The 120,578-nt window shown below is 43.3% G+C and overlaps 1 protein-coding gene and 1 long non-coding RNA gene across 6 annotated transcripts; one reads left to right on the forward strand and one right to left on the reverse strand.

Moving 5' to 3' along the window:
• The first annotated feature begins 18,829 nt into the window (after positions 1–18,829).
• LOC118620034 lies at positions 18,830–23,042 on the forward strand. The gene is made up of 2 exons (XR_004957360.1): positions 18,830–18,995; positions 22,496–23,042. It is a non-coding gene; the product is annotated as an uncharacterized LOC118620034 (long non-coding RNA).
• Positions 20,763–99,413, reverse strand: SNX10 (sorting nexin 10). 5 transcript variants are annotated; one of them, XM_036247007.1, is made up of 8 exons: positions 99,334–99,387; positions 95,725–95,837; positions 51,907–51,953; positions 34,528–34,614; positions 30,917–31,017; positions 30,434–30,532; positions 23,028–23,288; positions 20,763–22,573 (listed from the first exon to the last, which is right to left on the reverse strand). In XM_036247007.1, exons 3-8 carry the CDS (start codon positions 51,928–51,930, stop codon positions 22,492–22,494), a joined length of 654 nt encoding a protein of 217 aa, XP_036102900.1. In that variant the 5' UTR covers positions 51,931–51,953; positions 95,725–95,837; positions 99,334–99,387; the 3' UTR covers positions 20,763–22,491. The 5 variants fall into 5 exon arrangements, with proteins under 5 accessions (XP_036102900.1, XP_036102903.1, XP_036102899.1 ...); XM_036247010.1 differs by lacking the exon at positions 95,725–95,837 and having other exon boundaries at positions 23,028–23,240; positions 99,334–99,413; XM_036247006.1 differs by lacking the exon at positions 95,725–95,837 and having other exon boundaries at positions 99,334–99,413.
• Between the last annotated feature and the right edge of the window lie 21,165 nt (positions 99,414–120,578).

A 120,578-nucleotide genomic window follows, 5' to 3' on the forward strand; every position in this document is an offset into this window, starting at 1 on the left:
CAGAAGTCCCAGCCAAATATCTTTTCTCATATTTCATTGGCCAGAACAGGGTCACGTGCCTATCTCTAAATGTTTTACTGGCAAAGGAGATGAGGTGATGACATCATCAAGTCAGAATTTACCCTTGAGTTATCCTGTGGAGTGGGAGAGAAGGCAGAGGATACGACAGGCAATACCAAAACAAAAGCTGAATTTTAGCCAGGTCATTGGTTTCTACATACAAAACATCCCAAAATTAACTGGCTTGAAAATATAATTTATTTTTCGCAAGAATATGAACTTCAAAAGGAAAGAGAGTGACTCACATGAAAGAAGGGAATTTAAAGTATCTCTCTGCAATTTATGATGGTTTATCATTTGGAAGTCAAAAATAGTCACAGTTAGCCCAAGCCAGTTTGGCTCAGAGGTTAGAACATCCACCTGAGGACCAAACGGTCTGAGGTACGATTCCCAGTCAAGAGCACATACCTAGGTTGCAGGTATGATCCCTGAACCTGGTCGGGGTCGCGCGGAAGGCAACCAATATAGGTGTCTCTCTCACATTGATCTTTCTCTCTTTCTCTCTCTCTCTTTCTCTCTCTCCTTCCTCCTATTCAGGTAAGGATTTTTTTTAAAGTCACATTTAGATTATTCTTATATTGGTTCTTTCTACAAAATACATGTTCCAAAAAAATGGTATATGTGGCTTTAGTCAACAGCAAATTGATTGACTGAATTCAAGTGGTAAATTTCTTACTTGGTCATAAAATCACGTTTGTTTCTTTTCCTAAATAACTAGTCATAGAGTGGATTCCACCCAAGGGTTTCCTTTAACAATATTAATGTTTGACTGAATTAAGTATTTAGCCACTTTTGTCCTATATTCTTTAGTTTGTAGACATCTGAGAATTGAGGTCAGGAGAAAAGCAAATAATTCCCTTGGTTTAACAAAAAATTTGATAACTGGATTATTCGCCATCAGAATGTTACCCTTTGAAAACCTGTAAATCTCAGAAGGTTTTGAGGGTAAAATTATTAGATAACCATTCCCCTCTTTTAATCAAGGCAGGTGGGAAAATTGCAACATACTCTCTGTGTTTTGTAATGTCACTTCCTGATCCTAAATAGGACTTCTAGTTCTCTTTCAACTTTTATATATGCGAGGCGGAAAGTTCTTAAGTGGTGGCTATAGTTAGATTCATATCACTTACTAACATAATACATAGACTTCCTTTTGTGATTATATCTTCCATCTTCTAATAAATGTATAACTGCCTTCAATACCGGTCAGGTGATGAATGTTCATATAATAATGCCACCTCTCTCTCCTCCCTTTTTATAAGAAGCTCATGGACTCGCTTGCACAAAATCTGATGTATTTCAACATTACCTCTGTGAATCGTAGACCATTAAAGCCAGAATTACAGCCCTCTAATTTGATAAGCAAAGAAAGTGAAGCCCTAGAATTTAGAGAACTTTCTGGAAGTTTCCAGGCTAGTAAGTGGTAGTGTGGGATCTCATTTTCTTGTTTTCTGCTTGATAGCGCTTTATGCCACACAATGCCATTAATGATTGACATTAAGGACAAAATTAAATCTAACAGGTTATCAGTCAAATTCCTTGATAGGGAGTTGGTGGTACCCACTCAGCCAGGTCTCTGCAGGGGCAGGTTTCATTCTATAGCCTCGGGGGCAGAGAGCGTGTCTTCTACCTACAGTCATCCCATCCAGAGATGCCAGCTGGTGTGGACCACCAAGCCCTACTCCCAGGTATGTTGTCCTCGAATCCATTCCATTCCCTTTCCCAGCAGCCAGGCCAATCCAGAGTGCAGAAATGTGCTTGACAAGGACTTTCTCTCCCCCACTCCCACCAGCCAGCGGACAAAGGGGACCGTGGAAGACCCACAGATAACGCACTCCATGCCATCTTCTCTCCAGTGGCAAACTTAAAGCCAAATTTAAGATTAGAATCTGACAGTCCAATCATAAAAGCAGGTTTTTCCTTCCCAAACAGCAGTTGAGTTTTCCCCGTTAAATAATGGTTTAGGGTTAGAAACCCTGGGGCCTTTTTTCCACATGGAATTACTCCATTTGCAGCATCACTCAAACCCTCAGCTCATTGTTCAAAGCATACATTTCTGTAGAGGAGAAAGGACAGTGTGCTCCAATTCACCGATATTTTTAAACAATTGAAGTACAACGAAGAAAATGAAGCCTAATGTCCCCTCTTCACCCCCTCTTCCTCCTCCTCCTCTTCCTCTTCTTCTCTGACCAACATTTGCTATAATCCACGCTAATGAGGTAGACTGCGTTAAGAATTTTCTTCACTTGCCATTTCTCATTATTAATAAATTTTACACTGACAACTATAAAGTGAACATTTTGGATTTATGCACCTAACCTAATTACATATGCTGCGTGTACGCATTTCATTATTTACTTGACAGATTCATTCCTTGATATCATAAATAATTAAACAAGAATCAAATATTAACAATCAGATACATGTTAATTCTCCTCAAATCTGTAGAAACAAACTATATTTTTATCTTCAGTTCAACAAGCACTGATTAGAATTTCTTCATTAGGCAAATTTCCTAAGCAAAGTTCTCGATCCACTCTTCTTACTTTCACTGAAAATTAAAACCTGGAACAAATTATTCCAGGATTAATTCATGGGGAAAAAATTAATATAACAGTCTTTCTAACAAGCCATTGGCTTAGTAATCTCTTTGAGCACTGCTGTATCTTATATATGAAACATTAATCTGTGTGTTTGTTAGGAATTTTCCAATTTGGTTTTTAGTGGAAGCTAGGAGCCAGCACCATGTTGGTTGCTAATTACTAGAGCTTTTTGTCTAGGGGGTTTCAACCAATCATTTTATAATTTAAAGAGTAATTTCGAGGCATTATGGATCATGTTAGAATTAAATTTACTGGTCCTGAAAATGTACCCTGAGGTCAAAGTGTAGCTGTTCCTTTTTCTGCTTTAATGAGCTAGGTTTTAAATTTTTTTATTCATGTATATCAACATCTTCATTGATCAAACTATTCTCACATTTGATCAAATTTGCTTTGGTAGAGCATACCATACAATTTCATCATTTAAAAAATATTAAAGATTCATAGATAGCCACATTATTCATAATGCAAGATTAATGCCAGGCTGACAGGTTTTTGTAAAGATCTGACTCTTTTTTTGTAAGTGCATATACCATATCTGTGTGAAATGTACCTCTGATGTTGCATATTGATTACTCCCTTCTCTTCTCTTCTAATGCTAAAGAGAGAATATTATGGAATGATTGTCAGGGTTAGTGTGTCTCTGACCTACACATGTACTATTAATAATTTATGAGTTGACTTGAAATACAGCACCAAGAAACCAACTGAGGACCTCTGCCGCTGCCTGGAATGACATATACTCGGGGCTGACAGCAGGTGCACCCAGACTGCGAGGTTCTGTTGTTAAAATACATAGAGAGACACACGCTCCAAGTGTCAGAGCTGACTGAATGGAAGGAGGCCTGGCTTCTTTGTTAGCAATTTTAAGTGGCTACATTTACCTCTTTTTATCCTAAATGTTTCATGGCATGAGATTTCCCTTTTAAATTATTTAATTATATTGTCACATGAATTCATGTTGTCTATAAACATCAGAGAATCTAAATTCAAATAATAAGGAGTAAACAATCAGGTCTTTCTTCTTATTGCCCCCATTCCTTCATACCCAGAGGTTGTCTGGTGTGTATCTTTCCAGACTGTTCTATGCTTATACAAACATAGAGGAGGTCGGGAGAGAGTTCCCGCTACCCTCAAAAACAGCATAGCACTCTATGTACTGTGCTACAATTTGCTTTTTTTTTTTTTTTTAACTTTTTTTCTTTATTGGTTTTAGAGAAAGAGGAAGGAGAGGGAGAGAGAGATAGAAACATCGATGAGAGAGAACATTGATCGGCTGCCTCCTGCACTCCCCCCTCGGGGGATCTGGCTTACAACCTGGGCATGTGCCCTTACTGGGAATTGAACCCATGACTTCTTGGTGCTCAACCAATGAGCAACACCAGCTGGGCTGCAATTTGCTTTTTGCAGTAACGATATGTCAAAGACGTTCCCCATATCATCATATACATTTATAGCTCATCTTTTAAACAACAGTATAGTCTTCCATTTTATAGAGAGATATCATGGCTATTTATCCAGTCCATTATTAATAGACTGTTAAACTATCTCAGATTTTTCACAATTAAAAACTGAGGCCACCTATACTGGACGTATGTGCTGTGCACCTGCTCAACTATTTCCCTAAGATAGATTTCACCAACATAGTGCTACAGGTAGAATTGCTAGGTCAGTAACTGATTTTTTTAAAACTCCTTAATCCATCAATTAGGCAAGAATCTATAAATATTCCTATTAGGGATTTATAATATTTCATTAATAGATTTGCTCATAACATGTAAGTGCATTTTTAAAGTATATTTTTAAAACTTTAATACTATAATCTAGGAAAAGATTATCTAAGTTTTAGTTGCATTCATTTCATGTGTGAGCAGCTTTATGCAAAAGCAAACTCAAATCTAATGGATTAGCAATATGTCATCAAGCCACACATCTTAATATGTTGTTTTGTTTTGTTTTGTTTTTTTGGTACGTGCCCCTAGTGGGAACTGAACCCAGGACTCTCTGGTCTGCAGGCCGACGCTCCAACCGCTGAGCCAAACCAGCCAGGGCATTAATATGTTATTTTTAACATCACTGTCCAAAGCAGCCAGTCTTCCTTGCAACAACACTACAAAGAACTGCCCTTTAGAAGTGTGCATATAGAAATTGACAACCGCTAAACCGCTGAATGCTTTTCAAAATATATTCTAAAAATGTGTATGTTTGAAAACATCTCATCCAGGAAATCCCAAACAGTGCATGTTTGTTTGAAACCATCGCAATCCGTGTCTCTGTACAACGCTCCGCTTTGCAGCTCAGTGATGTGAAGCCTTGAAGCCAATGGCTACCCAGCTGCCTGTCGTGTTCTATTACACGAACTGGAACATGCGTGCAGGAAACAGGCCTGCCCGCACCCACGACCGACCCCTTCTATCCGCTAGGAGTCATAAGAATAGGAAGATGGGTCATTTCGTGGGGAGGGTTCTTCAGCAAGAAGATGAAGGGAAACCTTGTTATGCCAGATGACTTACTAGTCGAAAGTAGCCAGGACTTTGGGAACTGGAAACTAGTTAATGGTTTGTACCAAGTCAGAAATAAAGACGTTCAACCGAGAAAATGACATTAAGCAGCACTGGCTACCAGAGAAGAGAGCAGCCTGTCAGAACCAGCGAGGGCTGTGGTGACAGGGAGACAATGAAATGGGGTGACACCGGTTCCTCTCACGGGGGTTTTCGCAGCTTTCCCCTGGGAGTTCCCACGCTCTTGCGTGGTAGAAAACTTCCCTCTAAAGGTGGCAGCAGACCCCGCGGAGGCCTCACTAGAATTCCCCTTGAGTCGTGGAGTGCGTTGTAGAAGGACCGTAGTACCTGAACAGTGAACTCTTCGTGTGTAAAGGAAAGGGACAACAGTCAGGCAGGCCGGGGCTGACATACCCCAGGACCGTCGCAAAGTCCCCGCCCTGAGAGAGGAAGGGAGGCAGAGCAGAAATCCGCAGCAGTGCCACCAAGAAGGGCAGACAGCGTGAGTCCAAACAGCAACGTGGAACGTCGTGAATAGTGCACACTCGGCTTGGTATCTGTGTCATCTGCAAGTGAGCTTCACACACTAGCGTAAACGTAGTGTACAGTCCGGCAGCACCGCGGGGATGACACCGTTTGCATTTTTTTTTTTTTTTTTTTTTTTTTTTATCCTCACCCGAGGATATTTTTCCATTTTTTGTACAGATAGAGTGGGAGGGAGAGAGAGGAAGGGAGAGAGAGTGAGAAACATCGACGTGAAGGGACACATCGAGTGGCTGCCACCCGCACAACCAACCAGGGCCGGGGACAAACTGCAACCAAAGTACGTGCCCTTAGCGGGAACCGAACCCGGGTCTCTCAGGACCGCAGGCCGACGCTCTAACCGCTGAGCCAAACTGGCCAGGGCCCGTTTGCATTTTTGTTCAGATAAAGTGGGAGGGAGAGAAACATCGACGTGAAAGGGAGGGACACATCGAGTGGTCGCCACCCACACCACCAACCAGGGCTGGGGACAAACTGCAGCCGAGGTACGAGCCCTTAGTGGGAACTGAACCCAGGTCTCTCCCAGACCGCAGGCCGACGCTCTAACAGCTGAGCCAAACAGGTCAGGGCCCGTTTGCATTTTTAAGAGCAATGTTCTTTCACTCACTCTCCGCCATAAAACTGCAGCTACAACAGTATGCCTCTACCTACCTCATTATGGGCTCCAAAGGCTACACCACGCACAAAAGAACTGTAAAAAAGCAGAGAACCCACCTATTGCCCAATGAGGTCCTGAATGCCAGTAGTTTCAAAAAAAAAAAAAAAATTGGATCGACTTTATCTAACATAATGTTATCAGCCTGGCCGGTGTGGCTCAGTGGATTGACTGAGAGATTCCAATTCGAATCCTGGTCAGGGCACATGCCCAGGTTGAGGGCTTGATCCCCAGTAGGGGGCATGCTGGAGGCAGCCTATCTTAGTTTCTCTCTCACACTGATGTTTCTCTCTCCCCCTTCCTCTCTCTCTAAAAACAATAAAACAAAATTATGCTATCACTGTTTTTTACTTAATGCTGTTCTAATGTAAAATTATATCATTTCATATCTGTCTGTTTAAAGTATTAGAATACCACTAAACTAATTTCCAATAGAGTAATAGTTGTTAGAACAGTCTTCTAAACCATTTCTCTTTCTTATTCTATTCTCAACGTATTTTAGGCTGTGTGACAAAATAAACATGTCATACCTTTTTCAGCTCATGTTTTTCCGGCTGATGTCATTGCAACCAGTGGGAGGTCTGTCTTTTTCACAGTGCAGCTCCACCTCTAAAATTATTTCTGATATAGATTAGCTGTCCCTTAGTGGGCGATGAGAGACCAATTCTTAGCCTCTTTAAGCCAGTTCCCTTTGACAGCATGCACATATTTACATGAAATAAAAAGCAAATATTTGTTCTTTACATACAAGCTGTCAATGCAAACTCGGGTTGTTTAGAGACCTGTTCAGACGAACAGAATTGCCATTGACTACGTGATATATGATAAAAGATCGACGATAGGTAAAAATTAAAGATTCTTTAAAAGGAAGTAAAGAGTAGACGTGCATTTTTGGAACCCAAGATGATCATGTTATCCATGAATTACATAGCACATTGACAATGAAGACTTCATTGTTTATTCATTTGTTTGTTTGATTAAGAAACCATGGGCTTAATTTCAGTTGCCTGCTTACCAGAATGTTCACTTTTGATCCACGGCGGGGATAGGTAGAAGAAAATGTTATTTGCTACCCTAAAAAGTTTCCAGTTAAAGTTGATTTTCAGCTCTTTCCTCCAGGAAGCTTTCTGATAGCTGGAGTCAGGTAAGCTGAGCATTGCTGATGTCACCGTCACCTAATCAGGGCCACTGAGCCACCACCTCCCGTTGCCCCACAAAATGACACTTCTGCTTTAAGAAGCTGGTGGTTCTGAGTCCACAGGAGCAGTAATGCTTTCAGGGGCTAATTGACTTTCCTCCTGCCTCTCGGATTTGCTCTATCATGGCTTCCCTGGGGAATGCCTCCGACCTCGGGGCAAATTTCACCTGCCCTACACCCACTCTGTTCTGAGGCACAAGGACTGAACTGGTCCTGTCTCCTGTGGACAGTGCCCCATCTGCTGAACACACATTTTAATAAGTAAATTCTATTTCCAGGCAAAAACCTATTGGTATTAACAAGAAAATAGCATCTCGACAAGATTCTCTGAAAAGAAATCCTGTCAGTGCCACTCATTCTACCCTCAAAGACAAGTCCCTGCAATTACTTTCTCCTCTTCATTTCCTCGTCCGGATAAAGCAACAAGATCAAGAGAACCTATCCGTTTTCCCCAGATACTTTCCAAAATGTGCGTCGGCATTTCAGGCTGGGATCAGAAATTTCATTATCTGTGTTTGTATTAGTAATTCACTGCACAGGGAGAACAGGGGGCCGGGGAGGAGAGCAAGCATGGACGCAAACATCACACAGACAATTGTATATATGCAAATGCTTGCAAATTTCTGCCCGCACCTCCCTATCTACAACCCAGCAACATGGAAGCCTATTCATCCCTCAGCTTCTTTGCTGCCAAAGATGGTTGTGGTTTTGAAGGAAAATATTCAGAAAACGTTGAACTTTCAGCCACCGAAACTAAATCTAACTCAAAACCTACCACATAAAAAGGTGAATGCGTAAATATAATCAGTGATTTTTCTAGGAAGACATGAGATACGCAACCTACTGGCTACAGAGGGTGAAAAACAAGATGCTCTGGGAAGAGAGGGGGGAGGGTAAGGGGATGGTTGCAAGCAGCTCCCCAGCCCAATTGTCAGAGGACCGAAATGTCACCTCTTGGCTTCAGGGTCGTGTGTCCGCATAAATAGCCTGGGCAGGAAGAGGCATGGAAAACCGGAAACAGGCATGATCAAGAAAATGCCCCAAATTCAAATTCATAAATACAAAGTGCTCACTTTCAAGTGAATATGCACAGTTTGAAAACAGCAGCAAGAATCATCATGCATTTTGTTTCATCTTAAAATCCATTTTTCCCAAATAATAATGCTTATGGAAATTGTCATGACTTTCTTTATTCAGATATATTTACTCTCTATATTTATTCTACTCCCTGAAAATCAGTAATAATTCACCGATATATATGCCTTTCTCATACAGTAATTCAGTTTATCCTCAAAAATATACTTTGAGGTAGAGTCAGTGTTATACCCATTTTACAGGTAAAGAAACCAAGGCTCAGATGTTCAGAGAGTTTCCCAAATCTACATCATTAATAAATGGCAGGACTGAAACTCAAACTCTCATAATCGGCTGAGTCCCAGGCGCTACTACATCTTGCTGCTGAATTGACAGTACCAAAGGGAACTTCTCCCCACGTAATGGTCTTGACCATTTTTTACCTCTCAGCAGCATCTGACCCTGCTGCCCACCGCTGCTTTCTCAATACCTTCTGCTTTCTGTATTCTTGGGCATCGATCTTTATTGCCTTCTGTTTCTTAGACATTCTCAGTTTCCTACAGAATCTCCTCTTCTTTGGCCTTCTGTCCACCCTACTCTATCATTTATCACCCACTTCTCATCCTTCATTTATCCATTCAACAGATATCTTTCAAACACCTTCTATGTACCAGCCAGTAGACCAGGCACATTGTATTCCACATGAAAAACAATGATCTCCCTGCACGAATGGAATTTATATGGTCACGGGGGTGCAGAAGAGACCAATAGACAAGTAAAATAAATATAGGTCTTAAGTGCCGTGGAGAATATACAGCAGGAAAGGAAGGTATGGGAGTTAAAAGGTGATTACAATTTTGAATCAAGAAAGGCCTCACTGACATGACATTTGTGCACAGATGACCGTTGTCGATTTTCCTCTCAGAGGATTTCCAAACTCATGTCCCTGGCCTCACTCCTGGTTCCAACCCCACACTGGCAGCTCTAAGCTACCATCTCTTCCTGTATCCACACCCCGAGGTCATCCCTGCCGCACTGAGCTCCTCCTCTCCTCCACTTCCTCCTGCGCCTCTCCAAGGGCCCACTCCGGTCACAGCACTGCCACCCTCGACATCACAGACGCGCACTCCGCCAGCGAACACGGAGGAGCCCCTTCTACCAAGTGCACGGTTCCAGGAACTAAGAGAAGACAGTAGTCTAAGCCACTTTCCCCTTGAAAGCTGTGTCTAGGGAAATTATTAAGGGCTTAGAAACAAACCCGTGTTCAATTCCAACTCTTCTGTTAATTAACAGTAGGTTCACCTACAAGATGGGGGAGAATGTTACCTGCCTCACGGTAATGTCATAGGGATTTAACGCACAGCACCAGGAAGGCGAGCCAGTGAGGCAGTGAAGGAATAAATCAGTGAAGGACGTGGTAACTGCAGTGCTTGACATGGGAGGTTCTAGCAGAGTTAAAGGATGTCACCAGGGCCCACTCTCTTATCTCCCGGTCTCAGCCACACACTCCCCTGCCTTGCATTCTGTCCCAGCCACCCCACAGATAAAGTTTCCTTTCTCAACAGCTGCACAAAAGTCACGGGTTCTGATCAGGTCGTGTGCTCACTCCTGAACCAATCACTTGGGCCAGGAAAATACCATTTCTCTGATTGGCTAGGTTTGGGTGTAGCCCTCTCTGGGCATGAAGATGGAACCCGCTCCACTGAGAACTGAGGATGAAGAGGGCTGGCCCCTGAGGACAGTCAAGAGAGTTGCAGGAAGAGAATGGACAGCAGGCAGGTAAAACAATGGATGTCCACGACCCTCAACTATGGCACCTAATTCATTGTCTTGTTTACTGTGAGCTGTTTTCGTGTGTACCTGCCTCAGCTTGAGAACGCTGAAGAAAGGACTGCATGCTTGTTATCACTGTTTCCCCTGGAGAACCCAGGACACGCTCTGCACACAGGACATGCTCAGTAAATGCTTCTTCACATTAACTGATTCACTAAACTAGTTTAAATTAGTTCTTCTTTTGCTCATTTTAAGTTCTGTGGTGTCTTGTCCTCTTTTTGATACGTGAAAAAACACAAAGTTTCAAACACACACCTTTTTTTTTTCTTTTTAATCCTCACCTGAGGATATTTTTCTATTTATCTTCAGATAGAGTGGGAGGGAGAAAGAGGGAGAAAAGGGGAGAGAGAGAGAAACATTGATGTGAGAGGGACACAACAACTGGTTGCCTCCCACATACGTGCCCTTGACCGGAATTGAACCCACAACTCATTGTTCCACGGGCCGATGCTCTAACCGCTGAGCTAAACCATCCAGGGCTTAACCACACACTTTTTAATGCCTTAAAAGACAGGATTCCAACAGCAGAAGCGACAAACTATCTTCATAAGTATACATGTATTGACTTTCCTCCAAAATCATACTCTCAGCTAATTTTACACAGGTGAGAAAAAGCACAATTCTATGTTGGCCTTCTAAGCACTTGATTTTGCGGTTCTGTTTTTGTTCAGCAAATGATGCATTTGTTGAAAATTCAAGTGCACAAGACTCACTGTAACTTTCACACGGTATCATTCTGCGGCCATCACTGGATGGCACCGCAGGGGAGAAATGTCTTTAGTCTTTCCCTGACTGGTTTAATTGCAGTCTCTATGGCCTTTCTCAAGGACCCCCTAAAGTCCTATCCCCTCAAATGTGGCATTCTCTCCTCCCTCCTGGACACAGCTGTCCAGCTAGAGATGTTGCCCGGCCTTGCTTGCAGCTAGATGTGGCCATGTGACAAAGTTCCGACCAAGTGCTGAAGCAACGTGTGCAACCTCCAGATCATCTTCATAAAGGGGTCTGAAATTTTGACTTAAAATAAGGAGCCTTGGACAGCTTAGCTGAGTGGTTACAGCACTGCAAGTTCAATTCCGGTCAAGGGCACATACTCGGTTGCGGTTCAGTCCCTGACCCTGGCCGGGGTTGTGCGGGAGGCAACCAATCGATGTGTCCCTCTCACACTGATGTTTCTCTCTCTCTCTTCCTCTCCCTCCCTCCCACTCTATCTGAAGACAATTGGAAAAAATATCCTCGAGTGAGGATTTAAAAAAAATTTTTTTTAAATAAAAAATAAGTTTGGCTTAGTGGTTGGGGCATCAGTCTACAGTCTGAAGGGTCACAGGTTCAATTCCCAGTCAAGGGAGTATACTTGGGTCACAGGTTCAATCCCTGGCCTCAGTCAGTGGTCATGTGGGAAGCAACCAATCTGTGTGTCTCTCTCACATCGATATTTTTCTCTCTCTCCCTCCGTTCCTTCCATTCTATCTGGAAATCAATGGAAAAGTATACTCAGGTGAGGATTAACAACAAAAATAATAAAGAGGGCCAAAATGGGGGATATAAATGATATATGTTTGACTAGATGAAAATAACTTTAAGTGACAGGCACATGGGGGTGTATTATACTACATTATCCCTACATCTGTGTATATTTGAGGTTTTCTATTGAAAACTAAATTAAATGGTGCTCACTCCAGTTGTGTTCCCTCCTTGCTTCTTACAGGCTGGAATAGGAATGACTGCAGCCATCTGGAAGGGACTGTTGAAGATGGCCGAGCCGCTCCACCGGCCTGAGTCCCCGAGTGACTTCCCGGAGCAGGGCTTGTCCACCGGCCTCCCAAGTCCCTAAGAGAGAAGGTGATCGCCCACTCACCTGAGCCATTGCTTTGGGTCCTCTTGGTTATAGTTAGTGTTCTCCTCATCACTCGGGCTCCTTGTTTACCTCCATTCTACTACAGACTGTCTCCTTTACTCTAAAAGATGGTAACATCTCACCTGCCTTTGCCATTCCTTTATTCTTCTCTGTGCTGGTGCTAGAACGCAACAAACATTTATTATGGTTACATTTTTTGTTCCTCTAGAGAGGTCAGGCTGAACCACAGGCTACACAAAGAACTATACTGCACCAAGACAACTTAAATGAAATTGCTCACAGTACAACTCCCTGTCAAAATCCTTACAAAAATGTCACTTTTGAGTTTGGAGGTCTACTATTTAATATAGTAATGGAAAAACTTGACTCAGAAAAGAACCATAAGAAAGCTTGGGGGGTTAAAATTAGATTATTTGGGTGGTTTTAGAAGACTTTAGTAAAGCTTTAAATTACTCTTTAATTACTTTTTTAAAGTCAGACTGGGCTTCAGCTTTGTATGGGGTTCTAGGTCATAGCAGCGTACATGTGGCAAAAATGTTAACCTGTCCACATAGTCAAATATTTCAATTGAATCATCCACCATTTACTGAATGTCACTGTACGATTTACACACTGTGCTGGGCACAGTGTCTTATCAGAAACAAGTTAACCAAAAGAAATATCGCAGCAAAATATTTCAATGAAGGGTCTCTTTGCTCACTAGAATGTGTAATCTCGAGCTAAGAGTTCTGACTGCCATGTAGACCTCTTGAGTGGACAATGACATTACCTTTTCAAGGTCACAGCCACAGAGACGTGGACACGTGGCGCTGAAAGAGCGCTCTTGTCCATCCTCAGGACAACCGAAGCTCCCAAGTTCAGGGAGACGAACATCTCTGAATGACCTGCTACCATGCTCCAAGCTCTTCTTTCACTGGTTGTGCCACAGGAAAGGAACTTTAAGAAGGGTCTGCAGCCCCGGCCAGTTTGGCTCAGCGGTTGGAGCATCGGCCTGCGGACCAGAGAGTCTCAAGTTCAGTTCCCGCTAAGGGCACGTACCCCTCCCCCCCCCCAAAAAAGGGTCTGCAGGCCTTCTGTCTACCTTATGACAGTCATTGACCATTGACTATCAAATGTGCTCTGTATTAAACTGGGGGCTGGAGCTGGGTTAGGGAAGTCAGAGATGAAACACAGTCCTTACCCTCCATGGGCAACTGACTGATGAGAGGGACAGACACACGGATGGCCACCCATGCGGGGAGGAGTGCTACCAGAAGGCACAGGGGCATGAAACACCATGAAACACTATGAAAGGGCACCTGACTGGTGGTGGGTGTGGTCAGAGTGGCATCAGCTCAGAGGAGAGGTGTCATCAGTCCTGACTAACGAATTAGTCAGCCAGAAGGCATTGGGAGGGGAAAGGAAAAGACCCTCCAAGCAGAGGGAACCGCAGTGATTTCATTAGCCCCTCAAACCTGCCCTCAGGGTGTCGATGAAGAAACAAACTCCACCAGGGGAGTGGCACCGTCCAGGCCACTCATCTTGCAAGCAGGGAACCAGGTTTAAACTCAGCACCACCTCCTGCCTCTACAGAACCTGGTCTCTGAAGGGGAGTCCTCCCCTCTTAGTGATGTCCACACTGTCCTTGAACCCTGGGCTCAAGAACATGAAGTGAATGCAAGTGTCCTTTAATCATTCTGGAAGGAATCCGAAGTATTATAGATTCAAAAGATCACAGAATTTTAGATTCTCTTCTTCGAATCAGTTTTTAAAAACTGCAAACAGGCCCTGGCCGGTTTGGCTCAGCGGTTAGAGCGTCGGCCTGCGGTCCGGAGAGACCCGGGTTCAGTTCCCGCTAAGGGCATGTACCTCGGTTGCAGTTTGTCCCCGGCCCTGGTCAGTCGTGCGGGTGGCAGCCACTCGATGTGTCCCTTCACGTCGATGTTTCTCTCTCTCTCTGTTCCTCTCTCCCCCTCCTACTCTACTTGAACAAAAAAATGGAAAAATGTCCTCGGGTGAGGATAAAAAAAAAAACAAAAAACTGCAAACAGTACCCCTGACCCCCAATACAACACACTTACGGATTCGGTCTATATTAACACATGAAAGGCATTGAGAAGTCCTACAGAAAAGTAATGTTAAACTTCTCTTAACCTGATGTGTCTGAAATGTTACTGACCATAGAAGCCTCTACCTGACCTCCTCCTTTTTTAGTAACACTTATTAACACCTTTAGAGACATTCTGAATTAAAGCTTCTTACTGTACCGATGAGGAAACTGCAGTGGCGGGGGGGTGGGGGGGGTGCTAGCCACAGAGCCAGGACCAGGCTCCAGACTTCCTTCCGGGCAACACTCTCTCCCGGAAATCACACTTCAATGTGTCCATTCCATAACTCTGATATGTAAACAGTACATACAGCACATGAGTTGATAACCTTGTAATTGTCAACTTAAACATTACCCTTTAAAAAAATACAAAGAAATTCCTAGGTGAGAGCTGAGATCGTATATACAAATTTGAAGTGTGTTTATATACACTATTAATCGCCCTTGTCATGGTTTATACTAGTTATCCAAGTCTTGCTGATATCAATTGTTTATCTTCACAGCCTTCCCACTAAAATAATAATACCAATAGCAACTACTAGCATTCATTTTGCTCTCAATGTGAAGGATAACATTAATATATCGATGCAAATTTCCAGTGTGTATCTTCATGCATTCATACTAATGGAACCAAAGCTGAAGAAATCACTTGTTAACAAGATAATCACAAAACAAATCTTTGTACCAAGTCCTTCATTGCTAGATCAAATCCCATTGTCACTAACTTAAAAAAAATCTTTACTTTGGAATTTGGTTGGAACCAAGACAACAACAAAAAAGGCATATGAATAGTTCCAATCCTCCCCACTGAGAGTTGGAAATCCTTTTTGTTTTTGCAAAGATTTATATTGTAACAATATTTGTTACATTAAAATTTAAATTATGCTTGATCGGAAAGTTTTTAAATGTAACATACAAAGTAAAAACATATTTCAAGAGCAGTTAGTCCCCAACTTTGAAGAGTTCTTACAAGTAATAACATATAAGGAGAGGTCAGTTGAGCTTTCTGTCTGAAAAGTTCAGTGTCCGGTGCCTGTGTTCCGCATTTATTACCAAGGCCTCCTTTATCAGCAGGAGGAGGCGAATGATACCCTGAAAGTGTTTTAAACGTGCAACTTTGCTTATCTGCCTGTATTAATGATCCCTATGGCAGTTGTTATATTAACCTTATCACATGGCACAGCAATAGGGAGAACCCATTGTGAAAGGAAGAAGAAGAAAAAGCATTTAGGTTCATCTTGGGACCTTTTTTTTTCAACCTAGCCATTTTCTGATTGTCAAGTGGTAGAGAGTGAAAGTTAGATTTGACTAGGTTTTCTTAAAATCTCAAAGAAGAAACTAGGCATTTCCCAGTGGGTGATTCATTGAACCTCAAATACTGCAAAAAGGACACCGATTATTAGATTACTGATGAAATGCTCATTAGGTGACTTCTGGAATTTGTGGGGTCCACAGAGGAGCTCTGACCAGGAGACACAGTATGTGCTCCTGAGAAAGCCAGTCTTTCCTTCAAGACTCCGAACTGCCCACTTGTAGCTATGACATTACAAAAGAAATGCCATTTGCCCCTCATAAGACTTCTATTTCCTTCTTCATACAACCTTTGTGTTCACAAAGAGGAAATTCAGAGTATCCGTCTTTTAATCCCTTTTAACTTTGCCGACAATACCAAACCTAACCCTGAGACCCTTACCTTCTCATTCTCTCAATTTGAGAAACCACCTCACTTTATGACTGAAATTAACGTTTTCATTCAACTGCAAATGCTTGAGCTCAATACACACATAGCAGAATGAAGCCCCTTCCGCTCCTTCATCCAGGTAATATGCTTTTTTCTTTTTTTTTTTTCCCCCTTTTCTTTTTTTCATTATGCCTTTAATGCAGAGCAGGGCTACTGATTACAAAGAGGCAGTTTGACTCCAGCAATAGGTCTTCTTCACTAATCCTCACTGTCATGGAAATTCCAGCTGCGACAAGAATAAGAGGCTCAATCCATATTTGCCAGCTCTAATATGAAATCTGTCAGAGCCCAAATTAATGAGTTCCAAATTCCTTACATCACGATAACAGGTTAAGACTGGTCAATTAATTACATAAATCCTTCCCGATTCATTGTGCGTTTGCAGCCCAGATTGTGTCTTACATTACTCCACGACACAAGGCCTTTTGGCTCCTGTTGTTCTGCAGAAAGGCCCCATTTAAGTGGAGGCTGACTGCCACGGCAAAATGTTAAATGTCACACGTTAAATTTGCACTTTTCTGTAATTGCTTTTGTTAAAAAAAAAAAAAATTAAATTACAGCACAGGGCTCCCAGTACACCACTATACAAAGGGTTGGAATTGAACTAAATGGATCCCAGCACTGGAGTCCTATCTCTTACCTCTAACAGTTTGCACCCTCCCCTCTGTCCCTGGCGCCCGGGAAGCAGCAGAGCCCAGAATGTGCATGTTTGTGAAAATTAGCCAAGTTTCCCTTAGCAGCAAAAATATATATATTCAGAAGATTATTTTCATTATGAAGATTAAAATGGGATTCTTTCCATAGCTAGCTTCCCTTTTGTTTACCAGCAAAGGCGTTAGATATATAAGACACTGTTGTTCTAATCACGTTTTTCAGGAACATATATTATGTGTGTGTGTTACACTTGTGTAGGCCTTTGCCTTCAAAAAGGATGTTGCTGATGGTTTTGCTATCTGGATTTGTAACTGGTACCCACCTACAGAGGGAGAATACTAGAGGATTAAGATCTCAGAGGATTTCAAAAATCACCCAGGCCAAACATTTTCCTTTTTAAAACATCACAATGCGCTTGGAATCACAGCTAGTGAAAGCTACTCTGGACCTATAGGTGTAGACTCCCGGATTCTAGCACAGTCTCGCCTCCCCTCGATACATTTCCTCGTGGAGGGGCCTTTTTGCGTACTTAGGTGCTCTGCATGGAATGGAACCAGTTCCGGTGTGTTTCCTTCATCCTCTCATTGCCGGCTGGGGCTTCCGCGAATACACGAGCTAGCAGGTGATGCTTCGAAGCACAGACTGAAATCTAAGGGGCATAGGTCCTTTCTGCTTGGGAGCCTACACACTGCACCACAGACACGAGCCAGACCCCAGGCGGCTCATTCTCCGCCGCGCCGGCCCGGCAGCGCCCTCCTCTGTCCTTCGGCTGCCTTGCACCCTCTGCCACCGGCCTCGCGCTACTGCTTTCCAGACCAAAGAAAGCTCCTCTGCGCCGCCGCCGGCTAATGGGGTGGGAGGCTGGTCACTCCCCGCAAGACCCCACGCTGCACACACACACCCCTGACCCTGCCACGCTACACACACACACACACACACACACACACACACACACACACACACACACACACACACACACACACACCCTGACCCTGACCAGGGCGTTTCTATTTTCCAGGGCAAAAAAAGCTCCTCTCTGGGCCCCTGGCTTAATGGGGTGGGGGACTGGTCTCTCCCCGCATGCCCCCCATGCCCCCACCCTACACACACACACACACACACACACACACACACACACACCCCTGACCCTGCCCCAGGGCTGGTTCTAGACCGGGAGGCACGCGCTTCTTCCCTCCAGGATGACGGTGCCACCGCTCTCCGGGAGGGAGGGAGCGGGTTAAAGCAACGGCAGGTCAGCCCTGCAGGTTTTAGGGTCCTGGGAGGGGAATGGGGTTAACGAGCGTGTGCGGTACGTGCGCATATAAAACATGTGGGACGCGTGAGATTCGCCCAGCCCTCCGCGACCCCGGGCACTCGCGGGGACCCTGCAGCCTTCACCAGACCCAGGCCCGGGGCGGCTCGTCGCCCCCCCTCGGGTGGGACAGCGGGCCGAGGGCCGCAGCCGGCATCTTCAGAACAAAGACTCGGGTCCAGCCCCAGAGGGAAAAGGCCACCGCCGCCGGGTCTCCTGCGGCCCACCCTGACCGCGTGTCCGGGAAACCCACCCGGCGGCGGGGTCCGGTGTCGCGGCTCCGGGCGAGACAAACCAGCCAGGGCCCTGGAAACGACGCTCCGGCATCCCGGAGGGTCGTCGGTGTACAAACTCCCTCCCACACCAACTCGCCACCCTAGATCCTCTGTATTATTTTTGTTATGACTGTTCAAGCAGCCAGAATTGTCAGCTTATCGCTGGGAAGGGGACCTCGCGGGCGCACGTTCGAAGCAGGTGGGGCAGGCGGGAGGGCGCTGCAGGCTGTGCTGTAAATCGCTGCCTTTTTGCGGTTGTTGTTCCCACTCACCACCCGCCTTCCCCCTCCACCCGGGTTTTTTTTTTGTTTTGTTTTTTTCCTTCCTTTCTTTCTGCGGCGCTGTTGCTATGGGTTACCAGGGCGGTTGCCATGGGTTACCGGACTGAGGCCGACTGGCTTGCTACCTGCCACCCAGTCGCTGCCTCCACACCGCCCGCAGCCGGAGCGGCCCGGGTGGGAGGAGGCGGGAGCGCGCGCGTGTGCGGGACACGACTTGGGGAGTGTGCACGAGCGGCGGAGGCCGCAGCCAACAGGCGGCGGAGGGGGCAGCCCCAGGAGCGCCGCCGCCAGTGGGGTGGGGGGCAAAGCTATAAAGAAGGCCCAGAGGTAAGAAACTAGCAAAAACACAACCACAAGTTATGCCCGTGCTGTGCCTGTAGCAGCAAAGACAAGCGGTGTGGGGTTTTGGATGAATCTACACTTCTCGTCGGGGGAGAAAGGGTATTTTCCTCTTTAGCATAAGTCATTTGCATAGTATCTTTAGACCAGAATTTAAATTCTGCAGAAAATTGTAGTTTAATTTTTTTCTCTTTTCCTCTGTATCTTTTGAAAAGAAGTCTTTGGAATTTGGGAGAAAAGGAAAAGGGTCATTAACTACCAGAGTTTTCGAAGCTAAAATAAATGTGTCCAATGCACTGTTCATAACAAGGATCTAGAAAAGTTTCCAGCAAGAGCGAAGAGCAATTGTGTCTGACTTAAAGGGACAATGGTGACTCGTTTTGTGAGATGCATATGGCAAAGAATAGAGCCAAAATCCTTTGTAAATATTTCAAACTGTAAAGAAATTGTTGCTTATTTACATCCTTCTAAAATTTTGGACTCCACTCTATTAAAATGTATTAATTTCTTATGACCTTTATTTGTAAAGAAAATTGTGTCTATGCTTGAATGTCAAATTGCAGTAACTAATTTCAGAAAGCATTTTGTCTGTGAAAATGTGTTTATATATAATAAAGTAACAAAAGGTCTGCATTCCAAACAAAAGCAGAAAATTGTATTGAAATTGTTTCCTCCATTAAAAAAGATGCTGCATTTTATTTATAGGATACCAAATAATTTAAATATTGAGAGGAAAACTATTTAGAAACAGAACAAGCTATTGTTCGGCTATTTTTGTCTTAAGATTTTAGAGGCCTTTTATGAAAGCGGTTGTTCCTTTATAGCTGAAATACTGAAAACCTTACTTGTACCGCAGTAGCTCAATAATGATTAATCCTTAAGGCACCAAAAATAAAACATAAATTGAGTTCAAAACAACATTCAATTTACTGTTGGATATAACGGTAATTGTGGCTAGGCTAAATGAATTTGTTTAAATTCTTAATGGCCATAAAAGAGATTTTAAGGTTATTGCATATCACTTGTTTGTATTTAATTATTCAATAAAATGTGAACTAGGCTTGAAAAGCTCCTACATGATATTTAATATCTTAAGGGATGTAACTACTTAAAAATAAACATTTCTGTTTTTCCTCAGTAATTTTTAAAACTTGAAATTTGAACTAGAATTTAAATCACTTTCTTCCAAGTGAGACTTTAAAAGGAGCCCTAAGTAACAGGTTGTTGACTTCCATTGCTGACCTCTTTGGGTTATATATAAAACCAGTTCTCAAACAAAACACATAAATCAGCTTTATAGGTGAACAGTTTACACTTTCAGAATTAGCCAGGGAAATACAGTTTTGGTGTACATAAATCATAAAGCATCCAGGATTAGAATTCTTTAAATTTAAGTTACATTAAAAATAGTTTTAAATAAACATCTATTCTATTTAGTTACTTAAGTAATATTTTCCTAAAGAAAGCTTTATAAAAAATATGCCAGAGAAAAGTAAAAGACTTGAACAAAGCCAGAAAGCCACTGGGGGCTGAAGTTCATCTAAATATCTCCGCTGCTGAGTATCAGCTTTAACAGTGCTTACATATCAAACCAACCAAACCAAAGCTCAAACGTGTACAACCAGAGTGAATATTCAAGCAAATTTACCCAACTTATTCATTAAAAGTTACCAATCATTCAAAAACACACTGAATTTAGGTCTAAGTCAGAAGAAATGCATTCTTATATAAAATAAGTGATCCAACAAACTGAAGTTGATTTTTTTTCATGTTTAATGTGAAAATGGTGATCTCATGAAGTTTACATACCACAGTATTAGGCATTACTTAATATCCATTTTAAGTTGATGGCTGTTTACATCATCTAAAAATAATATGACACTTGGTGGCATATATTACATGCTTTTCCAAACTGCTGAAAAACAGAAATAATGTGAATTCAAATACATATCACCAAGGAGCTGGGGATCGCTCTTAAATGACAGGATGGTAAACATTACTTGTAGGCAGGATAAAAAGAAACTACTAAACCTCATTTTTCTGTATTAAAATAATGAGTCTTAAATTATAAAGTAACAAGATTCAGTACATTAAATCAGAATTATTTACATAAGTTCAATAATGTTTTAGACCAAACAAAAAAATAGAAAGGAGAAATTATGGAAATCATTCTTATTTTAAATTTAATTATTTTCTATTGCTTCTTAGTTACAAGCATTTCAAAGACTTTTTAATAATACAGTAACTTTTAAACTCCTAGTTAAAATGAGGTGAGGTAACATTTAATTAAAGCAACAAGTTATCCCAGTTATGTAAAAGTATGTTCCTGTTAGTTTCAGAGATATTTTGCACCATTCAACAGGGAAGTAACTTGGATAATTAGCTCAAGAAAATGCTGCCATATCTGAAATTTGAAGTTCAATGTAGTTTAAGACATTTTCTCTTTGGACCATGAAAAAAAAAAGATTTTGTTAAATTATATTAAATCATACCAATTCTCTGGTAGATACCTAAAAATAAAGGGCTTTTTAGAAATGAATAATTAAGTCTGAAATTAACAAGTTAATATCCTTTTCTAATCATGGGGCTACTTATTGGTAAAATCAAGTTTATTAATTTTTATAAGATCCTACTTCTAACTTAAAGATAAGTAACAAGTAAACACCACTGACAAATTTATCTAGTGGTAAGAAATTGCACATTTAGTCAGGAAATAAATCATTAACCTGTAATTCTAATTACACAAATTATCTGTTTCTAGAAACCGTGTGTTAAAGCTGATTTTGGACAATGAAACTGTATTTCTGAATCTATATATTACAAATATAAGCGAAGTTACTAGCATTATTTCTGTTTTGTCTAAGATGTAAACATTATTTTAACATGTCTGTATTCATAAGATACCTTTCCCATTTAAGTGTGAAACAGAACACTGGAAAGGTTAAACACCCTTAAACTATTTCAATCAAACACCCAAAAGCTAAGTGTTTTCCCAGTGCAGGGGAGGTACCCACAAAATATCAGCCACATGTCTGAACGAGGCCGTCTGGTCGAAGCTGTCAGTCTTCACAGTGGTTAAGCTCACGCATGCTGTGTGTACGATAACACTGCCCCATTGATACAAGAAGGAATCCTCTCTCTGGATTTTAAATGCTACCCATTTACCTATCTTTTCAAATTCAATAAAACCAACTAGGTTTTTTAAAACACATAAACCAATTCATTTGAGGGCACGATCCTGTTTTACCAGTGATGTTTGCCTATAAAGGAGAGTTGCAATCACAGGCTTTTAGCTTTTGACGGAAGCTTAGCCAAAATAAGACAACATAAAAACAGCACTTAGAAACAACCCAACGTCTTGAAGAATTTAAATACCTAATAGCATGACAGTGAGCTTTAGGTAAGAATATATCATTAGTGAGCTTTCTTCTCTATGACTGGACAGAATTTGCTGTTCCTAAGATGGTCACATTAGAATTCTTTTTCAGGATTCCTGTGGAGCTGTGCTCATTTTACACCCATGTGAACTGCTGTCATCACTACTGTGTCCAAACCCGGAGGATGAACTGGAAAAGAAGAGAGGGGGAAAATAATAAAAAGAGGAAATTGGTTTTCACAACACACTCAAAGCCTGAGTAACAGAGGAGAACTTTAATTATCTCCAGTCACAAAGAAAGACAGGAAATTTGGACTTTTAATTAGCCATTTGGAGTGCAGTTGGATATTTTTTTAGCTAGATAATTTAAACGCGAATAATTCAAGTCTGACTAAATGAAAGTCACATAATCAGAATGCAGATAATTGAATTTCTACTGCATTCATTAATTCGGTGTGGAGGTGTGTGTGAAGACTACTATGATGAGCTGTCACAACTCAATAAAATCTCAGTCAATTAATTTTTTCATTATCTTAGGATTGCATCAACAAAAAAGTGAAGTGTGTGTAGATAGCCGTACACATGCATATATGTGCTGTGTGTTATATAAATACTTATATATTACATGGAATGCAAGGAAATACCTTTCTGAACCATAATCTATATTGTTTTCTTTTTCTCCTTCTTCATCTTCTTCAGGGAAGCGCCTGTTCATCAAGGCAAACTTGTGAATTGCTTCCTCTACAGAGTACTTAGTCTGTCCAGAAACGCACGCCTCGATGTCTTCCGAGTTCAGATGGCTTTGCAGGAAGAGGTGCAGGCTGCTGTCTGAGAGCAGAAGCGCGTTGTGGAGGACCCTATATGAGAGCACACAGGAGAAGTAGCCGGTGAACGGGGATGCACAGCTACAGGGCAGGAGAGAGAAGCATTAAAACGTGCCACCGAAATCATTCTCCACTATGGCAAACTTTGCATCCATTACGGACTCTGCCTATTAAAGGGATGAAAGCATATGTTAACTTTTATTCAATTATTTGGGAATTTAGGTGAGTAAAAACATGAAGCTAATAGTCAAGAACATCTGTTAAAAGAATAACTTCAAGGACATTTCTTCAATTTAACCATCTGTTATGGCCATGTGGATTAATTATGGGAATATTTTGCTTATGTAGTCATAGAAATGTATTCTACTTTAAAAAAAAAAAAAAATTTACTGCTGACCAGCATGTCAGTTCTGTGATCTTTATGGGCTAGGCTGTGAAGAAACATCAAAACTTTCAACTACTATTAAAAGTTCTATTAAAAAGTCATCTCTTTATTGGGAAAAAAAACTTTATAGCTGTGCTTCTGTACAAGTTTACAAGGGCTTGGCTGAGAGGTGGCTTTTTTTGAATACCTAAGATTGACTAGAAACTTCTCCAAAATCTTCAGTGGCACAAAGAGAGTACAGATTTCAACTAGTGCTTCAGAACTACAGAGAGGAGTAAAAACCACCCTGTCACAAAATCTACTACACATGCTCAAATTTTTTTATAGTGAATGTGTTTTCTTCTGACAAAATACACCCTTATATTTAAATAAAAATTGTTTTTAATCTTTTTAGCAAAGATTTTTATGTGTAATCATTTTGTCTCTATGAACAGTTCAATAATGATATGATGATGTCACACTAAGATCAGCTGTAGGAAATAAAACTAAAATACTAAAACCCAAGTATAATTTTGCCCAACATGGGATTTTTCAGACAGAGAACTATGAAAAAATTATGTATTTAAAACTGAATGAACTTTACCTTATACTCTGCATTTTTAAATAACTAACTGGAAAAGTACAATCTCTTTTGGTTATTCATATTTAATTTACTTAAAATCCAAGGTTATTAGACTATTTTCTTCAAAATGAAACAATTATTTTTGCAACAAAGCAAACGTCCAGAAAAGCACAGCATCCACACCAAAGTCTAGCTGTCCCCTTGGCTGCAATAGGCTTACAAATGTAGTTTAAGAAAATATTCTTTGCTGGCCCGCAGAAAGAAAAAGTAAAATCGGTGCACCTTTCAAAAGGCAAAATCTCGAGCAAAGCAGCTAAATATTTCCTCTCCCTCCCTGGCGTCTGCCCTGGATTCTCCCAGAACATGACCCTATTCCATGATAAAGATGAATTGACCAAATGCAAGTAGTAAAGTGGCAAATTCCTCTTACTACTCTTCAAGATATTCTACGTTTACAGATGTTTACCACTCTTGTTTTAAATACTTCACATCCAGAGGAGATTTATAGGGCAGTGACCCATTAATATTAACTTGCATTCACTGTGAAGTTTGAACAGAGTGTTTCCTGCCAGCCAAGGTACAAGTAACTGTTCATAGGATTATACTTACTGCTTTGTTTCTGGTGGAAATGTGTTTTATTTTCTTTATAAAATAATGGGTAATCTTTAAAATTGATTTTAGATGGTTCAAGGCATTACACCACAAAAGTAATGAGCACTAATGCCAATGATATCGGACACAAATTCATTTTAGCTTTATTTCACGTCTAAAGCAATTCTACTGAGCCTTGAACTGCTCACGTGCTGTTATTAACTTGCTAGTAACCTAACACATGGGTACAGCAAACAAAAGTGATCAGAGCCCAGGTTGATCGGGACCTCAAGGCTACTGTCTTTTTTCTTGAGCTATAATTCAATTTCCAATTTTACTGTACATTAGACTCATTATTTCCCAGTGTTTTCTTTTCTGCTTACTACTGCCATCTGGAGGACACACGGGGGAAAAGCGAGAGGGAGCCGGGCACACTGAACTCCCAGGCCCGGCTCCCAGGTCTGAAGTGGGAGAAACCTTGGCTGGGAGGGAACCTCTGACCACTCACACCAGCAGGGAGTCCAAAAACTGCGTCTGCTATGCACAGTTCTGGGTTTTAATTCCCTCGGCCCAGCTGGCTAGGTGTATGCCTCTGTGTGCCACAAGTTTTAAACAAGCAAAAATAATTTCTAATGTATTTATGACTTTTATTTTTAGTCAGGTATTTCATTCCAAAATTAAAAATACAACAATTTGAGAGTGTTTTCCCACCTGGTTCAGTGAGCATACCTAGTTCATTTAATATCATATCTGGTTTAATATATATCAGCGAGTATTGTGACTGCCATCCCCATAATATTAAATCTTATTTTCACCTTAGTCATATTTGTGCCGCATTTTCCACAAACAAATCTAATAGCAGTAAATCAACTTCAAATTTAATATAAAGAGTACTTTGTAAAACAGTCAATAAAATGTCATCGTTATAAGCCTCCATAAAAATAAATGTATACAATTTTCAAGCCTTTATAAAAGGAAAAAATAGCCTCTAGAATTTTAAAGGAATTTGTGAAAAGCTATTTACATGAGTCAAAAGTTATTCCTTTCCCCATAACAACTTTAAACTAAACAAAGCAAAACCTGTTTTTCCCTTGAATTGGATACAGTCGAAAATCTGGTTTTCCTCAACATGATTTTATTAGGTGTATTATATAGTGGTTCAGTTGAGAACAATGTATAGCTATGCAAAAACATTTCATCCTACCTCAGGACACCCTGGGTCTACTGTACCCGATAAAATGACATACATACACATTTGCATCGCATGTGGAAGGTTAGCAGTTTGATGTAGAAAAAACTAATTCAGCCTGTTTACCTCTTATTATGAGAAAAAATAAAACCTACAAATCTTCATTGAAGGCATTCATGAACTGTGCTGTGGTGCCCTCTATTGTACACACGGACATAAAAACTCTGTGTGTGTGTGTGTGTGTGTGTGTGTGTACAACTAACTAGTGTTTCCATGATATCCTTTTGTAATAAAACTATGCTATTTCTTAAATTTTAAGGAAATACAAAACCGACCCTGGCCAGTTTGGCTCAGTGGTTAGAGCGTCGGCCTGCAGTCTGGAGAGACCTGGGTTCGGTTCCCGCTAAGGGCACATACCTCGGTTGCAGTTTGTCCCCGGCCCTGGTTGGGTCGTGTGGGTGGCAACCACTCGATGTGTCCCTTTCACGTTGATGTTTCTCTCTCACTCTCTACCCCTCCCACTCTATCTGAACAAAAAATATCGAAAAATGTCCTCCACTAAGGAAAAAAAAAAGAAAGAAATACAAAACCGTAATACAAAAGCCTACATTGTAAGATACGTGTAGTTATGTTACCGGGATGAATTCAGCAGAACTGCTCCCTCCCATTCATGATACTCATCAAACATAAAAAATTAGTAGACAGGCCATTCTCACAGTTGGATCTTCTTACCAACAGAGTTTACAATTTTAGTCTATAACTAAAATTGCTACTAGCAGAAGTGACTTACAATTTCTAATTATTCAGGAGAGAAAAACTCCAAAAGGGAAGTTATAGCCAAGACTGAGGAAAAATGAACATATTTGAAAAATGTCACAATCACACTGCCCGAATTTAACTAGCATTCAAGAGTTCTGCTAACTGTAAGCTCACCAGTTCCTGGGACTAAAACAGTGCCTCCACCTTTTCCTGTAATTTCCTTGTCTATAAAATTGAGATGATATCCAATTCCTAATATTATTGTAGGTATTGAGATAAAACGTGTAGAAAGCTTTATATATAGCAAGTGTTCAATAAGTGGCATAAATTATTTTTTTGGCACCTAGTGAAAGAAACAACTTTCTAATTCCCATGAACTCTGGCCTGGGTATGTACTTTGCTATTAAATATATATTATTTCACAAATGACCTTAAAATGAAAAAAAGAAAAGAAAAAAAATCTTGTTATATTATTATATACACACGCACATATGCCCAGAGACAGCAGCATTTTGGTTTCAGAAGGTTTGTTAAGTGCCCTTGGTTCATAACTTCAAAACTTACCTGAAAACCAGATTTGTTAAACACCTGCTAAAAATCCAGCACACAAGCATATTTCATATTTAATTCTGTGGCCTGTCCTCTAGAGTTCCTAAAGAGCTCTACACAAACAAGGTGCAGGCTACTGAGGGTGGCCGTACTTAATGGGTCTCAAGCTGGGGACAAGGCACAGTGCCAAGATGGCCAAGCTGCATGTGGCATCCAGTTTCCCAAAGCAGGCTTGAGCTGGGGGACCCCAGGAAGGGTTGTCACTTCTCCACAACCCAGACAAAGAACAGGGGAGCCATGCCTCAGAATCTGAGGAACACAGACGGTCAGGAGCAGCCACAGTGTTTGAGGGCCTGTAGGTCCGGCCTGAATCCTCCATGTGGGACTACACTCCTCGCTTCCCCTCAGGTCCAAACCCCACGGAAGCACCATCAGCTCGGAGACCGCTGTCCACACAGCTTGGTGGAACAAATAACATCACCAGAGACTGTTCTATGATTCGACTTCTGGTTGATAATCCAGATCCAATTTTCATGAATCTGGCCATCCCCTGATACACACAGAGTGCTTCCCCACTGGACTGGAAGCTTCAAAAGGACCAGAACTTGTATCCATTTTGTGGGGTCTAGTATCCCCAGTACCCACTATGGCCCAATGTAGTCACTTAATAAACAGTTTTTCCTCCAATGCATCATTTGAACGACATACCCAGCCAGTGAGGTCGACAATGCCCAGGTAACATTGTGGCGCCTTTATAGCAAACCAAGGCTCAGAGGAATGAAGTGACTTTTCCATGGCCATGCAGCCAGAAAACAATTAGGAGCAAGCCCTGGCCAGTGTGGTTCAGTGGTTAAGCATCCTCCCACGCACCAAAGGGTGGCCAGTTCAATTCCCAGTCAGGGCACATGCCCTGGTTTCGGGTTCAATCCTCAGTTGGGGTGCATATGAAAGGCAATTCTCTCTCACATTGGTGTTTCTCTCTCTCCTTCTCCCTTCCTCCCTCTCTAAAAATCACTAAAAACCTTGAGCCCAGCTCACTGAGCTCCTGATCCAAGACACTTTTCACTATGACATCTGCGTCAAATTCAGTCAGCAAGCCAATGGACACAGTATGAAAAAAATAACCAAGTGTAAGCCTATGTCCACTGCAGCCGAAGGACACTCAGCATTAACTTGGTAGAATCAACTGTGAAAGGAAAGGTCATATTCAAAACAATGAAGTAAGCCCTGGCTGGTTTGGCTCAGCGGTTAGAGCATCGGCCCACGGTCCAGAGAGACCTGGGTTCGGTTCCCGCTAAGGGCACGTACCTCAGTTGCAGTTTGTCCCCGCCCCCAGTTGGGTCGTGTGGGTGGCAGCCACTCGATATGTCCCTTTCCTCGATGTTTCTCCGTCTCTCTCTCTTCCTCTCTTCCCCTCCCACTCTATCTGAACAAAAATGGAAAAATGCCCTCGGGTGAGGATTAAAAAAAAAAAAAATGAAGTGATTCCTGGTCAAAAACACATGCCCTGTGATCAACCAGCAATATAAATGCAGAGACACATGTTGTCCTTTGACCTCAGATAAGGAGACCCCTCTACAGAAGACAGGCAGCTCCCAGTGCTGACGGGCGCTGCAGGACCTGGCTGTCCCTGCCTAGGCTGCACAGGCGGTGGCCAGTCTGCGGCTTCCCTAAGCAGCCTCTGGACCTACAGGCCACTCTGCAAACCTGGACTGCAGGGACCACGTCTTAAGGGAGAGGCCATCAGCCACCTGGGTCTCAGATAGACAATAATTAACATCAGAGCTGTCCCCAAAGGGAAAAGGCAGAACTAAATTGACCAGGTCTTTGTTCTGTCAAGCCTGTGATACCCAAAAGAATCCCACTGTAGTGTTTTCCCAGGACTTGGCTTAGTCACTCAGTCTTCCGGTCTCGTGTCATTTTTATTCCTCTGGCTTTTCTTTTCCAGCCCTCCCTCAGTTTATAATCTTGGATGTTTCTGTATGTCTCCATGACCCCTTCAAAGGAAAGGCACTCTATCAACTTAATAGAAATAAATATTAATATTCATGTGCATACTTAATGCCCAAACCTGTTATGAATGAGCTACATGGAGAGAAGGCAGTATATAGTATTGCAGGCTAGCTCTGAGGTATCATGTCGTGAATTCAAATGGTGATTCCTTCAGATCCTGAAGCTAGTAGGAAAAGAGTCCAAGAGACTGGGCTCTGCCCCTTAATCAGTAGTCATGCCTCAGCCTATTTTCTTATCTATGATAGGAAGTTAGAAAAATTAGCTCAAAACCATTTCTAAAGGCATTAAACAAATAATGGCCAATACTTAGATACCATACATTATATGCCAGACTGTTGCAAGTACCTTACATTTGTTAACTCATTTAATCCTCTCAACAAGCTTATAAAGTAAGTACTATTACTAACTCCATTTGACAGATGCAAAAACACAGGCACAGAGGATGTAAAAGACTTGCCAAAGCTCCCAGCTAATAAGCAGCAGAGCCAGGATTTGAACCTGGGCAGTCTGGCCTCAGAGTCTGTGTGCAAACCAATGTGCTATCTCATGGGATGGGAATTCCAGCATTCCAGAGTGGATAAAAAGAGAAATTATAGTAGTGTGAACTGAAGTCGCCTTAACTACAGTACCTCCCATCACCAAGTAATCCAGATTTAATAGCCCACTGAGACTATCAAACACCAATAAATACTCCCTTATAAATATTCCCTCCAAAGAGTAGAGTTAAACTACTCATTTAGAGGAGCCCAGAAGGGTATTAGCAGCCCATTGAAAGCTGACTTTCGTCCATCAATCCTAACTGTTGTAAATAAAGACAGTTTTTAAGAAGTGCCTTTTTAATAAGGCACATCTGTTTCCTGGCAAATTTTACTTTTGTCAGCTAAACTCCCAAGTAATTTGGCTCTGCTTTACAGCTTAGGGGACCGCGTATTTATTATCTGACTCAATTAGTTCATTGTTTTCTTTCTAAAAGATCTGGTCTCGAATATGCACCATCAATGTGAGCCACAAGATGGCGCTGTAATACAGGAAATGAACGACTGAGATGGGCTCTAGAGCAGATCATTAAGGTTTCAGAAACAGTACTGTTCTCCCTCCCTGATCACAGGACACTCAGCTCTTGCAAAAGCACTTTTCTCGTGTCTCCTTTATGGCTGCACGAGTTTCTGCACACTTACTTTTTTAGGAAATCTTCCAAACCCTGACGACGTTGATCCACATGCTGGCGATTGTTCATGTTGAAAAAGAGGTTTTTAGAGGGAAGTTCTGGCAGTTGTCTTATGAGAAAGAAAGAAAGAAAGAAATTTATCATCATCAAGTCAAGAAATCCCTCAAAGTGAAATCAAATTATGCATACTAATTATCGCACGGTGACTGTATATTACCATATATAGTTATATAATGAAAATAAAGAAAACCCCATTTTTAAACATTTTTGAGGACTTTCATTGTCAATACCCATAAATGTCAGTGGAATTCAAATGATAAATTTTGAATTCAGATGTCATAGCCACAAAACTAACTAAAGCTATAATTACAATCAAGAAGCATGCCTATAAAATGCCTCATAAGGTATGTACCTGTAAATCTTATACATATCAAAGTTCTAAATGTTGAATATGATAATCAAGGCTCCTAGATATACCCTTTAAGTCACTTACACCAGCAATGCATTACTTTGGAGTCTCTGCCTCAGCCACACAAATTCTCTGTATCTTCTTCGTACACAGGATGTTTTCATTGTAAAACACATGCTATTGGTCTGTTCAGAGAAAAGAAAAATATAAGCCTCACCTGAGGAAAAAATGCTTTTCTTATATCTATAACTCACTCTATGCCCCCCAAATTTGTTTAAATGAGATTTTTAGAACCAAAAATGCATTTGCATTTAAACCAGACTCAAATCTTGCACACAGCCCACCAAAACGACAGCTCTAAAGACAGCTGGGATGACGTAAGTGAGCAGTGTTGTCTGGGACAAGTCATTCACTCCCTGAGCCTCCTGCTCACCTATCAGCACTGTTTTCAAAAAGAATCATAAACATTGAATCGTGAAGCATAAATGACCAATAAGAGCCAGGGTCATCTGCTGCATTTTAACACCTTCCATCTGTCCAAGTAGCTGAAGAAGTCTTTGGGGACTAAAGACACTCTCCGGTCTTAGACATGACATCACAGAAGCCATCAGGACCTTGATAAAGTCATCACTACAAATTGCACATATCACCAGGAATCCTGAAATCACCTTTCAACAAGAGAACAGCATTTCCCTTTTCCTTTTTTTTTTTTTTTTGGTACGTGCCCCTAGCAGGAACCGAACCCAGGACTCTCTGGTCCTCAGGCCGACACTCCAACCGCTGAGCCAAACCAGGCAGGGCGCATTTCCCTTTTCTACTAGATGCACGAGGGAACGTGATCTGAGTTGGAAAGGGGTTGATGCACAGGGACAAACATCCTCGTGGGGGACCCAAATTCCAGCCCTGGCTCTGCTACAGGGCAAATCACTTCAACTCGGTTCCTAAGTGATAAAACAGCGGTGAAATAGTACATACCTATTTCACACAGAGGCTGTGAGGACTGACAACAAGCACTTGGAAAATGTTAGCTATTAACATTATTATTAGTTACTAGATGTTGGTTTCCTTCCAGCTGCCCTGAGGCAGAGACAGTAAAAGCTACCTACAGAGTCTCCATCCTCAGCAAAATGACAAAACTTCTCCTTTGGGTAACACAAGAGACTGGCAAATATCTGTCTATTGATTTTGTAAAGATGATCACTATTCTCTACATTTATTTCAAATTTCTATTTCATAATCTTTACATTACTAAATGAGAATTTTTTCGCCCTCAAGATTTATATTATTTTAAAAATTATTATTCTATCATTTAATAAGCACCCAGTAGTTGTTTTCCTTGGGAAAGGTAATTATGTGCATTCGTTTTTACTCTGTCCTCAGGACATGTATGGCAGCGTTGCTGGCATCCCTCAGAAAACCGCCGCTGCAGAGAGGTTAAATTAAGAGACCTGCCCCCAACGTAGTGATGGGTCTAAATCCCATCATCTTTGACAACAGGGCAGCCAGACTGCTGGATAGTTTGTGGCACAATAACATTGTGTGTGTGGATTTCACAGCACACCAGGGCCTCTCTCTAAGGTGATCCTTGGGGAGTAGGAAAGCAGGCCGTTTGCACCAGAGTCGGTGCCCTACGGAGGCCTGGGCAGTTCCCTCTGCACGCCCTCCCCAGAGAGCACCAGGTCACTGTGGGGCCTCCCACACCTCAGGAACACTGGGCCAATTTCAACTCCCTTTCCTTTCTCTGTCCACATTCACTGTGGATGCCAGTAACTGGGGATCGGCTGGCACCTACACCAGACAAAGATCTATCTACCTCTAAGTCCTTCATTTGCAGAACAAGTTATGATAGACTACCCACCTCTCTAGTCCACTTGTTTAAAATTCCAAGTAAATGCTAAGATTTCAGAGTCGCCTAGTATCATTTCCCTTGAGATTAATTTACATGGGTTAGATAGCTTCTCTACCTGCAAGTCTCTGTGGGTACAGCATCTAAGGGGCTCTCCAATCCTCCCACTGATTAATTGCACAACAGGATCAGACTACACTGAGATCACTAGTTTATTAAGTTCCTCTAAATCTATTTGCTTGTGTATGGTATCTGCCAAGCCAAGATTTATTCATCATCAATCTATTAGCATTTCAGAGAAACACCAGGACACCACCGAATAATATTGTGGAACCCATCATTTCTGGCTCGAGGTGGACATTTCTGAATTCATACCATGCTACTATGCAGCAGAGAAAAATCTATGCTATCATTAACTCCTTGAGGACAGTCAAATTTCACACCAACCATAAAGTATGTGATAAGGACCCACAAATCTTTTGAGGAAGTTAAAAGGCAACTAAAGAATTATTTCATTTTCAAAGGCTTAATCTTATAGACTTGTGTTGTACTTTCCCACACAGAATTTATATCTAGTGTAACTTTATGAGCAAAACCAAAACAAAATCAAAATACAAAGTATAGCCCTAGCCTGTGTGGTTCAGTGGTTGGAGAGTTGGCCTGAACACTGAAGGGTCGTGGGTTGGACTCCTGGTCAAGGGCATGTACCTGGGTTGCAGGTTCGATCCCCAGCCCTGGTCAGGGCACATGTGGAAGGCAATCAATTGATGTGTCTCTTTCACATCGATGTTAATCTCTTTCTCTCTCTCTATCTCCCCTCCCTCCCTCTCTTCTACTCTCTAAAAATCAATGGAAAAATATCCTCAGATGAAGATTAACAAAACAAAAAGAGAGAGAGAGATTATGACAGAACATTATTTCCAAATAAAGAACATAATTTCCAGTTAAGTAAATGTGTTGATTATTCAGACCCTAGACTAAGGCAAAATAATTGCGTATATTCAGTACCTACTTTCTTACTCTCCATATCTACACTCTACACATCTCTTCTCCAGAGAACTCTACGTCCTCTCAAAACCAAAGATTTATTAAGCATTATATTTATTACCCAGAAATATGCTATAGCAGATCATAAATACCATTAATGAGGTATAAATATTCTCTAACTGTGGATTGTAGATGTATTCACATCTGCATGAAGGCAATAAACATTAAAATATTCATATTAACAAAGGTACAAATAGAAATTCAAATAAGAAATTTTTCAACTTTAGGACCATCTTATTACTTCCTGTAAGATACAAGCATTGAGCCCTGGCTGGTTTGGCTCAGTGGGTAGAGCATCGACCCACGGACCAGGGAGTCCTGGGTTCGGTTCCTGGTAAGGGACTGCGGTTTGTCCCCGGCCCCAGTTGGGGTCGTGTGGGTGGCAACCACTCGATGTGAATCTCTCACATCAATGAAGAAAGAAAAAAAGAGCCCTGGCTGGTTTGGCTCAGCGGTTAGAGCATCGGCCTGCGGTACACAGAGACCGGGGTTCGGTTCCCGCTAAGGGCATGTGCCTTGGCTGCAGTTTGTCCCAGGACCTGGTTGGGTCGTGCGGGTGGCAGCCGCTGGATGTGTCCCTTTCACAGCGATGCTTCTCTCTCTTCCTCTCTCTCCCTCCCACTCTATTTGAACAAAAAAAAAAAAAAAAAAGATACAAGCATTGTAAGATACAAGCATTAGTTATAATCATTAAAATTTAGTTCTTTGAATTAGAAAAACTTTACAAATTTCCATTGTAAGTATCTCATAGTGTCCCATAAAAACATATGCTACCAAAAATTACTATTGAATGCATACTTACATGAATACATATCTCATAGTCGATATAAGAATGCCAGAAGTCCTCCTTCTGAATCCTAGGATCTCGAACCCAGACACTTACGAATTCCTGTAAGGGCATCATAAACAGAGAATGTGTTTCAGGACGGCAAGTAGGGCTGGAAAGAGATGCGAGAAATGACTGTGCTAGAACAAGGCGGAAATGAGCGTTAACCAATGTGGTTACGATCCTTTAAAAAATGAGAAGTTAAGGAATCAGGCACCATAGAAAGTCCAAAAAAAAGAACACTTTTGCCACAAAACGGAATTTTGTTTTTTTTAGTACGTGCCCCTTGCTGCTAGGACCCAGTGGGAACCAAACCCGGGACACTCTGGTCTGCAGACCGAGGCTCCAACCGCTGAGCCAAACCGGCCAGGGCGCACAACGGAATTTTTAAAAAACACACAACCAAGCTGGTTGCCATTCTGGAGTGTTTCACAGGTTATTGTGAAGACAGTAAGAACAGAGACTTTAAAACAGATTTTTAATTTTTAATCATGAAAAATAGGTGCCCATTTTTCTCAAGTTTTTAAAGTGGCCATTTCTTGCTTTCTTCATCTCTCTAAACTAAAACTATAGGCCCTGCCTGATACATCACTTCCTAGAACACAAAGAGAGTAGCAAAGGTCACGTGAAAAGCAAGCAATGAGTTGAACATCACTTTGTGTACGCACCCCAAATTCAAGAGGATAAGCTTAGTTTAAAAATATGATAACAGCCCAGCTGTGTGGCTCAGTGGCTGAGCATCAACCTATGTACCAAGAGGTCGCTGGTTTAATTCCAGGTCAGGGCACAGGCCCAGGCTGTGGGCCCATCCCCAGTGGGGGGCATGCAGGAGGCAGCTAATCAATGTTCTCTCGCATCGATGTTCTCTGTCACCGATGTTTCCATTTCTCCCTCTCTCCCTTCCTCTCTTTCTAAAATCAATGAAGAAAAAAAATTTTTTTTAAAAAGCAGGACTTCAAGGCTGAAATTTTAGCCACGTCTTACTGCCCTGCTTGGCAATCTGAGAGGCCGGCTGCAAACATGCTGGAACAGAAGCGGAGGGACGACTTAGGTTTTCTGGACGGAGCACCTCCATTCTATTATGCAGATACTCAAATGAGAATTTTCAGAACAGAGGATTTTAAAAAGGAGGAAAATACTCCATACTCCCTGAAAATAACCTCTGCCACCGGTCACGTTTCCCTAGAACACGCACTCTGTTCTCGCTTTAGAGCCCTCTGCCCGCCGCTGGCCCTCGGTAGGTAGAGATTATGAGTTAATGTTCCAAAAAGTCTTACTTAAAAATCTTTTCATTATAGACTTTAATGTCATTTGGGAGACAGAGAGGCAATAAAAACAAGGTAACAATAGAGTCATGCTCTAAATGTTTTGGCTATTGTTTCTCAAAAGCACATTCTAAATAGAGGCTATGAACATGGGGGTACATATATTCTTTCTGATTGGTATTTCAGGCTTCTTAGGGTATATTCGTAGAAGTGGGTTCACTGGGTCAAATGGCAATTTAATTGTTAATTTTTTGAGGTAACACCATAGTACTACGCAGCTGTAAGAAAGAAAGATCTCTTATCCTTTGAGACGACATGGAGGGACCTGGAAAGCGAAACAAGCCAAGCAGAGAAAGACAAGTATCATATGATCTCACTTATTTGTGGAGTATAATGAACATAACAGTCTGAAGAACAGGGCAGTCCCAGAGACGTGGAAGTGGGGTACAGACTGACAATCCCCAGAAGAGGGTGGGGGATAAACCACAGAACTTATATGCATGTACGCATAACCAATGGACACGGACAACAAAGCTGGGGACAGGGCAGGGAGGGAGGGGGAGAAAGGTGTCAATGGGGGAAAAAGGAGAAACATCTGTAACAGAAAGAGAGGTGGGGGAGGAAGGAAGGAAGGGAGGAAGGGAGGAAGGGAGGAAGGAAGGAAGGAAGGAAGGAAGGAAGGAAGGAAGGAAGGAAGGAAGGAGGAAGGAAGGAAGGAAGGAGGAAGGAGGAGGGAGGGAGGGGAGGGGAGGGGAGGGAGGGAGGGAGGGAGGGAGGGAGGGAGGGAGGGAGGGAGGGTCAGAGGCACTACAAAAACAATTGTTAAAACAAAGTATTTATAATAGCCCCTCATTCCATATAGTGTGATCGGGTCAGGGACAAAGAACATCCTGCCCAGAGATGGAAACTGAAATGAAACCCAGGCAGCCGGCTGTCGGTCTGTCCACATTTCACCTCGTCTCCTGTCTGTGTGTGTATGTAGAATTGTTTCCTGGAGTACTTTTCACACATCCACAGTCTTAGAAGGAATGAATCAATCATCAGTAAATCAATGAACAGGAGGACAAATAGGTTAGGAATAGGAGAGAAGACAAGAGTCCAGAATGGACCTCATTCATCCCTCCACATACCCACACACTCAGGACTGCATTCTGACTTCCTAGGGCTCTGGCTACTTCTGCCTTCATGGGCCCTTCTCAAAAAAATTCAAAATCATATTTTATGACTTCATTGGCACAAAGATGAATATTTTAGTGTAATACATTAAAACCTTTTCTTTGACCTAAAAGTTCATTTTATTTTTCTGATTTAAAAAAATGAAAACATTTTCATGGGCCCCCAAAACCACTGTGGGCCCCGAGCACTATGTCTAATGCAGAGGTGGGCAGAGCCTGTGCTCCAAGCAAGGCAGAATGCCGCCAATGGCTGGCAAGGTCTCCCGCCCACTGGGCCAGAAGGCGCCTAGTCATCAAGGCACATGTGAGCCACACTCCTCACAGGGTATGGACAGCTCTGTTTTTCCACTGGAGAGGCAGAAGTCCTTAAATATACCAGAAGGGAAATGAAATATTTCCAACAGCTCAGTGTTCCATACTAACAGAAGACAGGCACCTGTGACTGAAACAGTGGCCCTTTATACAGATTAAACAACAGCAAAAGATAAGAAAAGACATTTGTCAATTTGCTACAAACCTGTGATTTTAAAAAAAAATGTTTCTGAACATAAGCTATAAAATCTACAGCGTCATATACCTCCAAGCACTCAAAATATTATTAATCAATGATGAATGATGACAAATCATTCTGGAAAAAAAACTGGGGCTTATTTTCCCTATGTGTTTGCTGTTGTCTGACTGTTAACATATAAGCTTTGAGCAATGTGTCCCTTTTCCTGTAAAGGGCACTGAAATTATGGTCACAAGACTAGGGGAAAATTCTGCCACCCACTTCCGAAATTATGAACTTATTCACTGAGCTAAAAAATTGGAATAATGCCTGTGTAACCTATCTCAGCTATTTATTAGGAGAATCTAATTATATTTTTTAAATATGTTTTCATTGATTTTTTTTTTTTTAGAGAGAGCAGAAGGGAGAGAGATAGAAACATCGATGTGAGAGAGAAACATCAACCGGCTACCTCCTGCACGCCCCCTACTGGGGATTGAGCCCACAACCCGGGCATGTGCCCTGGCCAGGAATCAAACCAAGACCTCTCAGTCCATGGGAGGACACTCAATCCACTGAGCCACACCAGCCGGGCTAGGAGAATCAAATTATAAAATACTGGTGAAAACACTGGGAAATTTTTCGGTGGGTGCTACATGAATATAAAGTATTATTATACTTTTCTACATGAAGTATTATTACATAGAAAGAGAAACACTTACACCCTGGCCAGTGTGGCTCTGTTGGTTGAGCATCATCCCCTGCACCAAAAGGTGGCTGGTTCAATTCCTGGTCAGGGCACTGCCCAGGTTGTGGGTTCAGTCCCCCATTGGGGTATGTACGGGAGGAAACTTATCAATGTTTCTTTCACATCGATGTCTCTCTCTCTCCCCCTCTCCTTTCCTCTCTCTAAAATCAATAAAAACATTTTTTTAAATTTTTAAAAAAATTTTTAAGAGAGGGAAAAGCAGGGAGGAGGGTGCCCCGGGCAGGGGGCGGGGGGGGGGGGGCATCTGTAACCAAAATAAATTAATAAAAACATTTTTTAAAAAGAAAGGGAAAAGCTTATAAACCCAAGCATTGAGGTCTTCATACAAACATTGACAATAAAAAAAAGCTTAACCAACTGTATATATTTTTTAAATAAAAATTATTAAGAACCCAATAGCAAACACTCTAACACTGTAATTTTTCAGCGAAAGGCGGAGTGACCTGAAGATTTCATGGTGCTCACAGCAAACCCTTCAGAATATTAGTGAAAGGAATGGACAGCAGAGTGACAAAGTTGTAAAGAATCTCTTTTCTGCCCTGGCCGGTTTGGCTCAGTGGTTGGAGCGTCGGCCTGCGGTCCCGAGAGACCCGGGTTCGGTTCCCACTAAGGGCACGTACCTTGGATGCAGTTTGTCCCCAGCCCTGGTTGGGCGTGTGGGTGGCAGCCACTCGATGTGTCCCTTTCACATCGATGTTTCTCTCTCTCTTCCTCTCTCCCCCTCCCACTCTACCTGAATGAAAAATAGAAAAATGTCCTCAGGTGAAAAAAGAATCTCTTTTCTTCATCTCAAAGGTGGATGGAAATCTCAGATTCCACCATTATTACTACTCATTCAGTCTAATCTTTAATCTTCTTGGAGACGGGTAGGTTGAATACATATTCTAAAACCATGCTGGGGGGAAAATGACTTCTAAGAACACAGCGATGCATTTTTTTTCCCTCACCCGAGGACATTTTTCCATTTTTGTTCAGATAGAGTGGGAAAGAGGGAGACAGAGAGAGAAACATCAACGTGAAAGGGACACATCGAGTGGCAATCTCCTGCACAACCCCAACCAGGGCCGGGGACAAACCGCAACCAAGGTACGTGCCCTTAGCGGGAACCGAACCCGGGTCTCTCTGGACTGCCGGCCGACGCTCTAACCACTGAGCCAAACCGGCCAGGGCACAGTGATGCATTTTATTTATTTATTTATTTTTTTATTGATTAATTTTTGTTACAGATGATTCTCCTTTTTTCCCCCACTGATTCCCCCTCCCCCTTCCCTCCCTGCCCCTTCCCCAGATTGTTGTCCATGTCCACTGTTCATGCATACATGCGTATAAGTTCTGTGGTTCATCCCTCTCCCACCTCCCCACTCCTTAGGGGATTGTCAGTCTGTACCCCGCTTCCGCGTCTCTGGGACTACCCCATTCCTCAGACTGTTATGTTCATTATATTCCACAAATCAGTGAGATCATATGAAATTTGTCTTTGTCTGTTTGGCTTGTTTCACTTAGGATGATACTTTCCAGGTCCCTCCATGTAGTCTCAAAGGATAAGAGATCTTTCTTTCTTACCGCTGCATAATACAGTGATGCATTTTAAATGCACACTCCAAATTAACTATGGTGCTAAGACTCCAAACATTTTTCAATCCTGAAAATCTTTAACTTGGTCAGAATGCTAAATATCACTCTTCTTTTGTGGATGGCGAACTGTCTTCCTCCTTGTTCTCTTAAATGTTGCTGTGGCCCCGAGAGCCATCTCAGGCTGCTGCTCTCGCACCCTGTTGCAATTCCAGGGCGACCTTCTCCAAACATGGTTTTGAGCACCCAGCATGAGCTGATAACTCCGCCTCCGTCCCGATCCAGGCCTCTCTCTCCAAGTGTCCAGCCTCTTGTCTAGATGGCTCCACTTGGAAGTCCCGCCCTTCCCACATTACCCTGTTCTCCATCTCATCCTCAGCACCTCCAGCCACAAACCAAGTTACCCCAGACTTCTCGCTTTAAATCACCTCCTCAGTCCACACTGAGCAAGTCCTCCAGAGACACCCTCCTTTGAACCCACACCCTAGTCCCTTGCCCAACATTACTGCAAGGGCTGCTAACTGATCTCCGGGCCTGTATCCAATTCATCCCCCATACTAAGGCAAGAGTTGCTCCAAAGCACACATCTGATCGTTTTCCTGCTGAAAATCCTCCAAAGCCTGCCCAATAACCTTCAAGATCAAGTTCAAACTTCTTATCTAGCACAATAGAGCCTTTCACGGTTTTCACTCCGCTTATCTCTGAAGGCTAAGCTTAGGTCCCCATACACAACATGTCGTTTCACACCTGCATGCCTATGAACAAGCTGTTATCTCCGCCGGGACAACTGTCCCCACTCCACTTTCTGCTCTTTTTCTTCTTTGTTGTCTTCTTTCTTTTCTTTTCTTTTCTGCTAACAACTCCAATTCATTTTTCAAAATGCAACTCAGTCTCTAGAAATCCTCCATCCACTCTGATTTACAGACTTGACCCTCCTGTGAGCCCCCAAAGCCTCTGGGAAGACCTCAGGCACCGTCCCTACTCACCACACCTTACTGTATGGCAATTACCCATCACTCTCCTCTACCAGATGCTAAGCTCCTTTAGGGTGCCTTAGGCTGTCTTGTACACTTGAATGTCTGACACATCCACTGCAGTCTATTAATGTCACTTAATAAATAAACGCCTGCAGGAATGAAGGAACTGCCTGCAGGAAACAAACAAAAAGACGAGATCAAACTTCAGTTGAAATAAAAACCTCATCCACTTGCGTTCCTGAACTTCATGAATAGTAATAAGTTATTTAGCAGCTGGTCTGAAGTTTATCTTGATTTAACAAACCCCTTCCCTCTAAGGGTGTGCCAATTAACAGCACACGGCACAGGAGCAGTGTTTAAGATCTATGAGAACTAACTCGTTCTGAGCACCCTAAAGAACTCCAAAAGCACCTATTTACATAGAAATAATTGAAAATCATTCTGATAGCTTCAATAACTCGGGTCCCTGAAGACCTGTACCAGACTACAATTTGTTTGCCTCATTGGAGTTAAAATATGTACTTGGAAGTAATAAAAGTACACTTATTTTAAAATATTCTATAGTTCAGATGAACCTCCCCTCCCCTCCCCAGCAATTAGTAGGAATTAGTGAAGTTACACCATGCTTCCAGCTATGAATAGTACACCCAGGAAGCCAGGGTTCACCTATAATCTCTTAATTAGACACATCCCACCCGAGGCTGCCCACCATCCTTCAGAAGAATGTTGACAGGCTGTCAGCCAGAGAGGACAGCTCCGAGTTCCATACCTAGAATCGTATGGATTTCCTATGAAAATTGCTTCAGCAGCAGCAGTTACTCAATTTAATAACCTTATTAAACACTTTAATGACTTCTTGGGCCTAATGACGATATCTAGTATGAAGAAAGGAAGCCAGGCAGAGAATTAAAAATTTAAACCAACTGATCCCTACTGCTCTCCACATGAAACAGGCCTCTGAAGAGACACCACCAGACTCTTGGAAAATCTAATCCCTGTGTTCTCTTATAATAACCACTCTTTGATTCTCATCCACTATCTCTCCCCACCCCCACCCCAGTTCCACCTTTGTCCATTCACCCACCTACCTTGTCTTTCCTTCCTTAGTCCTGATAGAGGATGAAATGAACAACAAAAATTGCTGTACTGTACAGAGCACTGACACGTGCCAGGCGCCATGGTGTTTTACACGTGTTTTGCTTTCATCTTTACAGAAATCCTAAGAGGTCAGGAATATTCACATCCCATTTTACAGATAAGAACATTAAGGCTTCTAGAGCTTAAGCAACTGTCCCAAAGTCAAATGGCCGGGTTAGGTTTCAAATTCAGGTCCACCTTGCTCCAAAGCCTGGGCTCTCAAACATGTTCTATCCAGTGGTTCTTTTAGCAATAATAAAGCTCAATCATTTAAAATTCACGCCCTGGCCAGTTTGGCTCAGCGGTTAGAGCGTCAGCCTGCGGTCCGGAGAGACCCGGGTTCGGTTCCCGCTAAGGGCACGTACTTCGGTTGCAGTTTGTCCCCGGCCCTGGTTGGTCGCGCGGGTGGCAGCCACTCGATGTGTCCCTTCACGTCGATGTTTCTCTCTCTCTCTCCCTTCCTCTCTCTCCCTCCCACTCTATCTGTACAAAAAAATGGAAAAATATCCTCGGGTGAGGATTAAAATTCACTGTAATTGCATATTTCGGAGAGGAAAACATTATTTTCTTTGCTACTAGCTAAAACATCAGTTGAAACGACATGTTCTTCTGAAACTGTACTGCAAGGCTTCGTATTTTATATATCATACACACACACATACATAGATATATATATGTATACACAAACACTCTCACATATTTTTTTCAATCCTCACCCGAGGATATTTTTCCATTTATCTTCAGACAGAGTGGGAGGAAGGAAAAGAGAGAGAGAGAGAGAGAGACATCAATGTGAGAAAGACACAGCGACTGGTTGCCTCCCGCATGACCCCAACCAGGGCTAAGGATGAACCACAACCCAGATACATGCCCTTGGGCGGAATCAAACCTACGACTCTTTGGTCTGAGGGCTGACACACTAAACCCTGAGCCAAGCCAGCCAGGGCATGTGTTTGACATTTCTAGCACCAAACACAGTATTAGCACCTAGTTAGTGCTCATAAGATTACAAAGAAGATTCAAAGACAAAGGATGAACAAGTTCTGCATGCTGAAAATTATAAGATGCTGTTGAAAGAAATCAAAGAAGCATATACTTCTTTGTATACATCTATATAAGTTATCATGTCTACACTGTGTTCATGTATTAAAAGACTCAACATAGTAGACAAATTCTCCCTAAACTGATTTATAGGTTTAATGCAAGTTCTGTAAAAATCTCGGTAAGATTTTAAGACATAGATAAGCTTATTATAAAATTTACATGGAAAGGGAAAGACTAGAATAGTCAAGACAATTTTGAAAAAGAATAAAGTGGGGAGAATCCCTGTTACTGAGAGCTACACAAATATGCCCAACTGACAAAGGTGCAAAAAGAATTCAGTGATGGAGGGATGGTCTTTGCAACAAGCAGTTCTAGAACAGCTGGACATCCACAGGCCAAGAGGGGAACCTCAGCCTACACCTTGCACCTTACACAGAGATGAATGCAAAATGGGTCACAGAGTTAAATGGAAAAAAATCATAAAAACTTTTAGAAAAAAATATAGAAGAAAAACCTTTGGGACCCAGGACTGGACGAAGAGGTCTTAGACTTGATACCACAAAGGCAATCCATGTAAGAAAAAAGTGATAAATTGGACCTCACCAAAACTAAAATCCTTTGCTCTGCAAAAGACACCGTGAAAAAGTTGAAAAGAAAAATTACAAACTGGAGGAACTTATTTGCAAATCACAAATCCCTCAAAGGACTTATATCTAGAATATATAAAGAATGTGCAAAATTCAACACTTAAAAAAGCAAAGAATCCAATTAGAAGATAAGCAAAATACATAAAAATACATTTCACCAAGGAGGACAGATAGATGGCAACAAACACATGGAAAGATGGTCAACATCATTAGCCATTAGGGAAATGCAAACCAACACCACAACAGTCTATCACTACACATCTGTCACAGTTTTTATTTGTTTTGTTGTTGTTTTTATTTTTTATTGATTGATTGATTTGATTTGAGAGAGAGAGAGAGGAAAAGAGAGAAGGTCAGAGAGAAAGAAGCATTGATTTGTTGTTCCACTTATTTTTGCATTCATTGTTTACTTCTTGTATGTGCTCTGACTGGAGATTGAAACTGCAACCTTGGCATATTAAGACAACACTCTAATCAACTGAGCTACCTGGTCAGGGTCCTATGATAGATTTTAGTGGTACTATTACTGTTTTTTATTTTAGTCGTTTTGATAGTTGCATCATTTAAAAGTTCCAATGTAGCCCAGCCAGTGTGGCTCACTGGATTGAGCGTCGTCCCATGGACTGAGAGGTCTTGGTTTGATTCCCAGTCAGGGCACATGCCCGGGTTGCAGGCTCAATCTGCAGTGAGGGGTGTACAGGAGGCAACCAATCAATGTTTCTCTCTGATATCGATGTTTCTCTCTCTCCCTTCCTCTCTCTCTAAAAAATCAATTAAAAAATATATTTTAAAAAATAAAAATAAAATTCCCACTGTAGTCTATCTAGCTTTAATCTTTATTGTACAGTAAACATAATTGTAATAATTTTAAAAATATTTACTCAGATTATAAAAAAATTAGTAGACAAAAGCTAAAAAAACAAAATCTCCAGGTGTTAATTTTTCATAGCCTTGATCAGAATTTTCTATCACAAAAATAAAAACTTGTTTCATTTTGTGCTCACTTTCTCAGGACTTTTTTTTCCCTATTCCAAAGTAGTATTTTACATATTTATGTATTTAAACTGGAGATTCATTCATTCATTCATTCATTCATACAGTTAAAATGTATTGAATACAACTCTGCTAATGCTTACAGAATGTAATCAATGTCTTGTTCACCAGAATTCTATTCAGAAATTCCACACAACAATCTCAAAACTTTATAATTTAGCTCCCTGGCCGGTGTAGCTAGTTGGGTGGGCATCGTTCCATGCACCTAAAGGTCGCCGGTTTGATTCCCGGTCAGGGCACATGCCCTGGTTGCAGGCTCAATCCATGGTGAAGGGCATGCTGGAGGCAGCCAATTGATATTTTGCTCTCACATCAATGTTTCTCTCTCTCTCTAAAAAAAATCAATAAAAAAATAAATTAAAAATAATAATTTTTTTAAAAAACTAAAATTTAGCCATTTTACACACTATATTCTTTATAAATAGCAAGCTTGAAAGGCAGAAAGACTGTATCTAGTAACCTTCCTTTATTTCCTAATAATACTTACAACAAATAACCTAAAAGACAAACTACAAGGGATGTTACTTGCCTCTTTATTGCTTGGAGTGTGTTTAATGCCATGCCCTTGCAGGTTTGAATGATGATTTTTAAGAAAGCTTTTACTACTTCAAAATAAACAACTGTAGATGAGGTTTAGCTAGACCTGTCTTTTATAGAACTTATAATAAATAGTTCATGATGTTGCAAGTTTCTTTACATAAGTCGTGTCCAAAATTAAGAAGTTACCTTTCTGTATCACATAATACACTAGGAAAAGTGCAATGGAAAAATTCATCTTTTGCAACAAGAAATAAGTGCCAACCTGTGTCAAACTGCACCACAAGGACCCAGTCAGCAAAATCCTGAATATGAAAAACTCTACAGGACAAAAGATGCAGTTTCTTTAACAAATAAATTATAAAGGGGGAAAAAGGCAGAATGATGGACTTTAAGCAATATATTAACCAGATGTGATGAGTGGTCCTAATTTGAATCATGGTTAGAACAAGCAAATACATAAATTTTTTCAACTAATCAGGGAAACTTGAACACTGACAATATTTGATGGTATGAAGGAACTAATGTTAATTATTTAAGGTATGATAATGTGGTTTGTTTGTAAGAAGGGTCAATTGTTAAATATATTCAAAATAATTCACTGTGTGGTGGCAGGAAGACATGGGTGGTGGGGAGAGATAGCTTGGTCATGAATTAATAATGTGTTAATTATTGAAATCTTAGCTCCATAAGGTTTCATTATGTTATTCTTTCTACTTGGCATATGCTTCAAGTTTCATAACGAGCCCTGGCCGGTTTGGCTCAGCGGTTAGAGCGTCGGCCTGAGGTCCAGAGAGACCCGGGTTCCGTTCCCACTAAGGGCACGTATCTCAGTTGCAGTTTGTCCCCAGCCCTGGTTGGGTCGTGCGGGTGGCAGCCACTTGATGTGTCCCTTTCACATCAGTGTTTCTTTCTCTCTCTTCCTCTCCCTACCACTCTAACTGAACAAAAAATGAAAAAATGTCCTCGGGTGAGGATCAAAAAAAAGTTTCATAGTGAAAAGTTAAAACCAACCAAAGGAGAAGGGAGGGAGAAAGGGAGGGCGGGAAGGGATCCCCAACAGACTGCTTTAGAAAAAGGAACAAAAGTAGCACCTGAAAGTGAAAGTAAGTCAGAAACAAGGATCTGAAAGTGTTAACCGTTTGTTTAACAGGGCTCGATACCAGTCACAGAATGATACCCTAACACTTGTCTACCTTTAGAAATAAGATCTTTTTCATTGTTATAAATACAAAACAATGTGGTTCAAGATATATTTATATTCATACATAAAATTGCAAATACAGATGAGTTTACCATGAAAATGAAGTCCTCCTCCTCCTAGAACCCCAGTTTCTTATCCACCTAGTCGGGACTTTTATATATATTTTATATTATTATATTATACTATATTATATTATATATATATATATTTCCTTGGCATATATATATTTTTTATACAAATGGAATATGCTATAAATACAGTTTTGTACCTTGCTTTATTCACTGCACAATCTTTTAGAAATCTTTATATTTGAGCATATATAATTCAATGTTAGTTGTTTTAAAACGGTTTACTTTAGAACTGTTTTAGATACACAGAAAAACTGTGAAGACAGTAGAGAATTCCTGTATACCCTACACCCAGTCTCCCGTTATTATATCACATCCGATGGGCAGGGAGCGGAGGAGGAAGGAAGAACAACAATTTAGTTTCGGGGATGGGAGGGTGCTTGGCCTCGTCTTGTCACTTCCCTTCAAAGCCCTCAGCCTCGCAGGACACCAGGTGGAAGCCCTGCTTGTGGGACATTCTTTAATGATAGTCATTGGGTGCAGCCCAGTCAGTTTCTAGTCAGTTTCCCAGTATCGAAACCACCTTTCCTGGAGCAAGCCTCAAACGTGACCATCAGTCAGCATCACATACCTTGACTGTTATGTCAAGCTTAGAGTTAACACATCCCAAACAGAAGCGCCTCCCTCCCATCTGTCCCTGTGGGGCCCTGCCGCCTCCCCTGTGGCAAGGCCTCCTGCTGCCTGGAGCTCTCCACTCACTGGGTCTGCTCCCCTCGGGGTGTCCACTGCCCCAGAGGTGATGGATTTATTGCCACTAAGGTGTCAATAACCAGTAGTTGCCATTGCATTCACTATGAAGTACGTACATTTTGAAGGAGAAAAAAAAACAAACCCTTAGCCTAAAGATATGGGTCTCTAACGGTAGAATTCAGTCATCATGTTCCAGGAGAGCAGAGGAGATACACACACCCTTCCAGTCACATCACATAGGGAGAACTGTCCCATTTTTTTAAGTAGTTCTATTGATTGGTAGAGAAAAAGGAGGGAGAGAGAAAGAGAAACATCGATGTGATAGAGAAACATTGATCAGCTGCCTCCTGCACACCCATGCCCCGCCCCCCCGCCCTGCCCCCTGGCGATCCAGCCTGCAACTTGGACATGTGCCCTGACTGGGAATCCAGCCTGCAACTTCTTGGTGCACAGGTACGCCCAACCTACTGAGCCACACTGGGCAGAGCAGAACCATCCCATTTACACTAAGTGAGCCCTGGGCAGAGGAATGAACCCCCTGCCTTGGAGGGGCCGGAATGTCAGACTCCATGAAACAGTGCAGCAGGGGGAAGCTGCGTATTCACACACATTGCAGAGGATGAGCTCAACATGGCTGAAGCGAGGGTCTTTCCTAATCGGAAAAATCAAACTGCTTGTTCTGGACATTAGAATATACAAAGAACAGAAATGCCTGACTCCACAAAAGACTCTCTCTGAGACGTGTTCCCTGCCACAGCCACCTTCCCTTTCATTAGGATTCTGGGTTCTGTCTCATTAAACAGAAGGGTTGATTCAGTTGGGTCCATCTAATTATTCTTATTAAAATATGTAACCATAATATTTTAATTGTAAATTAAAGCTGCATGCATGAATGAATCTGAATTCATTTTAATTTTACAATGGCCCAAAGCCAAGGCCATTTTTATGGGGATGATCCATCAGCCCAGATACGGCCCTCCTGGGAATTCAAACCCATGTGCAAATGGAACATGTTTAACTAACAAGGGAGACCGGTACTCCCTGTTCTCCTCTCTCTAGATTTATTACAGTAATAAAGCTATTTTAACAAGAGAGACTACATTTGGGTCTCCCCCCCAAATCTTTAAAAGATAAAAAACTGCCAAACTTCTAGGCTGGCACTACCAGTTAGGTAGAACAGAGATGTCACTCCCGGGCTGTTGAATCTTGAACAAGGATGGTAAATACCTCTCCATTCACGTGCCAGCCTCATGATGAATTAGTACTGTCTGCCGTGGGCGCCGTGAGCTTACACACTCTGGCCCCTTGGTCCAGATTCCAGAGCAATCACTGATGTTGCATCCAGGCCTTCCACATGCAATTAGGTGGGACCTGAATTACATCCAACTGAACCACCACCAGCCACTGGGGTATTTAAAGGCTCAGCCAAAACCTCCACTTCTAACTGGCAAGAAGGACAGGGAGGTGTTTGGGTAGGCGGTAAGATAAAAATGCCTTTTATAATTGCGGCTTTAGAAACGCCTCTTCTTGATTGCTAAGCTTAGTCAGACAACCTGGTGTGAAGTCTGGGGGAAGGGAGACTGTTCCCGGCAGTGGGAAAACATCTGCGAAAGCCCAGGGCCCAGAGTGCAGAGCGAAAGCTTCAAAATGAGGAGTGAGCCGAGCACTGGGGTGGGGGAGGGGCAGGTGAGCCTGGAGAAGGAAGAAGGGTCATATCATAAGAGGCCTTAGAAACCTCATGTAGCAGTTTTAACTTCGTTCTAAGAGCAACACATCAGCAGCCAGACCATTCTGGCCAAATGTAGAAAACGGACTGACATGATGAACAGGATATTCTCTGTATCTAGGATCTAGCCTTGTGGGGTATTTCTTGCTGAGGGGCTAAAGCAAACTTCTGAGTATTATACCTTTCTCCCTACAGTATTTTTTCCTTTTCAGCTGAAGGACTCTCCAGTTTAAAATTCCTTAATGTTTTAACATTATTACATAATTATTGCCCTGGCCGGTTTGGCTCAGCGGTTAGAGCGTCGGCCTGCGGTCCTGAGAGACCCGGGTTCGGTTCCCGCTAAGGGCACGTACCTTGGTTGCAGTTTGTCCCCGGCCCTGGTCGGTCGTGCGGGTGGCAGCCACTCGATGTGTTCCTTTCACATCGATGTTTCTCTCTCTCTCTCTCTGGTCCTCTCCCTCCCACTCTACCTGAACAAAAAATGAAAAAATGTCCTCGGGTGAGGATAAAAAAAAAAAAAAAAAAAACAACATTATTACATAATTATTTATAATAAAGGACTTTAGCAAGGTCAATAAAATGCTTTCTTTATGTAATTGGTTAAAATTTGTGTCTCATTTCTTCTAGTCACTGAAATGAGTTCATAATAAAAATCAAGTGATTAAACCAACCCAGCAAAAAGAAAAAAAAGAAGCTTCTTCTAATTGGAAAAAAGTCTTTGTGGCTTTCATTGGTAGTTTCCCCTCCAGAGAACGTTTACAATGTGCCTTTGGAACAGCACTGGCGATGGGCACAGCCCGCCCCGGGATCAGGCCATGCAGGTGGGTATTGGAGAATTCACCTCACCCAGAGGGAGGGCTGGCCTCCGCCCTCAGCTCCTGGGAGGTGCCCTCCGGGCCCTGCAATGTCCTGCCTGAAAGGACCATCTTTGTACGGGCTTTGGCCACTGACCGGTATGACAACATGAATACGATGGGGGCTCAGGGTCACGCCGTATCAGCTGTGACCTCTAACGGAACTGGAGACTAAAGGTATGAACTCGACCCCAGGAGGAGTGGAGACTACAGGTCAACCACACAGTAAACACTGAGCCCCAATGAAAACTCTGGACACCGAGGCTTGGTGAGCTCCTTGTGCACATTGTCACACACGGACACCAGGAAGGGGACTCCATGAGGAGAGGACAGGCAGAAGCTCTGCGTGGGGCCCCCACCCCAGCTTTGCCCTGTGTGTCTCTTCCGTTGGTTCTAACTGGTACCCTTCCCTGTGAAAACACAACCGAAACTGGGAGTCTAGTCTCTCAGCAAGTTTGTGAGTTTTTCTTGTGAATCATCAAAACTGAGGGTGTTTGGGGAACCCTGGAACTTATCATTGGTGTCAGAAGTGAGGACAGTCATGTGGGGACTTGCAGTTTGGCCACCTTTAGAGGAAGGTATTTCCCGAAGCCAGCGGCTTGGTCCCAGTATTGTTGCAGAGGGACAGGGGGAACACGTACCTGCTCTTGGTACTGTATGGGGTTACTTCTAGGGGGTGGGATACGACAGGGGAACTGACAAGAAAGGGACACAAGGTATCTTCTGGGGTGCTAAAAACATCTACACCTTGATCCAGGTGGTGGTCACACAGGTGTAAACGTAAGAAAAAACCCACTTAGCTGTACCCATAGGATCAGGGCACTTTCTGCATTTTATTGCACACATGCTGTACCCAATTCTAAAAAGTTAAAACCAAAACACTGCCTTTGAAGATGGGGAAACCCATCCTGGAGTTAAAGGGTGAAGTGGGCCGGACTACTGAGGAGAACCTCAATCCAAAGGCAGGGCTGATGTGAGATCCAGCAAAGAAGTTTGTGGAAGGAGTCCCTGAAATGGATTGTTTAGTGTTTTCAATTTTAACAAGGTGCACTAAGGACCATGTGGTTGTGTGACTGTGTGTGTGTGTCTGTGTGTGTGTGTGCATGTATGTCTACAAACATGTATCTCTGCATGTGTGTGCATGTGACTGTCTCTGTGTATATATGTGTCTGTGTTTGTGCCTGTGTGTGCATGTGTATGTCTGCATGCGTCTGTCTGTGTGTGTCTGTGTGTGTGTGCATGTATGTCTACGTACATGTATGTCTTCATCTGTGTGCATGTGACTGTCTCTGTGTGTCTGTGTGTGTATATGTGTCTGTGTGTGTGCCTATGTGTGCATGTGTATGTCTGCGTGCATCTGTGTGTGTGCTGTGTCTGTGTGTGTCTGTGTATGCATGTGTGTGTCTGTGTGTGCACACTCCTAAAAGGCTGGCGTGGGGCTGTTCAGCTTTATGAGGCTGACCTAGTGACAATGTGTGTGGCACAATAGGAGGCAGGCAGGCCGAAGGGTACTTCTGAGGGTCGGCACTCAGCGAAGGGGTGTGGCAGTGGTCCTGCCCTCCTCCCAGTCAGATGAAGCTCAGGAAGCTGGGATTGGAGGCCTGAGAGGTCAGGCTGCGTTTGGGAAGGGACAGTCTCCCCTGCTTAAGTGACAAGAGATCCAAGAGGCAGCAAGCAGGACAACACTGGCAGTGACGGCAGGCAGTTGCCCTGGGTTGTTACCAGAGGTCGGGGAAGTCAGGGATGAGGCCACAGAGGAGGAAACCAAGAAAGCAGGCTGTGGGGAAACTGTTCCACAGCAAGGTGGGAGGCAGATCTGGGAGAGTTCTGAGTCATGGAAAAAGATGCTTTTATACCCGGTGGGGCGGGGGGTGAGCTGAGAAACCGCTCAGCCACTGGAACTGAGAATGAGGGCCGAGGTGGCAGCAGTGCTGGGGACAGGCAGGCGCTCTGCCTGCTCACACGCCCTCCTCTAGGAAGCCCTGCCGCAGCGTGCTCTCCACCACACGCACGGGCAGTGCGTGCAGAACTAAGCTGCAGGGAGCCGGACGCACGGACTACTGACTGTGGGGGTGGGGATGACATACCTCTTTCTGTTGTTCTGGCAGCATCTTCGGCACAGGACACGATCAATCTGAAAAACAAGACACCAGCACTCAGTGACTCAGAACTGGAGCAGGTCAGCTTCTCCTGGCTGCCCAGCCGCAGGCTCAGGAAGGGGAACCTCTGCTCCCCCCGAACCACTGCTGACCACATCGGTCCACACTGGTGCTGGGGAGCTTGGGACCACGGCCAGTCCAAGGCAGCTGGGTGATGACGCCCTCAGACTGGAAGGCCGGAAAGAGTCGGGCTACAGTGGCAGCCTTGGGACTCAGAGGAGGCTGGAGATGTGGGGGAACAGAGGGGCCCTGAGGGGTGGCGGGGATGCTAGTCATCAGCGAGATGGAGAGAAGGGAAAGATGTCCAGAGAGATCCACCTCTGAGAACAGCCCTGACGGTTTAGCCAGTGACCCAACCTTTCAAGGACAGGTCATTCCTGTGCCATTTAAACTACCCCAGTGTTCAGATAACAGACGGTGTGGCCCCAAGAGGGACGAAGGTCAGGACCTTGAATCTGACCTTCCAGTCAGTGAGTCAGCCTATCAAGTCCTACTCCAGGCTCTGCATGTCCTGGATGTGTCTGTTGTTCTTTAAACCCCCATTTATTACAAAAGGTCATTGGAATTAACATCTGCTTCCTGCCTCACCTCCAAAAAATATTAAATCCCGACTATATGCACGATATATATTCTTACAACCAAAAGGTGGCCATGGCTACCTGGTCACTATTTGCCTTTATTTTGATCATACTACGTCAGACCCCATTTTCCAGATAATTATCATCATCCACAAACATTTCCTGAGTCTCTACTAATGCCCTTGGCACTATGAGGAATATGAGAACACCAGCTCGGGCCTCAGCCCCACATGCTCTCAGGGAGGGACAGCCCACGGCAGAGAGGAGAGCAGCTCCCTCAGGAGGCAAGCGCGGCACACCGTGAGCAGCGGGTGGACTCCCGGGGAAGGAAGCTCCATTCAGCTGCAGTGGGCAGGAGGCCCCGTGGAGAAGGGAGAACAGGGCAATGTCAATGTTTAGGAAAAGAAGAGGGACAGGCGATGGCATGCACAGAGGATGGAGCGGGGAGCTGCTCAGGAGTTGAGGTCATTGAAAGGATTCCTGTATCAGGTGAAAGTTGCATCCATCTCAGGATCTGGCTGTGGTCCCTACACACACCACGCTGCCCTACGCAGCTACACCTCTGCCCAGGTGGGTCTTCTAATGCCTTCACTCCTTCCGGATCCCCTGCAAACTCCCACTCCTCTCCCGTGATTCTGCTCAGAAATCACTTCCCCTCTCCTGCCTGGCTCTTTGCCCTCATCACACGGCGTGCTGTGCAGTCCTGTTGACATAAACCTCGCTTGCATCATAACATTTGTATATTCTGTCTCTCCAACTGATTGAATTTCTCCAGCAGAGCCTATCTGTGTTTCCTTGTGTAACTAAACTTCACAACAATCCTATGAGGGAGACATGAGTGTCCTCACTTTCCACGCTTAAGAAAACAGAAGCAGAGGGATTAAGTTGCCCGAGGCCACACGCACACAAGAGAACTCAAGTCCAGTTTCAACAAAAGCCGGTCTGCTTTCCAACCCTGTTCTTTCCATTGTCCACAGCTGCCTGCATGACTGTGTGAAGTGAACCAATAGTTCAGAGCCTGGGTCTTAATTCTCTCCAAAGGGCTTGGGCAACTACTGATGGGGAGAGGGAGTTAAATGATAAACATGGTTATGGATTCAGATGAAAGGTCAATTGTTTGTAATTTAGCAAACCAAACTGCTAGACAGAAATCGCTCTCTGACAAAACTATGCCCTACTGGTGGGTTGTAAAATTTTAGGTTTGTTTTAATTTCCAATTTTTCCAGCCCAGCCCATACGTCTGGGAAAATTCTTGCCTCACTGAAGACTTTGAGACCAATAAGAATGGAAATCTGCCTCCAGGTGACCACCAAAAGGCTGTCCCTAGAGCATTTTATTTCCCACCACCACTGGGGAACCATGCACACCTGGATGGTCACCCACTGCAGTCCATTCTCCTTCCCACTTACCTTCCTCCAAGAATTATCAGATCTCACACTATTCCAAACAACAGGGAGTATTTCTCAAACCTGTTGTTCAGGTTGGAGTTGGGTCACCACAGAAGACAGGTATGAGAGCTGCCCCCGCACCAGGACACAGGGCAGCTACAGAAACTCATCTGAGAAACTCAGTGTATGTCTTCACAACCCTGTCACCTTCTTGAGAGAGTGCGCTTTGCCCAAACCAGAAACTTCAGGGAAAACTGCCTCTATCTCTACCTTGGAATATTTCTTCTACAAATTATAAAATGCTGAGAAACAAAGTTAAAATTCTGTAGAGCAGGGGTCTGCAATGTTTTTCCATAAGGGGCCAGGTGGCAAATATTTGAGGCTTGGCAGGTCACACCGTCTCTGTTGAAACTACTCAAGTCTGCAGTTTTTAGTGAGAAAACACCCACAGACGAGAAGCAACCAAATGAACACGCTGTGTTCCAGCAAAATTGTATCTACAAAAACAGGAGGCAGTAATTTGCAGACCCTACCTATGGAGCAACGAATATTGTGCCTTCGGTTCCACACCATATCGAAGCCCTTTCTCGGATCAATAGGAAACACCCTGGTAATGCTACACTTGAGCTGTATACCACAGGCAGTCTCTTCTCTGAGAAGCAACCTACCGACCGAGAGTTAGCAGACTCTGTGTGGGTGAGTGAGAAAGGATTACATATTTTTCCAGTGGTGAAATAAGGAATAACAAGTATGGTTTATATCATTCTTTAAAATGAAAATAACAGAGGGATGTTAAGTAGGATAGTTTTGGGTTTTCCTACCACACCATTTCAAAGGCTGATTAACCCAACAAACCCGCTAATCGTGAAATGAGATTTAAGTAGCCACAAGGACATCCTAAACAGAATGAAACTGGTTTGATTAAAAATCCATAGTTACCCCCGTCCAGTGTGGCTCAATGATTAGCGTTGACCCATGCACCAAGAGGTCACCAGTTCGATTCCCGGTCAGGGCACATGCCCAGATTGGGCCCAATCCCCAGTGGGGGACATGCAGGAGGTGGCTGATCAATATTCTCTCTCATTGATGTTTCTATCTCTCTCTCCCTCTCCCATCCTCTCTCTCTAAAATCAATAAAGGAAAATATATATATATAAATAATAATAAATAAAGAGGATAAGTAGTGTAAAAAAATACTAGTTCATAGCACATAAAACAATAAAATTTGCTAATCTCTACAACATTATCTCTACAATGTAATCTCCACAACATAATCTCGACAATGAGTTTGATTTATGGTCATAAATATGATTGCTAGACCAAATTTAGGGTTTAAAATCCAGGAACAAAAAGTATATATGCTATAGAATTTCAACCTCACAACTATTTTGGTGGCATTTAGAAAAAGTGCTACCTTAGACTTATAGACATTCTAGATACACAGGCATGTGTGTGTTGAACCTGACCACCACCTCCATTCATACACACACTAAGGAGAGCTAGGGGGGTCTTACGGGGGAGGTAACATAACAGAATTGAAGGAAATGAGCCATAAAAAGCAGATATAGTAGAGAGGAGCTAGCCACTAGAGCAGCCAGGACTTCCTAATTTGTGTTGTGACACTCTCTCTCCTCAAAACAACCCTAACCTCCTAGATCAAATCTAAAAATATTTCCTACTCTTCCCAAATGGTCTACTTCCTTTTTTATGCTACCAAGGTTCTCCCAATTAGTGCTTCATCTGGGCTATTCATATTCCTCTTTTATCTCAGAAGTTAGGAGAGGGGTATTACTAACTTAAATATTAATGTGAATTACTCCAATCAAATTGTATTCTTATTAACATAGAGCTATCTATCTTTAAGTACTTACTTCCCTCCCCCAAGCCCACCACCACTCGGAGTTTTTATTATAATGGGAAAGAGGGGAAAACATTGATAACTTGGGTGTATGGAGTTCTTGGCAGGCTGATGCATCTCTCAGTGCCCTGTCACAGGATCATGAGAGACCTGAGAACACAACCTCCTAAGGATGGTAGACAGTACCCTGCTCTTCTTTCTCTTCTGCCAACACTTGGAGATGTTTTTCCAACTCTCTGTTCACTCTACCCCTTCATCTGGTAAGAGGACTTTGCAGAAGCACTGCCATGACTCCCCATCAAAATACTACCTGAAGGATGGCAAGAAAAGAGTAAAATATCTAGAATTAAATTTAACAAAAGAAGTGCAAAACATATCCTCTGAAAACTACAAAACATTGTTGAAAGACATTAAAGATCTAAACAAGTGGAAAACCATTCCATATTCATGTGTCAGAAGACTTAAGTATCGAGATGCCAATTCTCCCCCAACTGATCTACAGGCTCAATGCAATCTTTAACAGAATCCCAGGTGACGTCTTTGTACAAATTGACAAGCTGATTCTAAAAGTCCTATCTACCTGCCAACAACCCAGAATAGCCAAAACAATCCTGAAAAAGAAGAACAAAGTAGGAGGACTCCCACTTCCTGATTACAAAACTTACTACAAAGCAACAGTACTCAAGACAATGTGCAACTGGCAGGAGGATAAACAAATTGATCAACAGAATAGAACTGAGGGTCCAGAAATAAACCCATACCTCTACAGTCAACTCATTTTCAACAAGGGTTCCAAAACTATTCAATGGAAAAAGAATAGTCTTTTCAATAAATGGTACTGAGACAAGTGAATGGTCACATGCAAAAGAATGAAGTTGGACCCCTACTTTATACCATATATAAAAATTAACATCTAAACATAAAAACAAAAACTATGAAACTCTTCAAAGATAACAGGAGTAAATCTTCACGGCCTTGTATTTAACAAACAATTCTCAGATATAACACCAAAACCCTGAGCAACAAAAGAAAAGAATAGATAAATCAGACTTCATGAAAATTAAAAACTTTTGTGTTTCAAAGGGTACTATCAAGGATGTGAAAAGAGATCTTGAAAAAATGGCACCACACTGAATAGAAGCTACACAGACCATCTCCCAGGACCAAACTGGAATTACAACTAAAATAAAGACAAATCGTCAAGAAAAAAACACTGAAAAGCAACTGGAGCAGTGGTTCTTAACCTGTGGGTCGCGACCCCTCTGGGGGTTGAATGACCCTTCCACAAGGGTCACCTAAGACCATCGGAAAACACATATTTTCGATGGCAATTCATAACAGTAGCAAAATTACAGTTATGAAGTAGCAATGAAAATAATTTTATGGCCCTGGCCAGTTTGGCTCAGCGGTTAGAGCATCATCCTGCAGTCCAGAGAGACCCGGGTTCGGTTCCCACTAAAGGCACACACCTCGGTTGCAGTTTGTCCCCGGCCCTGGTTGGGTCGTGCGGGTGGCAACCACTCGATGTGTCCCTCTCATGTCAATGTTTCTCTCTCTCTCTCTCTCCCTCCCTCCCACTCTATCTGAACAAAATATGGAAAAATGTCCTTAGGTGAGGATAAAAAATAAAAAAAAGAAAAGAATTTTATGGTTGGGGTCACCACAACATGAGGAACTGTATTAAAGGGTTGCAGCATTAGGAATGTTGAGAATCACTGAGCTGCAGAGAACCCATATAACCAGGGACAGAAAGAGGACACCAAATCGAGCCTGGTAGGAACAGCAGAGGCATGAGAGGGCAGGCTGGGAGCCCACAGACGGCAGCTGAGGGCTATTTTAGCTGTGAGCGATTCCTGCTGAGAAAGTGGGGATTGTAAAAAGCACCAAATCAACTACAGCAACTCACTTTGGACTCCGGCGGACTGCACTGAAACTGTGTGGAGAGAGTTGGGGCTCCTGGCTCAGGAGAGAGCTGGAGGGGAAGACACCAGAAGTTTTGTTTTGAATCATTCCCTCATAGGACAGTAGGCATGTAACTCAAAGAGCCCCTTCCCAGAGCCCCGGGGAGAGGCAATGGTCCCTCCCTCGGGAATTTAACACCACCATGCCAAGCCAGAGAAATGCAAATTGAGGCTCATTAACATCTAGAGTCTGACAACAAGCAAGTACCCCACCTGCTGAAAATCCTTTTACATCTAAGGGATTTTTCATTCAGCTGAGGGCTACAAATCGAAGCTCATTAATATAACTGAGACTAATAGCCTCCAAGCAAAAGCTAGAGGATAACTGAATCTTTCCTTGGCCTGCAAATCTACCCAGGAAAGTAAGACTTGACAGTGGTATTTAATGTGGGTCCTCCCACACTCATCCAAACCCAGTAGAGGGAGCCACAACCAGTGGAACACCAACACCCACAGGGAAAATTTGGCAGGCTCCAAAACCCACTGATACAGTCAAAATGGTGAAACAAAGAAATAAATCCCAAATGAAAGAACAAGAGAATTCTACAGGAGAAGAGATAACTGAAATTGATTTAAGCAAGATATCAGAGGTAGAGTTCAGAGCAATAATTATGAGGAAGCTCAACAGCATGAGTAAAGATATAGAAACATTGAAAATCAACCAATTGGAAATGAAGAATAACATGGCAGAAATAAAGACACATTGGAAGGAATAACCAGCAGAGGAAGCCGAGGATCAGATCAGTGAATTAGATGACAGGGTAGAAAAAAATCACCATGTTTCTATCTCTCTCTCTCCCTCTCCCTTCCTCTCTCTCTAAAATCAATAAAGAAAAAAAATTTTTTTAATGTTCAACATCATTAGTCACCAGGGAAAGTGAGTCAAAAACATCATGAGATACCATCTCACACCCACTAGGCTGGCTAGAATAAAAAAGTCAGATAATAACAAATGTTGACAAGAATGTAGAGAAACTGGAACCCACATATAACGCAGGTGAGACTATAAAATGGTGCAGCCACTGGAAAACACAGTCTGGCACTTTCTCAAGCAATTAAGCACAGACTTAGGAGTGGAAGGAAGGCACCCAAAAGAAATGAAAACAAGTGTCCACACAGAAACTAGTATATAAATATCAGCATTCCATAATAGCCAAAAGGTGGAAATCACCCAAATGTCCATCAAGGAACGAATAAACAAAATGAGGTATAGCCACACAGTGGAATATTATTTGATGATAAAAAGAAAGGAAGTACTGATACATGCTACCACTTAGTCCATATATTATAAAACTCCATTCACATGAAAGTCCAGAATAGGGAACCCTATAAACAGATAATAGATTGTCTGGGGCTTGGGTGAGATGGGTGGAGAGGCAGAGGGTAGGGGTATAACAGCAGAGTGATAGCTAAAGGTCAATAAAATGAAGTAATGAAAACATTGTAAAATTGCCTGCGGTGGCCCAGCCAGTGTGACTCAGTGGTTGAGCATTGACCCATGCACCAAGAAGTCGCTGGTTTGATTCCCAGTCAGGGCATATGCCCAGGTTTTGGGCCCGATCCCCAGTGGGGCGCATGCAGGAGGCGGCCAATCGATGCTCTCTCTCATTGATGTTTCTCTCTCTCCCTTTGTCTCTCTCTAAAATCAATAAAGAAAAAAAAATGTTTTCAATAAAATATAAAAATAAATAAAATAAAATATATTGCCTATGGTGATGGTTGCACATATCTGTGAACAAACTAAACACTTCAACTGGGTAAATTATACAGTATGTGGATATCTCAATAAAGTGTCAATGTAAGAAACGTTCAAACTTGTAGAGAATTTATATGAGTTTATTTGAGCCAAAATGACAATTGCCGGGAAGCGGAACCTCAACAGATTGAGAAAACAGCTCTGGAAAATGGCAGTTTTGCACCTTATTTTATAACATTACGAACAAAAGAGGAGGCATAAATGGGTTACAAGAAATCCACTGATTACAGATTAGAGAGGTGGGAGAAAGCAGGGAGCCTCTGAGATTGGATAAAAGTAAAATGATAGACACATACTTCTTTTACATAGGCGGGTACAGTTAACAGTCAACAATTTACATGATAATAATAACAATGAGGGGATTTGTGGTCTCTGCCCTGGTGCAGGTGGTGGTTGTGCCCCTGGGTCTGAAAGAAGGGATGTTACCTTGACATTCCAAAGGTATGTTATCACAGATGCAAAAAGACAACACACAAGTTCAGTTAAGGTAAAGATTGACTTTTGTCAGGGAAGAGTCTAGCCTAGGGTTACAGTTAGACAGTTTTCATTTCAGACCATCCTATGTGGTTACTTCAGGTCTCTGAGTTTGTAAGGCGCCATGCAGGCCTCCCCTGAGCCTGTCAGGTTTAGTATGTGGCCCCCTTTTCGTCCACAAAAGGTGTTTTAAAAAAGAAAGTACTACCTGAAAGCTGAACCTGACCTGTTTCATTCATGGCCATAGTGCCCCTCATCCTGCAAATCACAACGTCTGCCAAGCTGAAGGCCCTCCAGGCATCGTCCATCCCCTGGGGTTCTCTCATCCCTGCCTGGCTCGGACCCAGCCTTCCTCCGACATCTCTTTTTCTAACCCTTCCTTCTACGGGGCCTCGGGAATGCTCAGCCTGGAGCCAGCAAATGTCCACATTCGAACCCGAACCCGTCTCAGCAGCATTATCTTCTCTACCCTCCCCTTCCCTTAACCTTCCCAGGTCAAAGCTGCTGTTTCATCAGCACTCCCATTTCTCAGGACCAGGAGAAAACCAAATTTCCCTGGTCAGTGGTCACTGTTATCTCCAGACAATAACCTACCAAGAAGTCCCTAGAATCCAGGAATGTGGCCAACGTCCTCCTCCTCTCCAGGTTCTGCTCCTCAGTCTTACATTTTCAGGGACAAGAGAGACAGAGTTCTCCAATTTCTCCCTGGTCTTGCCTTGGCCTGTGTCCTTCACTCCTGTGACCTAACCCTATGTTTATAGGCAAGGTATTTACCACAATCCCAACCAGAAACTTAAATGAGCTCAAAGTGCCCTCTAAAAGCCCACCCTTCCTTATTTCACTCCCTCATTCTCAAACCGTTCTTCCATCTGAATGAAAAGCCACGGAACCGTGATCCTGCCCTCTCTGTTCTCCCTCTGGACTGCCCTGCCTCACTCTTTCAGACACTCTCCCTCCGGCATCCTTAGTTTCTGCTTCCCCTGAGACACCAACTGCTTCCATGTGTCAGTCCCCAGAGAAGGCTCAGCATAACCCGTCTCTTCCATTTTCTCTCTTGTCCTGTCCAGCACTAAAGAAAAACAGGTCATTTCCGGGACAGGCTCCATCCCCAGGTTGTCATGAGTTCTGGCTTCAGTGGGCCTCTCCAGGGTGCAGGAGTCTTTCCACTCATCCAGGCAGCTTCAACCTTTACCTCCGGCCTCCTACCTCCTCCCAGGTCTGCCCCCCCTCCGCCATCTGTAAACTGTATCTCCCACTTCATCGAGACAGTAAGACCAGTATCAACCCACGGACAGAAGGGTTGAAGGTTCGATTCCCGGTCGAGGGAACGTACCTGGGTTGCAGGGTCGATCCCTGGCCCTAGTTGGGGTTGTGCAGGAGGCAACCAATCCATATGTCTCTCTCATGTTGATGTTTCTCTCCCTCTCTCTCTCTCCTTCCCTTCCTCCCTCTCGCAAAATAAATGGAAAAATATCAGGATGAGGATTAACAAAACAAAACAAAAACAAAGAGGCAGTAAGACCAGGTTTATACTCTTCATCTTGGTTCTCTGCTCCCTTGAAATCTACCCAAAGATGACCTGGCCGGTTTGGCTCAGCGGTTAACGTCGGCCTGCGGTCCCAAGAGACCAGAGTTCGGTTCCCGCTAAGGGCATGTACCTCGATTGCGGTTTGTCCCCAGCCCTGGTTGGGTCGTGCCGGTGGCAGCCGCTCGACCTGTCCCTTTCTTTTTTATTTTATTATTTTTTTTATCCTCACCCGAGGACATTTTTCCATTTTTTGTACAGATAGAGTGGGAGGGAGAGAGAGGAAGAGAGAGAGAGTGAGAGAAACATCGACGTGAAGGGACACATCGAGTGGCTGCCACCCGCACGACCAACCAGGGCCGGGGACAAACTGCAACCGAAGTACATGCCCTTAGCAGGAACTGAACCCGGGTCTCTCCGGACCTCAGGCCGTCGACCTGTCCCTTTCATGTCAATGTTTCTCTCTCTCTCTCTCTCTCCCTCCCACTCTATCTGAACAAGAAAAATGGAAAATTGTCCTCAGGTGAGGATAAAAAAAAAAAAAAAATTTTAAAAGAAATCTACCCAAAGCTTCACCCATTTCCATCAAAGAAAAGCATCGAACTCCTCCCTGTCTTCAGGGTCTCCCCTACCTCCTCCAAGACACTGGTGCATCAATCTTCCCACCCCCTTAATAACTCCAACTTCTTCCTTTTCACTAGGCCCTTCCTCCTTCCTCAACAAGCAAGCTGGGGTTCTCACCCCAGTGCAGATAAGCAACCCTGGCGAATTCTTTCAACCTGTTACAGACCAGGCACTGCTGCCAGGATCAGAGACAGGGTGACGAGCAGGACGGCCAGGTCCCCAAACGTCAGTACGGGGAGAATGCGAGTAAAATGTAAATAAATAAATGGACAAGAACAAGCTTAATGAAGAAAACAAAACAGGATGATGTGATCAAGAGTGACTATGGGGATTCTAAGGGGACTGCTTCACATTCGGGTCATTAGAGAAGGCCTCTTTGAGGAGGTGACATTTGAGCCCAAACCTGAAAGGCAAAGGAAGCCAGTGAGAAGACAGTCTGGGGAAGGAGCACGCCAGGAAGCCAGTGGCCAGTGACAAAGCCGCAAAGTAGAACAAGCGTGGACTAGGCGGGAACCGACAGAAACCACTGTGGCTGGCGTGGTGGGGGAGGGAGGCAAGCTCAGGGAGCAAGGGGGTCTGGGCCCACGGGCCCTGTGGACCACAGTGGAGAATATGGCAGCCATTGAACCATCTGAGGTAAGTGACATAATCTGACTTATGTTTTAACAGGATCCCTCTGACGTCTGGGTGGGGAAGAGACCAGAAGGAGGGGCCGAGCCAAGGCTGGGAGATCTGTTGGGAGGCAGCTGCTGTCATACAAGCCAGAGGTGAGGGAGGCTCCGACACTACAGTGGCTGTTGGCCTATCTCCTCGTTTGTGCTTATCCAATTGAAGACACAGCAGAAGAGATTTTACACTGTTGCTAGGAGAGAGGGATATTCTGGTAACACTTTCAACAATAAAGATATTTTTTTTAAAGAATGATTCTGTGAGACACGTTGCAGGGAAGGAGGCAGACCCCCGGTGCAGCTCAGGGCCTGCAGGTGACATGCTGAGGCCCACAGTGGAGAAGAGGACGTATTTTCCTCCACCTATGTGCTGACACCCTGAGCTGGTCTTGAACTGCACCGACAGTGAGTGGCGTGTTCCTGGTGGGGAAATGGGTGGTTTCAGTGGTGATGAACCACACTGCTCCCCAGCAGAAGTTACAGACTCACTGTGTCCTTCCGCTTTAATAAGGGCAGTTCCCCAAAGGGCTACCGGCAGCCTCTTCTCTTCAGCTCGACACTCATCCTCTGAATCGGCCACCAGTCCCATGTCACTCGCAAAGGGGTGTGGAATCAAAACAGCCTTTGAGGCCAGCCTGGCCACCTCTTGTGAACATCTCCATCTAGACATCCTGCAGGCATTTCGCACTTACTGTGTCCAGTCCAGGCTGGCTGTCACACACCCCCTTTCCACAGCTTGTCCAATTCTACCACCTCCTGTGTTATCCACTTTAATGAATGGTGTCAACATCTACACAGTGACTGAAGTGGGAATAACAGAAGCTGCCTCTGATTTGTTCCTTTCCCTTAGTTTCCAAGTCCGATTGGTCAGCAAGCCCTGCCAATCCTCTCTCTAAATGCCCCTGAGGTCCATTCCCTTCTCCCAGCATCCAATATCAATGGACGAGTTCAAGGCCTTGTCATTTCTCTCCTGGATTCTAGCTGGAATAAGGGTAGATTCCCAGCACCCCACACTTAGCAGGTGCTCGGTAAATGATTTTTGAATGAGTGAGAGAGAGAAAGTGCATGAACAAACAGAATGATTACATGAACTAATGAGTAAGGAAATCAATGAATAAATAAATAATAGAATAAATGCATGCTGTGTAGAAACAAAGAAAACTAAGGGACATACAGCCTAGTGGAAGAAATGCAAACAAGCCGGTAAAGGCACCAGGTGATAAACAGTGCTACGTGGGGGAGGAGGATGGAAACTAACATGCTTCGTGTCCTCCAGTTGTCAAGTAGTAAACCAGGCACTGCACACACAGTTCACACATGCCTCGCCCAGCCACCATATGATATACTGCACCCCAGATAGGAAACTGACAAGCAACGAAGTTAAGTAACCATCCAAGGTCATCCAACTCATAAATGGCAGGGTTCAGAGTCTGCAGAGGCCCCAAATCCCATATTGGTTGTGGACACAGGCTTAGAGGGCAGGCCAGATAGCAAACGATAATAATAACCAACAGAGAGAGGGCTTCTGACGAACTGTCACTAAGAACTTTACATATATCCTCGTAGAAATCCTACATGGTAGGTGTGAATTTTATCCCCATTTTACTCTTAAGGAAACAGAGGCACCACGAAGTTAAGTAATTCATCAAAGGTCTGATGGCTACTAAGAGACAGAATTGGGATTTGAACCCAGGCAGTCTTGCTCCAGGGTGCATGCTAGCCATCCCTTTAATCTTATGCTGTACTGACTTAATGATGGAGGTCCGCTGGCACCAGTGGGTTCCAGATGGAGGGAACAGCATGAGCACATGCAGGGAGGCAAGAGGTGCAAGTCATGTTTGGGAACAAAGAGGATCGTTGTGGCTGGAACTGAGGGGCTTGGTGGAAAGTGAGATTCCAGAGAATAGATGGGATCAGACATATAGCTTCCTTTATCTGGTCCAGGGCCAGAGACCTGCCTTGTCTGACATTTAAAGTGCCTCCATCTTTCACCAGGTAGGGAATGGTTGGAGAAACAAGTCTGTTTTCTTAACCTAGATATTTCGTTCTCTTGTTTTTGTTTGTTTTTAATTTTTTTTTCCTTTAGTTATTTTGAGGAGAGAGGAAGGGAGAAGGAGAGAGAGATAGAAACATCGATGAGAGAGAACATCGACTGGCTACCTCCTGCATGCCCCCCACTAGGGATCAGGCCCACAACCTGGGCATGTGCCCTGACCGGGAATCAAACCGGCGACCTCTTGGTGCATGGGTCGACGCTCAACCATTGAGCCACACTGGCTAAGGCAGTTCTCTTGCATTTGAAGGTGGAAAAGCTAAAAATCAAAGGAATAACTGATTTCTTCAAGGTCTTACTATTAACTAAACAGTACAACCTCTCCCACAGTCCATAGAAATAAATATCAGCACCCTAACCTCTTGGCATTTATTTTTTTATATATAGTTTTAGTTTGAGGAGATTACATGTAATACATTTTTTTAATCTCTAATTTTGTTTCATAGTACTTCAAACGTGAGCCAATAAATTGCCATATTTATGGCTCACTACTGTGAGGTTATATATAAGTCAGTCAAACACAAATCTGTATTAGGAAAACTTCAGCAGAAAAAAAATTAAAAGGCAGGTCCTGAAAACTAACCTTTAACTCTAATACTGCCTTGGAAAACATATGAACCAACAAGAATCTTAATCTCACCAGTCACAGGAAAGGTCACCTTGGAATCTGTAAGTGCTATTCTAGTTCCTTCCTTCCTGAGGAGCAAGGGGTTACAAAAAACTGACCACAGCTTGCAGGACTCCATCCAGCTTGAAGTAGACCAACTTCATTCCCATGGTCAGGGGAGAGACCTAAGCAGGACAGACCTAAGTACTACACTGAGTGAAAGAGCACAGAGAAATGTTCTCTGACCTCTGAAAGTAAATATTCTAAAGCAAAACAATTCTTACCCTGGCCTGTGTGTCTCAGTTGGTTGAGTGTTGTCCAGTGCACCAAAAGGTCACTGGTTCAATTCCTAGTCAGGGCACATGCCTGGGTTTGGGGTTTGATTCCCAGTAGGGGGCGTGCAGGAGGCAGCCAATGGATGTTTCACTCTCACATTGATGATTCTCTCTCTTTCCCTTTCTCTCTCCCTAAAAATCAATACAAAATATTCACAAAACTCATAGACACAGACAATACGATGATTAACATAGGGAAAGAGGGTGGGGGAGGTAGAAGAGGGTAAAGGCGGTATAAATGGGGGGAAGGAAACTTGACTTTGGGTGGGGAACACACAATACAATACACAGATGATGCATTGTAGAATTGTTTACCTGAAACCTATATAAGTTTATTAACTAATGTAATCCCAAAATATTTAATAAAAATATTTTTTCCTCCATCGATTCAAGAGAGGAAAGGAGGGAGAGAGAGAAACATGGATGTGAGAGAAAAACCAATAGGTTGCCTCTAGCACGTGCCACGACAGGGGATCCAACCTGCCACCCCCTCGGTGTCGGGGTCAACACTCCAGCCAAATGAGCCACACTGTCCAGGGCTAAAAATAAAATAAAAAATAAGAAGCATTTGAGATCTTGCTTCCCAGCATGTGTTGCCAGTTTGGCTCAAATAAACTCATAAAAGCTCTCAAAAAATAATAATTAAATTAAATTAAAAATTAAAAAACTGACCAAACTAAACAAAGCCAGTGCAAGTCTCTTAAAGAAAGCTAATCTTGTGACGTTGTCAGCGATTTAAAGTTCAAAGATTAACAAAAGACCAAGAAGGAAAACAAATGCAGGGGGCTGGGGAATAGGGAAGAAAACCAAGACTTCATGGCTGTACACTAGGAGCAGACTGGACCTGTTCGAGCTCTGTGAATACATTTGGATGGAAACAAAAGACAACATTTACCACCTGTTACCTGCATGAATTTGAAGGGGGAGAGAGAGCTGGGAGAATCATCACGCGCAGTAACCAGCTCTACCCAGGCACGTGGCTCTGGGTTGCATGCTACTCTGCCCACCCCATGGAAACAGAAAACAGCACATGAGCCGTAATTCCATCTGAATCAAGCCAGTGCTCACACTTTGACCCTGACCAGATACAGGGTGACTGACTCCAAAGTCAAGAGCTCGCATACCCTTCCACCCGGTGTCCCTACTTCTAGGAAGGGATCATTGACAAAGACTAACAGCCAGGGGCAAAGCCAGTGTGAGGCTGCTCACTGTGGCATTCACTCGGGGACTACCTCGCAGTTGTTCAAAAACAAAAAGAGGAAAACCTGTAAGTGCTAAAATGGGGGGTTGTTCACGATGCACAAAGTGGAAACAAGAAACTGCAGAACAATACGTTGTATGAATCCATTGTTTAAGTTCATAATATATATATACACACACATATATATATACACACACACACATACACACACACACACATGCATACATACACACACACACACTTACATGCTTGGAGACACATAGTAAAAGATTCCAGGATGATATTGCCAAAGTGAAAGCAATTGGGGCAGGGCAAGGGGAGCTAGGTTTTTTTTTTTTCCACTTTATATATTCCTGGGTTATAAACAGCTTTCATTTCTTAAAAATATATTACTTTATGATATGAAAACATGGGTAAAGCACGTAAATACATACAACATACCTAAATATATGACATAAACAAGATCCCCATGGTCATCTGTATTTCTCTTTTGCTGAATCAAGAAAAACTGATTACTAGGGAAGGAAACGGCCTGGTGATGTGAACTCTCAGGCTTCCTCTCTCAGGCTGTGTTTTTATTTAGTTCCAATCAGTCAAAAAACAACACAAGTTTTGCCCTGGTGGAATAGCTCAGTTGGTTAGCGCATCATCCCAATACACCAAGGTTGCAGGTTCAATCTCCAGTCAGGATAACCAATGAATGCATCAATAAGTGGAACAACAAATCAATGTCTCTCTCTCTCTCACAAATAAATAAATACAAATTAAAAATAAAAGCAACACAAGTTTTGAGGCAGGATCTGCATTTGCAGAAAAACAAAGCAAGAACTGCAGAGCAAATCCAGATGGCTCAGAAGGAGCTCCGCCCAGCCCAAACAGGCTCCATGTAAGTCTATAGCGATATCAGGACTGACAGCCAACAGCCCTGTTGGCCAAAGGTCTCCCTGATATGTCTTTCCAACTCCACCCACACTGTCTACACCCATCTCAAAATATAACATTTATTTATAATTCATCCCCCCCTTGCTTCCAAATCGATTTGAAGCTGTTCCCAAATAGATTTAAGGCAGCACACAACAGTTGACCCGAAGACGGCAAAGCTATGAACATAGAAACTGAGGTACAGAAATGGTTAAGAAAGAGGAAGAAGCAAAAATGTTCTTTTAAGTATGAACTTGTAGCCCTGGCCAGTTTGGCTCAGCAGTTAGAGCGTCGGTCTGTGGACCAGGGAGTCCCGAGTTTGGTTCCCGCTAAGGGCACGTACCTCGGTTGTAGTTTGTCCCCGGCCCCGGCTGGGGTTGTGTGAGTGGCGACCAGTTGATGTGTCTCTCTCACGTTGATGTTTCTCTCTCTCTCTTCCCCTCTCTCTCCCTCCCGCTCTATCTGAAAATAAAAGAAAAAAAAAATGTCCTCGGGTGAGGATTAAAAAAAAAAGTATGAACTTGTAACACTCATAAGCATATTTAATTTTTGGTTGATATACATGGTTAAATAAAAACCTTTGAGATCAAATGTTGTCAGAGGAGAAAGGGGGGGTTTTGAGCGTATATGCTAGCCAAAAAAAGAACCAGGTCCTGGGACATGCAGTCTAAACCACCAGCAGCGGGGCTGGCTGGAGAAGACAACCATGTTCACTGTTCTGGAGCTGGGTTTGGGGAAGAAAGACGTAAGTTGTTTCGAAAGGACTTACCCCGGCTCTAGATAAGGGGGCCAGAAAAAGGTGAAGACGCAGAAACAGTTCTGGGGTAGGTTAACAGCAAGGAAGACGTGTTTGCTGCTTTTGGAGAAAGTTCACGGTGAGCAGGACGCTGTGGCACCTGCTGGTCAGCTCTCCCTTTTCAGATAAGAGCTGAACTAGCTGCCTAGAAGGTGATTCAGTTTCAACATACATTCAGGACTGCGAGCAGTCTTTTGTTGGCTTTTGCCCACAGCTCTGTTAACTGATTAACCTCCCTTGTTTCGTCCTCCTATCCTTCAGCCTGCGGTAATTTTTCTCTTGTGAAGACTAGTGTTTCTTTTTTTTTTTTTAAGACTTTTTTTAAAAAATATTTTTTCTTTATTGATTTTAGAGAGAGTGGAAGGGAGAGGGAGAGAGAGAAAAATCGACATGAGAACAAAACATCAATCAGGCTGCCTCCTGCCTGCCCCCAACCAGGGATACAGCCAGAAACCCGGGCATGTGCCCAGACCGGGAATCGAACCGGCAACCTTTTGGTGCACAGGATGACATCCAAGTGAGCCACACCAGCCAGGGCAACACTAGCATTTCTTTAGGTCTGTACTGTAAAACCGCAGTTTATAACAACCAGGAAAATAATCCAGAAAGACCCTGCTACACTACTACTAATTCAGTAAATAAATTGAAATTCAACAAGCTTCCCCGTTCTACAGAGGCCACTGACGTTTCTCATAAGTGTTCCTCGTGACCACACAAGTATAATAAGTCTTCTGACACATACCTACCCTCCTGACACAGGGAGTTTGAGTGAAATCTTTATTAACTATCTTGAAAGGCAGCCTCAAAGTGTTTAGAGCTCAGATTTGGAGTCACTCACATCTGGATTTAAATCCCAACTACAGTCGTTCCTCGCCACTTAAACCACGATAGAGTGAAGCCATGAAAGTCGAAGAGCGAAGTGGCGAGGGACAACTGTATATAAATAAAGAATCCCACTTCATGGAAATTCATTTATCGCGGTAGAGTCTGGTACTGATGAGGGCCAACTGTACACCACTCGTGGCTGTGTGACTTTAGACAAGTTACTTAACCTCTCTGAGTTTCTGTTTTCTTGTAAGGGGGAAGCATTGTTAATAGTGCCTATTTCATAGTTACTGTAAGGATTAAATCAGATCATGTACTTAAAGCACTTAGCAAGTGTGCAATAAAATTTAAGTATGGCCCTGACCAGTCTGGCTCAGTGGTTGGAGCGTTGGCCCATGCACCAGAGAGTCCCGGGTTCGGTTCCTGCTAAGGGCACGTATCTCGGTTGCAGTTTGTCCCCAGCCCCCGTTGGGGTTGTGTGGGTGGCAGCCAGTCCATGTGTCTCTCTCACATCGATGTTTCTCTCTCTCTCTTCCTCCCTCTATCCCTCCTGCTCTATCTGAAAATAAATGCAAAAATGTCCTCGGGTGAGAATAAAAATATAAAATTTAAGTATGACCACTGGCAGAATTCTTGTTATTTTTTTTCTTCAAAATACAAGAACAATGAAGGTATAAAAAATTGTATTACGCCAATAAAAAGTTGGATTGGATATTTGCATACACATGTATAGCTAGCTGTACAGATCAGAGAGAGAAAAGCAAGGCTTGCCTTTCTCAAAAGATGCACACTTAGCTATAAGAAATATCCATACATAACTACGAACACTGTAGCAAAACTCACTGGGCACACAGAACATGGTATGGGTACAGAAAATAGGCATTAGCCTACCTCTTCGGGATTGACCACAGTGAGAGGTGTAGGAGATGTGAATTAATAATCCTCGTGTCTCAAAATCCTAGTATATTACAACTGCTTCCAAGGAGGCCCCACTCTGAATGTGACTTCACACCAACGACTGTCAGAACCTTGCCCACACCTTAGATGCTGAAGACCATCATAACATCTCCTTCAGGCTTCCCTTTTCCAAGTTAACTGTTAGGTAATCTGGCAGCTCTTGCTAACCGGAATAAGGAAATAGTTAAATAAGTGCCTTTCAAAGTTTCCAGGAAAGTGAAAATACCAAAAGTAATAAAAACAGCTACCGTTTACAAGTGACAACGGTGTGCTGGCCCTGTGCTGAGTACACTATGTGCACTCCTCACTTAATTCTCCTCACAGATGCAGAATGGCTTACAGGGGTGAAGTAACTTACTCAAGGTCACCAACTTGCCCAAGGCCAATGCTGGGATTCAAACCCATCTGTCAACCAGTGACTCACTTTTCAGATCTCAGTTCCAGCCTTACTAACCCAGAGAACTTGCCCTTCCTCCCTCCAACGAAGCCAATGCCCCTAGTGACTACAGTCCCCTTGCACCATCGTCTTCCTCCGTAGTTCTGCTCACAGTGATATTTTTACCCTTATCGTGTAAATATTGAGGTAACGTGTGTCTCCAGCACACTGTAGGCTGAGGGATGGCACGGCTCCTCCCTCTTCTTGTTTATGTAGGATCTCTGCTTCTAGCGTAGTACCAGGCACATCACGGGTTCTCCACCCCATTTACACTGAGTGAATAACTGGGGGGAAATAGTGCTCGAAAATCACCTAGTTGCTTGGGCATTGCACTAACGAAGCTCACAGGCAGCCCCGTGTTCATCCACATGTGGGCATCACACTGCCAGCTGCCCAGTCTGAGGGGCAAGAAAACGCTGAGGCCAAGGTCTTTCAGACCTGGAAGCAGATCCCAGGTACAAAACCTCACAGTGGTGAGATGGCAGCATCTTCCCATTTGAGGGAGCGCAGTACAAGGTAGGGACCCTTCATCAACCCGATCAACACATTTATAATAATAAACCTCTTTTCTGATTCATTTTGGTTGACTCTCCACTATGAATGGCTTATTTCTGTTTTGATTATTTTTCCTGCTATTTCAATCTGCTTTCTAGTCCCTTCCTCAGATATGTTTTTTCTTAAAACACTTTAAGCAGAATCACAGGCCATTCACTTAATACCCAACTATGAAACTGAAAGCAACTGGAAATAAAGAAAACTATATGCACAACAAAAAATAGTTATTAAATCTCAGCACAAGTCATTGTCACAAGGAAAAGCCCAAGGTTTTACAGAAATATATTTTAAGCAAACCATATAGCACCCATCCCATATTATATGCATTCATAATATAAAAATATTAATCTAGCAGGAGCATTAGCTCCTTCAAAAGAGTGGGCTATACTTTCAGAATACATCCATAGAAAGCTATTCTAGTCTAACAAGCAAAAAAAAAAAAAGGAGTTTTTTTTGTTTTGGTTTGGTTTTAGGTTTTTCTTTTAATCCTCACCCGAGGACATTTTTCCATATTTTATTCAGATAGAGTAGGAGGGAGGGAGGGAGGGAGAGAGAGAGAGAGAGAGAGAGAGAGAGAGAGAGAAACGTGAAAGGGACACATCGAGTGGCTGCCACCCACACGACCCAACCAGGGCCGGGGACAAACTGCAACCGAGGTGCGTGCTCTTAGCAAGAACCGAACCCGGGTCTCTCTGGACTGCAGGCCGACGCTCTAACCGCTGAGCCAAACTGGCCAGGGCGGGGAATTATTTTTTTATTTTATTTTATTTTTTTTTTTTTTATCCTCACCCGAGAACATTTTTTGATATTTTGTTCAGATAGAGTGGGAGGGAGAGAGAGAGAGAGAGAGAAACATCGACGTGAAAGGGACACATCGAGTAGCTGCCACCCGCACAACCCAACCAGGGCCGGGGACAAACTGCAACTGCGGTACATGCCCTTAGGGGGAACCGAACCAGGGTCTCTGGGGACCGCAGGCCGACGCTCCTATCAAAAATCCAGGTTCTCAAGGGCTCAGCTTTTGACTATCAGTCTGATAACAGGTTTGATTTCATAACACTTTTTTTTTTTTTTTTTTTTGTGGTACGTGCCCCTAGCGGGAACCGAACCTGGGACTTTCTGGTCCACAGGCCTATGCTCAACCGCTGAGCCAAACTGGCCAGGGCTGATTTCATAATACTCTTTATTTTTGTAACATAAGTGAACTATGAGCTTTAGAAGGAGCGAGAAGGTAGAGAAAACCAAGAGGTGGGGTTTTATTTATTTTTATTTATTTATTTTTGTTACAGACGTTTCTCCTTTTTCCCCATTTACACCCTCCTCCCTGTACCCATTCCCCACCCCCTTCACAGTATTGTCTGTGTCCATTGATTATGCATATATGTATATAAGTTCTTTGGCTTATCTCTTCCTGTCCCATTCCCCTTCCTCTGAGGTTTGTCAATATGATCCCTACTTCTATGTCTCTGGGTCTATTTTGCTCATCAGCTTATTTTGTTCATTATATTCCACAAATAAGTGATATCGTGTGATATTTGCCTTTCTCTGATTGGTTTATTTCGCTTAGCATAATACTCTCCAGGTACCTCCATGTCAACTCAAAGGATAAGAGATCTTTCTTCTTTTTTTTTAATCTTCACCTGAGGACATTTTTCCATTTTTTGTTCAGATAGAGTGGGAGGGAGGGAGAGAGAGAAACATCGACGTAAAAGGGACACATTGAGTGGCTGCCACCTGCATGGCCCAACCAGGGCCGGGGACACACTGCAACCAATGCACATGTCCTTAGCGGGAACCAAACCCAGGTCTCTCCGGACCGCAGGCCAACGCTCTAACCACTGATCAAACTGGCCAGGGCAAGATCTTTCTTCTTTACAGCTGTATAATATTCCATTATATATATGTACCACTGCTTTTTTTATCCATGCATCTATTGACAGATACTTGGGCTGTTTCCAGATCTCAGTAATTTTAAATAGTGCTGCTATGAACATGGGGTGCATATATTATTTCTGATTGGTGTTTCAGGCTTCTTAGGATATATTCTTAGAAGTTGGGGTCACTGGGTCAAATGGCAGTTCAATTTTTAATTTTTTGAGGAAGCACTATATTGTTTTCTTAGTGGCTGCAACAGTCTGCATTCCCACCAGCAGTGTGCTAGAGTCCCCTTTTCCAGGAGGAGGGCTTCTGTTACATCAATATTCAGGAAAAAAACAAACTTAGGCATATTACTTTGGCTGAACCCCAAATTATGTAAGGCCTAAACTATTCAACCCTTTTTGACATGCAGTCTTTACAGGCATATAATTCCTGACTATTCTTTTCAGAGAGTATGAACATGGCAGGCCCTCCCAGGCTGGCAAGACAACGGTGAAGCACCTCTTAACCGAGACGCGCCTCGGGGGAGTGAAACAATAGCCTTGGGGAGGCGAGAATTCAGCTCACAGGTTCTACCAAGATCAAGTTATCTACTCGGTGAGCAAATCTTAGTCCGCCGCACAACACTGGGCCTGCGGCTAACAGTACTGTACCGTACACTTCAGCAGTTAAGAGGATAGATCTCCTGGTGAGTATTGTTACTACAATCAAATAAAAAATGTGTTTAAATGGTCAGGCATCTGCTAAGTGGTTTTCGAGTTAGCTGGTGTATGACGAAGGGACTGAGAGAAACTAGGATCCCTAAAATGCTGCACACAGATCCCCCGCATGCCTCTTCTATGTACACACCCACAGCCCAGCCCCTTCCTCCTCTGACACTGAACTTCTACATCCTAATTCCTATGTGTGCTTCATGTATCTTTTTTTAATTAGATGTACTGGGGTGACATTGGTTAATAAGGTATATAAGTTTCAAGTGTACAGTTCTATGATTCATCATCTGTATATTGCATTGTATATGCATCACCCCAAGTCTAGTCTCCCTCCATCACCATACAGTTCCCCCCCTTTACCCTCTCCGTCCTGCCCCCACGTGTATCTTCTCCATGTAAATGCTCGGTCCTTTCCTGAGAGGTGCAGCATGGTGTATACAAGAAGAAATGAAGGTCTGTTCCAATGCAGCTACCACCTGAGGGTGGAGCTTCGTCAAGTGTCTGTTTCCTCAGCGAACAGCAAAGGGAGAGGAGGGGACAATAAGCTCCCATAATGATCTCAAGGGCCCTGCATGAGTCTCATGTGAAAACGTTAAGAATTATGTGTGGCCAACACTTCGTTTTGTTTTGTTTTTCTTTATTGATTTTAGAGAGAGGAAGTGAGAAGGAGAGAGGGATAAAAACATCGATGAGAGAGAACATCGATGAAACTGTCTGCCTCCTGCATGCCCCCACTGGGGATCAGGGCCACAACCTGGGCATGTGTCCTGACTGATAATCAAACAAGCAACCTCTTGGTGCATGGGTCGACGCTCAACCACTGAGCCACACCAGCCGGACAGTGGCCAACACTTTGAATGAAGTAAATCCATAGCCAGATCCACACGAGACCACTGCATCTTGAGTTTCCTCAGATGCCGGATTCAGCGACTCAAACCGCTTCATCACAGTGCTCCTACATCTCCAGTCCTCCTCCTGGCAACGATAACCAAGTCCACAGACCAAAGCTCTGTCATTGCTGCATAGCTGAGTTCCCCTCCCCATTCCTGTGCACAGGCCTGGCAAGCAGCCCCATGTCCAGGGAGCACGTCTGGGCACCCTTTGGGAGGGTGACTTCCCTGGTCGCATTCTGAGAAGGCACTGACATGAAAAACCAGGCACAAGTACAAGCACCACCCAGATGCCAGTTCTGAGCCCTGGAGGAGGAAAGAGGAATTCCCCCATGAGAGGAAGGGAAAGGAAAAGAAAAAACAAAGCAATTTCAGATGTTTCCCCACCCACCGCCCAGAACCAAGGGGACTGCGAGCCCAGGCCACTTGTCACCGGGAGGCCTCTGTCTTGGTAATCCAAAGGCCACCACTTAAAATCACAACTTGGCCCTGTCGCAGACATGACCATGTGCCCATAAGCTGTTATCACATATGCTTTTGTTTCTTGTCTGTTATCTGTCTCCACAAGAACAAGGCTGGCATGATGTGTTTTATCACTAATTTTAACAGGCTGCTGGACACACTACCTGCCACTATGTAGATACTCAAAGAGCCAGGAGCACTGAGCTCTTAAAGGGGGAAGAAATAAATCCTGACTGAGGGTCCCCAATTTCAGGGACAGATCCCTGAGAGGCCCAGGGCATCCCCGACTCAGCAAGAGAAATCTGAGCCACTGTGAGGGAAGAGGGATTTCCAAAAGGCAGAGGAAAACACACAGGGGAGAGGCAGTTGATTGGAAAATCCAGATTTCCATTCCTACTTAAAGTGCCCCTACCTCAGGATGGTTCTCTCCGAGAACTTTGAAGATTCTGGTAGCTCATTTACTCAGGAGCCAGCTCTCTACATGCTGAAATGCTACAAATCACAAATGGCCAGGGCTTGGAGGGAGCTGGTTTCCAACAGACAATACACACAGGTCCAAGCTCACCCCTGGGCCCAGCCATCAGTCAGTGGGGACTTGCTAGGTCACACAGTTAAGGTTTCTGTTCCTCACTCTATGGGGATACAGAAGAGGCAGAAAACCGGCTTTGAAGAAGCAGATAACTATGAGTGTCCACACAAGAGAGGCAGCGATAGATAGCAGAGTTCCCTCTCCAGGGACAACAGAGCCCTGGTGACCTAGTACTGCTAAAGTTCTAGGTGGTGGCCCCCTGAATCCACCTGCAGGGTGGCACAGGAGCACAGAGGGGGGATGGGGAGTGATCACCTTGGTTAGAGGTGAGGTGGTTCAGGGTGAAGAGATAGAGAAAACAAGCAAGTGGGAAGAAGATTCTGCAGTCAGGCTCAGAAACAGAACCTGCCTCCCCACTCAAAGAACCTGACCAGCGCCCTTACTCTACTCACTGCCATCCTACCTGCCGAATCCTCGAGGGCACTAAGTGGATATGCTTCAGTCCAGCTTCCAAGGCCACATCATGTCTCCAAGCTCCTAAACAGCTTTATTTTCTGCTCCCTCCCCTCCGGTGTTCCCCACACCTCAAGTGAGAGCCCTCCTCTTCCTGTCCCTGGCAGTGGCCCTGCAGACCCCGGATGCTCCACTTCTGACTACCACTTCCTTACCCAAAATATCAATAGCGAACACCTCTACAGTCCTTAGCAGTCAGCACGAGGGTCCTTCTCACAGCACCACTCAAACTGCCACCTCCTCCCCAAGCCTTCCCTGACCCCCTCGTGGACAGCTCCTTGCAAATCTCCATGCCACATCTCACTTATGAGTGGTATGATGACTAGCTAGATTCTTGAGGTCTCTCCCCTCCTAGATTAAAAAGCCCATGAGAACAAGGCTTTGGGGTTATCTCTGCATCATCTTTGTATTTGTTTCCTATGGCCACTGTAACAAATTGCCATCAACTTAGTGGCTTGAAACAACACAAATGAAATGAAGGAGGCACCACACCAACTGAAATAAAGAATAATGTACAGGAAATCAATAGTAAAGTAGGTAAAGCCAAGAAGCAAACCATCAATTTGGAATATAAGGAGGCAAAAAACAACCAATCAGAACAGGAAAAAAAAAAAAAAAATCCAAAAAAATGAGGATAGTATAAGGAGCCTCTGGGACAACTTCAAGCATGCCAAAATTCACATCATAGGAGTGTCAGAAGAAGAGAGAGGGCAAGAAATTGAAAACATAATGACAGAAAACTTCCTTAACTTGGTGAAGGAAACAGACATACAAGTCCAGAAAGCACAGAGAATCCCAAACAAGATGAACCCAAAGAGGACCACACCAAGACACATCATCATCAAAATGCCAAAGGTTAAATACAAAGAGAGAATCTTAAAAGCAGCAAGAGAAAAGCAGTTTGTTGCCTACAAAGGAGCTCCCATAAGATTGTCAGCTAATTTCTCAAAAGAAACTTTGCAGGCTAGAAAGGAGTGGCAAGAGATATTCAAAGTGATGAAAACAACAACCTACAACCAAGACTACTCTATCCTGCAAAGCTATCATTTAGAATCGATGGACAGATCAAGAGTTTCCCAGACAAGAAAAAGCTAAAGGAGTTCATCACCACCAAACCAGTATTATATGAAATGTTGAAGGGTCTTCTTGAAGAAAAAAAAAAAAGATTAAAAAATTTGAACAATAAAATGGCAATAAATACATATCTATCAACAATTGAATCTACAAAAAAAATGAACAAGCAGAACAGAAACAGACTCATAGATACAGAGAATTTTTTGTTGGTTGCCAGAGGGGAGGATTATTGAGGGAATAGGTGAAAAAGGTGAAGGGATTAAGAAGTACAAATTAGCCCTGGCCAGTTTGGTTCAGTGGTTAGAGCGTCAGCCTGCGGTCCAGAGAGACCCGGGTTCGGTTCCCGCTAAGGGTACGTACCTCAGTTGCAGTTTGTCCCTGGCCCTGGTTGGCCGTGCAGGTGGCAGCCATTCAATGTGCCCCTTTCACATCGATGTCTCTCTCTCTCTCTCTCTCTTCCTCTCTCTCCCTCCCACTCTGTCTGAACAAAAAATGGAAGAATGTCCTCGGGTGAGGATTAAAAAAAAGTACAAATTGGTTGTTAGACTGACAAACCTCAAAGAGAAAGGAGGAGGGGGACGGGAAGAGATAAACCAAAGAACTTATATGCATATATGTAGTACAACCCATGGACACAGACAATAGTGTGAGGAAGGCAGGAGGGGGTCAACAGGGGGGAAAGGAGGGACATGTGTAATACATTCAACAATAAAGATGTTTAAAAAAAAATTCAAACAGCCAAAAAAAACCACAAATGTATTATCTTACAGTCTTGTAGGTCAGAAAGCCAACACAGATGTCTCTAGGCTAAAACCAAGGCCTCGGAGGGCTGTGTTCCTTCCGCCGGCTCGAGGGGAGATACGTTTCCTTGCCTTTTCCAGCTCCCAGAAGCTGCCTGCTTTCCTTGGCTCACAGAAAGTGCCAATCTCTTTCTCCATCTTCAAAACCAGCAACATACCATCTCTTCATCTCTCTGACCCTTCTTCTGAGGTCACATCTCCCTCTGACCACAGCCAGAAAAGGTTATCTGCTTTTAAGGACCCATGTGATTAGATTGGGCCCAGCTGGGCAACCCAGGATAATCTCCCCATCTCAAGGCCCTTAACTTAACACATCTGCCAAGTCCCTTGCGCCATTACGAAAACATATCTACCGGTTCTGGGATTAGATTGCAGACACCTTTGGGGACATTATTCTACCTACCACAATCTCTGTACATAAACCTCGAACACAGTGGTCCCCTGACAAGTATGGCACTGAATTGCCATCACAGTTCAGCTGCACCAGCCCCTGAATGCTTGATTATGTGGTCCTTCCACTGGCCTCGGATCATCATGTACATTAGTCTTGTGTCCCCAAGTTGACCAAGAGCTCTTGGAAGGAAACTGTCTCACCTTTTAATAGCCCCGAATTGTGACAGCGATAGTGTACGGTGAACACATAACGATGTCTAATAATATGGGGATCAAACAAAATTTGTATTTTATTTTCATTAATTTTTAAAATGTAACACCTATTTCAAAATAAAATAATACAAAAGGGTATAACATTAAAAATGCCACCCTGGCTGGTTTGGCTCAGCGGTTAGAGCGTTGGCCTGCGGTCCAGAGAGACCCAGGTTCGGTTCCCACTCAGGGCACGTACCTCGGTTGCAGTTTGTCCCCGACCCTGGTTGGGTCGTGCGGGTGGCAACCACTCGATGTGTCCCTTTCACGTCAATGTTTCTCTCTCTCTCCCTCCCTCCTACTCTATCTGAACAAAATATCAAAAAATGTCCTCGGGTGAGGATAAAAAAGTTTTTTCAATAAAAACCCCTTTCTTAAAAAAATAAAAATAAAAAATGCCTCTTTCCCCTACCTCCTAGTCATTTGGATCCTTCCAGAGATATTCTACGCATACGCAAGTATATACACATTAATTACTTGCCCCCCTCCTTTTCTGTAAACAGCAGCATCACATACAGTCCTTCCAATGCCTCACTCTTAGCAACGGAGACTGCTCCACAGCTATCCACAGTGCTCTCGTTCTCTTTTTATGGCTACATACTATTCCACTGTGCAGACACAGTATAATTCCTTCCTCCAGCCCCCACTGATAGACACTCTTTCGCTATCATGAACAGTTCTAAGTGGATACCTGTGAATTCATCTGAAGGATAAACTTCTGTAAGTGGTATTTCTGAGTCACACGAGACCGTGAGATTGACTAACTCTGGCTGGCAAGGTGCCCTCGGCAGGGAACTACACACTCACCAAGCTAGTCTGTGTGAGTTCTGTTTGCCCACATCTGAACAAACATGCATGGTTTTCAAACTGTTTATCTTCACCAATCCCAGACAGGTGAAATGTGGTATATTTCAGTGTAATTTCATTGATATGTTTTAAATGTGTGAGGTCAACCATTTTTTGTGTTTCATGAATTTATTTTATATGAGTTGTTTGTTCATATCCTTGGACCATTTTCCTATAAAGCTCTGTTCTTTTCTTTACTGACATGTAGTTCTTTATGCGTTAGGAAAATTAACCCTTAATACCTAACTTGAAGTGCAAATATATTTTTCCAGTTTGTAATCTGTCTTTCGTTTTGCTTTCAGGGCTTTTGCTACGCTGTTTTCAGGTAATGAATTTGATCGATCTTTCCTTATGGCTTCTAAGTTTTGCACCATCCTCAGAGCACCCCTTCCTACTGCTAAGTTATAAAACTGTTCTCCCTTGGACTATTCTAGAGATCTGTCATCTATGCGCAGTGAAAAGTTCTCTTCTGTGGTCATGAATTACATCCTGGCCATAATATGCATAATGGCCATAATGTATACACACCCCACAAAATTAACTTTTTGTTTTATCTTTATTGACTTTTTTTTTTTTTTAGAGAGAGAAGAAGGGAGAAGGAGAGAGATAGAAACATCCATGAGAGAGAACATCGACTGACCACCTCCTGCATGCCCCCTACTGGGGATCGGGCCCACAACCTGGGCATGTGCCCTGACCGGGAATTGAACCGGCGACCTCTTGATGCATGGATCAACGCTCAACCACTGAGCCACACAGGCCGGGCAAAAACAAAATTTAACTTTTTAAGTAACTTTTATCTTCTGATATTCAGCAGTTTATAAAGTACTGTCTTGTGACGGTCAGTGAGGCAGGCAGTGCAGGACTTCTTTGCCTTATGTTACAGAACAGGACACCAGTACCCGGAGAGGCTGAATGGCCATCGAAAGCCACGCAGTGTGGTCCACACTCTAACTGGGGACTCCCGACTGCCAGAAGTTGTTCTCGCCTCTCCCCACACTGCCTCTCTTAACAAAAAGATGACATCCACATGCACAAAAATCTTAAAAGACATCTCCAAAGTCATTTCTAAATAACTTCAAAAGAACGTCAATAACTTTTCTATTAAAAAAACAGTATTTACTTAAGTGGGTCACACAGTGGTCCAATTAAATGGTGACTCATCCTCAATGCCATACCAATGTTCTCACCACTTGACAGAAGTCCATGTTCCTACGGTGTGCCTATATTACCCTGCAAAATGTAACTGAAAAGAGATGGATAAAGTACAGCACTGGGAATACAATCAATTAATATTGCAATAACTGTGTACGGTGCCAGGTGGGTACTTGAGATAGTGGAAGAACCACTTTGTAAAGTACATGACTGTCTAACCACTATGCTGTACACCTGAAACTAATACAAAGTAATATTGAATGTCAACTATAATTGAAAAATAAAATAAAATAAAGAGAGGTAATATTCCCAGATCTCAAAGCTTCTGAGTGGATGGATCATGAAGAGCAGTGCTTCTCAATGTGGAGAGGGGAATGGAGGTGAGGTATATCCAAATCAGGTGGGATTTTTTTTTTCTTTCTTTATTGAATTTTAGAGAGAAACATCGATGAGAGAGAACATCAACTGGCCGCCTCCTGCATGCCCCCCACTGGGGACTGGGCCCACAGCCTGGACATGTGCCCTGACTGGGAATCGAACCGGCGACCTCTTGGTGCATGGGTCAACGCTCAACCACTGAGCCACACCAGCTAGGCAGCTCTTTTCAAACTATCACACACACCCCAGCCTTTGCCACCCTTCGCCCCCCAACAGTCCCACTCCAGGAATGCATCACATGCCCCCTCAAGTGTACTGATGATAGAAAATCTTTTGAAAGCCATTATTCCCAGGTCTGTATTTGCACAACCTCTATAATTCACACTCCTCTTTTCTCCAACCAACCCTGTGTCTCAATGCTTCTGCACACTCAGTGTCCAGTCGCCCTAACCAGGTTAGTGTTGAAACTCCCACCGCAGCTCTTTTGTGCCTCTTGTTCCCTATGATGTCCCTTCCACCTCCCCCACCCAACCCACCATGGTGGCTCCTTCCCATCCTGCAGGTCTTGGCTTAAATGCCACCTCCTCAGAGGGGCCTTCCCTGACCACCCACTAAAGCAAACTCCCCCAGTAAGACTCTATCTATCCTTTTATTTTTCTCCTTAGAATTGATCACAGGTTTTATTTTATCTGTTAATCTATTCTCTTGTTTCTTCTCAAAAGTCCCATGAGGGCAGGGACCTTGTCCAAATCATTCATATTTTATAACCCTAGCACTTAGCAGAGTGCCTGGCAGACAGCAGGTGCTACATAAATACTGGGTCCATTAAATTTGATTGAATTAGTCCCAGCTAATTTTCTCCATTTCTGCCTCACCACCAAGTTTCTAAGCAGCCAAACCACGTGGGCTGAGAGGATGGGCACAGGACCAACACCCGCTTCCCTGCCAGCCCGCCTCCTCCCACTCATGGATAACCACCCCTGTGAAAGAAACGACAGCTTTTAGCCAGTAAGAACCCAGAATGGAATGTCTTGAAGGCCACGTCTTCCTCTACTGTCTTCTATCTTTCCTCCTGACTAACTCCACTGCATCCTGGAGGATGAGACTGGGGCATAGTGTTCAAGTTACACCACTGATAGTCAACAGGAGCAATCAAACTAAAAATAGCTGATTATTAACTATGTGCCAGACACTGTGCGAAGCTTGTAATATGAATTATCTCATCTAATCCTCAAAGAAAACCCCACAAGCCAAGTCTTATTACCCCAATTTTACAAATACGGACAGAGTGCCCAAGGTCATACAGGAGCCAGGGTCCGAACCCAGGTAGCTGAACTCAGGAAAGCCCTCACTTAATAATCATATAGTAAAAAAAAAAAAAGCAAGCCCTGGCCAGTTTGGCTCAGCGGTTAGAGCGTCGGCCTGCGGTCCAGAGAGACCCGGGTTCGGTTCCCGCTAAGGGCACATACTTCGGTCGCAGTTTGTCCCCGGCCCTGGTTGGTCGTGAGGGTGGCAGCCACTCGATGTGTCCCTTCACGTCGATGTTTCTCTCTCTCTCTCCCTTCCTCTCTCTCCCTCCCACTCTATCTGTACAAAAAATGGAAAAATATCCTCGGGTGAGGATAAAAAAAAAAAAAAAAAAATCATATAGTAAAGCTAACATGGCATCCATGCCCTGGCTGGTTTGGCTCAGCGGTGATAGCATCGGCCTGCGGTCCAGAGACCCAGGTTCGGTTCCCGCTAAGGGCACGTACCTCGGTTGCAGTTTGTCCCCAGCCCTGGTTGGGTCGTGCGGGTGGCAGCCACTCAATGTGTCCCTTTCACGTCGATGTTTCTCTCTCTCTCTCTCTTCTTCTCTCTCTCCCGCTCTATCTGAACAAAAAATTAAAAAATGTCGAGTGAGGATAAAAAAAAATAGATGCTTATGATAGCAACTAGTGGAGAATGCCAACCCATGAACTGAGTTATTAATGTCTTGAATGTCTTAGGGATGTGAGGTGGAAGCAGAGTTCTGCCTGTATATGAACTTGAGAACCATATATAGCCAAGGATCTGGAAATGACTTTCTCATCCCCGGAAAGGAGGTAATGCTGGGAAAAGTGTAATAAAAACCTCTTTAGGGTCTTTAGCTATAAAGGGTAACTAATGAAAAACTAGACAATAATGACATGTCAATTCAGTAATCACTGAGAGTCTAGTGTATGATCACCATTCTAGGTTTGGTCCTGGGAGGGGAATTGTTTTAATGTAACACTCTCTGAGTTCTGAGACCTAAAGATGTCCAGAGGCAGATATGAAACATTCGTTCAACTGTAATGCAAAGCTCACTGTATGTTTCAAAGGAAACAACACAGATCACAGGGCTACAGGGAGGAGGAGAACAGAGAGGGAGGGGCTTCATGGAAGAGGCAGAGTTTGATGAGTCGTCGGTGCTTATGTTAGGACACACCTGGGTGATCAAGAAGCAACACTACTTTCAGGAGATCGGGGGGTCCAAGCCTCCAGGAGTAGAGGGCCTGTGTTGGCAGAATATTCCAAGGAGGTATACTGCAAGAAGGTAATTTGGGAACAGTGAAACTATTCTGTATGATACTATAACATTGGACACATGTCATACATTTGTCAAAACCCATAGGGTGTATGAACCAATGAGTGAACCGTGATGTAAAAAGTGTGGACTTTGGGTGATGATGACGTGTCAGCGTAGGGTCAATTATTGTAATAACATATGTACCCTGATGCTGAGTTGATAATGGGGGAGGGGAGTCAGGTAGTATCTAAGAACTCCCCTCCTTGTTTTTTACCTCAGTTTTGCTGTGAACCTAAAACTACTCTAAAAGCTCAAGTCTATCCCAGCAGTTAGAGCATCAGCCCGCAGACCAGAGAGGCCCAGGTTCGGTCCCTGCTAAGGACACATACCTCAGATGCAGTTTGTCCCCGGCCCCAGTTGGGGTCGTGTGGGTGGTGACCAGACGATGTGTCTCTCTTACATCGATGTGTCTCTCTCTCTTTTCCTCCCTCTCTCCCTCCAGCTCTATCTGAAGATAAATGCAAAAATGTCCTTAGGTGAGGATAAAAAAACAAAATAAAATAAAATCTCAGTCTGTGTGTGTGTGTGTGTGTGTGTGTGTGTGTAAAGAAAAACTTCGACACAGAGCACAAGGGTAAAAGGCAGTCAAGGATGACTCACCAATGGGTGACTGGAAGAAGACTGGTGTCCCTGGCAGAGGGAGGAAGTTGAAAAGGGGGCCTATTTTTAGAGATAAGAGGGAAAGAAGATGAGTTCAGTTGGGAAAAAGCCGGGATGGCGTCGGACATCCACATGGAACAGTCTTCAGACATTTGGGGGTGAGGCTGAGATGAGGAAGGGGGCAGGGGCTAGGCTGGAGTGGCCCATGGGCAGAGTGTCGCCCTGCGCACCAAAAGGCTGCTGGTCCGATTCCCAGTCAGGGCATATACCTGGCTGCGGGTTTGATTCCAGGCTAGGGCCCCTCCAGAGGGCAGCCGATGTCTCTCTCTCCCTCTCTCCCTCTCCTCCCTCTCTCCCTCTCCCCCCACCCCCAGCACGTCCTCAAGTGAGGATTCAAAAACAGAAAAGGGTTCAGGTATGCAAATTAGAGACTACAGTCAGCATCCAGTGTTCCTCTTTCAAGCTGAGTGATGAATTCTCTTCCGAAAGGAAGAGCGTTGTGACACTCTGGAAATGACAACCTTCCACAAAGACGCAGCCTCTGTCGCAACGAGCTGCCGCTGGGGAGGCAATTTCGGTCACCTGAGAGAACAGCAACCCAGGAATCACGACACGTTGATCAAGTTCAAACCTGCCCCAAGTGACATCAGTCCAGAGACGCGAGCTGGCTAGTCATCTGAGGAGCAAGCAAGAGGAGAGGCTGCGGTTTTGCGCAAGGTTTCCCGCTTTCATTTGTCGGGGGGACTCGGTGAATGGGAAAGGCAGTGAAGCTGTTCCACCCCAACAGCCTAACTCCGCATTCTTCGTCTGCTCTTCGCCAAGGGAAGTCATGTAACTGCTCTGGGCCTCAGTTTCCCCATCAGTAACAAGGGGATAACTGCCGACTTCATGGATCTGCTGTAAAGATTAGATGAGCAAGCCCTGGCTGGTTTGGCTCAGCGGTTAGAGCATCAGCCTGCGTCCAGAGAGACCTGGGTTCGGTTCCTGCTGAGGGCATGTACCTCAGTTGCAGTTTGTCCCGGCCCTGGTTGGTTGTGCGGGTGGCAGCCACTCAATGTGTCCCTTTCATGTCGATGTTTCTCTCTCTCTCTTCCTCTCCCTCCCTCCCACTCTATCTGTACAAAAAATGGAAAAGTGTCCTCGGGTGAGGATTAAAAAAAAAAAAGATTAGATGAGCAAATACAGAGGTGTGTGCTCGGACCTCACTGTCCGCTACTGTCAGTACCCAGAACCCAGTCTAGACTTTTCCAAGATCCCTGAGGGGAAAACTGCTGAGGTCTCTTCCTCAAGATCACAGAGCACTTAATCCTTTAAACAAATTATCTTCAAGTACAGTCCTCCCTCGTTTATTGCGGTTAATCCGTTCCAACTCTAGCGGTTGCACCTGGCGTTGAAGGATTCCTGGGGTGTGGATACATAGGCCTACAGTCCATACATACAGTAATTTATTTTTAATTGTAATACAGGAGTATATAATTGACTCAGACAACTGAGCGTGCTGTATCATTTTCAGTGTCTCGATCAACTTTTTAATGAATATATTTGAAAAAACTGTGATAGAGTAAAGCCATGAAAGTCGAAGCGCGAAGTGGCAAGGGACGACTGTATCTGTTTTGTCAATGGAACTGTAATATTTACAGGAGCAGAATATTTTAGATCTTGACGCTCTGAAACTCAGCCCAAACATGAAACACACACCTCGGCCTTTCCCTTGCAGCAGATCATTTACCCATGATGTCCACTGCCTGGCCTTGACCCATGAAAGCTAAGACAAGACATTAAGAAAGTCCTTTTAGCCCTGGCCAGTTTGGCTCTGCGGTTAGAGCATCGATCCATGGACCAGAGAGACCCAGGTTCAGTTCCCGCTAAGAGCACGTACCTCGGCCTGGTTGGAGTTGTGTGGGTGGCGACCATGTGTCTCTCTCACATCGATGTTTCTCTCTCTCCTCCTCCTCCTCTCTCTCTCCCTCCCACTCTATCTTAAGATGGATGCAAAAATGTACTTGGGTGAGGATAAAAAACAAAAAAGGAAGACAGCTTAAGAGAACTGTGGGACGACTGGAAACATAATAATATTTGCATCATAGGAGTCCCCAAAGAAGAAGAAAATGAGCAAGGATTAGAGAATATATTTGAAGAAATAGTGATAGGAAACTTCCGTAATTTGGTGAAGGAAGAAGGCATTCAAGTTCAAGAAGCACAGAGAGCCCCAAGTAAGAAGAACCCAAACAAGCCCACACCAAGACACATAGTAATTAAAATGCCAAAAATTAAAGACAAAGAGAGAATCCAAAAAGCAGCAAGAGATAAGCAACAGGTTACCTACAAAGGAACCCCCATTAGGCTATCAGTTGACTTCTCAAAAGAAACATTCCATTCCAGAATGGATTGGCATGAAGTAATCAAAGTCATGAAAAACAAGGATCTGAATCCAATACTACTCTATACAGCAAGGCTATCATTCAAAATAGGTCAAATAAAGAGCTTCCCAGACAAAAAGGGCTAAGGAAATATATTACCACCAAACCAGCACTGCAAGAAATGTTAAAAGTACTGCTGTAATTAGTAGGAGAAATAGAAAGAAAAATATAACCACAATAAACAAAAATGGCAATAAATAAGTACATATCAATAATCACCTTAAATGTAAATGGTTTGAATGCTCCAACAAAAAGTAGCTGACTGGATAAGAAAGCATAACTCACATATATGTTGTTTACAAGAGACCCAGCTCACAACAAAAGACTCACATAGGTTAAAAGTGAAGGGGTGGGAAACAATCTTCCAAGCAAACGGAAAGGAAGAAAAAAGCTGGGGTGCAATACTCATATCTGATAAAAGAGATTTCAAAATGAAGGCCATAACTAGAGACAAAGAAGGCCACTACATAATATTGAAAGAATCTATCCAGTAGGAAGATATAACCTTGGTAAACATATATGCACCCAATATAGGAGCACCAAAATATATTAAAAATCTTCCGGAGGACTTCAAAGGAGAAATTAAGAGCAATACAATCATAGCAGGGGACTTCAACACCCTGCTCACATCACTGGATAGATCCTCTAGACAAAAAAATGAACAAGGAAACAGAGACTCTAAATGAAGCACTAGATCAAATGGATTTAATGGATATCTACAGAGAATTACACCCTAAAACGTCAGAATTCACATTCTTCCCAAGTACACATGGAATATTCTCAAAGATAGACCACATGTTAGGACACTAAGTCTCTACAAGTTTAAGAAGATTGAAATCATATCAAGCATCTTCTCAGATCACAACATGAAACTAGAAATCAATTGCAACAAGAATTTGCAAAGACATTTGAACGCATGGAGGCTAAATAGCATTGTTATTAAACAATGAATGGGTTACCGAGGAGATCAAGGAAGAAATTAAAAACTTCCTGGAAACCAATGAAAATGAACACACAACAACACAAAATCTATGGTATGCAATGAAAGCAGTTCTGAGAGGGAAGTTCATAGCACTACAGGCCTACCTCAAGAAACAAGAAAAATCTCTATTAGACTATCTAAACTCACAACTTAAAGAACTAGAAAGCAAACAAAAATAAAACCCCAGGCCAAGTATAAGGAAGGAAATAGTAAAGATCAGAACAAAAATAAATGACATAAAGACCAAAAAAACATTTCAAAGGATCAGTGGAACAAAGAGGTGGTTTTTCGAAAAGATAAACAGGATTGATGGACCCTTAGCTAGACTCACCAAGAAACAAATAGAGAGAACCCAAATACACAAAATCAGAAATGAAGGAGGAGAAGTAACAACTGACACCATCGAAATACAAAGGATCGTTAACAAATATTATGAACAATTATACGGCAACAAATTTGACAATCTAAACAAAATGGACAAATTTCTAGAAACACACAGCCTCCCAAAACTGAACCAGGAAGAGATAGAAAACTTGAATAGACCAAAAACAACTAAGGAAATTGAAGATGTAATCAAGACTCTTCTAGCAAACAAAAGCCCAGGCCCGGACGGCTTCACGAGGGAGTTTTACCTAACATTCAAAGAATAACTAACACCCATTCTCCTCAAACTATTCCAAAAAATTCAAGAAGGAAGATTCCCAAACTCATTTTATGAGGCCAGCATAATTCTAATTCCAAAATCAGAAAAAGACACTACAAAGAAAAAAAACTATAGGCCAAAAGCCCTGATGAACATAGATGCCAAAATCCTTAACAAAATACTAGCAAATCGGATCCAGCAATACATCAAAAAAATTATTCACCATGACCATGTGGGATTCATCCCAGGGATGCAAGGCTGGTACAATATTCACAAATCAATAAATGTGATACAGCACATAAACAAAATGAAAGATAAAAACCACATGATCATATCAATAGATGCTGAAAAAGCATTCAACAAAATCCAGCACCCATTTCTGGTAAAAATGCTCAGCAATGTGGGAATAGAAGGATCATATCTCGACATAATAAAGGCCATATATGAAAGACCTACAGCTAACATCATACTCAATGGGCAAAAACTAAAAGCATTTTCCTTAAGAACAGGAACAAGACAGGGATGCCCACTTTCACCACTCTTATTTAACATAGTCTTAGCCACAGCAATTAGACATGAAGGAAAAATAAAAGGGATCCAAATTGGAAAGGAGGAAGTGAAACTGTCATTATTTGCAGATGCCATGATATTATACATAGAAAACTCTAAAGATTCCATCAAAAATCTACTAGACTTAATAAATGAATTTGGCAGAGTAGCGGGATACAAAATTAACAGCAGATACAGAAATCGACGGCATTCTTATACACCAATGTTGAATTAACAGAAAGAGAAACTAAAAAGACAATCCCATTTACCATCGTGGCAAAAAAATTAAGATACCTAGGAATAAAATTAACCAAAGAAGTAAAGGATCTATTTGCAGAAAACTACAGGACATTGAAAAAAGAAATAGAAGAAGATCTAAAAAGTGGAAGCATATACCTTGTTCATGGATTGGAAGAATTAACATCGTTAAAATGTCCATACTACCCAAGGAAATCTATAGATTCAATGCATTCCCCATCAAAATACCAATGACATATTTCACAGAACTAGAACAAATACTTCAAAAGTTCATATGGAACCAAAAAAGACCCCAAATAGCCACAGCAATCTTGACAAAGAAGAACAAAGTAGGTGGGATCACAATACTGGATATCAGGTTATACTACAAAGCCACTGTAATCAAAACAACCTGCTACTGGCACAAGAACAAGCATATAGATCAATGGAGCAGAGAACCTGGAAGTTGACCAAAGACATTATGCTCAATTAATATTTGACAAAGGTGGCAAGAGTATACAATGGAGTAAAGACAGCTTCTTTAATAAATGGTACATACAAAAAAAAATGAAACTAGACCATCAACTTACACAATACACAAGAATAAACCCAAAATGCATAAAAGACTTAAATGTGACTCATGAATCCGTAAAAATCCTAGAAGAAAATGTAGGCAACAAAATTTCAGACATCATATGCAGCAGAATTTTCACTGATACATCCCCTAAGGCAACAGAAACAAAGGAGAAAATTAACACATGGGCCTACATCAAACTAAAAACCTTCTGCACAGCAAAAGAAACAATCATCAAAATGGAAAGGCAACCCACTGTATGGGAGAGCATAACTGACAATGATACATCAGATAAGGGATTAATTTCCAAAATATATAGAGTGCTCATACAATTCAACAAAAGGAAGACAAAAATCCAATTAAAATATGGGCAGAGGACCTAAAGAGACACCTCTCCAAACAAGACATACAAATGGCCAAGAGACATGTGAAGAAATGTTCAACATCACTAATCATCAGAGAGATGCAAATTAAAACAACAATGAGGTATCACCTCACACCTTTCAGAATGGCTGCCATCAACAAATCATCAAACAACAAGTGTTGGGGAGGGTGTGGAGAAAAGGGAACTTTAGCACACTGCTGGTGGGAATGCAGAATGGTGCAGCCACTATGGAAAACACTATGGTGTTACCTTAAAAACTTAAAAATTGAACTGCCATTTGACCCAGTGATCCCACTTCTAGGAATATACCCTAAGAAGCCTGAAACACCAATCAGAAAGAATATATGTACCACCATGTTCATAGCAGCACTATTTACAATAGCTAAGATCTGGAAACAGCCCAAGTGTCCATCAGTAGACGAATGGATAAAAAAGCTGTGGTACATATACACAATGGAGTACTATGCAGCTGTAAGAAAGAAAGATCGCTTATCCTTTGAGACAACATAGAGGGAGCTGGAAAGTATTATCCTAAGCAAAACAAGCCAAGCAGAGAACGACAAATATCACGTGATCTCACTTATTTGCAGAATATAATGAACATAACAGTCTGAGGAACAGGGTAGACCCAGAGACGTGTAAGTAGGGTACAGAAGAGGGAGTGGGTAGGGGAGGAAGAGATAAACCACAGAACTTATATGCATGTACACATAACCAATGGACATGGACAACAAAGCTGTGGACTTGGGGGGGGCAGGGGAAGAGGGTGTCAATGGGGTAAAAAGGAGAAACAGCTGTAACAAAAATAAATTAATTAAAAAAAAAAAAAAGTAGGTAAAACGCCAAAGTTATGATTTCTTAGCCATTTGCCTGAAGTACCGCCTGTAACTCAAGGGCATTTGACACATGTTATCTGCAGGCTTAGTTTGGCAAAGTTCTCAAAACAGAGGTCATCATTTTTCAATGCTTCCCAACCACCAGGAAAATGAGCTAGCTAAAAAAAGCCAGCATCTAGTCTGCACCTCCTTATAAATCATTACATTGATTTCCTGAATTATCACGTGCGTTCGGGCAGGAGTCCAGATCTCAGGGTCTGAGCATCCATAGATAGCTGATCAAAGGGCTCCGGTCTCCTGCTCTGAGACACCAGAACCCAGAGCTATGGTGACACTGCTCCCCAACCCAGGAAGTGACCCGGGGTGCTGCGGGAAGAGCTGCCTTCTCCCAACCCTTCCAAAAACCACTCTATGATGAGAAGAGCTGCTGTCAGTAAGAAAGGGGAAGGTAATCATGTAACAGCAAACCCTTTTTTGTGTGCTTGCCTTTATCATTTCTAAGGAGCATAAGTTCCCTTCATACAAAGCCCCATGTTCTGCTCTGCACTTTGAACCCTTTGGGTTTGTAAGTTTGAGAGAGGAAGTGGAAATATCCAGAGCCATGGAGGGAAAAGACTCTGGTGCTCAAGGGAAAGCAAGGAGAGGGAGGGGCAGGGCTGAGAGGCAGAGAGCGGGACCCAGAAGACCCATGAGACTGTAGAAGGTGAAGAGCCCCCATAAGATGACATCTCCACCAACCTAGGGAAGTTCACTGAACCAGCAGAGCGTGTGGTGGGGTGAATTTCTCCACCACTATGTCAGAGCTGACACCAGGGTGAAACAGAAACAGCACATGAGCCTTAAAAGAGTGCTCTGGCCCTGGCCGGTTTGGCTCAGTGGTTAGAGTGTCGGCCCACAGACCAACGAGTCTCGGGTTCGACTCTGGTCAAGGGCACGTACTTAGTTGCGGTTCATCCCCAGCTCTGGTCAGGGTCATGCGGGAGGCAACCAGTCCATGTGTCCCTCTCATGATGATATTTCTCTCTCTCCCCCACCCCCTCCTTCCCACTCTGTCTGAAGAGTAAAAAAAAAAAAGAGTACTCCGGCTGCCTTTGGGAAACTGGACCAGAGGGGAGGAAATGGAATGAGAGAGGATGGACCAGAAGCTAATGTCAAAGTGCATGACAGAAGCTTGAGCTACGGGGGCGAGGAGGTGGGTAGACAGAGTGGGACAGTCAACCAAGACCTTGAGACAGCTCAGATGTGGGGTGAAGATGAGAAATGGCCCTGTGTGTCTGGCCTGGACAAATGAGTGGATGGCCGTAAGAATTTATTCTGATGGGGAAGGCTGGAGTAGAATGTATTGGGAGTGGGGAGTGGAGGAAGAATGACCAAGAAGCTACAGAAGTTCAAGTTCTGAGCACCTCCATGGTCTTGTACCTCATTCTGCATTCACAATGCTGAGTTCTTTTTCTCCAAGGGGACTCCAAACTGCCTAAGTGTTAGGCCCCACAAAACCAAGCAGGAGATGATAAAAAGAGTTGGACCCATAAATTTAAGATGTTGTGACATACTCAAGGGGCCATGGTCAAATCCAATGCTAAATGTATAAACCTGGGCTCATGAGAGAGCTGGACATCTGCATCAAGAAATTAGTGGTTTAAAGTCACAGAAATGAATAAAACCAGCATATCCAGTGTCTGTCACTGCACCTGGATCACCTGGGAATTAAGATACAAATTCCCAGGTCTATCCTAGACCTAATAAATTAGAGTATCTAGAAAGTGAGGTCCAGAAATCTGCATTAACAAGGTTCCCAGAGAATTTTTATGCATAAAAATGTATGAAAACCACAGATCTAGTTAGAAAGTGGACAAAAAAGGAAGAGGACCCCGGACCAGCTCTGAAGAGCTGCCAACTGGGACGGTCAGGAGGAAGTGGAGACACAGGCAAGGAAGGGACAGCACAAGTGGCCAGAGAAGCAGAGGAAAGCTGTGGAGTCGAGTGTTGGAGAGGAGGGGTGCTGGGAGGTTGGATCAGAGCACGGGATGGAACCAGAGCCAGGCCAGCCGCTGAGCAAAGTGCACCGGCAGAAATCCTGGCCAGGCGGCGGGTCCAAGACGGCAGCACAGAAGACCCTGAACTCCCTCCCTCTCACGAACACACCAAATATACACCTACATACAGAGCAAGTCCTTCTGGAAAAAAAACACACAGAAATCCCAGCCAGAGGCACAGAGGAGGGGCTGGAGATCCTGCAGCCCCTGGGAGGTGAGGGAAGGGCCAGTGGCTCTGAGATTCCAAGCTGTTGCCTCCGAGTTGGCTGTGCTGTCCTTACAATGAGCCCCCACTGCCAAGGCTAACTGCAGAGGGGTGGCCCTTCCTTATAACCAGCAGTAGCTAAAGCACAAAGGCACGAATTAGAAAATACTATAAATCTTGGGGGGGAGGAGGAGGAAGCCTTTCAAAGTCCTTAGGAATCTGCCACCAACAATGCATTGGGACTCCCAGTAGCTGATTTTAACTGAGCAAAATCCAAATCGACATATTACTTCTGATCCCCCTTCCTTAAGGGTTTTATCTCTCTCTCTCTCTCTCTCTGTCTATCTCTCTTATTTCTGAAGCCATCAGAAATAGATTCTGCCCTGAGATGGCAAAACTGGGCTCGATGGGGTCAGGGCTCCAAGCCCAGCCCTTGTGGCTGTGTAGCAAAAAGTGGTCACAGAACCGGAGTGCAGGGAGTTCAGGAAACCCAGGTGTCCTCTGTGGACAGGAGACGTGCTGGTGAAAACGAGGATAAGAGCATACAACATACAAGATGAGTAGACAGTCCCACGAGGTTCCCACGGCACTTAGTGGACAGACAACTGGAGTTGTGCTGTGCTTAAGAGATAAGCTGGGCAGCCCTGGCCAGTTTTTCTCAGTGGTTAGAGCAACAGCCCAAGGACTAGAGGGTCTTGGGTTCGATACCTGGCCCTGATCGGGGTAATGTGGAAGGCAACCAATCAATGTGTCTGTCTCACATCAGTGTTTTTCTCTCTCTCTTCCACTCTATCTAAAAATCATTGGAAAAAACATCCTCAGGTGAAGATTAACAACAACAAACAAACAAAAGACAAAGAGAAATTTCTCTGGGTGGTGGGCACACAGTGCAATATACAGATTTTGTATCATGGAAATGTACACTTGAAACCCATATAATCCTATTAACCAATGTCACCCTGATAAATTTATTTATTTATTTATTTTTATCCTCACCCGAGGACATTTTTTCATTTTTTGTTCACATAGAGTGGGAGGGAAAGAGAGAGAAACATCAACGTGAAAGGTACACATCGAGTGGCTGCCACCCACAGGACCCAACCAGGGCCGGGGACAAACTGCAACCGAGACACGTGCCCTTAGCGGGAACCGAACCCGGGTCTCTCTGGACCGCAGGCCGACACTCTAAACGCTGAACCAAACCGGCCAGGGCACCCTGATAAATTTAATAATAAATAGATAAATAAAAGAAGAGAAACAAAAATAGAGATTATTAGAATAGAATAGTCATAACTAACCTTTCTTCCCACCACGGGTGACCCTTTAAGAGTCTAAAGTAGCCCTGGCCGGTTTGGCTCAGCGGTTAGAGCGTTGGTCTGCGGTCCGGAGAGACCCAGGTTCGGTTCCCACTAAGGGCACACACCTCGGTTACAATTTGTCCCCGGCCCTGGTTGGGTTGTGCGGGTGGCAGCCACTCAATGTGTCCCTTTCGTGTCAGTGTTTCTCTCTCTCTCTCTCCTTCTCTCTCCCTCCCACTCTATCTGAACAAAAAAAAAAAAGGAAAAATGTCCTCGGGTGAGGATAAAAAAAAAGAGAGAGTCTAAAGTAAGCTGTGGCTTCTCTCTGCCACAACAGCGCGCTTTTGCACATGGGTATAAAATCATACATTTTCAGGAGGTTCAGACTCCCTAAAGCCTATGTCTGTGTTTCCAGGGTCAAAATCTCTGAGCCCTACCACAAGCTTTATATTCATTTATTTTGTTTTGAGAGTACATTTATTAAAGCTGGGGACAGTGAAACGAAGAAAGGGCATTAGGGTAAAGAAGCAACAGGAGACAGCCTAGGTGGTGCCCTGCTTCGGCGCTCTAGAAGTGTTACAGGAAAGGGGTGAGCCAAGGAGGGGTTGCGTTTAGCTCACTGAAAAGTCAGAAAGGGGGCCTTGGAGACAGGTTCAGGAGGTAAGCCCAGGACAAGCTGCCGCTGCCCTCACAAGTCTTGTGAGGATCCTTAGAATTTAGGGAGAGAAGGTAAAGATACACACCTGGGTAAGAAAGGCACAGGCGTGCTTCAGAGAGAGCCAACCCTACCATATCATTTAAAAATTAACAGAGAATGCAGCAGATATGTCCACAGAATCACAAAACCTTAAGCAAAGTTGAATCATTTACAGAATTAAAAGCATCTCCTCTGCAGAGACTGGGAGAAGCGACAGGTTACTAGGAGAAAATAAATGAAAATGCCAATTAAGAGTTGCCCTTGCCTGAGGCCTGGCTGAGCCCCTTACCTACATTCACAGGGGAATAGTTGAGAGTACCACTCCAGAGCAAGGCTGCCTAGTTCAGATCTTGGCTCCATCATTTCCTATTTGTCTGACTTGGGCTCTGTGCCTCAGTTTCTTTATCTGTAAAATAAAGGCAAGAAGGCTAAAAATGGTACTTATCTCAAGGATCGTTACTATGCATAGCGGTTGAAACAGGGTCTGGCTATTATGGAAATTTGTGACCAATTTGCTGGGTGGTTAAAATTGTGAGCTGAAGAGTTTAGGAAAATCATAAATATCATGATGCCTTAGTTTCCCCAGTTTAAATAGAATCTGCTTCATAAATTGGTTGTGAGGATTAATGAGACTGTCACATAAAAACTCTTCTCACAATGCCTAGCATATCACAAGTGCTCAGTAAATTTCAGCTATTGTCAATAATTCTGGGGGATAAGAACTGTAATTACCTTAATTTATTTCTGAATAAAAGATAAATAAGATCGTCCTGGCTGGTTAGAGCATCGGCCTGCGGTCCAGAGAGACCCGGGTTCGGTTCCCGCTAAGGGTACGTACCTCGGTTGCAGTTTGCCCCCACAAACTGGTTGGGTCGTGTGGGTGGCAACCACCCGATGTGTCCCTTTCACGTTGATGTTTCTCTCTCTCTCTCTCCCTCCCACTCTATCTGAACAAAAAATGGAAAAAAGGTCCTCGGGTAAGGATAAAAACAAAAAAAAAGGATAAATATAAGACTTAGATTAAGTGCCCTGTTGATAGCACCTCAGCTAGCAAATGATTGTGGCAAGATTTCATCTCTGATGAGTCTGAAACCACTTGTAACCATTATCACATACAACTTCTTATTTGAACATGGGTTTGAGAACAAAAAAGGTGATTACTGCCTACTGGATTACTAAGAGAAAGAAAGAGGTTAGTCCAAACTTTGGGGTATTCTCCATGGAGGCCAATCATGACTTTGGCCCAAAGCCCTTCTTTGCCACACTTAAAAATGAAAGACTGTTGCCCTGGCTGAGTAGCTCCATTGGTTACAGCATTGTGCCCATACCCCAAGGTTTCGGGTTCGATCTCCAGTCAGGGCACATAAAAGCAGCAACCAATGAATGCATAAATAAGTGGAACAACAAACTGATGTGCTCCCCCCTTTTCTCTCTTCCTCTTTCTCTCTAAAAAATTACTAAATTTTTTAAAAATTGCCCAACCTGTGTGGCTCAGTAGTTGAGCATCAACCCATGCACCAAGAGGTCACTGGTTCAATTCCCAGTCAGGGCACATGCCCCGGTTGTGGGCCAAATCCCCAGTGGGGGGCATGCAGGAGGCAGCAGATAGATGTTCTCTCTCATTGATGTTTCCATCTCTCTCCCTCTCCCTTCCTCTCTCTCTAAAATCAATAAAGAAAAAAAGAAAAGAAATTACCTCTACAAAAAAGAAATGGAAGACAGCATAGGCTGAACCTTGCTCTCAACCAGTTTTAAGCCCTTCACAAGTGGTTGTTAAACCACAGCCCAAACTCAAAAAACAAGCCATTTCCCCAAATAGCTTACCTAACAAAGTGAACCCTTCAAAATGAAAGTAGAAATCTTAAGACTAAAAAAGATATCAAGGGTGCTCCAAAGTCACGTCCAACTGCTGCTACAGAACACCAACATTAGTCTTTAATTCACGCACTTTTATTTGGAAAAGAATGAAGGGGTTTATTCCTATTTTCTAGATATGAAGCTCCAGGAGGCCTCCCCATAAGTAAAACTCAAGAGGAAGTTCACACTACAGCCTAGCGTAGTGGGGAGAGAAGCAGTGAGTGCCAGTCAAGGGAGCCCTGGTTGTCACCCCACCAAATTAAAAGAGCGGGAGCCCTGGTGAGAAGCAGTGTCATTTGAACAGGTCTCCACTCTCGCAACACCAATTTCCTCACCTTCGTGAAACAGTAACCTCAAAAATGAGAATGAAACAGATGGGCAGAAGAAACAACATGATCCAATAAAATACAGTGCTAATCACGTTACTTCACATCTTCATATATTTACTTCCGGGTGTATTTTATTTCTGTATCTTTATTCATAACAGCCCCATACCTTTAAAAAAAAAAAAAAGCCTTTGGAACAGGCATGATTGGAAGTAATGGCAGAAGTAGCAGGAGCACCTCACCTCACCTCTGTTCTGGGACTGAGGAGTTCCAGCTAAACTTGGTCAAATGAAGAAGTCACTGGTGGCATCCACATCACCCGCTCTGACCCAGGGAAATGAGGGAGTTTATACATCCCAAGCCTATACCCATCCTACAGCCCCAAAGGTGGGGAGAACCCTACAGCAGGAGTCAGCAGCCCACAGGAATCTAGGCCTGTTTCTACACCCATCTGGCTGAATGACTCCCCTCCCATGGCCTTAATTACCCCCTCCCTAAAACGAAAGGTTCGCATAAGATCACATGAAAGCCTCCTGCCTGCTCTAAATGTCTAACTCCTTTCTTCTTACATGTAAACATGTCTTGCCCAAATAAAAACCCTTCGTTTTGTTAAAAAAGAAAAAACAGGCCCAAAATGGAGTCACTTATGCTAAGCCCACATCACCAAACCAAGACAATACTTAATTATAGTTTCAGCCTCTGCCAGGAGTGGAATCTTAGATCCGTCAATCCGGAATTACCTGGCCAGTACTAGTGAGATAAACTGCTTGACAGACCCCGCCTCCCCCTAAGGAAGGTGACCTTCCCACCAGCAAACCAATTTTTGCTGGCATACTTTCCGCATCCGTTCCCTTCTGCCTATAAAAGTCTTCCATTTTGTACAGCTCCTGGGGGCTCCTTTCCATCTGCCAGAAGGGATACCGCCCGATGCACGAATCATTGAATCAGGTCAATAATATCTTTAACATGTATGGAGTTGGCCCTGCCGGTGTTGAGCGTCGACCTCTGCACGGAGAGGTCACAGGCTGGATTTCTGCCAGGGCACATGCCTGGGTATCCGGCTCCATCCCCAGTGCGGGGCGTGCAGGAGGCAGCCAACGATGTTTCTCCCTCATTGATGTTTCTATCTTTCCCTCTCCCTTCCTCGCTCTCTAAAAATAAAAATTTTAAAAATATATTCAGTTGCATTTTTTTTTAACATTTCCAAGCAGGGCATGTTGCTCTAACTGCCATGAGCATTCCGCTCAATAATCCCTGTTCAGTCTTAAGCGCGATGCGTGGGAACTGGAAAACGGGCTGTTGCTTTCCGGCGGCACCACACCTGGCTCGGTCACCGTGGATTTTCTCGCAATCCCACAAGCCCACGAAAATCAAAACACAAACAAAAAAACAAACACCCTGCTACTCCTCCCAATTTCTAAAGCCAGAGCTACCCTTTCATGAATCAAAATAATACCCACCCAATCCCGGCCTGGTGTAAGGTGCCTCGGCACTTTTCCTGCCCTCCAGGACCCCGCCTCGCCCCACCCTCTCCTCCTTCCAGCCTGCAGCCTGGAGCGGCGTCCGCGCCCTCCTCCAGCCACCGACCGGGTCTTCCTCCCCGCACCCGCCCCCGGGGACCTGGGCGCACCGGGAAGGGCCCCGCGCCTCTGGAAAGGCGAGGGCGGACGACTCGTCCCCGGCTGTGGTCCCCACCCAGGCAGGTCTCCTGTCACTTACGCGCGGCAGCTCCAGCAGTCGGGCAGGGCAGCCCCGGCGCAGCGGAGTTTGCTGACTCAAAGGCCGGCGGCGGCGGCGAGCGCCCAGGAGCGCACCCGAGCGCAGCCCCGCGCTCCCCGCGCACGTCGCGGCCCTGCGCCCGCGCCCGCGCCCCGGGCCCGCCGCCGGACAACTGGCTTCCGCTGCGCCGGCCGCGGCCACTGCGCTGCCCAGGCCAGGTGCTGCTCGACGTCGCCCGCTGCGCCCCGCCCTCCGGCCCGCCCTCTGGAGATGGGCGGCCCCGCGCGACCCCTGGGCCGCAGAGAGCGGTGCAGCCGCGGGGGGGCGCCGGCGTTCCGGAGCCCGGGTCCCACCTCCGGGTCCCTGAAATCAGGCTAGGGAGAAAATACCCCAGCTCGCCGGGGTGCCGAAGGTGTACAGTGGCGCCCTTTGGAATCACCACTGGACAGCTACCTTGAGCTTGCTGACCCTGGCCCCTTACTTCTGGGGAGGATTGATGAACGGGGAGAGGGAGGGATAGATTATGTGATAAACAAGAATGATAGAATGTAACGGGTGGAATGTAGGTGGAGGGCATATGGGTATGTACTATAATAGTCTTTCAACATTTCTGTACGTTTAAAATATTGCACAATAAAACTTTGGGGGAAAAGAAATAAAATCTGTCAAGGGGTCTGAACCAGTAAATCATTTCCCAAACGGCACCTTGGGCTGTGTCTGACCCACCTATTTGCATGAAAAATAAATGACTGTTACTGGTTTATGTATTTACTATATATTCTCTTCTATTTTTTTTTTATCCTCACCCGAGGACACTTTTCCATATTTTGTTCAGATAGAGTGGGAGGGAGGGAGAGGGGGAGAGAGAGAGAGAGAGAGAGAGAGAGAGAGAGAGAGAGAGAGAGAGACATTGATGTGAAAGGGACACATCGAGTGGCTGCCACCTGCACGACCCAACCAGGGCCGGGACAGACTACAACCGAGGTACGCGCCCTTAGCGGGAACCAAACATGGGTCTCTCTGGACCGCAGGCCGACGCTCTAACCGCTGAGCCAAACCGGCTAGGACTCTTCTACTTTTTTTTTTATGTTTGCTGTAAAACTATGCCATGTTGCCTGCAGCAGCCTCATACATCTGATTGCATCGTTTTATCTTGTATTTGATTTAATCTCCTGTTGTTTTGTACAGTAACATGTAATACAGGCTTGTAGCCTTGGAGCAATAGGATATAGTATATAGCGTAGGTTATACCATCTAGGTTTGTGTAAATACACTATGACATTTGCACAAGGACGAAATCGCCTACCAACACGTTTATCAGAATGCATTCTGGTCATTAAGGGACTTATGACTGTAATCACTGAATTTGCTAGTTGGTGACTACATGGCAGAATAATAAACATAGACTAATATTTCAGTTTTTGACACAAATTTTCTCCTTAAATCTGGCTGCCAATTATCATTCAGGGCCATTCCAGGCCTAACTGAAAATGTACATGGCTGTCCTCCACATCTAAATCAATTTTGCATAACAAAACTCCAAAATCTGCAATATTATATCTTAAGTTCTTGAATCCTGAATTTACATCACTGAAACTGGAATCGGGTATTTAATTTCCTAAAATTGCACTCACGTCATAACACACAAGTGAATGTAAACATGATCACTTTTGAAAATCAAAGTGTATCTTTCAAATTCTTGTCTCTGTGCTCCACAAAGAAAAGTATTTTGACTGGAAAACAAAATGCAGCATGTGTCTAACTACGGTCCTTAGAGATTTTGCAAATTATAAATCTTTCTGAATTTATTATGGCGGAGAACACCATCTTACAACGGTGAGCAGAGCAACAAAAACCTTTGACAAGTCTATTGGAGGTCATTTAAATGTTAGAATTATGACCCTAACAGAAAGGAAGAATATGAAAAGAATTCAAAATAGAATGAAACAATAATGGATTATTTTAACCCATTCCATCAGTGTAGCAGCTGGGTGGCGTTTCTGGCTAAAGAATTGTAATGTGGCCCTGGCCGGCTTTGCTCAGTGGTTAGAGCGTTGGCCGGCGATCCAGAGAGACCCAGGTTCGGTTCCCACTAAGGGCATGTACCTTGGTTGCAGTTTGTCCCCGGCCCTGGTTGGGTTGTGCGGGTGGCAGCCACTCGACCTGTCCCTTTCATGTCGATGTTTCTCTCTCTCTCTCTCTCTCTCTCTCTCTCCCACTCTATCTGAACATAAAATGGAAAAATGTCCTCGGGTAAGGATTAAAAAAAAAAAAGAATTGTAATGTGCAACCTGAATCTAGGACACTGAGCTAGGTGACTGCTACCTTTTTTAGCTTATGATTTCTTGTTATACCATCAATGGGCAAGTAAACTGGGACTTTCTGGTGCTTAAGAAATCCTAGCCTGCTAACAAAATCACCATAAAATTGCTCTTAAGAAGAAATTCTTTTACCTGCCCAAATCCCACCTCAACAGTGACTTCTACATTTACTGGTTTTAAACCAAGCTTCACCATCTCTCACTCTGTGATCCTGGGAAAATAACAAACTTTCTGGGTCTCATTTTCCGGCCTGAAAAATGGGGACAATGATAATAGCACCAGCCTCATAGGGTTATTGTGGGGGTTAAGTGAAATAACTCAGGTAAAGCTCTTGGAACTGTATTAGGTACATAGTAAGTACTCAATCAATTTAATTTATTATTCTAACTTTCTGATTGTAACTGCTATTATAACTTGATCCTCTTCTCTAATCTTCCATCTCCAAGCTAAGTGCACTTAGATATATTAAAGAAACTACCTCCAGCTCTTCTAACTCAGTCATTAAGAAGACACTGAGTCCTTCATCTCCTGGGGAAGTTGCAAAATCCCCAGACAGTAAAAATGAAAGTCACCTGGACTCAGTGTTCAAAAATTATAATTAACTGATACATTACATTCAAAACTCTCTAGCCCAGCTGGTATGGCTCAGTGGTTGAGCATCGACCCATGCACCAAGAGGTCGCTGGTTTGATTCCCAGTCAGGACACATGCCCAGGTTGTGGGCCCAATCCCTAGTGGGGGGCCTGCAGGAGGTGGTCAATTGATGTTCTCTCTAATTGATACTTCTATCTCTCCCTCTCCCTTCCTCTCTCTAAAATCAATAAAGAAAAATTATTAATAAATAAATAAATAAAAACTCTCTAGCCCAGGATGGTGTGGCTCAATAGTTAGAGGGTCAGCCCATGCACCAAAGGGTCTCAGATTTGATTCCCACTTAAGGGCTTATACCTGGGTTGCAGCTTCAATCCTGGCCTGGTCAGGGCACATGAGGGAGGCAACCAATAGATATGTCTCTCTCACATCGATGTTTCTTTCTATCTCTCTTTCTCCTCCTCCTTTTCTCCCTCCACTCTCTCTTAAAAAAAATCAATAGAAAAAATATCCTTTGGTGAGGATTACAACAACAACAACAACAAGAAAATGCTCTAAATGTACGTGAATGGTCCCACCTTCTTGAGAAATACTGTCAAGATGGATATTCATCATGTACAGAAGATGGTTTTTATTATTTATTAATACAATAATGGGAAGGGAGCAAAAAATTTAAACAAATGACAAATTGAATTTTGATTTCTGATCTTTACAAGTATAATCTATTTTCAATAGTATGAAGACATACAGATTAATGTGAATAAAAACAACTATTCTAGATTATCAATCCAATGTCTTTTTTCAAAATACCTCTCTTTTGCACCCCTCCCCAAAAAAGACTAGAAAAGAGTCTGGAACCTGATTACTTATTTGTAAGATAAAGGGGTGTAGACTTCTCATCTGTCTTCCCACCCCTCCATCTTCCTTACTTTGGTTAGTTGACTACTGTTCTCTCAGTTAACACTCCAAACCTACTAGCTTTGGCACTTCCTTTGACCTCTCCCTTCCCCGACCCACTCAGGTGCAGGTCCCATACATTTCATTGGTCAGATCCTAGTGTTACTCACCCTGTACTTTCCATCCTCCTGTGTAAACTCTGACTCTCTGAATCCTGCAATCGCCTCTTCACAGTGGTTTGATTTAGTGGTTTTCAAACATTTTTAGCAATAAGATCCTTTCTTTAAATAAACCCCATTTATAAAATAGGGAGAAACAGTACTTTGTTACTATAGATTTATTTGAAGAATTTGCTTTTGTTCCTCATAAAGAAATCTATGATCACCAGAAGCTGCTTTCTTGAGCACCGACATTTGAAATCAGGTGTTTGTTAATGATTTTTGGAATGGCCTATCAGTGTCCATATCCAATTTATTTCTCTATTTGATTGCTCAGTATTAAGAAAATTCTCATACAAGTCTTTATAACATTTGTAAATAATTTAAGATTGTCTTCAGTCTAAGCTGTTCAGAAGTTTGAAAGAGAGGAGTCGAAATTTTCGTTTCAAAGATGAGGCACTGGAGGCTTTGGGTGGTGAGCACACCACGAGTATACGGATGTCGTATTGTAAAGTTGTACACCTGAAATTTATGTGATGTTATTAACCAATGTTGCCCTAATACATTTAATAAAAATAAATAAATAGGGGAAAAGATGAAGCACTGTGAATATTTAACACATTCTCGTGCTTTATCAAAACCAGAAAGAAAACGATAAGAAGACCAATATTTACAATAAGTGCTAACATGCCTATAATGGGAGTTATTGCCACACAGCATACTGTATGTTCAGCTGTCTTTGCACAACTATATAAGAAAATGCTCCTGTCTTTCTCCTTTACTCTCACACTACCACCACACTCGCAACACTTCTGACACCAGATGTGTGGGTTTTCTACATGTCAAGCAATTCTGTGACACCAGCTGAGTGTCCTACAATTCAATTAAGTTCTGACACTGTCTACCTGGAGTTAGTCTTAGACACCAGAGGTTGTGTTCAGTCTCACAAGTCTGCCCACACTTCAGATACCAATTGAAAATTCCAGGTCATTTGCTACGGTTGGAGTTACCATGACCTCCTTCTTGGGTTTAATAATTGCTAGGATGGCTCACAGAACTCAAGAAAACATGTTTACTGGCTTATTTTGAAATAAAGAATATGATAAAGGATACAGATGAGGAGGTAAATAGGGTGAAGTTTGGAAGAGTCTCCATGGAGTTAGGATATGCACCCTCCCACATGTAGATGTGTTCACCAACTCAGAATTTTATCAACCAATGTAGCCCCGATTAACTCAATAAAAATAATTTTTTTAAGTTCATATTGCCTTAGAATTCCCTAAATCTATTGACATGCAGTTACGGAGCTGAGTTATATTGTGACGGGCAGCTACCTGGCCGGGCAGTATCACGAGAGGCAGCCGCTATGGAAAGACGCTGCTACCCATCAGGAACTACTGCAAGAGGTGAATACCAGGCAAACTATGTGGCTTTAGTCATCTACGTGGCCATTTCTGTGATAGGTAAATATTAAGGGGGGGGGGGAGAAAATAATCCACGTATACAAAGATGGTTGTACAAGAACTAGATGTAGCTTTAAAGGATAATAATAAAGGATTGGTATATTATGTAATGGAATACTATACACCCATTAGAATGATTATATGGATAGATATTTATTGACATGAAATAACAGAGTATACAGATGTCATATCTAGTATATAAGACTGTCAAAGTGAGAAACATTCGCCCTGGCTGGTTTGGCTCAGCGGTTAGAGCGTCAGCCTGAGGACCAGAGAGTCCCGGGTTTGGTTCCCGCTAAGGGCATGTACCTTGGTTGCGGTTTGTCCCTGGCCCTGGTTGGGGTCGTGTGGGTGGCAACCACTCGGTGTGTCTCTCTCACATCAATGTTTCTCTCTCTCTCTCTTCCTCCTCTCTCCCTCCCTCTCTGTCTGAAGATAAATGCAAAAAATGTCCTCAGGTGAGGATAAAAAAGAAAAAGTAAGAAACCTTTAAACCTCTAGAGAATTTTTGTGAGTTTATCTGATCCAAACTGTTGACAATTGCCGAGAAGCAAAATCTCAACACATTGAGATAATGCTCCAGAGAATGGCAGTTTTGCACCTTATTTTATACATTACAATCAAAAGAGGACATAAGCTCTGAACAGTTTGACTCAGAGGTTTTAGAGCATTGGCCCGTGGACCAAAGGGTCACAGCTTCAATTCCCAGTCAAGGGCATGTACCTGGGTTGAGGTTTGATCCCCAGCAGGAGACAACCAATCCGTGTGTCTCTCTCACATTGATGTTTCTCTCTCTCCCTTCCTCCATTCCACTCTATCTAAAAATCAATGAAAAATATCCTTGGCTGATGATTAACGAAGGAGGAGGAGGAGGAGGAGGAGGAGGAGGAGGAGGAGGAGGAGGAGGAGGAGGAGGAAGTGGGCTACATGAAATCCATTAGTGATTGACTAGGGAGGTGGGAGAGAGCAAAGTGGGGAAACCTCTGGGATTGGATAAAAAGTAAAATGTAGGGATTATGGTCTCTGCTCTGGCAGGGTTGTGTGGGAAAAGGGAGGTCAGCTTGACATTCCAAAAGTATGTTATCATAGATGCAAGAGATAATAAAGAGGCTCAGTTAAAGTAAAGATTGACTGTCATCACAGAAAATTCTAGCCTAGGACATGACTACCCACCGTGACCTGCTTTTAGTTAGGATATTATTGTTGTTTTTTAAATAGTTCTGTTGTTGTTAATCCACATCTGAGGATATTTTTCCATTGGTTTTTAGAGAGAGTGGAAGGGAGGGAGAAAGAAAGAGAGAGAAACATCAATGTGAGAGAGACACATGGATTAGTTGCCTCCCACACGACCTTGACCAGGACTGGGGATGGAGCCTGCAACCCAGGTACATGCCCTTGACCAGAAATCTAACTCAAGACCCTTAAAAATGTGCATACCACATGATGCAGTGATCTCACTTGAAGGAATTTGTACTAAGGAAGCAAACAAAAAATTCCCATTACAATGCCTAATAATAGCCCTAGCCAGTTTGGCTCAGCAGTTAGAGCGTCGGCTCGCGGACCAGAGAGTCCCGGGTTCGGTTCCAGCTAAGGGCACGTAACTTGGTTGTAGTTTGTCCCTAGCCCCATTGGGGTCGTGTGGGTGGCAACCAGTCGATGTGTCTCTCTCACATTGATGTTTCTCTCTCTCTTCCTTCCTCTCTCCCTCCCACTCTATCTGAAGATAAATGCAAAAAATGTCCTCAGGTGAGGAAAAAAAAAATTATTTGGCTTGGTAAGTTAAGGATCTTTGTTTGCAAACACACACACACACACACACACACACAATGCCTAATAATAGAAGGTAGTTAAATAAGTTGTAATATCCATATGATGAAATAATATATAACCTGGAAAAATATGATTATATTTTTGAGTATTAAGAAAAGGTCCCCATTTTTCCTAGAGCCATTTGCTCTTTCCTATTCAGTATGTGCTAATCATTATCTCAGTGGAAGGGAATAATATTTTTAAGACTCAAAGATGAAGAAGGTAGGGTGAAGAGATGAAAATGAGCTCAGACCAGACACTAGCTTTCACTTCTCTCTCCCTGATCCCCACCCCATCACAACCCTGGGCATTTATATTGAGGGAGAGGGGAGGGAGGAAGAGAGAGACACATCAAGTGGTTGCCACCCACACAATCCCAACCAGGGCCAGGGACAAACTGCAACTGAGGCACGTGCCTAAGTGGGAACTGAACCCCGGCCTCTCTGGTCCATGGGTCGATGCTCTAACCGCTGAGCCAAACTGGCCAGGGCAGGTTAGTGACATTTAATTGACTAAAATTCATTTCTACTAGATGGAAGGAGGCTTGAAAAACATTATCTTCAATTATATAAAAGAATTTTAAAAGTTATGGTTCTTGGGGGGGAGGGGAGAAACATCTGTAACAAAATAAATTAATTGATAAAAAATAAAGTGGGAAAGCCCTGGCCGGTTTGGCTCAGCCGTTAGAGCGTTGGCCTCTGGTCCAGAGAGACCTGGGTTCGGTTCCCACTAAGGGCGCGTACCTCGGTTGCAGTTTGTCCCGGGCCCTGGTTGGGTCATGCGGGTGGCAGCCACTCGATGTGTCTCTTTCGTGTCGATGTTTCTCTCTCTCTCTCTCTCTCTCTCTCTCTCTCTCTCTCTCTCTTCCTCTCCCTCCCTCCCACTCTATCTGCACAAAAAATGGAAAAAATGTCCTCAGGTGAGGATAAAAAAATTAAAATAAATAAAATAAAGTGGGAAAAATAAATAAATAAAAGGTTATGGTTCTTGCACAGCTGATTTTGCATCTAATGTGATTGATTCTAAGATTTTAAAACATGCATGAAAACGATTACAAGTATATATCAAAATATTCTCATAGTGAATTAAAAACATCTTTTGTATTTATTTTTGTTTATTTTTTAGAATGAATAAGAATTATCTCTGGAATTAAAATAAATAGTTATGTTACAAATGCTTCTGAGCACGACTTTTCCTGCTTTGCTTTTTTTTTTTTTTTATTGATTTTTTTTTTTTTTCCAGCAAGAAAGAGGAAGGAAAAGAGAGATAGACACATCCATGTGCTGCCTCCTGCACTCCCCCTACTGGGGATCGAGCCTGCAACCCAGGCATGTGCCCTAACTGGAATTGGCCAGGCTGCTTTTTTTTTGTAATCTTCACCCAAGGGTATTTTTTTCCATTGATTTTCTGAGAGAGTGGAAGGGATGGGGGAAGGGAAAGAGAGAGAAAACAAAGATGTGACAGAGACACATGGATTGGTTGCCACCCATATGCACCCCGACTGGGGCTTAGGATCGAACCTGCAACCCAGGTATGTGCCCTAGACCAGGAATGGAAACTGAAAGCCCTTCAGTGCGCGGCCGATGCTCTAACTGCTGAGTGCACCGGCCAGGGCCCTGCTTTGCTTTTAATAACACACTGTAAATGCTAAATTCCCACTTTGCTCTCACTATGAAGGTGTTCATACTAATAGCTATTGACTTTGTCAAGCTTATCTTTTTTACTTTGTATTAAATCCAGCTTTCTGGGGAATTTCCTCTCAAGTATGCTTGTATATTTCTGTGTTCCCATGGTGAAGCCAGAAGTAGACTTGGGAACCTGTTGTCATGGACACAGATGACACAAATTTGGCTTAAAAGTGTGTGATGACAAGATAATATAATTATGTAGTCTCTGTGACAAAGTAGTCCTTTAAAAAAAAAGGTCAGTGAAAGAAAATTTGACAATGGTTTCCAGAGAGTGTTTTAAATTATATGGATATGAGGGGGGGGTGTCTGGTGGTGTAAAGGTCAAACCTGGAGGTGACACCAAGCCCTAGCTTAAATTCTCATCTTAGTTCTGTCACTAATTCACTGTCTGAGGTCCTCTGAGCCCATTTCCAAAGGATTTAAACCAGTGACCTGGTATGATCTCCCAGTGTTCAGCGGAGTGCCTAGATCCAGGTAATGCTATTTAACAGCTTTCAAAATCTTTCTGCATGCAGGCTCTTGTGTCCTTCTCAGAGTATTACATATTCTGAAAACAACAAAGTCTTTACAGGTGATTAAATTGAAGAGACAGACTCAAGTTGACAAAATCTCTCAGCTGGGTTGTGGGACAACAGAGACCCTGACCACTACAGGAAAAGACACAAGTAACAAATGTTTGTGAAGTGCCTCCCAGGAGCAGGCACCAGGACTGGGGCTGCGGTCACCTCCAGGCTCACCTGTGGCCAGATAACCCACCTCCACGCTCACTCACTAGGTTGTCAGCAGCCCTCGGTTCCTCACTGGCTGTGGCAGGCCTCTCCACCGGACTGCTGGCCGCATGGCCGCGTGCTACCCCAGAGCGCGCAATCTGAGGTTGGCGTTGGGGGTGGAGAGCACCCAGACAGACTGCAATCTTTTATAACCTGTCTTGGAAGTGACATACCACCTTTTCTGCTGTATGCTTTTGGACACACAGACCAAGGCTGACACAGTGTGGGAGAGAACGACCTAAGCTTAGGCTCGAGAGCCAGGAGGCAGTTTTGGGGGGACCTCTTGGAGGTTGGCTACCATAGCATCTAACCCATGTTCCCTGCTCTACAACCTGCTTGCCTCCTGAAGATCAGCAGAGACACAGTTTCATTTTTATTTATTCCTTTGTTTTATATATTTTATTGATTTTTTTAGAGAGAGAGGAAGGTAGAGATTGAAACATTGAGCAGCTGCCTCCTGTACGCCCCTGACTGGGGATCGAGCCTGCAACCCTGGGCATGTGCTCTGACAGGAATCGAACTGGGACCTCTCAGTCCATGGGGTGACACCCAGCCCACTGAGCCACACTAGCCGGGTCACAATTTTATTTTTATTTTTTATTTATTTTATTTATTTATTTATTTATTTATTTTTGTTACAGATGTTTCTGCTTTTTCTCCCATTGACACCTTCCTGCCCATTTCCCCCACCCCCACCCGCCCTGTCCCCAGCATTGTTGTCTATGTCCATGGTTACGCACACATACATATAAGTTTCTTGGTTTCTCTCTTCCCTCTCCCCTACCCTCTCTTCTGAGGTTTGTCAGTCTGTACTCTACTTCTATGTCTCTGGGTCTATTTTGTTCATCAATTTGTTTCATTCACTATACTCCACAAATAAGTGAGATCATGTGATATTTGTCTTTCTCTGATTGGCTTGTTTCGATTAGGATAATACTCTCCAGGTCCCTCCATGTCATCTCAAAGGATAAGAGATCTTTCTTTCTTACAGCTGCATAGTATTCCATTGTGTATATGTACCACAGCTTTTTTATCCATTCATCTATTGGGCTGTTTCCAGATCTTAGCTATTGTAAATAGTGCTGGTATGATCATGGGGGTACATATATTCTTTCTGATTGGTGTTTTAGGCTTCTTAGGGTATATGTATAGAAGTGGGATAATTGGGTCAAATGGCAGTTCAATTTCTAAGTTTTTGAGGTAACACCATATTGTTTTCCATAGTGGCTGCACCAGTCTGCATTTCCATCATCAGTGTACTAGAGTCCCCTTTTCTCCATACCCTCACCAGCACTTGTTGTTTGATGATTTGTTGATGGCAACCATTCTGACAGATGTGAAGTGATACCTCATTGTTGTTTTAATTCGCATCTCTCTGATGATTAGTGACATTGAGCATTTCTTTACATGTCTCTTGGCCAATTGTATGTCCTGTTTGGAGAGCTGTCTCTTTAGGTCCTCTGCCCATTTTTTAATTGGGCTTTTTGTCTTCCTTTTGTTGAGTTGTATGAGTACTCCATATATTTTGGAAATTAATTCCTTATCTGATGTATTGTTGGCAGTTACACTCTCCCATATGGTTGCTCTTTTTGCTGTGCAGAAGCTTTTTAGTTTGATGTAGTCCCACGTGTTCAATTTTTTCCTTTGTTTCTGTTGCCTTAGGCATTGTGTCAGTGAAAATTCTGCTACATGTGATATCTGAAATCTTGTTGCCTATATTTTCTTCTAGGATTTTTATGGATTCACAAGTTACACTTAAGTCTTTTAACCATTTTGAGTTTATTCTTGTGTATGGTGTAAGTTGGTGGTCTAGCTTCATTTTTTTGCATGTAGCTGTCCAATTTTCTCAACATCATTTATTGAAGAGGCTATCTTAACTCCACTGTATGTTCTTGCCACCTTTGTTAAATATTAATTGAGCATATTGTCTTGGGTCAATTTCTAGGTTCTCTGTTCTGTTCCATTGATCTATATGCCTGTTCTTGTGCCAGTACCAGGCTGTTTTGATTACAGTGGCTTTGTAGTATAACCTGATATCTGGTATTGTGATTCCTCCTACTTCATTCTTTTTTTTTCAATATTGCTGTGGCTATACAGGGTCTTTTTTGTTCCATATAAACTTGTGGAGTATTTGTTCTAGTTCTGTGAAATATGTCATTGGTATTTTTTTTTTTTTAAATCCTCATCCGAGGACTTTCTTGCATTCATTTTTTAGATAGAGTGGGAGGGAGAGAGAGAAACTTTGATGTGAGAGAGACATACCAACCGGTTGCCACCCACATGACCCCAAACAGGGCTGAGGACAAACTGCAACTGAGGCACGTGCCCCCAGCAGGAACCGAACCTGGGACTCTTTGGTCTGTGGGCTGATGCTCCAACTGCTGAGCCAAACTGACCAGGGCTGTCATTGGTATTTTGATGGGAACTGCATTGAATCTATAGATTGCTTTGGGTAGTATGGACATTTTAATGATGTTAATTCTTCCAATCCATGAACAAGTTTTATGCTTCTTCTATTTTATGTCTTCCTTTTTTTTTTTTTTTTTCCAATGACCTGTAGTTTTCTGTGAAGAGGACTTTTACTTCTTTGGTTAAGTTTATTCCTAGGTATCTTAAATTTTTTTTGCCGCAGTGGTAAATGGGATTGCTTTTTTAGTTTTTCTTTCTGTGAGTTCATTGTTGGTGTATAAGAATGCTATCAATTTCTTGACATTAATTTTGTATCCTACTACTTTGCCAAATTCATTTACTAAATCTAGTAGATTTTTCATGGAGTCTTTAGGGTTTTCTATGTACAATATCATATCATTTACAAATAATGACAAATAATAACTTCCTCCTTTCCAATTTGAATCTCTCTTATTTTTTCTTCATGTCTAATTGCTGTGGCTAAGACTTCCAGTACTGTGTTAAATAAGAGTGGTGAAAGTGGGCATCCCTGTCTTTTTCCTGTTCTTAAGGGAAATGCTTTTAGTTTTTGCCCATTGAGTATGATGTCGGCTATACGTCTTTCATAGGTGGCCTTTATTATGTCAAGATATGATCCTTGTATTCCCATGTTGTTGAGTGTTTTTATGAGAAATAGGTGCTGGGTTTTGTTGAATGCTTTTTTAGCATCTATTGATAAGATCATATGGTTTTTATCTTTCTTTTTGTATGTGGTGTATCACATTTATTGATTTGCTAATATTGTACCATCCTTGCATCCCTGGGATGAATCCCACTTGGTCATGATGAATGATTTTTTTGATGTATTACTGGACCCAATTTGCTAATATTTTGTTAAGGATTTTGACATCTATGTTCATCAGGGCTATTGGCCTGTAGTTTTCTTTCTTTGTAGTGTCTTCATATGGCTTTGGAATTAGGATTATGCTGGCCTCAAAAATTGAGTTTGAAAGTCTTCCATCTTCTTGGATTTTTTGGAATAGTTTGAGGAGAATGGGTGTTAGATCTTCTTTGAATGTTCAGTAAAGCTCCCCTGTGAAGCCATCTGGGCCTGGGCTTTTGTTTGCTGGGAGTTTGTTGATTACATCTTCGATTTCTTAGTTGTTATTGGTTTGTTTAAGTTTTCTATCTCTTTCTGGTTCAGTTTTGGGAGACTGTGTATTTCTAGAAATTCGTCCATTTTGCCGAGATTGTGCAATTTGTTGGCATATAATTGCTCATAGCATGTTTTGATGATCCTTTGTATTTCTGTGGTGTCAGTTATTACTTCTCCTCTTTCATTTTTTATTTTGTTTATTTGGGTCCTCTCTTTTTGTTTCTTGGTGAGTCTGGCTAAAGGTCCATCAATTTTTTTTTTTTATCATCCTCACCCGAGGACATTTTTCCATTCTTTGTTCAGGTAGAGTGGGAGGGAGAGAGAGGAACAGAGAGAGAGAGAAACATCGACGTGAAAGGGACACATAGAGTGGCTGCCACCCACACAACCCAACCAGGGTCGGGGACAAACTGCAACCGAGGTATGTGCCCTTAGCGGGAACCGAACCCGGGTCTCTCCGGACCGCAGGCCGATGCTCTAACCGCTGAGCCAAACTGGCCAGGGTGAAAGGTCCATCAATTTTGTTTATCTTTTCAAAGAACCAGCTCTTTGTTTCATTGATCCTTTGAATTGTGTTTTTGGTTTCTATGTTTATTTCTGCTCTGACTTTTACTATTTTTTCCTTCTACCTGCTCTGGGTTTTTGTTTTTGTTTATTTTCTAATTCTTTAAGTAGTGAGGTTAGAAAGTTAATTAGGGATTTTTCTTGTTCCTTGAGGTAGGCCTGTAGTGCTATGAACTTCCCTCTCAGGACTGCTTATGCTGCATCCCATAGATTTTTTTTTAATTTTTTATCCTCACCCGAGGACATTTTTGCATTTATTTTCAGATAGCGTGGGAGGGAGAGAGGGAGGAAAAGAGAGAGAGAAACATCGATGAGAGAGAGAGAAACATCATTGTGAGAGACACATCGACTGGTTGCCACCCACACGACCTCAACTGGGGCTGGGGCTGCAACCTAGGTACGTGCCCTTAGCAGGAACCCAATCTGGGCCTCTCTGGTCCACGGGCCAACACTAACCGCTGAGCCAAATTGGCCAGGGCTGCATCTCATAGATTTTGTGTTGTGTTCATTTTCATTGGTTTCCAGGAAGTTTTTAATTTTTTCCTTGATCTCCTTGGTAACCCATTCATTGTTTAATAACATGCTATTTAGACTCCAAGGGTTTGAATGTTTTTGTTGTAATTGAGTTCTAGTTTCATGCCATTGTGATCTGAGAAGATGTTTGATGTGATTTCAATCTTCTAGAATTTGTAGAGACTTACTTTGTGTCCTAACATGTGGTCTATCTTTGAGAATGCCCCATGTGCACTTGAGAAGAATGTATATTCTGCAGCTTTGGGGTAAAAAGTTTTGTAAATATCAATTAAGTCCAACTGATTTAGTTTGTCATTTAAGAACTCTGTGTCCTTGTTAATTTTTTGTCTAGAATATCTATCCAATGATGTCAGTGGGTTGTTAAAGTCACCCACTATGATTGTATTGCTATTTATCTCTCCCTTGACATCCTCCAGAAGTTCTTTAATATATTTTGGTGCTCCCGTATTTGGTGCATATATGTTTACCAGAGTTATATCCTCTTATTGGATTGATCCTTTTAATATTATGTAGTGACCTTCTTTGTTTCTTACTATGGCCCTTGATTTGAAGTCTATCTTATCCGATGAGTATTGCTACACAAGCTTTTTTTTATTTTCATTTGCTTGGAAAATTTTTTGCCATCCCTTCACTTTCATCCTGTGTGAGTCTTTTGTTGTGCGGTGGGTCTCTTGTAGACAGCATATATATGGGTGATGTTTTCGTATCCAATCAGCTACCCTATGTCTTTTGATTGGAGCATTTAAGCCATTTGCATTTAAGGTTATTATTAATAGATACTTATTAGTTGCCATTCTTATTTTATGCCTGTGTTTCTTCCTCTCTCTCTGTTTTTTCTTCTTCTTACAACAGTCCCTTCGACATTTCTTGCAGTGATAGTAAATTGGTGGTGGTAAATTCCTTTAGCTTTTTTTTTTTTTTTTTTTTGTCTGTGAAGCTCTTTATTTCTCCATCAATTTTGAATGATAGCCTTGCTGGATATATAGTCTTGGATTCAGACCCTTGCCTTTCATTACTTTGTATACTTCATGCCATTCCCTTCGGGCCTGCAGTGTTTCTATTGAGAAATCAGCTGACAGTCTAATGGGAGCTTCCTTGTAGGTAAATTTCTGTCTCTCTCTTGCTTCCTTTAAGATTCTTTCTTTGTCTTGCCTTGGTCAGTTTGGCTCAGCAGTTGGAGCGTCGGCCTGTGGACCAGAGAGTCCCGGGTTTGGTTCCCGCTAGGGGCATGTACCAAAAAAAGAGATTCTTTCTTTGTCTCTAATGTTTGCCTTTTTTTTTTTTATCCTCACCCGAGGACATTTTTCCATTTTTTGTTCAGATAGAGCAGGAGGGAGAGAGAGGAAGAGAGAGAGAGAGAGAAACATCGATGTGAAAGGGACACATCGAGTGGCTGCCACCCGCACGACCAACCAGGGCCAGGGACAAACTGCAACCGAGGTACATGCCCTTAGAGGGAACCGAACCCGGGTCTCTCTGTACCGCAGGCCGACGCTCTAACCGCTGAGCCAAACTGGCCAGGGCCATTTTTATTATGATGTGTCAGCTGTGTGTCTTTTGGGGTTAATCTTGCTTGGGACTCTGTTTTCTGGACTTGTGTGACTTTTTCCTTCACCAGTTTAGGGAAGTTCTCTGTCATTGTTTCTTCAAACAAGTTCTCTATTCCTTTCTCTGATCCTTCTCCTTCTGGTATTCCTATCATGCTAATGTTGTTATGCTTTGTATTGTCCCAAAGCTCTCTTAAACTCTCCTGCTTTTTAATTTTTTCCCATTTGCTGCTCCATTGGGGTGTTTTTTTCTATCTTGTCTTCTAAGTCACTGATTCAGTGTTCAGCTTCTTCTAATCTACTATTGAATCCTTCTAAGACATTTTTCATAACAGCTATGTCACCCTTTATTTCCTCTTGATTTTTATGCATAGTTTCTACCTCTTTTTTTAAGCTGATATAGTTCCCACGGAGTTCTTCATAATTCTTACTAAGTTGCTTGTAGTTCTCACTAAATTGTTTGAGCACCCTTAAAATCATTGCTTAAAATGAAAGCAATTATCTGACAAATTGCTTTCTACTATTTCCTGTAGTTCTTTTTCTGGTGATTCCTCCTTTTCTTTCATTTGGGTGTTTCTTTTGTCTCACCATTTAGGCAATCTGGTAGTTCTAGGCTCGCTGAAGGATGTTGGAACGTGTAGGCAAGTGGGTGCATATCAAATAAGACTGCTGTGCCTTCCAGACTGTTTTGGTATATGGTACCTCTTGTCTGCTGTGGGTCTTGGAGGATTGACAACTGGCGGCTGGTATTGGTCTGTCATGAAGGTCTCAGCTCCCCAAGTCTTGCTTGGGCTGGGGCACCACTCCTGATCAGTATTTGCTGATGCCGCTGGGGATGGGTCCTAGGTGCCGATCTGTGCTGCTGCTGCCTGGGATTGGATGTCCACTCCGGCACCTCAGCTGCTATTGGGGGTGGAGCTCCATTCCTGCCCAGTCACTGCTGCTGTGGGGGAAGGTGCTGGGCTCAGATCCAGCTGCTGCTGTGGGGGATGGTGGTCCGCTCTGGCCAGTTGTGGCTACTGCAGCAGGCACCTCCATAGCACTGCTACTGTGCACTGGTCTGCGTTGACACAGTGGGGTCCACTGGACCGGTGGTGTAAGGCACGCTGGTGGACTCAGGTCTCTCGGCCATAGCTGCTCCCTGCTTCCTCCTCCCAGAGAAGACCAGGGATCTTCCAAAATGGTGGGGCCTCCTGCCCTTGCAGGGAGAAGCTCGCTGACGCCGCTTACCCTGTGGCCGGCTGCTCCCATCCACAGCACAGGAACCTTCTGCCTCGCGTTTCTGCACTGCTCAAGGTAGGTTGTCCACACTCACGTTCACTCACACTCTCTCACGCTCACCCTCGCTCGGCCGCCCGCCGCCATCTTTTCTCCCCCATTTCATTTTCAAATGCTGAGTGTCTGCGCAGTCTCTGGGCGCCGTAGACTCAGCCGCGCTTTGCCAAGCTGTACGGGTTTGTAGAGGCATGTGTAGCTGGGGGTGTGCACTTTCTTGCTCTCTTGGTGTTTTTTTTTTTGTTTTTTTTGTTTTTTTATCCTCACCCGAGGACATTTTTCTATTTATCAGATAGAGCAGGAGGGAGAGAGAGAGAGAGAGAAACATCGACGTGAAAGGGACACATCGAGTGGCTGCCACCCGCACGACCGACCAGGGCCGGGGACAAACTGCAACCGAGGTACATGCCCTTAGCGGGAACCGAACCCGGGTCTCTCTGTACCGCAGGCCGACGCTCCAACCGCTGAGCCAAACCGGCCAGGGCTCTTGGTGGTTTTTAATCAGCATTTGCCACATTTTCTGTCATACTTATCTGACATCTAGACATTGTGTACAAGGCACTGCTGGTATGAATTACTTCATTGTAGGTCTCTATTTTCCCTTTGAAGTAACTCACTTTATATAAAATTTCACCAGTTCGCCCTGGCCGGTTTGGCTCAGCGGTTGGAGCGTTGGCGTGCGGACCAGAGAGTCCCGGGTTCAGTTCCTGCTAGGGGCACGTACCAAAAGAAAACAAAACAAACAAAAAAATCCCACCTGTTCTCTATTTGTAAGATTACTGGTGTGTGTGTGTGTGTGTGTGTTTTACATTAAATGTTTTTTACCTCCCTGAAGGTTTCCAACTTTATTTTGATAATTATGACATCTTTCCTTAGAGTCTTTGTTTCACTGTAGGTACACATTTATATACTCCAGTGTGTATTAGAGAAGAAACACACGTGCTATTGTAGGCATTTGAATGCATATAAGAATGTAGTTATACAACTTACTCTTAAGTTTGCCTATGCCTAAAGCTTCTATTAGTTAACCTACAATTTAAAAATATTATAAATTCAATAATTGTTCTTCCTCCCAATCTGATTTTTGAAGAGTGGATTGCTTTATATATCTTTGAGCATCCATCCCATGTGTATAGATGATGATTCTTCCTGAACAATGGGATTTTGTATGTAGGAACAAATTGGCTATATGAATTATTGATATGGAGTCAAGAAATAATCAGACTAGTGTTTCCTTTGTTGCTATGATACAGTAATGAGACAGGCTAGTAAGTCAGGACAAGAGGAGTAGGGAAACTGAGACAGAGAGCTAAACAAGCAGTTTCAGCCATCTAGTAAACCCTGTTTTTTCTAAACCAAGGACACTTAAGAATAAATGGTTCAGCCCAGCCAGTGTGGCTCAGTGGTTGAGCATCGACCCATGCACCAAGAGGTCTCCCAGGTTGTGGGCCAAATCCCCAGTTGGGGGCAAGCAGGAGATGGCCAATTGATGTTCTCTCTCATCAATATTTTTATTTGATTTTAATTTTTTAATTTAATTTTAGAGAGAGGAAGTGAGAGGGAGAGATAGAAACATCGATGAGAGAGAACATCGATTGGCTGCCTCCTGCATGCCCCCCACTGGGGATCAGGTCCACAACCTGTGCATGTGTCCTGATCAGGAATCAAACTGGCAACCTCCTGGTGCATGGGTTGATGCTCAACCACTGAGCCACACTGGCCGGACTCTCATCAATGTTTCTATCTCTTCCTCTCCCTTCCTCTGTCTCTCAAATCAATAAGGAAAAATAATAATAATAATAAAAAAGAACGAATGGTTTGCACTCTCCTCCCTAACCAGAGGGTAAATAGTTTATTTTGTTTTTGTTTTGTTTTTATCCTCACCCGAGGATATTTTTCCATTTTTTGTACAGATAGAGTGGGAGGGAGAGAGAGAGGAAGGGAGAGAGAGAGAGAAACATCGACGTGAAGGGACACATCGAGTGGCTGCCACCCGCACGACCAACCAGGGCCGGGGACAAACTGCAACCGAAGTATATGCCCTTAGTGGGAACCGAACCTGGGTCTCTCTGGACCGCAGGCCGACGCTCTAACCGCTGAGCCAAACTGGCCAGGGCAGAGGGTAAATAGTTTAAATCACCCTACTCAGGGAGATAGATAACAGAAATCCAATTAGTGCCATTTGCCAACTATACCCAAGGACAGATGAAGTTAAGGGAATAATTTTCATTTTGTCACAACAGCATAAAACTGATGAATATTCTATTGAGATCCTTCCCTAAGACCTCCCCTAAACTCGCAGGCTTCAAAACTTCTCAAAACGAAGGTTCCAGCGCATATTCTCCCTCCCAGGAGCAGCCTTACACCTTTCCCTTCCCCCTCTTCTTCCCATACAGGCATGCATCTCCTAAACTCAAAGAGACCCCATGATACTTGCAACCAGGGAGCAATGAGCAGCTGCAGCTCATGCTGGGCTAACCCCTGAACCTGTCCCAAGGCCCCTTTTCTCTAACATCTTAGTGAGCCAAAGCAGCCCTGCCTAGGCTCATTTCCCCACTTAGTCCCTCTCCTGTTATCCTAGGCCCTTCCTTGTTTCACTGTCCCCAGCTTTAATAAACATCCTTTAAAATTCACCTGGACTAGAATTGTGAAATCTTCTCTGCATGAAGTCAAGCACTCACGCTCCACTGGCCCTAGGCATCTGCTAAGAGCAGGTCCTCTTTCCGGTAACAGTAACACTGTGTGACCTAGATGTACTGTTATATTAGAGATATTATTTGGAATAATATCCATATCTGAACTGCATCTGTCTAGGGCTGGAAGTGTCTGGTTTGGGAAGTGAGTTGAATTTTTGGCCAATGGCAGGTAAGGACATTGCAAAGAATGAGCCTATATAAACTTAGGTGGAAATGGTCTTTAGGCTCTGGGAGCACATAGATGTGTGTGGCACGTGAACAGGTGACTGGTTGAAAATTTATTCATATCTTTTTGCACACAGTTCCAGTCCCCTAGGAACTTGTCAGAGGAAGACAGGCAAATGAAGTAGCAATTATGATACTGTGAGAAGTATGATGGGGTAGAGGCAGGAAACTCATGGCAGGAAGTCTAACTCATAATTTATTTTTAGGGGAAAATGTAAAATAGTAAGTAGAGGGTAATTGAAGGCAGAAAGAAGTAGATAATGTGGACGAAATGTAGGTTTCTACTGAAAGAATTTCACAGGGTGATCTGATCATAAATTCCTAACAGGGCAGGATATGGTGGGTAGTGATGACCCAGGCATATAACATTTTAGTGAAAGGTTTATTTTTGCCTGAAGCAAACTCTGGCCGTTGTTTCTGTGCATCTAGGTTAACACACCTTTTAAATAAGCCACAACCACCCTCAAGTGAGCACATAATCTTGTTAACAATCTTGTAATCCAATCCCTGCCTTGCTTTCTCCCATCTCCATGTCATCTTCCTCACTTTCCCTACTTAATTTTAAATGCACGAAGAAGCTGCAAAACTGTTTTCTTGGGAGCATTTGAGATCTTGCTCTTTGTCATATGTCCTCAATTTGGCTTAAATAAACTCATAAAATCTCTCTACAGGTTTGGACGTTTCTTACGTTGACAGTAAGAAATGAAGCAGTAAGTAAAAGAAGGGGGCGGTCACAGGGCGGCAGGGCATGTCTAAGACTGTACGGTGACACTGTGTTTTAGTGTCGATTATAGGACACTGTTCAAGTGCGTATATATTAAAAGGATGGAAAAGGAGGGCCAAACATTTCTCAGTTTACCTATTTTACCTTGGAAGAGTAGTATTTTGAGTTGGGCTGGGGAACATATAACTTTAGTTTTAACATAGTAATTAAACTCCACAGAATAAGAACATGGAGTTCTGTCCTTTTCTTCCACTTAATAAATACGAATGAATAACAATACCTTCTTTTGCAAGGAGACTTAATTTCTTCCATCTACAATTTAATGGGAGCCCCTGTGGTCACTTGTTGACGTAGTTACAATGGCCATGCTCCAGCTCCGGCCATGTCCACATCCACCCACACAACCCTTTTCCCCACTCAAGGGGAGGGCTACATCTCC

This window comes from Molossus molossus, unplaced genomic scaffold (assembly GCF_014108415.1).
Source record: "Molossus molossus isolate mMolMol1 unplaced genomic scaffold, mMolMol1.p scaffold_m16_p_7, whole genome shotgun sequence".
Classification (NCBI taxonomy): domain Eukaryota; kingdom Metazoa; phylum Chordata; class Mammalia; order Chiroptera; family Molossidae; genus Molossus; species Molossus molossus.

Bases quoted from the DNA above. Each gene is read 5' to 3' on its own strand.
- SNX10 (XM_036247006.1), bottom strand. From the start codon at position 51,930: ATGCTGCCAGAACAACAGAAAGAG. The intron at 34,615-51,906 runs GTATGTCATCCC...ATGCCCTTACAG, and splicing joins TGCCAGAACAACAGAAAGAG to GAATTCGTAAGTGTCTGGGT. The intron at 31,018-34,527 runs GTAAGTATGCAT...TTCTCTGAACAG, and splicing joins ACTATGAGATATGTATTCAT to ACCAATAGCATGTGTTTTAC.